The sequence below is a fragment of the Hibiscus syriacus genome, unplaced genomic scaffold (assembly GCF_006381635.1).
Source record: "Hibiscus syriacus cultivar Baekdansim isolate YM2019G1 unplaced genomic scaffold, ASM638163v2 tig00112216_pilon, whole genome shotgun sequence".
NCBI classification, from domain to species: domain Eukaryota; kingdom Viridiplantae; phylum Streptophyta; class Magnoliopsida; order Malvales; family Malvaceae; genus Hibiscus; species Hibiscus syriacus.
Genome location: NW_024063269.1, coordinates 141,566 through 285,744, shown reverse-complemented (window position 1 = coordinate 285,744; position 144,179 = coordinate 141,566). Strand labels below are relative to the sequence as shown.

General features: G+C 34.6%; 5 protein-coding genes and 2 pseudogenes across 6 annotated transcripts in view; 6 read left to right on the top strand and 1 right to left on the bottom strand.

Moving 5' to 3' along the window:
* Window positions 1–918, top strand: part of LOC120175842 (probable CCR4-associated factor 1 homolog 7) — a 1,397-nt gene extending 479 nt beyond the window's left edge. Inside the window, exon 2 of the mRNA XM_039182394.1 lies at window positions 24–918. Coding sequence (XP_039038325.1) covers window positions 86–901 — 816 coding nt within the window. The 5' untranslated portion in view covers window positions 24–85 and the 3' untranslated portion in view covers window positions 902–918. The remainder of the gene's footprint in view (window positions 1–23) is intronic.
* Window positions 919–11,418: 10,500 nt separating this feature from the next.
* Window positions 11,419–15,591, bottom strand: LOC120175841 (magnesium transporter MRS2-1). The gene is made up of 6 exons (XM_039182393.1): window positions 15,529–15,591; window positions 14,435–15,031; window positions 13,249–13,377; window positions 12,828–13,160; window positions 12,695–12,742; window positions 11,419–12,253 (listed from the first exon to the last, which is right to left on the bottom strand). The coding sequence occupies exons 2-6, from the start codon at window positions 15,020–15,022 to the stop codon at window positions 12,023–12,025; spliced, it is 1,329 nt and encodes a 442-aa protein (XP_039038324.1). The 5' UTR covers window positions 15,023–15,031; window positions 15,529–15,591; the 3' UTR covers window positions 11,419–12,022.
* A 15,765-nt stretch (window positions 15,592–31,356) lies between these two features.
* On the top strand, window positions 31,357–34,111 carry LOC120175835 (annotated as a pseudogene).
* Window positions 34,112–46,665: 12,554 nt separating this feature from the next.
* LOC120175827 (protein HEADING DATE REPRESSOR 1-like) lies at window positions 46,666–49,698 on the top strand. Its single transcript, XM_039182384.1, has 3 exons — window positions 46,666–46,887; window positions 48,372–48,700; window positions 49,342–49,698. Exons 1-3 carry the CDS (start codon window positions 46,794–46,796, stop codon window positions 49,540–49,542), a joined length of 624 nt encoding a protein of 207 aa, XP_039038315.1. The 5' UTR covers window positions 46,666–46,793; the 3' UTR covers window positions 49,543–49,698.
* A 17,964-nt stretch (window positions 49,699–67,662) lies between these two features.
* LOC120175825 (metal tolerance protein C4-like) lies at window positions 67,663–78,830 on the top strand. Of its 2 annotated transcripts, none has more exons than XM_039182381.1 (13): window positions 67,663–67,948; window positions 68,132–68,186; window positions 68,704–68,836; window positions 68,962–69,017; window positions 69,478–69,592; window positions 69,686–69,743; window positions 69,849–69,967; window positions 73,448–73,567; window positions 77,279–77,380; window positions 77,468–77,540; window positions 77,733–77,800; window positions 78,308–78,368; window positions 78,443–78,830. In XM_039182381.1, exons 1-13 carry the CDS (start codon window positions 67,774–67,776, stop codon window positions 78,568–78,570), a joined length of 1,263 nt encoding a protein of 420 aa, XP_039038312.1. In that variant the 5' UTR covers window positions 67,663–67,773; the 3' UTR covers window positions 78,571–78,830. The 2 variants fall into 2 exon arrangements, with proteins under 2 accessions (XP_039038312.1, XP_039038311.1); XM_039182380.1 differs by having other exon boundaries at window positions 67,668–68,041; window positions 78,443–78,827.
* Window positions 78,831–95,913: 17,083 nt separating this feature from the next.
* LOC120175831 (endoglucanase 25-like) lies at window positions 95,914–99,084 on the top strand. The gene is made up of 6 exons (XM_039182388.1): window positions 95,914–96,388; window positions 96,830–97,140; window positions 97,217–97,675; window positions 97,915–98,050; window positions 98,140–98,312; window positions 98,396–99,084. Exons 1-6 carry the CDS (start codon window positions 96,013–96,015, stop codon window positions 98,795–98,797), a joined length of 1,857 nt encoding a protein of 618 aa, XP_039038319.1. The 5' UTR covers window positions 95,914–96,012; the 3' UTR covers window positions 98,798–99,084.
* A 1,092-nt stretch (window positions 99,085–100,176) lies between these two features.
* LOC120175834 lies at window positions 100,177–107,137 on the top strand (annotated as a pseudogene).
* Window positions 107,138–144,179: the final 37,042 nt, after the last annotated feature.

The following is a 144,179-nucleotide window of genomic DNA, read 5'->3' as shown; positions in this document are numbered from 1 at the left end:
TTTGTGTTTTCATGGTAATTAAGGAATCTTTATCTTCTTGGGTTGTTATTGGTTAAAAAAAACTTCTCCTATTGATTTTCAACTGATGTCTCTGTTGCCGAAGAGCGATTCGATCCAAATTCGTGAGGTATGGAATGATAACCTTGAGGAAGAGTTCGCTTTGATTCGGGAAATAGTCGATGATTACCCGTACATTGCCATGGACACCGAGTTTCCGGGCATTGTTTTACGTCCCGTGGGCAATTTCAAGAGCAGCTATGATTATCACTATCAAACTTTGAAAGACAATGTTGATATGTTAAAGTTGATTCAGTTGGGCCTTACCTTTTCAGACGAGGAAGGGAACTTGCCTACTTGTGGAACTGATAAATATTGCGTTTGGCAGTTCAATTTTTGCGAGTTTAACGTTGAGGAGGATATCTTTGCTAATGATTCTATTGAGCTTTTGAGGCAAAGTGGGATTGATTTCAAGAAGAACAATGATAAGGGTATTGATTCGATGAGTTTCGGTGAGCTTTTAATATCTTCAGGGATTGTTTTGAATGATAGTGTGCATTGGGTTACTTTCCACAGTGGTTATGATTTCGGTTACTTGCTTAAGCTCTTGACTTGCCAGAACATACCTGATACGCAAGCCGGGTTCTTTAATTTGATCCATATTTACTTTCCCACGCTCTATGATATCAAGCATTTGATGAAGTTTTGTAACAGTCTGCACGGTGGATTGAACAAGCTTGCAGAGTTGTTGGAAGTGGAAAGAGTCGGGATTTGTCATCAAGCGGGTTCGGATAGTTTGCTCACATCTTGTACATTCAGGAAACTCAAGGAGAACTTCTTTAGTGGTACTCTGGAAAAGTACTCTGGTGTTTTATATGGTTTAGGTGTTGACAATGCTCATTGATAATGACAAGTAATAGGGGGGAAAATCGGAAAACTGTTTGTTGTCTTGTATGAGAGTGCCTCGTACTAACACTTCAATATACACCTCTGGCAACAATTTTCGTAATCTATGAATATTTTCTTATGCTTATTATGTTCATTCTTCTTCTACTGCACCATCGCTTTTACGGTATGTATCTCTTAATGATGCATTTATGTGAACATATCATGTGAGAGCAAATTATGTGAATGATGGAATATAATCTCTGCATAGGCCTTTAATGTGTCTGTTGTACCAAATCTTGCTCCAATTGTTTTTTGAAAAGGTAAAAATAATTTATGGTTGAAGTAGAATCTTCTTGAATAGGGACCATGAGGCATCATTATTCTACTTACCGATAGTCTTATCCATTTTTCGGCAAAACTTTCGAGATAATATTTTGGAAGAAATTAATTCACGAGATAATGAACTCTCAAGATTAATTGCTCAAGTAGGGTGAAATTCACAGTGTTGGTCGTAGGTCGTCATGCCTTCCGGGCGACCTACTACATGGCCAGCTTCCCGATGAACTCACAGAGAGAATGAACGTATTGCATAGCATATGCACGTCCCAACACATAGGTCGCCATGCACTCCGGGCGACCTTGTAGGTCGCCATACACTCCCAGCTGCTCACGATTGTAGGTCGTCATGCACTCCCTCCTGCTCCTCGTGTGATTCCTCTTGCAGATGCTCACGAGACCTCATGCATGCAGCTGTAATAGCTGCATTATTACAACATGATTTGAGCTGTAAAGTGCCGTAGCTGCTCCCTCATGCCATAGCTTCGAGGCTGTCCCCTCCCGTTATCATAGATGCATTGTTGCAGCGTAAAATCAGCTGCTGCATGCAGCAATTAGTGCTGCATTATTGCAGCGTTCAACAGTTGAAAATTTTGCAGCCTTCAACGTGAATTATACAACTCAAATTGATTGTAACTTATCAACCGTACAAAGATCATTATATATTGGATATGAGGGGATTAGAGTAGAATCATAAGAAAGAAAGAAAATTTGGCGAGGGAAAGGAAAGGAAAGGAAAGGAAAGGAAAGGAAAAGAATAAGAAGAAAGGGAGATAAAGGCTCAAACATCGTTTGTGAGGTAATTTTTTATTGTTTAATTTAGTTTATTATATAAAATAATTAGTTTGTTAGTTTAGGGTTTAGGGTAAAACAGAAATTTAGGTAATTAGTTTGTTAGTATAAATTAGTAGTTTGTTAGTTTAAGTTATATTATATTAGTTTGATAGTTTAAGTTATATATTAGATTATATAAAAAATTAGTTAATTAGTTTCTTAGTTTAAGTAATTAAATGTAAAAATATATTTAATTAATTTGTTAGTGTGTTTAAACGTATATTAGGTTGTTTGTTGAAGTTTAAGTTATATTATAAAAAAAGTTAATTAGTGTTTAATTAGTTTGCTAGTTTGTTATTTTAACTAAATTACATTATAATAAAGAAATATTTTATTAGTTTAAGTTATATTATAATATATTAGATTATATAAAATTAATTTGTTTAATTTATTGTTGTTTAAAGAAATAATTTTTTTACACGTACAGGGCATTATTCCACAACATTTGCCCACGTACAGATTGATTCGAAGAAAGAAACAAGAAAGGAAAGGAAAGGAAAGGAAGAAGGCATAAATACGGGGTAATTTATTATTTTTTGTTGTTCATTTGTTGTTGTTGTGTATGTGTAAATTAGTTAGTTAGTTAGTTTATATTAGATTATATAAAATTAATTTGTTTAATTTATTCCCGTTTAAAAAATATTGTGTTTAAAAATATTTAGTGTTTATTTTATATTAGATTATATAAAATTAATTTGTTTAATTTATTCTCGTTTAAAAAAATAAAGTGTTTAAAAATATTTAGTGTTGTTTTAAAAAAATATTTTGTTTAATTTATATTAGATTATATAATCTTAAATTTTATAACAATTAATTAACAAATTTGTTTGATATTTAAAAAAAATAAAAATATTATCAAACTAATCATTATTATTAGTAATCATTACTAAATGATTTATGAAATTATCTTATCTAATTTTTTAATCTAAATTTATATATATATTTTATTTGTAGAGAAAATGAGCAACAACTTTTTTCACGATTGTCCATTATAATGAACAGATTATGAAAAATGAGGTCGGAGTTATTTTTTAGTCTGAAAAATCAATAAATATGATGTTAAAAAAAGACATCACATTTATAGAAATGAAGCAGAAGATAGAAAGAAAAATTCGAGCTGCAGTGGATGGTTTGAGGTACAGATTTATGATATGTCCTAACCCAGTCAGATATGATGCAGTTCCACTTGAAGAAGATGATGATATTGGAACCATGATTGGATTACATGAGTCAACCAATATAGCAGTTATTGAGTTATTTGTTGATGTGCGTAACATATGTGATGTTCCTGGGTCATCAAGAGATGTGGCTCGAAATTCATCTGAAATGGCTTTCGATCGTGAGTTTGAGTACCCGACATATATGTTCTAGAACAGTTTTATGGAACTATTAGAAAGTGGAAATGAAGTCGGAGGGACATCTGCAGCAGCAGAGTATGAGACAAGAAACATACCGGAATTGGCTGTTGATATTGATGCTGAAAATCGACGGGGAGAAATTCATGATGATTCAAGCGAAGATGAAGAAACCGAAGAACTCGTTTTAGGCGACGAAGTTTTGACACCGTATGAAGCTACTCCTCACATGTACGAGATAGACTATGATACGATGAGGGCACCTGAATTCCCAGACATGCCACATTTACCTCCGTACCAAATGGCTGAATCATTCGATAATTCTGGTGAATTTTCAGTTGGGGTGCAATTCAGAGGAAAAAATGAAGCTACGCTGGCGATTAAAGAGTACTGCATCAAATGCCATGTTGATGTCATGTTGCATAGTCAAACCAGAAAACCCTATACCCGAAGTGTGTAAAATATGGCCCAGAGTGCAAGTGGAAGATCAGAGTGTCGAAAAATCAAAGGCACAATGTTTGGGTCATCACGAGGTACAATGGTCAGCACACATGTTTGCGAAACTCCATCGAACAAGACCACCGACTATTGGATTCTGATGTAATATGCGAATACGTGAAGGCGATGGTTGAAAATGATCCAATGATATCTTGTTCAGTATTAGCTGCATCAATTCAAAGTCAATTTGGATATCAAGTAAAATATGACAAGGTGTGGAATGCGAATATGAAGGAAATGAAGCTGACGTATGGAGATTGGGATACATCGTACAACAAGCTACCACATTTACTACAAGCTACCACATTTACTACAAGCAATGAAGCGATTTATCCTAGGAATCATAGTGAAGTCTCAAAACATGCTCGCATATGACGAAGAAGGTCAACTTCTGCCAAGGAAGAAAATATTTCATATACTATTTTGGGCATTCAAGGCATGTATTGAAAGATTTCCATTTTGCAAACGTATTATCCAAGTAGATGGTACGTGGATGTATGGTCAATATAGGCATGTACTTTTGATGGCAATTGCTCAAGATGGTGAGCGAAATATCTTCTCAATTGCATTTTCCATTTTTAAGGGAGAGACAACAGAGGCTTGGGATTTCTTTATGACCAATCTACGTCAATATGTCGTTTGTGAAGATGGAGTTTGTTTGATATCCGATAGAGGAACGGGTATTTTGGCGGCAATTGAACGATCAGGAAGTTGTTGGATACCTCCGTATGCATATCCGACATTTTGTATCTGTCATATTGACAAGAATAGTATCGACCAGTTTCATAACACACACATTCGTAGTGAGATAGTCAGCATGGGTAAGTTATTTTCAATATTTGTGCATTTTTTACGTGGTTTTTTTAATTGCGATTTAACACAATATATTATGAAACAGGATACGAACTACGTCGACCAAATTTTGACAAGAGATTGGAGAAATTGAAGGTATTTTACGATGATCAGCGTGTTTGGAAGTAGGCTTCAAAAATACCACGGGAAAAATGGTCTCAAGCATATGATAAAGGTCGGAGATACGAACATATGACCACAAACCTTGCTGAGACCATTAATTCGGTACTAAAAGGTACACGCCATCTTCCAATAGCAAGTGTGGTGAAAGAGACGTACTTTAGATTGGCTAAAGTTTGGTCGGATAAAGGTAAGGAAATTGAGAGTCTCATAAATAGAGGTAAAACTTGGGCTCCTACAGTGGTGGAATCAATGGAAGCAAATGAGCGATTGGCAACATCAATGGTTGTTCATAATTTCGACCGAGTTGGTCATACTTTTGTCGTGTCGTGCATTCGTCGTAACGTCAGAGGAGAAGACCAAACATTTAGAGTTGATTTACGACACAAATGGTGTGATTGTGATCGTTTTCAGGCATGGAAATATCCATGTGCTCATGCAGTCGCTGCATGTATGTATGCTGGTGTAAGCGCATACACTTATGTTGATGAATGCTTTCACCTACGTAGGATATTAAATGTCTACAGCTATGCATTCAGACAGATCCCGAATGAATCATATTGACCCAAAAAGGATCATGACGAATGGCTGCCAAATCCAATGCTTCGCAGAAGTCCAAAGGGTCGACATGAGTCCACTCGTATTCATACTAATATGGATTTCCATGCTAGAGAGAGAGGTCAAGCAAATATATGCGGATTATGTAGAGGCGAAGGCCATTCAAAAAACAATTGTCATAATTTACCAAGATATAGGCCTCATCATTAATAATCATATATGTATTTCTGTGTATTTATCCGGATTTAATTTTGTAATGATTTATAATTCGAAGACTTGAACAAATTTGAATGAATGTGTGGTTCAATTAACAATATTTTCTTATATAACTAATACCCATCCATGGAACACTTGTTTAATTTGTAATTATGATATGATTTGATTTAGTAATGATTTGATAATCATGATTTAATAATGATTTTATATTTAAAATTATAATAATTATTTAGTAATGATTAGCAATAATGAAATTATTATTAATATTTAATGATTTGATAGTAATGATTAGTAATAAAGAAATTATTATTAATATTTAATGATTTGGTAGTAATGATTAGTAATAATGAAATTATTATTAATATTTAATGATTTGAAAGTAATAATTTAGTAATTATTAGTAATAATAAAATTATAATAATGATTTGATAATAATAGGGTGATAAATTATTATATCTTCACATTGAAGTTGAATTTATGTACTTTTTGTCGATAAATTATTCGAGCATAGTTTTTAAATAGATGGACCTAGTTGATATGACATTTATAATTCGAGGACTTGAACAAATTTGAATGGACGTGTGATTCAATTAACCATAAAAATGATTTAATAATGATTTTAATATTTAATTATTTGATGATTTAGTAATGATTTTAATATTTAATGATTTGATGATTTAGTACTGATTTGATAATAATGATTTAATAATGATTTTAATATTTAATGATTTGATAATAATCATTATAATAATGATTTAATAATAATCATTATAATAATGATTTAATAATAATGATTTAGTAATGATTTGATAATAATGATTTATTATTAATGATTTAATACTAATGATTTAATACTTATTACTAATAATTATGGAATAATAACAAATGAGTTTATAAGTGTGGACTACTCGAATTTAAATTTATACATAGTCAAATTTATTAATGATTTCTAAATATTTAATAATTTGATACTAATGATTTAGTAATTATTATTAATAATGATTTATTATTAATATTTTAATTATTTGATACTAATGATTACTAGTAATGAAATTATAATAATGATTTGATACTAAAAAAACATTATAAACTAGTCTAATTTCAAAATATAATTTGTAACAAATAACAAACGAGTTTACAATTGTTGTCGATGTCGGGGTGTTGTTGAATGATAATGTCGGGGCGGACGTCTGATGCGTTGTGACCGTTGCGGTTGCTCAGGAGTATGGTACCCATCCTCCTCATTCATTGGGGGCATTTGAACTGTCATGTGTTCAAAGTCATACGTCGACGAAAACATGGGAGAGTAGATGGGTGCCTCAGGCTACACAAACTCTAGTATGTATGCCGAGACAGTAGAATCATCAAATGCGTGATGCAATGATCCCGCATCGCCGAACGGTTGTGGTGCGCTATTATCCACATCAGTCATTTCCGCTTCAGGTTGTTGAGATGAACTCCCACTCCCACTCGGTAGAGAGTATTCAGCTTTACCAAATCTTTTCTTAAACCTAAAAAATTGTCGCCTCTCTACCATTGTTGTCAAGAACAGCTTTCCATTATCCCAAAAATAAGCAAGGTAAGCCAAAGTCTCAAAATTAAAGTCGTCGTCTTGAATGTCGTCAAGAGTTGGCATGAATGAAGCCCTATTGTTCCAAGCATTAATGTAGGTTGCATGCTTCTTTACCCAATTAATATTTTCTTTACAGCGACTATCAAATCTGTGCAAGTGGTCATGCGTCTCAACCCAATTCACCTAACGATGACCATCTAAGTTTTGGAGGAGGTCTTGATCCCATGGACTCCACGGAATAGGTTGGTGGAAGTGGAATTGCCTCAGTACTCTATCCCCAAATTGGATCTCAACAAAAGCAAAATTGATCAATGGTGTAACAGCACACCAATATTGAAACCCATCTAAAACATCGTGCGGCTCCAACGCCAAAATTTCTTCATTCATGTATGGTCTCCAATTAAACTGTAAAATTAAAATAACAATAAAATTGATTTAAATCAAATAATATAGTTAATTTAAATAATAATTAAAAATAACAGATTATACATACCTCCTTTTTTGCCTTAATGTCGATCTTCAGCCTGAACTCTTTAATATTGTTGTGCACCAACCCCATGCCTTCAATTTTATGCCTCCGTCTATATATCAATCAAAACAAAAATATGGCCATTTTGTTCAATAATTTTAATCAAAATAAATATTTTATAATTAATATTTTATATTAAAATAGAGGATTCATATTACCTTCCAGCAAGTGGAATGTCAACCGCAGTCCGACTAATCGGTGTCAAAAATGGAAGTTTATGCCAAGCCCATGATTGTAGCAGCAACAGACATCCACCGATTTCTGCTGTATTATTATCATTCACAGCTAATGACGCCTTGCACATCTCACGATACAAGAACGCCAATATCACCGATCCCCAGCTATATTGCCTAATATTCTCAAAATTTCTTTAGAAAAAGAAGATACTGAGTGTGAACATAACTACCAGATTTATACGGCATCAAAATTTCTCCAATCAATTGCAATATATATGCTCGTGTTGCATATATAATTTCGTGCTCCGTACTATTTGGTTGAAGCTGAAATTCATTCTTCAACTAAAACAACCTCACATGCCACCCTTTACACTCTGGTGGTACGGGCGTTTTCTCAAGAAACAAACTGCAAAGGTTTCCCACATTAGTAAACTCATGTGTCATTACCACCAGCATCCCATTAGTTTGGACCTCGAGTTGCATTGCCACATCCTCCAGAGTAATCATACATTCGCCACACGGCAAATGAAACGTGTGCGTTTCTGGTCTCCAACGTTCAATCAACGCACTGATCAAACCTGTGACCAACTTGTAATATCACACAAATGTTACATACCAAAATCCAGCCTCTTGCAGGTTTTCTTCTATCAATCGGTGTGGCTTGGGCACTTTATGTAACCGAAGACGAATGACTTGCTGTTCGTCCTCCTGCAATCAAATAATGCAAAAAATTTATCACAATCATAAAATAATATTCAAATATTTATTAATAATAATTTATTAAACAAATATTTCATTCACCATTATTCCCAAATGACTTGAAATATGTTCATTGTCAAGTCTCAACAACGATATATCCATTCACTACCACAACGCCATCATTCCATTTCCGCATCAGTCATTCCATTTTGCCACAGCATTATCATTTGTATATAACATAACTAACTTTACTTAGGTGACAAAGTAAAATGCCTTGACAAACCTATTTGACTCCCCCAGTTCCCTGTGGAGACGATACTCAACTTATCACTGTATTACTTGTTCGATTATGTATACTTGCACATATATCCACACTCATTATATAGAACCCACAAGAGCGGACAGTTCTGCCACTATGGAACATCCTTAGCTCTTACGGACCTTAACCGGGTCGAATCTGATCATCTAATATGGGTAGTATCGATACTCTACTTGTAGTATCGATACCCTAGGCTCAAGTATCGATACCCCTATGAGTATCGGTACCAAAAATAGTATCAAAGTCTAGAAAAAATGGTCCAGTATCAACACTTGACACCTTTAATATCGATATTGTAGGGGCAATATCAATACTCTCCCCTTTGAAAACACTAATTTTTACCTCAAATCAACCAATATCGATACTATTTATCCCATTATCGATACTTGAACCTAGAAATGGTTTGTTTAGGCTCGAGAAACACATAAAAATACCCTAAAGGCCATAGTTTGGTTTCTAAACATGTTATGAAGCTTTAGGGAGTTACTCAGGGTCACTTTGTGACATAAAAACGTCTTCTTTACACCAAATTCGTCATCTAACTATGAATTTAAGTATAAACCCTAAAATGTTTAAAAATTCAAAAATGTTTAAAAATTCAAACCCTAACAAATCTTTATGTTTAAGAAAGCCTTAACACCATAAAGGATTAGTAATACACTACCTTGATGCTAGGATCCCGAAATAAAGCTCATTGATTAGTCAAACTCCTTTTCTTGGTGATTTGGATGAAACCCCACTTTTCTCGCGCTAGGAATTAAACCAAGACTTGATTCATTTAAAAGATGTTGTTGGAAGAATTATTAACGAATTTGAAGCATAAAAAGGGCTTAAGATCTTACCTTTGTGCTATGGAAATTTTGAGAGAAAATTGGAGTAGGAAAATGAGAAAGGATTAAGAAATGAATATGATATGATATGAAGATGAAGAGAAATAAAAGTAAGTCTCCATCTTTTTAAAAAGGGGAAATTACACCTTTTGTCATCCCCAACTTCCACTATTCAAAAATCTCTCTTTTTGCTAATTGTGTCCAATTCCAACCCAATTAAACCCAAGGACTTAAATGATTAAATCCACGAGGCCCATTTACCTCTCGTGTAGACCTGAAACTACTACCCCAGAATTTGGGGTGTTACAATGTTGATATCGCTTTGGTTATTTTTCTGCTCTCAAATTATTAACAAGTGGTATCATGAGCAATGGTTTGGGTTTTAGATTTTTTGAATGAATTTGTTGCTAAGGATTTTGTTAGCGATTTTGGAGACATGCAAGATGAATTTGTTGCAATGAGTTTAATTGCAAGGAAGTAATTATCGATTGATCCAATAATACTTTAGTGGATATTGCGTAAGAATTAAAGTCGTTGAAGACTTGATAGCAGTGTTTCAATGGATATGTGGCTTACGTAAAGATTGAATTTGTTGAAGACTTGAATACCATTTTTTTATGAAATTTAAGTCAAAGGGGAGGTTTGTTATATTTTGACCTAAATTATAATTAATAATTAAATTAAATTTTATTGTAATTCTAATGGTCGAAGATTACTTGGTAATTAGGTTTATTTGATAAAATAAATATTTATTTTAGGCAATAATTCTTATGGAAAAAGAATTCTTGGTGACCACGTATTTGGCTCTATAAATATAGATAATGTCTTAGCCTTTATAGTTATGTGAAAGAGACTTATTTTAGAGATATGTAATCCGTTTTGGGATCTCTGCAATTTTTTTGTTTATGTTGCAGATATGATTTTGTAGGGATGTTAGAAGAGTGTTTTGGAATATATCATATTTTGGTATGTATATTGGATTTTAGGATACATTTGATGTCATATATTTGTATTCTTCATGTTCTCTACGTTTATGGGGAATTATTATTCATCTCGCTCATGGAAGTAGGCAAGGCCGAACCACGTTAACTCTTGTTTTTTGTGAATGTCTTATTTTATGCTGATACCGCTTTGATTATTTTTTCGCTCTCAAATTCCTAACATGTAAATATATAGTTATATTCAATCTCAACTAATTTATATGTAATGTATGCATCCCATTTTCAATATTTATAGAATAAATGAAATCCAAATTCAAATCTTCAAATTTATGTTCTCAGACATGGTATCAAGGAACCAGTCAAATTGACATGGGTCGAGAAACTTATTTCAAGATAGCAACATGCTTGTCTTGATGGGTGTAGATGTTTGTTTATAAGTAGTCCTTTCCTAGAACGTTGACACAATTGAATGGAAGGACTTAACTGAAAGCCTATTTTATTCAAGGACCTTGCCTTCTATCCTATCGTAGCAAACCTTAATGACCATACTCTTTACGAGGAATAAATTATAAAAAATGAGGTTGACGTAGCTTTATATTATCAATTATATTTTACTCTTGTTTCTCCTTCACCTGGTGTTTGATTGAAAAAGAAAAAGCAAGAAGATAAGACTGGATGATAAGGAAGATCAAATATCTTGATTTCATGTCTGATTCTTTTATTTTAAAGATGTGGACAGGTGATAAACACCCAACAATTATACATGCAATATAATGATATATAGTTTTCCTTGGGCTTTGATTGATTCAGCCACACCTGTTAAGACAAACCGTTTTATCAGTTTTATCACGATCAATCAACCGGATACTCAACTTCCCCCCACTGCACCGGATCAGATCATTTCCGTAATCCAGTAGGTACCTTTCATTACCAACCACAGTCCCTCAAGTTTGTCACCCCAAGCCAGAAGTTGAAAATCAAGATCTCATATAAGAGTCCAAAACAGACATATCCGATCGAGGGCACGACAAAACCCATGGGAAACGAGAAGACCGAGTCAGCTGGGGTTGTCAAGTTCTATGTTCTAACACCAGATACAATCACTCACGCGTCTTGGCTTCAGTCTCTTTCTTCCTCCAATTTTCCCAATGTATGGTGCATTTGTAGGGAAAGATGAAACGGAATTGCAACAAAAGAAAACTGTTTTGGTTTTCTAAGTTCCCATATACATTTCAGGGTACATAAAACTGATAACAACAATGATGCCAAAAGTTCTTTCTCTTGTTTTTATTTTTCTTTTTTCATAGGGGCATCAGTCTTCTGTACTTGAAGAACCATACAAATGCACAAAATATGATGATCCCAGAAATCCCAGTAATTATGAGGACCCACTTAAATGCACCAGGGTAATCAAAAAAAGTTATGGGAAAGTTCATACCAAATATCCCTGCTACAACCCCAAAAATAGCAACAACAAAGGTCGCAGTTGTCAATAGCAGTTCAAATTGGATCAGCTGGTTTCGAACATTATCCTGCAACCCAAAGTTTGTCCTTAGATATAAAAAAATGTCCAATGATTTTTTTTGGCAATTTCACACATCCAAACATATAAAAAAAATCATAACATCAAGAAAGATGAATACAGAGAAGGCAGGCCAGATTTTTGGAATATATAGTTGCATTCTAAGTTCTGCAGTCATGTTTTTAAGGTCATTATAAGCTTGGCAAAGATCCAATGCTTTTATCCTATTTATGTTTCCATTCTAAGAAATTTTCAACAAATTAGCTAAGCCAATCAGAGAATCAAAATATCACTTAAAACCATTTGGATGCAGGGTGCCAGTTGGGTAGGTGAGACCATGAAGGCACCGTGCATCCAAACAGAGCTTTAGAGTTTTATCTTCTACACTTTAGATTCATGAAAAATAACACTTCAGTAACAATTTTTTCTATCAATGAGGAAAATATCATACCAGCTGAATGTTGATGAAATCTTCTGTGTCATCAATGTACTCTTTCAGCTGAAACAAGAAGAAAATAGTATTATGTCCATCCACGAAATGGGATGACAAAGAGGATATAGATTTCAATAAGTGATCTGCATACCGAAGTCAACTTATTTAGGGTGCTGTCAATGAGAACAAAGTATGCTTCCAGTAACATCTCAAGCTCTTCAATATTTTCTGTAGTGCTCTCTGAACTCCTCACGCTCTCATGGCGGCTCCTTGCAATGCTGAGGCTTTTGTCCAGCCTGCGTAATTCGGGAGGTGAAGAAACAGGAGAAACTGGAGCCGAAGCAGAAAGTCCATCATTTGATCTCAATCCCATCAAAGACTGATCACCATAGAATGATGATTCCATCCTGCTCTTCTTCTCAGTAAGATACATTTCCGCCATATCTCCATCATCATCCATTAGCTGTTCTATCTCATCTCTAACCTAAATAAATACCCAAAGAGTGGGGAAGTATCAGAAGATGCAAGGCTGCCATTTACCTGGCAAAGGGAGAGATGCAAATATTTTATACCTTCTGAACTCTTCGAGTCAATGCAACAAGTCTGCTCTTCAATCTGCGGACACGCTCCAAGTTTAATGTACTGATCTTTGATGTAAGCTCATCCAGTAGTGGATATGCTTCAATTTCCAACTCTGCTGCCTTCAGAACATCAAAGGAGTTATCGACTTGCTCATAAAAGTAATCATATGCAACCAACAAAATATATTGATAGTAAAAAAAGGTGATAATTCCTAAAAAAAAAACACTGTCCAACAAGTAGAATATGGCCATTGTTAGAAATACAAGAACAGAGTATTTCAATGGATTGAGAAATAAAAGTGTTCCATATAGCTTTCGACACCAGTCGCTGGGTTGGATCTCTAATATGGGTTGAAATCATAGAATTGACTCATATGACTTTTAGCAGCAAGGGTTCCCTACCTTGACACCTTGTTCAACATTAGTTTTCAAATTTGATAGTTCACTTGTCAGAGAAAATAAACACGTTTTCATCTGATAATTCCACTGTGTCCAACATGATTGCTAAAATCCTTTCTCCTCCTCAAAAATTATTAATACTTGCTTAAAAGAAAAGTGAAGGAAAAAACTAGATATCCTAGAGGACTTTTTTAAAAAACAGGTTACAGCACAACAAACTATGATAAGAGCATAAAAGGATAATGATGAAAAACCCAGACAAAAGTAACAGTAACATGCAACATTTTTCTTGACTTTCTGTTATACGCCTTATTTATTTTCCTTAATTTTTATGTAGCTTAACATCCCCAGCAATCAAAAAGCAAATCCGCAATTAATGCATCTTACAACCAATTGATTTTTATTAGTATTATTTTTTTAAAATGTCAGCAAGAGAAATTTGATACTTAACCACAAAAAGAAAAAATCTTAATATTATGATTATGAAGAAGGGTCGGAAGATGGGGGAGACAGAAATATGTCGAGTCCAAAATTTTTAAATGTATAAAATATTAATCAATTTGAAAAACCTGATACTTGTCCATACCACTTATGATATTTTATGGTTCAATCACCAATCCATGACTGAAACAAAAAAGTTCAGTTCTCCATTTTTGAGCACGATATATTCTCAGGTGAGATTTTAGGTCTACAAGTTCATAATTAGAAATACCATCCGTTTATCAAATGCCTCATTTAATTCAAATGCAATAAGTAATTTTAGGCCACTTTCACTCACCTGTGAATCAAGGAACGTACAGGCAGCTTCCAAAGCAACTTCAAGCGCCCTAAACTCAAAGGGCAAATAATCGGGGGATGTACTCCCATATACATTGTCAAAACCCCTACTGCTTCTTCTTCTGCTCAACTCAGGACCCTCAGATTGCCAAACCTCTCCTACTCCACTTGTTAGTCGCCTTTGTAGCTCCACAACATACTGCAAAACATAGCTATCAAGAGAATTCAAGAGTAGAACCTCGTCAGCAGTGATTATACACCGTATCTGCTCCAAATTTACAACAATAGCCTTCTCTCGACCAAGGATTGTCGAGGGGTAAACAAACAAAGGATCAAGAAGCCGTAGGTCCCGGGCAGGTAGATCACAACGACGCATCATAGTGAACTTGTCAACCTCAATTACTTGCGAATTCCCAAATGTATCAACACGGATCCAAGATCGAAGTCCTTGGCCACGCTTCTTTAACCCTGATAAATCCATGCCTTGGAAAGGCTGGCGTCCAGAGGCAGATGGCCAAAAAGAAGCATCTCTAATGTTTATAGCTGACTGAGGTTTTGGTGGAAGCAAACGCTCTTTCAGGTCCACCATCACAATAAACTGAAACAAACAACAAAACCAGTTAAACCAAAGCTCTGTATAATCAAGTTCTGTGGGAGACAAAAGGATGAAAAATGGCTTTAGGTCTCAAGAAGCTCACTTTTCCAACAAAAGTCTAAAAGATACTGAATTATTTTTTTCCTACTATCAAACCCAAAAGACTGTTCACTTCATATCAAATACAATTTCGTAACTAAATTAACCATGTTCATTAATTCATCAGAAACAGCTGATTTCTTTTGGCATCCTGAGATCGAAAATCTATTAAACCATAAATAATTCAGCATAAGATATGACTGAAACAGTTAAGCATCGGATATAACCTCAAAATTAACCCAGTTCCCTCCAAATCCTTGTAATTAAACTGAATAGGACCATAACAAAATAAATAAAACTGAAGAGAAAAATCCATTAAATTCCAACACAATGTCAAGCATAACAAAGAAACAAAATAAAACAGCAACAAAACAACATATATTTCAAGGAGACTAGCTTACCTCGAATAAACGAAACTGAGATTTAACTCCAAAATAAGGGTGAAGAAGAGTTAATCAAAGCCCTTAATTAAACAAAGTAATACCAACATAACGACTGCGAAAATTAATTGAATTCTAGAATTAAATTGTAACAATATACAGAAAATTGAGAGGAGGAAAAACGAAATCCCTAGATTTGGAGAAGTACCTTGGCAACAGAGGGTGAACTAATTTAAAAAAAAAATAGATGAAAGGCAGTGTAATTTTCACTCAATTAACTGCTAAGGCCAGAATCTCAACTAAGAATCTACGATTGCAAGTTTAGATTTTAAGAAACCAAAATGAATTTTCCCGATGCGTAGAGTCTTTTGGTTGGTTTCTGGCCATGCGTTTGTGTGGACTAGACAACTTTTTTTCCCTTCCATTTATTTGTATTTGTTTTTAGAGTAAAGTAAAGAAATGGTCCCGACTATAGAGAATTAATTTTTTAAGTCTCTCAACTATTAAATATTATAAAATAGTCTCTAATTATAGGGTGTTGTTTTGTTGGTTCTTCAACTATTAAAAGTTATAAAATGGTCATCCGATTATTCATATGTTCTAAAGTCATTCTTTTTTGTTAAAAAATTGACAATAGTCTGAGGTGGACGTTAAAATGTTGACATTATAGCCTTTTGAGATTTTATGATCATATTTTATCATGTCCAGTCTACAGATTAACATTCAATTCAGATTGACATCAATTTTTTTTAATAAAAAAGAATCAATTTGGAACATATGAATAGTCGGATGATCATTTTGTAACTTAAAACAGTCTTGATTCAACAAAGTAACGCCAGGACCATTTTATAACTTTTAATAATTGAGAGATTCAACAAAATAATGCCCTATAATCCATGAATTATTTGTGTACTTTACCATTATTTTATATATCATACTAAAACTTCTTAAATCTCAAACACCTACCTATTCTGGCTTATACGTATGAAAATATCTTGAAAGATATGATTTTATTAAGAGTTAATTGTAATATATATCCTTAAACTATTATTTGTCCTTTAAATTGGATCTTAAACTTTTAAATATTTCAATTTATTCCCCAAACTATGACATTTATTCTAAATCGATCCGTAAAATTTTGAATGTTTCAAATTCATCTCCAAACTATGTCTCATTCTATATTAATCCTTAAACTTTTAAATATTTTAATTCCATCCCTGGACTTTTGAATATTTTAGGTGATATTATTGGAATATTTAAAAATTTAGAAATCAGTTTAGAATAAGATTTATAGTTTAAAGAAAAATTTAGAACCTTTAAAAGTTCTAAGATCAATTTAGGATGAGACTTATAGTTTGAGGACAAAATTAAAATATCAAAAGTTTAGGGACTAAACTTATCTCTACAAGAAACAAGATAATCTTGATTACAATGAGAAAAAATCAAAGCGATATAATCATGAATAAATTATATACAAGAAATAAGATTTTTTGTAGTTAGACCATACCTATCTCTACAGATAAAAAAATCACTATAAAAATATATATTACAAATAATTTAAATTCAAGCAACTCCATGTATTTCATAAACTTGATATATTTTACAAATTCATTTTTTATCAAGAAAAATTCCCCTAAAAAATTATCTCTAAAAAAATCCAATAGAGATTGCATCTTTCTCATAATTTTCTCTCATTTAAAAGTTAAAACATGTCGTATATTTGTAGAGAAAACAAACTTATTCAGTAAAAAAACTTTATTTAAATTTAGTCTTGAGTAATCTTTAACCACTAGAACTACACTAAAATTTAATTTATTTTTTATTAAAATTTTAGTTAAAGTATAATAAATTTAGATTTATAAGTTTCAAATTGTTGTTGAATTATACAAATGCTAGCAGTAAATATAAAATACTCAAATTCTCATTAAAAATTCATTTCATCATAAGAATTTATTAATATTTTCTTTTTTTTAATCAATGTGAAAAAATATGAATTTGTATTTATTGATGAGAATAAATGTTTTAAAGTAGTTACAAACTATTTATGTCTTTTTGGTTCAGATGAAGATTTACGGTCGTTAAGAGAATGATTGTTGGTTAGTATAATTGTTGTAGGTCTCCGCCGGGACGAGGTAGAAGAGAAATGAATAAGGAGAGGTTGTCTTATCTTCTCTCTCAATTTTAGTTGAGAGATCTTATAGTAACTCTTGAAGTTGATGTCAAGCGTAGAATCGCGATGACTACTGGTTGATAAGTTATAATTATATTCATCTTGTTATGATTAAATCATTCGTATTCTAATTATATTTTGAGTTTAATTATGAAAATTATATTTTTTTATTTAGGATGTGAAATATGGATGCAACGGTGACAATCAACTCAAAAGCGTGTTTATAGCTTTCTACATGGGAATTAAGTCTTTTGGAAGAATGTGAAATTAAGCAGAAGCACATTGTAACCCCCTAGACTCGACCTGGGAGTTACGACCGAATCCAAGCGGTCACATGTCGTATACATAATTTCCTTTCCATATTTAAAGTGTACTTAAAATCAATTCCAGTAAATAAAATCCATATAACGGTAAAATACTGAAATAATCATCAGAAAAATCCATATAGTAAATATACAGAGATATCATTATCGGAAAACAAAATATCATTAATATAGATAAGTGAAGACAATGGTAAAAACATGTGTCACCAAAGTATAACAAAAAGGGTATACATAAATATACAGTGGTACAAAAGTGAGGAAAGATTGGTCCTGGTGATGCCGAGTCTGCTAGTCCATTGTCCCGTACTATCTGCAAGATTAAGAATTAAAGAATGAGCTAAAAAGCTCAGTATGCTCCTAGAGGTGTCTAAAACATATATATAGAATACTTCGGTAAAAGTTAAGTATAAAATAGGTTTTGAAAACATGAACACTACCTCCATCCGAACACCATAACGTATAGGTTTCCCTGAACCATACACCCACATGTACACCTAGTAAGGAAGACCTTATAATGATAGCATAAGGGCATGCGGAAAGGACTTATCATGTGCACAAAGCATAGGAGCCCGCGGTAAGGTCTTACAAGTCATAGACTAAGTCTGAGATACTTCAATCATACCCCAATGATAATAAATGTGCATGTATTTGAGTGAAAATAGTAATTTAATTTATTAAAACATTAAAACATGTCATATACCAGAATCAGATACAGAAATAAGGTAACTAGAGATCATGTCGAAAGTATACAGTAAATTAGATATCATGCAGTCAGAGTGTTTAATAAAATCAAAATTTTAAAATAGTTTAGAATGATACTTCAAAATAATAATATAACACCAATAGGAACACATCTGCACCGATTTGAGAAGTCTAGGATTGTATCCTACTCTCGGGTTTGTCTATCACGGTCAACGGTAGTGCTAGATTGAGTAACTCTCTAGGAACGTACAATGAGTTGATCTGCCAGACGGGAAGTATCAGATGTAGTCGACCGTCGGTCAAGAAAATCACGTGTACCTTCATAGAAATATAATCTCATATCAATTCCATAATCGAATCCAAAATAAAAATGTAGAAATGCTAAAAATACGAAGCATTTTTGGATCAATGGGCTTGATTTGGGGCTTTCGAGTTAGAATTTGACAAATAAGGCCACAAAATCGAACTCAATACGTCGAAAAAATCGAGATAGAGGTTTTCAGAAAAATCAATGTTGGTCAACGGTTAACGACGATGGTCAACGGCTTGGCTCGGCTCCAACTCTGTGCTACGTAGATTGGTGTGGCTTAATTTGACTCGACTCAACTCAAATCGGTCCAATTCGACTGGTTCGATTCCGTTCGGCTAGGTTTGGGCCAGACAGGTACATGGGTCAGGTCAGATACACGTATGGATCGGGTAGCGGGTTGGGTACACTGGTTTGATTAAAGTTGCTCACCCCTCCAAACTTATGCGGTGATGACAAAAAGGCGACCACCATTGGACTCGGAATGACGCAAGGAACACGATGATGTAGGTGGTGTAGTAAATGGAACAAAGGTCGACGACATATCAACTATTGAAAGATCTTTGAGAAAAATGGTTAAAAGAGGAAAGTTTGGAGAGAGAGTGTTTATGGTTTTCCAAAAAAAATGAAAATTGTAGGTTTTAGGGTTTAAAAATCTCACAAAAAAGGAAAATAAAAAAATTAAGCCATAAGTCATTAGGCTTTTGTTTATTTTAGAATTCAATCTCGAATTTAATTAAAAATTCTTTTTGGTCCCCAAACTTTAACCAACATTGAATTTAGTCCTTGAAATTAAAATTAAGAAAAAATTAGACCATAATTTGGGATGTGACAACTCTCCTTCCTTAAAAGAAACTTCATCCTCAAAATTTACCAGGTCTGATAACTCTCCCCCTTAAAGGAAATTTCATCCTTAAAAAGAATTGGACATGCTATGTTAGACTTAGGAGCTTTAATAAACGTCATGTCATTTTCCATTTAACAAGATTTAAAAGTAAATGGCATGCAAAAGACTGATGTGATAATTTAATTAGCTTATCGTTCCTACAATAATCCAGTTGGAGTTGTTGAGGATGTTTCGGTACAAGTTAATCAGCTGATTTTTTCTATATATTTTTACATCTTGAAAATAGAAGGTAATTTCTCCTCAAAATCACATTCGATTTTGTTAGGAAGATCATTCATGAAGACATCAAAGACAAAGATCGATGTAGATTAGGACATTATGTCTATGGAGTTTGGACGAGAGTTTGAGAAATTCAATATTCTTGATGCAATGAAATGTTCTAATGATATACAATCTCTTTGTCAAGTTAATATAGTTGATTCAATTGTGCATGGTATCTTTTAAACAAAGACATTGAATGTAAATTGTGGTTTTGTGCACAAGCTGATCTTAAAGACGATGAGACTAACTTCAAAGAAATATTTTCAACACCATTTATTGAACAAGTAAATTCAGAAACTAACAAAAAAATACTTTCTTCTATTGTGCAGGCTCCAAAAAATAAATTGAAAGACTTACCCGACCACTTAAAATACTTGCATTTGGGTGAAGAGGAGACATTGTCAATAATAGTCGTAAAATGACTCACAACTGAACAAAAGAAGGTTTTAGTTCAACTCTTGAGGGAGCATAAAGTAGATCGGGTGGTTCAACGATACAACATAAACCAAGACAAAGTTGGAATGTCAAGGTTACTACAATTGAAGAATTGAATGAGCTTCGTTTACATGTTTGTGAGAATTTAAGGATCTACGAGGAAAAATCCAAATTGTTTCATGATATCATGCTTATTAAGAAACATTTTGAGATAGATTAAATTGTGTTATTATATGACACTCGATTGAAACTTATGCCAGATAAGCTTCGTTCTCATTGGTTCGCCCATTTATAGTCACTAATGTATTTTCTCATGACGTAGTGGAAATTAAAGGCTTGGATTTAAACGAAACCTTCAAGGAGAATGACCATAACTCGAAAATATTTCACAAAAGGTGAAACTGTCTCACATCTTGTCGATCCTCATATGGAGCTGCCTATTTATATCAATGATTGAAAAATTCATCATTCCCACGTCGAGCAAAATGATGTTAAACAACTATGTTATTGTGAGGTAACCCAATTTTTATCGCTTTATTTTTTTTTGTTTTTTTTTATTCTATGTTTACTTTTTTCTTTGAATCTTTTAGGATATACCTATTTCGAACAAGGCATGGCCATGATTTATTGAATTTTGCCTACTGATTTTGATTCTCACAAATTTTATATTTGGACAGATCACTGATTGGAATAAGACGTGAATACGTTCCACCGAGGATAACACACTGAGTTTGTCCCAATTTTAATTATCTTGAATTACCGTGTTGCCCTATTTAACCTAATTTTCATTGTCTTTTATTCACTTAAATCTCATATCAGTTGCCACTCACACAAAAAGTCATTCATCTATTTACACAAAAGCCACTCTGTTAATCTCATACTCATTCAACCATTCTCTCTTTGCTCTCCACGAGCACACCCACCCTTATCATATATTTTATTTTTTAAGTCATGGAAACACGAGCAATTCTAAGGCAAAAAAGGTTTACTCGAGCAAAGATAAAGTGATATTACCACCATCGGAGGCCGATGCAACATTGTGGAGTCTCACTTTCTTATCCACTATCACCTTGAATAGTTTATCTCATAGTCTAATCTGCTCACACATCAGGGGAGTTCCCTTATTCTTTTCGCTTTTATCTTTAATTTATTTTGTGAGCAATTTATTTTAATATACATTGAGAACAATGTAATATTTAAGTGTGTAGGGGATATTTCATACATGATTTCATTTTGTGAAGATTGTTTTCATTTAAGGTTGTGATTTTTTTTCAAAAATTTTCGCAAACTTTTTTAAAATTATTTTTCTTGTACTTAAATTTTGGTGTGCTTCAATTCATATACGCTGACTCTTCTTTTGAATTCTTGAATTTTTTCTTAATATCTTAGAATACCTTATAAGTTCTGGATACATCTTGGTTTAGATTATAATGCATAAAAGAGACTAGTATGATTAGTATTTTCTTAAAAATGTTTGATGGGGTCTCATGAGTTTATTAGTTGAAAAGTGCATTAAACTTTATGAAAATTACATACTTTGGTGAGATTTTGAGCCTAAAAGCAATTCATTATATTTTGCTCATTTTTCTTTTTGATGAGTGTGACGGACTTAGCGTGTTTATTCTAGAATGAGATGTGGGAATAAATTTCAATTAGTATATTTGATGTTGTGATATGAAATTGATATCATCTCTTTTCTTGATTGTAAAACCTTCATTTTTAGCCTTTTTACCACACTCTTACCTAAGCCCGTTACAACCCTTATAAAGACCTTTTAATTTTTGCATCACTTTCATATGCAATAGTGGAGATTCGATTCATTTGCAAGATTATGGTAATATCGTGCTATGTTTTGACATTGAGAGTTACTTGCACCCTCAACACATTGAGCATATTGAGTGAAATCATGTGAGGGTGTTAAGTCTTGTTGCACTTGATATTTGTAGATTAATGAGATGTTCCGATTTCGTTACAAGTTTATCCTATTTACGATCATTCTCTTAATTGTCATTATGGTTCGAATATTTGATGTGTGCTTGACTTTATTGATATTTCGGGATATTAAATAGTTGAAAAGAAGGTAAATGGAAGAGTTGATATGTTGAATTGAAGTATGTTTGAGAAAAATCATGATTTAAGTGTAGGGGAATTGATAAGTTATAATTATATAATCTTTATTTGCTTAGCAAGATATTTTATTAAAATATAACGACCTAAGTAATAAGCCTCATTAAAAATCTTTTTTCAATCGAAGTTAGAACATTCCCCTAAAATACCAATAGAGAGCCATACTTGTTCTTTCGAGATCTCCTTAGTGAGTGTAACTCCTGGAAAAATTCCCTAGGTTCTTTTTTTCACTCTGGACCTTTTGAGAGTCGATCAACGCCTCCTCAATCTGGTTCCCAGATATGCTTACGTCGTCGCTCTCTCTTGAAGAGGAAGAGAATCCCATACTCCTTACATCCTCCCAGGCCCTGTTGGAGACCTCAGCCATACTTCCTATGATAACACTATTCTTTTTTGTTTTCATATGGCCCAACATCACATTGCTTAGATTGTTCCATTCCATTTTGGTTCCTCGGATTAGGCCGAGTGCATTGCCCATCTACAACCCAAGTCCCATTCACATCCCAACTGGCCCCAGAACTGTTATCTTTACATGGCTCCTTACCACTTTTGTTCTGATTATCCTCTATTCCTGCCATAGGATCTTGAGCCAACGCTTTCTCTGCTAGGATTGTCTTGCGCCCATCACCATTGAAATCATCTTCCATTAATCGCCGACACACATCTCTTGAATGATTATCATCGTTAATGAATTCATTTCCAAAGCAATCACTGTCTCCGCGTTCCTTCTCCGACCCTTCACCTTTCCCAGTTCTCACCAGCGACGAATTGACAGTTTCTTCCGTCTCCGAGCTCGAAAGGTTACCTTCCCCCTGATTTTGCATTGCACCCTTCATTTGCTGTGAGGACTTCGAATACTTTGTACTTCTAAGAACCCAATTTCACTTACCCGAATTAAATATTTCATATTTCCGATCTTGATTTTCACCTTTTCATCAATTTTCTTCTCATGGTTTTCATCAACAAGATTATAACCTTCTCACAATCACCTGAGTGATCTGCATTTTCTCCTAAAGCTTCAAAGGATCCACATAACTCCACCACCCTCTTGAGAGTATTGTGGTTCTAGCAATATAACAACATCCCTAACACCTCGATCCACATCGTTCTATCTGCCCTCCTCAACGATTCTTCCCATGGTTCAATCTCCGTGAATACCTTCTTAAGATATGCCCAATTGAGATCTTCAAGCATCATGAACAGTTCATCTTCAAAACTGAGTAAATATTTCTTCCCTCCAAGCCTCTGTACTTTGATGCCCTCCATCACCCACTTCTTCAACCTAATGTTGATTTCATTGACACTGCATATTGTGGCCATCTCGCCCGCATTTTTTTAGTTGCTAGAGTTCATCTTGCTCAACGTGACCTGAAATTCTCTTTGTAGCCACAACCACTCTGCCCACATTTAAACGAGAACAAGTCTAAACATTGACTGTATTAATGTTCGACTGATGCTTATTACCTGTACTTTCTTCTTGTTTGGGGGCTTCCATAACTGTTCTTATCCCTCTAGTTTTAAATTCGTGACTTTCCCAACATTCTATACCCAAACAACAGGAAACCATTAAGTCTCACAATTTGCTCGTAGAGCATCCTCTCTTTTCTTATACCTAACAAATCCAAACTTCTTCCCTCCTCTGCTTAACTTTCTCGCAATATACGTGTCAACTACCTTTCCATGTACATCGAACGCGAACCATAACCCTTTCCAATGTAAAGTCTTCGATATATTTTCCACAAATAGTTTTACGAGCCTTCTCCTTATTGTCGCTTCATATTCTCCTTGCTGTGTTCTGTTCATGGCACTTTATCTCCTCCTTGGATACAATTGATTAAATCCTCCGCATCATAATTATATTTTGAGCTTAATTATGAAAATTATGTTTGTATTGAATTAGGAGGTGAGATATGGGTGAAATAGTAAAAATAAGCTCAAATGTATGTTTTTAGTTTTTTTTTATGTGAGAATCAAGTCTTTTGAAAAAAATGTAAAATCGGGTAGCGGATCATCTTCAATAAGGTGTGACTATGCCTTATGACTAACACGAGATTGTTGTTTGATAAATATAATTCAAACTTTTGGAGTCAAATTCGAGAAGAAACTTACTTGACCAAGAATCAATCTCTTTTTTTATTAGAATTTTATTTATATTAACTTTTTTCTTATTTGATTTACACTTATTTAAAGGAGATTTACCTTTTGTTTAGGGATTAGGCTCTTTAGTAGTGATGGGCATGGGTTGGGTCGGATTTTTGGTCCACCCGACCCGATCCGAGAACAATGACTCCTTCACCCGAAATCTGATCCGCATAGTATATAACCTCCACCCGACCCAAACCCGGCCTAACTTTTTGAAATAAAATACGAACCCAACCCGACCCGAAATAATAAAAAATATTATTTTTATTCAATAAAAACAGTGATTTAATTGAAAAAAATAATATATAGAGGGGTATTATTGTAATTATTCTTAAATATATAAGGTAAAATTATATTTTTCTGGTCGGGTAGGATCGGGTATTTTTCACCCTAAACCAAAATATGATTCGATCCGAACACCACCTTTAAAAAACTCGACTCGATCCAAACCCAAATTTTAAAAAAAAATCGTCTCGATCGGCTCGGATCGGGTTAGAAACCGTCGGGTTCGGGTCCCATACCTATCCCTACTCTTTATACATCATCTCCAACAACACAACTTTTTCTCTTGTGTTTTCATTCCATCATGAGCATCTAAAGTTTTATTTTTGATTGAAGGGTGAAAGTAGTATTTCAAGCAGTAAGGGGTAAGTCTCATGATTTGTGTTTATTACAGTTTATTTTTCAAGTTTCGCATCGTGCATGATAGTTTCCGGGAAAATAAATGTACGAAATTAATTGATTTTATTTTAGTCGTTTTCACGGTCCTTAATGCTACCATTATATTTAATATGTAACTCTATCGTGCCCAATTGTTTAATAGTAAGATTTGATTTGAATGTTTACTACAAATAAATATGTTGATCAATTATAACAGGGGAACTATACTTGTTATGGTTCTGAGCAAGTGATTAATTACTTAGATATTGAAAATCGATCTTTTAGTTTATGGTCAAAATTATAGTGGGATGAAGAACACGCCTTTAAATTGGAAGTTAGTAAGAAGTGATTTTCGTTATTTTCATTTTTAGTTTTATTTCCTTAATTTATTTGATAAATCAAAACCTCACATTTTACTTTTATTGCTTAAGCATTAATATTATAATTTTAGTTCTTTTGAGATTCAATCTGATTTCACTATTACTACTAGTTTAGTAAAATCAATTTTTTTGTAGGGCTTTGACAACCCTATCACTCGTATATTAACATGTTAGGTGAACATGGTCAGATAATTATTGATTTGATTGTAATAAGTCATGCGAGTGTTTCATATGTTATGTCAATACGTCCCAACTTTTTGAAATATGTTAGATACTCGAGGTTTTTTCACCGAAAATATTTTATTTATGTCTTTCGAAATTCTCGTAACGTGAGGATATTAGAGATTTGGAGATTAGTCTGAATCTTTCAAAAGGTTTTAGGTAAAAAGGTGTTCGACGAAAATACAATAATATTATTCTAAAAACAAATTTAAACTTAAATCCATCACTTAAATACCATCTCAATGTATATTAAATGTCAACTTGTGGACCCTCAAAGAAGTTCCAACAATAGTGACATTATTAATTCAAAGGAAATGTCAACTCTCTCTCTTTTATGATGCATATCCATGGACCATCTTATTTTTTAGAAAGTAGTTATTTTGTTATTCGTGATCTGTAAACGTGGAGAAAGTTTAGGATCATATTGTTAGTGGTTAGTTATTTTGTTTTTGTTTTAAAAAATTGTAATGTTTATGATTTTTAGTATGAAGTTCTGTTTTTGTTCTTCTAACAGCAATGTTCCTTCTCTTCTTCACATTAAAAACAATTGGCATCAGAGCCCTTTTCTTAAGGGACCTGTGAGTGACTTTGACACGCCATGGAAGTTGAAGCAAGTTTTTCTTCAATTTCTCCACCGGTGTTTGATGGAGAAAACTATCAAATGTGGGCAGTTCGCATGGAGACGTATTTAGAGGCTTTGGATCTTTGAGAAGCAGTGGAAGAAGACTACATAGTTTTAGCAATTACAGCCAATCCTACTTTGGCTCAGATCAAAGCACATAAGGAGAAGAAGAAGAAAAAAGCTAAGGCAAAATCCTGCTTGTTTACTGCAGTTTCAGCCACCATTTTCACCCATATTATGTCTCTAAAGTCATCAAAAGAGATATGGGATTATCTCAAGACTGAGCACGAATGAGATGAGAGAATTTGTGAGATGCAGGTGCTGAATTTAGTTCGTGATTTTGAGCTACAAAAGATGAAGGAAACTGAGACAGTCAAAGAGTATGTTGAAAGACTTCTCAGCATAGCAAACCGAGTTCGGTTGTTGGGATCATCTCAGGCAGACTAGAGGATTGTAGAGAAAATCCTTGTAACATTGCCTGAAAAATTTGAGGCTGTTGTTACCACCTTGGAGAATACCAATGACTTATCTAAGATTCCTCTGGCAGAACTCTTGAGTGCCTTACGAGCACAAGAACAGAGGCGTGCAATAAGACAAGAAGGAACTATTGAAGAAGCCCTAGCAGCCAAGCATCACAATAATTGCAAGAATAGGAAGTAGAAATTCAAGCAGCCTCACGCAGAAAGAGAAAGCTCAACAACAGATAGCAAAACCACGGCTGGAAACAGAAAACCAGGTGTGAAGAAAGAGTATCCTCCGTGTCATCCCTGCAACAAAAAGGGTCATCCCCCTTTCAAATGTTAGAGGAGACCTGATGCGAGATGCAACAAATGCAATCAAACCGGGCACAAAGCTGTCATATGCAGAAACAAAAATCAGCAGTAAAAGGAAGAAGCTAAAGTTGCAGATCAAGAGGAAGAAGATCAACTGTTTGTGGCTACATGTTTCGTGGGCAATGAATCAAATGAAAACTGGCTGATTGACAGTGGTTGCACCAACCATATGACTCATGAAAATGAGTTGTTTAGAGATTTGAAGCCTACTAACATCACCAAAGTTAGAATTGGTAATGGGGATTATATCTCTATTAAAGGAAAATGTACTATTGCAATTGCAAGCTATACATGTACAAACTTATATAGGATGTTCTCCTTGTTCCTAAAATTGACCAAAATCGGTTGAGTGTGGGCCAACTAATTAAAAAAGGCTTTAAAGTTATTTTTGAAGATGAATATTGCTTGATTAAGGATGCAGCTAATCAAGATATCTTCAAAGTAAAAATGAAAGGAAAAAGTTTTTCACTCAATCCTTTAAAGAATGAGCAATCTATTTTTTCACTCAAAGAATATGTCACTCAAATTTGGCACAAGAGAGTCAGACAGTACCATCATCAAGGGATGCTGCAACTAAGAGAAAAGGATTTGGCACTTGATGTTCCCAAACTTAGTGATGCAATATCAAGCTGCAAAGCGTGTCAGTTTGGAAAGCAAAAAAGGAAGCTGTTCCCAAAGTCAACGTGGAAAGCCACTCACAAATTGCAGCTTATCCACACGGATGTTTCAAGCCCTCAAAGAACACCTTCTTTAAAAGGTAGTCTCTATTATATTGCCTTTATTGATGACTTCACCATAATGCACTGGATTTTTTTCTTGAAGTTTAAATCAGAAGTAGCTCAAGTTTTTTGGAAATTCAAAGCAAGAGTTGAAAATGAAAGTGGTTGCAAAATTCATATTGTAAGGTATGATAATGGGAATGAGTATACTTCCGCAAAATTTGACAAGTTTTGTAAAGATTTAGGCATTGAGCATCAACTTACAGCTCCTTACACACCTCAACAAAATAGAGTTAGTGAAAGGAGAAATAGATACATCATGGAAATGTTAAGATGCATGCTGCATGAAAAGAATTTGCCAAAGAAGTTTTGGGCAGAGGTAGTAAATACTGCTGTGTTTCTTCAAAACAGACTTCCCACAAAGGCAGTGAAGGAACAAACACCATTTGAGGCATGGTATGGTTACAAACCATCTCTGAAGTTGCTTAAAGTTTGCTTGTGTTTCACTCATGTTCCACAGAGCAAGTGTGACAAGCTTGATAGGAGAGCTTTACCAGGTATCTTTATAGGCTACAGTACTGTCAGCAAGGCCTATAAAATTTTCCAGCCACAAATTGGAAATATTATTATTAGCAGGGATGTTCACTTTGTGGAGGATGAAGAGTGGAGCTGGGATGATGCAGAGAAGAATGGTCAGATTGTAGCAGAGCTAAATCACAAGTTTTCTGGTTCAAGTATTGACGAAGAAGATGATTGGTAGAATGAAATAGTGGATGATACTCCCATGAGAGGAACAAGGTTGCTCTCAGATATTTATGAAAGGTGCATTATAGCTATGTGTGAGCCTGCCGACTATGCCGAAGCAAAAAAGGATCAAAGGTGGATAGTTGCAATGGAGGAGGAGCTGTCAATGATAGAGAAAAACAAGACTTAGATCCTTGTGGACAGACCTCAAGGCAGGAAGGTAATTAGAGTTAAGTGGGTGTTTAGAACCAAGCATAATGCCAATGGCTCGATCAACAAACACAAAGCTAGGCTTGTGTAAAAAGGGTATGCCCAAATCTTTGGTGTTGATTACTCTGATACTTTTGCTTCTGTTGCTAGATTAGACATAATCAGGTTATTACTTGCAATAGTTGCACAAAAGGACTGGAAAGTGTTCCAGTTGGATGTCAAATCGACTTTTTAAATGGTGTCTTACAGGAAGAAATTTATGTGGAGCAGCCCCAAGGATTTGTGAAGGAAGGTGAAGGAGATAAAGTCTATCTTCTTAAGAAGGCCCTTTATGGTCTAAAACAAGCTCCAAGAGCTTGGTATAGTAAAATTGATGAACATTTGTTGAACTTTAGTTTTGTGAAAAGTCCATCAGAAACAACCTTGTATGTCAAGCACAATGGTACTGACATTCTTATTGTTTCACTGTATGTTGATTACCAACTGGTTACAGGAAACAATACAAATCATATTCAAAAATTTCAAACAAAAGATGATGAAGGTGTTTAAAATGACAGATCTCGGGTTTATTTCCTACTTCCTTGGCATGGAGATTAAATAAGGGCAAGGTGAAGTTTTTATCTGCCAGAAAAAGTATGCAAAGGAAATACTAAAGAAGTTTCATATGGAAGAGTGCAAGGCAGCAAGCACCCCAATGAATCAAAGGGAGAAGATGGTGCTGACAAAGTTGATGAATGATATTTCAAGAGTTTGATTGGTTGCGTGATGTATCTCACGACAACATGGCCATATATTTTGAATGTTGTAAGTATTTTGTCTCGATTCATGCATTGTGCAAGTGAATTATATCTCAAGGCTGCCAAAAGAGTGATTCGATATGTCAAAGGCACATGTGATTTTGGTGTTAAGTTCAAAAGGTGCAAGGAGTTCAAGCTGGTTGGTTTTTCTGACAGTGACTAGGGAGGTTCCATTGATGATATGAGGAGCACTTCAGGCTATTGTTTTACTCTTGGCTCTGGTGTTTTCTCTTGGAGCTCGAAGAATCAAGAAATTGTAGCTCAATCCACTGCAGAGGCATATTTTATTGCTGCAACAACTACTATTAATCAAGCTTTATGGCTAAGGAAGATTTTACTTTATCTTGATCTGAAGCAGAAGGAAAACACATAGATCCTTGTTGACAACCAAGCTACTATTACTATCTCTCATAATCCTGTGTTTCATGGGAAGACTAAACATTTCAACATCAAGTTATTCTTCCTAAGGGAAGTACAGAATCATGGAGATGTGATTCTTGTCTACTGTAAAACAAAAGATCAAGTTGCAGACATTTTAACTAAACCATCGTCTGCTTGCAAGTTCGAGTTTTTGGGGTCAAGACTTGGTATTTGCAGCTCCTAAAACAAGGAGTGTTAGAAGACTGCTTTAGGACTGAAACATGTCCACACGTTTTTTAATGTTTGTTTGTTAAGTTGATTGTGTCAAAGTTTGTTCCTATTTTTTTTTGGAAGTAGTTATTTTGTTATTCATGATCTGTAAACGTGGAGAAAGTTTAGGATCATATTGTTAGTGGTTAGTTATTTTGTTTTTGTTTTAAAAAAATGTAACGTTTCTAAGTTTTAGTATGAAGTTTTGTTTTTGTTCTTCTAGCAGCAATGTTCCTTCTCTTCTTCACATTAAAAAAACAACAATTCCATTAGCTTTTTCATAAATTTTGCTTTATGTCCTGCTCAAATCAGAAACCAAATCATTCCCATTGTTGCAATCTATATAAAACTACAATGTGATATGCATTAAAATAAATAGTAAATGAATAAAGCATGTTAGTCTTTCTGCTAATCATTGTTGCCACTATTGAAATATTTCGTCCCTAAAAATCCATGTCCACCTTCATTTTAAACAACTTGATAAGTTGTCACTCTCAGACTACTTCAGGAAAATCACACTTCTTTTTGGTTTGTCTTAATTCCAAATTACTTTACACTTTTATTAAGTTCTTATTATTATAATGAAGGTCTGGAGAAGAAACATAGGGGAATCCCTCAAAGGGAAGTGTGTTATGCTCTTGTCCGATAGGTCCCGGGAATGGCATTCGTTAAGTTGTTTTTGGTTCTTCTAATTTTTCTCCGGCAGTCAGTTTCGGTATCTTGCAACCACGATTGTCCTCGCCGTTGTTTGGTTGAAGACAAGGCTGCACTTCTAGTATTCAAGAAGTCTGTATTAATCGACCCAAAATCGACGCTTGCGGACTGGGAGGATGGTGTTCATGTTTGCAACTTCACTGGTGTCACATGTGACGAACAACATCATCGTGTGACACAAATTGACCTCTCTAGTTCTGGACTTGTGGCCAAGATATCACCTTTCCTTTCCAATCTCACTGCTCGTCAGCTCCTAAACCTATACGAAAATCACTTCTTTGGCACCATTTCACCATAAATTTCGTCCCTCCGACACCTCCGGACTCTAGTTCTTAACCGGAATAACTTAAACGGTCCAATACCGGGCAGTTTTTCCCTCCTCACCGACTTCACCGTGTTTGTTGTTATGGAGAACAACTTGACAAGTCTCCTGCAACCTTCTTTTTTCTCAAACTGCACTCAGTTAAAGGTTATAGATCTGTCTTTCAATGATATCAGCGGTCGAATTCCGGTGGAAATCGGAAACTGTCCCGGTTTATGGGCACTCAGTTTGTACAACAATCAGTTTACAGGCCAATTTCTTGCATCTTTAACCAATACTAAACTGTATAATCTAGATGTGGAGTACAACCATCTATCTGGTGAAATGCCTTCGGATTTAGTAAGAAAGCTCCCTGATCTAGTGTTTCTTCATTTGTCATATAACAACATGAGAAGCCAAGGAAATAACACCAACCTTGATCCGTTCTTCGCTGCATTGGGAAATTGCACTGGTTTGATGGAGCTTGAGTTGGCTGGCATGGGACTTGGAGGAAGATTACCGGGCTCAATCTGTCATTGTAGTCTTAAGCGTCTCAAACTGCAGGAAAACCGCATATTCGGTTCCATTCCGCCAGAAATCGGTAACCTTTCGAACATCACAATGCTGAACTTGACATCCAATTTTCTGAATGGAACAATACCAGAAGAGTTTGGTCTATTATTGATGTTGGAGCGGCTGTTTTTGTCTGCCAACTTGTTCAACAGCAGAATCCCTTTAGCATTAGGGAAACTGCCTCATCTTGGTCTGCTCGATCTATCAAAAAATGGATTCAACGGTGAAATCCCGGCCAGCCTCGGAGATTTAGTCGCTCTTCGATCTTTGTTTCTCAATAACAACCTCCTTACCGGGACAATACCGCCCGAACTACTCAAATGCTCGAATCTGTAGATGCTTGACCTATCCTACAATAAGCTAGCAGGGAGGATCCCTCAAGAGCTAAATGAAATACGTGAAATCAGATGATTTATAAAATTGTTACACTATTTTCTTGAAGGGCCTTTGCCTATTGAGTTCAGCAAACTGGAAAATTTTGAAGAAATTGATCTTTCATCAAACAACCTCAATGGGAACATCTTCCCACAAATATCGAGCTGCATCGCGCTGAAGACGATAAATTTCTCACACAATTCGCTCGAAGGGCAGCTTCCAGAGCCTCTAGGCGATCTGAAGAACCTCGAGTCATTCGATGTCTCGAGCAACAATATAGCTGGAAATGTACCAATGAGCCTCAGCAAAATTAATCTCACATTTCTGAATATTTCTTTTAACAACTTTGAAGGAATGATTCCTTCTGGTGGCATCTTTGATTCGGCCACATATATGTCGTTCTTAGGCAACCCGCGCCTATGCGGAGCGGCGTCTAGTGAGCCATTGTGCCCTCGGAAGAAACATTGGTTCTGATCACGTACGTTCTTGGTTATTTTTATCGTAGTAATAGTTGTTACCGTACTGATATCAGCAGTATGCTTTATGATCGGAATCCGGCGCATTAAACTAATGGTTTCTTCCAGTAAATATGGAAGCTTAAGAAAGCCTCTAACGCAGTATGCTTTATGATCGGAATCCGGCGCATTAAACTAATGGTTTCTTCCAGTAAATACGGAAGCTTAAGAAAGCCTCTAACGCCAGAACTAATGCACAATTTCCCCAGAATCACTCAAAAAGAACTTTCGAATGCGACTGGAGGATTCAATGACCGGAATCTAATCTAGGCAGGCAGCTATGAACGTGTTTACAAAGGAGTTCTTCAAGATGGGACTATCATTGCCGTGTTGCTATTACATTTGCAGTCTGGGAATTCAACCAAAAGTTTCAACAGAGAATGCCAAGTTCTGAAGAGGATTCGACACAGAAACCTTATTCGAATCATAACAGCTTGCCGTTTACCCGATTTTAAGGCCTTGGTTCTTCCATATATGGAGAATGGAAGCCTAGACAGCCGTCTCTATCCGCATTCAAGTCAAGTTCGGGTTCAGGTTATTCAGATTTGAGTCTAATACAGAGAGATAAGATTTGCAGTGACATTGCAGAAGGGATGGCCTATCTGCATCACCATTCCCCGGTTCGAGTCATACACTGTGATTTAAAACTGAGCAATGTTCTACTAAACGACGATATGACGGCATTGGTTTCGGACTTCGGTATTGCAAGGCTTGTTAAGACAGTAGGTGCTGGCAATGGATGTGGGGCTATTGAGAACATGGGAACTTCTACTTTGAACATGTTAACAGGATCCACTGGTTACATTGCACGAGGTAATCCTCATGGTTCACTTATGTGTATCACAGTTATTGCACGATTTGATTTTAACTCTCTGATATTAAACTCTTATCCCTCTGACATTTCTAATACTCGAGCCCAAGACCTCAAAAAATAACAACAATTCTTTAATCATTGAGATCACTCAAGTCTGACAATCTACCAATAGGTCAAATACAATTTAATGAATAGGTTAAATCGGGCCAGTTAAAGGGTCAATCAATGAGTCAGATTAGATCTAATAACGGGTTAGATACGAATCGGGTCAACAGATCAGATCATGTTTGTCAAAAGATTATATATGAGTCAGTCATCGGGTCGGGTATGGGTCTAATCAACGGATTAGAAACATATCAGATTCAATCAAGTCGAAGTCAATCCAATCATCGAGTCATGGTAGCTCTTGGGGCTATTTTCAACAGCACGCGGCAGCCAAAGTAGAAAAAATTGAGAAAGTAAGATGTGTAATCCTTTTAGATTTTCGGCCTAAACGTTGCGATCGAATCTTAAAAGTCACATTCACTACCGAAATAATCTAAAATAGGTTTACAGAAAAATGATGATTCAAACTAAGTTTACGACCACTTTATTATGCAGCAACTATATATTTGTTATTATACAAAAATTATAAAATATGAACATAAATCTTATAATAGAAACAAAAATATTATATAAAAATCTATCAAAATATAGTCTTGCACAAAGGTTTGACAAATAAAGTCATTATAAGAATTCATAAAAAAACAAGAGAAAAAAAAGACCGGGATCCTTGGAGACAAATTCGATATCACAGATAAACCAAAATGTAGACAAGAGCTAGTAAGCTCCTGACTATCCGACAGTATATCAAGTTTCACAGGACGAGTTCTCTAAAACCTGTAATCAACCGAACGTTAAACAAGTTGTGACGAATCGTTTAAACAGAAGTGACGACTGTTAAAATTTAAAAAACAGTTTGTGAAAACTGTGTCACAGATACACTACTACGAGTGATAATATTATATAAACAGGAGTGATGGACACTTCCTCTTTCACATCCCAACTCATAAAACCAGACAAATGTGAAAACTGCAGAGGTGTTAATATAAACAAACGTTTATGAAAAATCTCTCCAACAACTCAACTCGTTCTTTATTTTAAAACAAAGCAGAATATGATAAAATGATTTAGGTTACCAAGCAATTGGAATTCAAATTTTAAGAAAATGTGGTCATTTGCACTACAAGTTCCTAAGGTTTTTAAGGCTCACAACTTTGGTCCCTGAGTTCTAAGAATTATAAAATCATTCCAAAAGTTTGTATTATTCACAATTTAATCTCACTTCTCAATTTCAGGGTGTGACAAAAAGGCCCGTAAATGAGTAGTTTTTTTTTTTTTTTTTAAATAGACAAGGACTAAAAAGTGTATATTTATACTTAGAGTTTTATTTAACAAGAAAATTATTTAAAAGGAACCCATAATGTGTCCTCGGTAATTAAAGGGTAAAGTACACGAATGATCTTTCGACTACAGGATACTACTTTGTTGAGTCCGTCGATAATTAAAAGTTATAAAATGGTCACCCGACTATTCATTATGTTCTAAACTAGTCATTATGTTCTAAACTAGTCATTCTTTTTGTTAAAAAAATAAATGATCATCTGAGCTAGATGTTAACATGTTCACTTAGATATGATAGTCGTTTGAGATTATGAGATCAGATTTTATCATATCTCAGCCAGCAGTAGCAAGTTAACTTCCGGCTCAAACTGTTATTAATATTTTAACAGAAAATGACGAGTTTGGAACATAATGAATAGTCAGATGACCACTTTGTAACTTTTAATGGTCGAGATACATAACAAAACAACTTCCTATATTCAAGGGACTATTTTATAACTTTTAATAGTCAAAAGAATCAACAAAATAATATCATGTAATCAGAAGATCATTTGTGTATTTTACCCTAATAAAAATGAAATATCATTCTTCCTAAAGATCTTTGATTCAAACAATAGGATGTGTGATTTTCAGTCATTATTTGCAAGTTCTATTCCTCCCGACGCCAAAATCACTAATTTTTTTTTATATTTTCTTTCTTTTTTTGTTGTTCTTTTAGTGTTCAAGGTTTTACTTTGACTAATCTGAATCGACTCGGGTCACACACTTGGTTGTGGTAAGTGAGTCTCCCAATAAAGATTTTCTATATATATAAAGACTCAAACTCAAAATCTACTTAAAAAATCAAACTATTTATCACTTAAACCAAACATATATTACAAAAGTCGTTTTCGAGAGTAATCCCACATATATATATATATATACACATGGGATCATGAATCGTGATGCAATAGGACCTCCGTATATCCACCTTTGTAATTTCGCCCAACACTTCATATTAGACTAATTTTTATTCGAAAAAATATATATAATAAAGTGGGATATTATCATACAATTCCCTCACGAATCTTAGGGTTCACATATTACGCTTCTAACTTTTATCATATTCATTATAGTTCTTAATTCAAGAAAATCTTTTAATTATACCATCGAATCTAAATTTTTGTTCAATTCAATCTCAGATTTAAAATTTCAAATTCTAAAGTTCAATTTAATTAATTTTTAGACCTGATTTTGCGGTATTACAAAATTTATCAATCGCGTACTATAAATTAAACAAGTTATCCATACGAACACCAAAAACCCTAAACATGATACATGCAATCATAACACATAAAACACTAAACATACATTTAAAATAAGCAATCTTTAACTGGAGTTCAAATCAAATGTATCATATTGGTACTTTGAACTAATAATAACCTGAAACTTTAAACAATATAAGCACGTAGAACCAATCCATTATATCTCCAATTTGAATACATAATTTTACAAATAACCAAATCTTTTGGACACCTCCTTACCCACCAGCCAAATGGCCATCATTATCTCAAGAAAGTAATGATCTCATCCTTTAATAATATTTAGTTTTTGTTTACAAGTGAACATTACCAGCGTCACTTATGCAAATGTTATAACAATGATTATTTAGACATAAAACTAAAATTAGACCCGATGTTTATTAAAATAGTCTTTTTGGTCCATATTATTTTTGAGCATTTTGTCCTTTAGCATTTCATTTTGAGGTAAAAAATCTCTTAATAGGTAGAATTCGTAGTTAAGACATGATTAACGCTTTAAAATAGGGTCATTTTTATCCTAAAATGAAATAGAGGGTCGAAATAAAAAAAATATGTCAAAATAACTATTATGTCAAATGTGATGAGTATTTTTACCCTAAAATGAAAGGTCGAGGCCAAAATACTAAAACCAATATAAATCAAAATTACTATTTCGATAGACGTTGGGGCTAATTTCGATATTATAATATTTTTTTACCGGAAAGTTATGGAGTCTTAAATATGTCAATTTGTAGTAATGCTATTAATAGTGGGAGATAACACTATATAATTAGTTTGTCGTGAAAACGCAGAAAGGAAAAAGAATTTATTGAGGAAGGTGATGGCAGAGAGTGAAGAAGACAACTAATTCTGTGGAAGGAAGAACAAACGAGTTAATCCAGGTGGCTCATTTACTGCAGCACTGAATGCATTGAATGTGGCGTAAAGATCAGTGCACACATGCCCTTCCAAATTGTGCATGCATCTACCTGTAACTCCAACATACAGGAAGGCGAACGACGGCTGTAGAGAGAAACAAAACGTAGCTAGGTTAAACTGATGCAGACAAATGAAAAGTAAAGTGAGTATTTAGCCCCTCAATCATTCGCGTAATTTTATTTTGGTTATTCAATTAATCTTTAGGTTTCATTTTCATAACTCATCGTTAAAAAGTTAACGATAACATTAATGTGTCATCATATAGTAATATCACGTCATCATTTTTATTAACTTTGATTTATCATGTAAAGAAGGTTCATTGACCCCCTTAGTGACCTCAACAAGAGATACCCCAATTATTACAAAGGCTACAATTCACAAAATCAACCTTAGCAATGTTCCTACCCTGTAATTTGATCCTAACTGCATGCCTCCTTGACGGAGGCAAAGATATCAACAGCTCCCCTAACCTTTCCTTTAAACAACTTGCAATTCCTTTCTTCCTAAATGGTATAGACATGGGCGTTCTAAGCAAACTTGAGAATGATGGTAAGCAGAGACTTACTCTTGAGGTTCGCAACAGCCCACTCAACTTCCTCCACCCAACGTCGAACCTGTCTACTCAAGTCACATAGCGTCAAGATTGACTTCCAATTGTCTTTTGCAAGAGGGCACTCAAAGAACAAATGGTCCTTGGACTCCATCGCTGCATTACAAACACAACATCTTCCATCAACCTGCGTAACCCATCGCAACAATCCATCAGATGATCGTCTCTTTAAGCCAAAAAATATATAAAAAAAAATTCACTTGCATCCCCGTGCCTCAACTTGCAAAAGAGAATAATGGAGTCCATGGTTGTTTCTTCTTCTTCTTCTTGAATTATTTTCCTTGCTCATGTTACGTGATTGACCAGGGAAAAGGGATGTTGAATCGCTAAAAGCATTTACTTTGGAAGAAGCAGAAAAAGCACTACTAGGCACTGATAAAGAGTTGTAATCATTTGAAAGGTAGGCACCGAAATCTCTTAATTCTGCTTATATGTTCCAAAAACGAAATGGCCCCGAATATCTTGTTAAGATTGACAAGGAACAAACAAGGAGAGAAAAAAAGAATTGAAAGTTTAAAGTTTCTTCTATGGAACCAAAAATCTGATGTAAAAAGCGCAGCTAATAATTTTGACAACATGGATGACCATCTAAGCTGCACACCACTTAGAATCTCTTATTCATGCTTCTTATTTTTGGTGCACAAGTACAAACATGAAATTTCTTGGATTGGATGAAGTTGCGTGTATATATGAAATATAGATGTATACACACAACATATTGCTTCTCAATTTCATTTCATTGCCCTATTTTGTAATACATTCTATAATTCAACATGTTCTTCGATTATTGATCGATTCGTAATCATTGGTGCAGGGATGAAACTTCCAGCAGAAAATAGGGTTCTTGTGATTGTTTAGGAGGGATTCTCAAATTTCGAAGACTCCCCAACTTTAGGGATGACAAACGGGCAGGTCTGGTACGGATACCCCCTCTCCCATCCTCATACCCACCTAATATTTTCAAATCCACCACCCGTCTACCACTCATGATGGGTAAAAATTTTCAAATCCACACCTGCCCACGCAGGTACATTCTCAAATTCATCCCCACACCCACTACCCAACTGGAGACGTATCTGGCTAGACCTGCCTGACAGCAACCTTAAGTTATACATAAGCAACAAACATAAAACAAACACGTCTATTAAGAAGCATAATAAAATAAATCAATGATTATCTGAGTTAAGTGTTAATATAGATCGTAAAGTACATAAAACACCATAATAAAATACATAATTACAGCCTATAAACATAAATGACAAACACATAATATTTTTGTTTTTTGGCACAACATTCTCAAATTTCAGGTAATACTGGTGACATCTGATACTAGATACTCTAGTATTACAATCATCATTCTCTATTTCCTCCAATTGAGAACGCTCCAATTAAAATTCACTACTACCTACCAGCATGTTGCTGATAAGATGTATATTAGTCATATATTCTATGATATTTTCCTTATACTTAAATAACTAAAATTGTTTAAATCATGGATTTTGATTATATTACGTATTTTGTGTATTAGGTTGAAGATTTAGATTAAACAATTTCAAAATCTAATGATTAGCATGATCTTCACAAAATCCCAAATTAAAGAGGAAAATTCGGAATTCAAGAAGTTAGCAAGACCAGAGAAGGTTTTCGCATAAGGCATGGGCACGACTTATTCATCCTGAGCTATCGCGGAAGAAGTATACAGTTAAGGCGTGGGCACGCCTTACCAGTCCATACAACCCTAAATTAGGGTTACAAATTTACAAGGGAAAAACAATTAAGACTCTATTGAATTATTATATGTCCTAATCATCTTCCTATATAAGCCCAAAACTTCAACAAACCATCAGCGATAAGAATTACAAATGCTGGATAGACACCTAAACAAATCCATTCTTTGAGTTGTAAAAATATTATGGACACAACTTTCTCTAAGTTATTTAATCAGTGACTCTTTGTTTGTTGTTGCACATGTTTCTAATTATAATAAAGTTTCACCTACCCAAAATTAAAGCAGAGACCAGAGTTGAAAACCGAAGTATTCACCTTACGACAAATTAAAGCGGCCACAAACAACTTCGATGCAGCAAACAAGATTGGAAAATGTGGTTTTGATCTGTGTATAAGGTGACATACAACTCTACTACCCGCAGAGGAGACCATAGTAAAGGAGAGGAAGAAGGCGTACCTGAATAAGTTGGAGACCATAGTTTGAAACTTAGAGAAGAAGACACCCAAACGTGGATTTTTTTTTTTTTAATTCTCAACTCAGATTTCTGTTAATGAGTTAACGGACGTTAACGATAGAGGATTTTGAATGGGATAGATTGAGGATTCTGAATCGAATAGATCGATAACATTTTGTACCAAACATACTTAATTAAAAAACTGATGATTAAAGTCATTTAGACCGAAAACAAAGAGAATATTTATATAGTGTTCCCTAATTTTAATTTCTAATTAATCCATCATCTATAAAAAAATAATTATTTAAATATTTATACATAAGTGACATGTATTTTATTTAATTATTGAAATATAATCAACTCAAATCACATTAAATCTCTTTAGCCTTCAACTCCATTCCCGTGGGGTTTCGAAGCAGGTTTCGTGGCGTTTTGTGCGGTGGTCTGGAATCTTCATCAATCATGGATCGGGAGTTCTTTGTTTGTCGTCGCGGTTGTGCATGGAAGGGGAATTATGAAGAGAACACTTTTCCAAGTCAAGGCGACACTTATTGGGTTAGGGCATTGACCGGTCTCTTCAATGACCTTCCATTATTGGCGGGGTTAAAAGTAGGTAAAACTTCTCAGACGATGAGAACATGGTATACGCTAGCTAGCTAACAAGACGAGGGCAACTTCCTTGATGAATTGAAGTATTCGTCCGAGTGAGTGGCAGATGGCAACGACTTTCATATACATTCGTTTGATCGAACGATTACGTCAGGTAAGTTTTAATGGTTATGTAGTCATCATGTTGGTAATGCTAAAACATTATCCCACATTAAGTGGGAAATACACAGAGTTAAGTATTTATAGTGTTCATTTTCCTTTCTTTGTTGAGTAATAGAGAACAAATGGAAATCTTGATCGTTGTTACTCCCGTTTCCGTCTCTTATCGGCTCATTTAATAATGATGGTATATGGATGACTAGAATACACGATATGAAGATGACCGTTGTTGAGTATTTCCAACAACTCTTCACCTCATCCAATCTTACCATTTATGTAAACCGTTTACCCCGAAAGAGGTTATAGTTGCATTTAAAGACATTAATCCTCGAAAGACACAGGGACCTGACGGTCTATCGGCTAGCTTTTTCGGTTGTATTTAAACCATATTGGAGAGGATGTTGTTGATCTTTGTCTACAACTTCTCCGAGGTCGAGGAACCCAAGCGTATGAAACAAATACGACCCATCAGTTTTTGTAATGTAATTTATAAGATTGTATCCAAGGTACTAGTTAATTGTTTAAAGGAATCTATGTAATTATGCATAAGTAATAATCAGATAGTTTTCCTACTGGGACGACAGATCTATGATAATATTCTAGTAGCCCACAAGCTGTTACATTACATGAATTTTGAAAAGAATGGAATAAACACAATATCTGTGTTGAAACTGGATATTGAAAAGGTATATGATAGAGTGGAAGATAACTTTCTACAAGGAGTGATGACTAAACTAGGGTTTGATCCTGGTTTCATTAATTTGATAACACAATGTGTCACAATGGTCACATTCTCGACTCGGGTCAATAACTCTCTCACCCATGATTCACCCCTTCAAAGGGTTTAAGACAATGGGACCATTGTCATATTTTCTCTTTTTGTTTGTCACTCAATATATGTTTACTTTGTTTCATATAATGCAAACTACTGGTTTGATGGAAGGGATTAGAACTTCTCTACGAGGCCCCCAAGTATCGCATCTTTTGTTTACTGATAATAGTATGATATTCCTAAAGAATACCATGAGTGAGGCTAATCAAATTAAAGAGATTCTAAATATATATGCGGCTGCCTCAGACAAACATGTGAAGCTGGATAAATTAATCCTATATTTTAGTCCACAAATGATTAGAGAGCATAGTAATCAAATGGTGAATATATTAGGTATTTAGATAGTCAACTATTTGGGTTATTATTTGGGATTCTCGCTTCACATAGAAAAAAAAAACTCGTACGTTTGGATATATGAGGGATAAGGTTCATGCACGAGTTACTGGATGGACAAAGCTATTGTTATCTTATAGGGGTAGGGAAGTATTCCTTAAATATGTTGCTCAAGCTTTACCGCAGTATGCGATGTCTTGCTATTTACTCCCAAAACACTTGCTTAGTGAGATTTCCAGCATCATACGACGTTTTTGGTGGACCGAAAAGATTTTCGAGCGCGGTTGGCCGTTAGTGGCGTGGTATACAATTTGTACACCGAAAAGTCAAGAGAGACATGGTTTTCGTGATATACAACCATTTAACTAGGCAATGCTTGGTAAGCAAGTATGGCAATTAATTCAATACCCAGATTGCTTGTTGACACAGACATAGAAAGCAAAGTATTATCCAAATAGTGATATACTTAGTGTTTCTGTTAGTAACAAAAGCTCCTATGTGTGGAAAGGTATTAACAAAACTGTTCAGGCTTTCTCAGGTGCACTATATTTGAGAGTTGGACGGGATATCTACTTCCATATGACCTAGGATAAATGGGGTGGGTTAAATTTAGTCTCCCTTACTTGAAATTACTCATCTATTCTCGTACAACAGTTACATGCATGACATTTCATGCATAGTGGAACGTCTAGCTGGAACGAGTCAAAGGTACGCCACATTATAACGCCATTTACTCTGACTTGATTTTATCGACCTTCATTAATCCAATCTAGAGGGATGTGATCATATGGGGAAATTATGATTATGGTTTATACTCTGTCTGTTTGGGTTACTGGTGGCTTTAACGTCCCAATCATTCTCCGACGTCTGCTTCTAAAGTTTGCAAAATAGTTGCTAAACTTCATATCCTGTCTAAGATTAAGATCTTTTCTTAGAGAGTGGCACATGATGGGTTACCGGTTGGTAAGCGGTTACGTGAAGCTGGCTTAAGTGATGGTCTGTGCCCAGTGTGCGGCTTGGAAGAAGAAACGAAAGTTCATATTTTACGGGATTGCTCTTATGCCCAAGAAGCTTCTATTTGCGAAGGTATGCATGGTACATTTTTGTCTAGTCAACTTGTTTCTCCATTGGATTGGTTAGACTTGGTGATTACTAACTTGGAACTAGTTGGCCTTGCTTGCTTTCTTGTATTGCTTTGGAACCTCTTGAGTGGGAGGAATTCCAAGGTGCATGATAACAAGATTCGACCCCCATGGATATTGGCCACCAATGCTGCCTCTCTTCAGTATAACTACCTATTGGCTAGGAAGCATATGTTGGGAAGAGCACGTCTTCTCCAGGAGCAACTTCGTGTATTAATCCTACGAAGTGGCAACCTTTCCCTCCAGGTTAAGTGAAGATCAATCTTGATGGTTCTTGTGAGCCTACTGGGCGAATAACGGCTGTGGGGGTTATTGCTCGAGGTTATGTTTGCCAGGTACTTGGCGGCGTGGCTGCATCGTCACCAGGTTGTCTCGAATATGGGCTTTCAAAGATTCATGCTTTGAATGCAACACTTTCTTTCGCAAGTGAGTATAGGTGGACGCATGTAATCTTTAAATCGGACTCAACGCTTGTAGTCAACAAGATGTCTCGATCGGAGGAGTACTTGTTCAAGTTGGGTTATCATCTTCTGGAAGCTTATAGGATTTTGGATGTTAATTTAAATTACAAAGTGTGTTTTGTTCCTCGAGTTTGTAATACTGTGGCACATACTTTGGCTAAGTGAACTCTCCGTTCTGGAAATGCCTTGTATTTTGACTCGATTTTATCCCGAGATTATTAGGTATGATGTATCCAATGATTCTTCTTCTTGTAATACAAGGTCTTAGGGTACTCTTTTTTTCTTATAGGTCTTAGAAGGAGTTTTTAATGACGCTTGTTTTATTTTTAAAAAATTATATAAATTTTAAGGGCATGAAAACAAGAATTATCATAGGAAGAATAGTATAACCTCTATGCAAAATCAATATTATTTGCAAAATTCATAATAAGCACACGCCGGTTATGCTTGCCACTAAATCGAATCTTCATATAGGGGAATAAAGCATGTTAAGATAACATAGATAATCACACATGTTTTGTTCATATTATTATATGACTTAATATAAATTTAATTATGATTCGGTATAAAATGTTAATTAATCCTACCCCTATTTTAAATATTAACTCCCTCCAGATTATTTGAAACATAGTCAAACAAAACAATGTAAGAAATATTTTTTTAAAGCAAAGCCCAATAGAAAATAGAGTAAATTATTTTTTAAAATTAAATTTAACATTTTATCTCTTTTTATATTTATATTTATTTATCGTTAAATTAATTTTTTAATCTAATTAATAATTTTAGAATTTTATATTTATATATAAACATACTTATACATATGCAATTGAAATATATTTTATTAAAACTTAAAAATTAGACTAGTTTTATTTTTAAAAAATAGAAATTAAAAAGTTTATATATATTAATTTATTAAAAAATTTAATTAAAATTAGGATGAAGTTGATAAAATATATGAATAACGAACAGTAAATATATTATTATACAAATTCACTTAATTTTTTATCAATAATTTTATTAACAATCAATGATCAATAATTTCATTAAAATCAAATTAAATATTTGATGATGTAATTAATAATATTTTATTTTATGGTTAGAAATTTAACTCTATATTTAATGACTATAAAGGTAATTTACTCTATAACGTATTTGTAGCATAGGACATGTGGTATTTTAATAATAATAATTAGGACTGTAAATAAGATGAGATAGATTATGAGTTATTCAAGTTTGATTTGATCAAAATTTAATCAAAATTTGAATTGAATAGACTTGACTCAAGTATTTAATGAGTCAAAATGAACTACTTGATATATGATTCAAAAAGTTTACGGGCAACTCAAAAAATAATATTTAATTTTTTAATTTTTAAAATTATATTATTAATAATGTTAACATTTATATGTTATTTTTTCAAAATACAATATAAGATTTTTATGTATTTAATGTTCATGTTCAAATTTAAGTTCGAGCTTTAATCGAGTTAAATTTGAGAATGTTTCGAGATTAAGTTTTTTTGAAGCTCGAGAATGTTTCGAGATTAAGTTTTTTTGAAGCTCGAGTAATTTTTTTTTTTGAGTCGAACTTGAAAATTTTCAATTCGTGAACTTTCCAGACTAGTCGAATTTTAATTTTTGATTTCAAATTCAATTCAAATTTAATAACTTTAAGATCTGACCTGGTTCTTTTTTTTTTCTTTCATTAGCAGCCTTGGTACTGGTTGTAGTCAATATTTTCTTTTTATATCGCATATTTACTTTTTTGTTTCAATAACTCTGTCTTTATGACATGAAATTCTCTATTTTTATAACACGTTTTTTCTCTGCTTTCATAACACTTTTTTATTTTATTTTTCGATCGTTTATCGTTTATCGTTTATTTTCTCTCAATGTTGGATTTGAGATCGTCACGACTCATCAAGATGACACTCATTTGTTAACTTGTTGATCTTCCTTACTTTGGACCCTCGAATTGGATTTGAATATGCAACCTACGATCGTATATAATTATCTCGTGATGCTTGACTCTGATTTGTGTTTTGTCGGTAGTATTTCAGTAGTTTAAATTCTCTATTGTGGTTTGTTTGTCGTAACAGTCATATATGTTCGTATCTACCTGTTATTCAAGTTTTTCTAGATTGAGATTTTCATCTTTTCCTTGTATGGTCCTGATAGGATCTTGAGTCTTAATAATTTTAAGAGAATATCTAAATTATGTATCTAATCTATAATTTTTATAGTAAATTTTAATGTAATTTTGAAAAAAATTATTTATTAATAAAATTAACTGCTTTTATTTAAAAATAAATAAATTAAATCGAATTCAAATCTACTCGTTTACATCCTTAAACTAAAATCATGAAGAGATTGGCTTGGGCAATTGGATTTTGTCTAAAATCCAAATTGGAGTATTTAATTATGACAAAAAAAATAGGCCCAAACTCTAACAACACTGCATACATATATATATATATACATACATATATATATATATGTATATGTATATATATATGTATATGTATATATATATATACATATATGTATGTATGTATGTATGATTACGCTGTTTTATTAAATTTAAAACATTGGAACAGTTTGAGTTTTTTTTCACACCAGAAATTTAATTAATAAAATTAGGTAGGAAATTGCATGAAAATATAAGCAAAGAAAGGTAGATAAAGAGAAGACAAAAGGATGATAATTCCCTCCCTCAATTTATTATCTTCTTTCTTCGTCTTCTACCCTATCTAAATTCTAAATTCAACAAAACCCAAAACTGCTGAGGAAAAAAATACCATTTCTTGCTCTCTTTCTTATTTTGGAGTTCTGGGTTTGAAAATAAAGGATTGATTTATCTCTGTTTTCAGTTAATGGAGAAGGAGGTAGGTTCAGCAGCAGCAGCTTTGGAAGGGTTTTCACCAGTCTCTACAACTAGGATTTCGTGGAATTCCAGGAAGAGATCTGGTAACCTTTAATTCACTCACCTTCTCTGTTTGTTTTGTGTGATTTCACGAAATTCCCTTTCTTCAACCTGTTTCCTCACAGATCTTTCATCTTTCTTTGAAAATTTTTAGTCTGAATTAGGGGAACCTGATTTATTTTCAGCTAAATTCATTTAAAACGATTAATTAATTGAATCTGGGACATTAGAAATCCCCAGTGTTTGCTTTTGTTTATGAGTGGTGATTACTTTGCTGCTACGTTAATTTACCTAGTCTTCTTAAATAGGTTATTTTGCTTGCACCATCATTTTGTCCTTCAATCAAAGCAACTCCAATTTCAGCTGTTAACTTCTTCAAAAAAAAATTGAGAAAAAAAATAACTTTTAAGATTTAATTTCATGTATTAGGCCAAAAACGGACTTTTTGTAAAGGTAATAATAAATATAATATAAAAGCTCCACACAAATTTGATCTTACTCCACATCAAAATCTTCATTCACTTTATTGAATTTTTTCAATATATATATGAGAAATTAAAAATAAACTTGCTAAAAATAATATTTGAAATTAAAATGATGTCACTGAATAACAAAACGTGGACTTTGAAGACATTTGTGTTTTTTTATTTTTGAGGTATTTTTTATTAGTATAAAAGGCCTCATTTTTTTTTTGGTTATGAGGGGCATAAAGAGAGTTCACATCATAGGGATGGAAGCCTCCGTTATTTCAAGCACATGCTCCATGTTATGAAAATAAAAATAAAATCTATATATCTGTTTAGAAATTTACGGAACGCGATTTTAAAAATTTTAAATTTTCATATAGTTAAATATTTTTTAGAATTTTTATTATTAATCTAAGTTTGCAGCTTTGAAATATGAAATCGCACTTTTTAAATTATTAATTTAATTTTTTAAATTTACACCTCTAACATAAAATCTTTTATATGTATATATATACTTTATTAGACACAAGCTATTACTGAATGTTCTACTTTATCTATATTTTCATATATTTAGAGAGTTTTTTAACCTGCTATTCTCATCATGGATGGATAAGGGATGGTGAGATGGTATGAAAGTTTCAAATTCTTATATAATTTAGATATTTTTTTGTATTTTTTATTGATAATATGTTTCCATCCCTTAAAATTTTATAAGTCGTCCCCTAGAATTTTATAAATTTATTCATCTAATATTAAATCTTGTGTATATCCCTGATTGTCGTGCTCATTTTATGAATATATGAAGACTTAGATGTGAGCACATATCCTTGAAGGAAAAACGAAGAAAGAAGATTAAGATCAACGTAGCGTGAGACAAACTGTTGTTAGCTTCTTCACTCTGTCTTCACAAATCACAATCAGTGAATGTCTGCTTTAGAACAAGTGAACTTAAAGAAGCTTGGAACTTAACTGCAAAATGATGTTTTAATGAGTTCATGTTTAGTTTAGAAATGCATCTAAAAATCAGTTGGAACTAGAATGTTTTAACTTCTCTCCGACAGCTAGCGGGAGGAATTTAGACAAGGTAACACAAGAGACTGCTAATGTGACACCCACCAAACAGGAAGAACACACTCTTGATCAAGACAATGTACCGGATCCCGCGACGGCTTCCGAACTTTCTGAGCGCCGGAAGTCTCTGTTTGAACCCCTGGAACCTATAAAAAACGTCAATGGCCGGCGACCATTGGTTGAATCTTTGCTTCCCCCACCCGACTTCGATGCTGCAAGCTATCCAAAGGGCTGGCTGATCGGAAAGAAGAGGAAGCTGGTAAATGTTGATGTTGTCGAGAGCATGCGAAGGATTGCAGTCCAGGAAATGAACAGAAAGGTAAGGATTATTCATAGGTTTATACGATAATTACTATGCAAACATAGTCACTTACAGTCACAATTTAAGGGACAGCAAAGTTGATGGGTTAAATTTTGAAAGATCTTTGGCTCATCTCTCGTATCAATATCTATTTTTAATAGTCTGAAGTGATAATAAGATAATGTTTGTTCAGAATTTTTCTTATCCTATGACAATGCATATACCCGACGTAGCTGCACGAACCAAGTCCTCTAAAAAAACAACATTCTCTTCTACTACTTGGAAAAAAAGTCTATATGGCATCTTGATTTATAGTCTGTAACTGATGTGATAGGAAAGATCTGTTGGATTATTACTAGAGACGATAGGAAATAACTGGAAATGGTTGAAACTTGTGGTAGTTGTTCATAATTTTTCTTAGTCTATTGCAATACACACTGTATATGCAACTGCACGAACTTGAGTCCTCTAACGAGAACAACATTCACTTCTACTAATTAGACCACTCAATGGGTTAGATTCAAGTATTTCAAAGGAAAAAAAAAAAGAGAGTCCGTATGGCACCTTGATTTATAGTCTGCAGCTGATATAGTAGGAAAGGTCTATGGGATCATTACCAGAGACGATACGAAATAACCAGAAATGGTTGAAATTTGCAGGATAGGGAAATAGATGGGTTGAACGAGCAGTTGGAAGAAGATGCTCGGTGCTTAGAACATCTACAACTGCAGCTTCTACAAGAGAAAAGTAAAAGGTCCGAGGTCGAGAGAGAAAATGCAATGCTACAAGAACAGGTATCCATGCTGATGAACATGTTGCAGGAAGGAGAGGAAGGTCCGGATGATCATGATGAACCTTGAAGAAAAATTTCATGGGAGAATTGTAGTTCGTTTGTTGGTATAATTCTTTTGTTTGTAGGGCTTGTTTGCAAAATAGTAAGAAGAGCATGCAGGATACGGCATGCGATGTATACGGTGGCGACCTACCTAGGTAGAAATGATTAAGTTTGTTTGGCGTGTATTTTGTACGTTGAGTAGCTTTCTTATGCTTTCAAAGTTGTAAGCTAAGTTATTCTCAACTTAACTTGATGCCAAATTACATTTAATAAATTGTTCATCTGTTAGTAGCGAAGAATACAACTTTTTGGAGTTTCTCGATCATCAAGTAGCAAAAAGGACAAGTTTCTTCACCATCATCATGTTTACTTGAGGAGAGCTTGTTGCTTTAACATGGTATTTGTGGGAGATTAAGCTTCGAAATTAAATACTTTGAAAAAGGGATGGGATTGTAACTTTTTTTCAAACTCTCAAGTATATACGCCCTCACGTCATAGTTACATGTTTATATGTCAATGGTCGATTACAAAAGATACATGAATCCTGTCTATTGGTTATCAAAGTCTTAAGGTATACACATATGAGTTTCCTCTGATCGATAATAAAAGAAAGAATAAAATGAGATTTAGACTTGGCATACAATTCTATTAGATTTTGTGTTGCATAAGAACCTTCAAGTCTTTTGAGATTTACCAGAAATCATAATAATACGGATATCAAAGATAAGACCAGATAACCTAAACGATGTAGACGCTGTAGAAACCCATGTCAGAATAATAAATGATAAATTATTCATTTAGTATTTAAATTATCAATTTTCGTCTATTTTAGTACCTAAGCTTTTAACTTTTTTCAAAATTATACCTAAAGTTTAGTTTTTGTTTCATTTTAGTTTTCCGTTCAAAATGTAACGCTAAGTTTTGAAAAAAATTGAAAGTTTAGGTACTAAATCAGACCCAAACTGATAGTTTAGATACTAAACGCATTAAATTTTTAACAGTTGGGCATTAAAATGAAACCGTAACCCCTTAACCTGACCTAGAAGAAATAGGTCAAATATAGAGGGCCCATTGACTCATATCCAAAAATTAGCTCATTATTATGTAAAACATATTTAAAAATATCTCTCACAATTGTTATTTACAAAATGCACAACGTCTGAAAATAAATCATTTAATAAAGTATCAAATTAAATCAACATCTTATGTCCAAATTAAATAAAACGTCCAAAGTCCCAAAATAAATATAAACAATAAATACTACCCAAATAGAAAAATGACAAATAAAATCCAAATAGAAAATCTGGGTAAAAATTTCATACTATGTATAGTAATAAAATCTAAATATGACATAAATCTCAAAGTACCAATTCACCCTAACTCGAGGATCTGAAAGAGAAACTAGAATGGTGTAAGATATTAAGTTTAGTTAGTCTCTAAAGTTCAAACAGTCACAAAACATATCATAGTACAAATCAACCAATAATATTCATAAATCGAATTCAACAATGATAACATTGTTTTGAATGTTATGCAAATGATATGCACATATACATCTGTCACACCATTTGAAGAGTGAGTTCCTCATAACCACTCTAACTACAATCACAGGTTTGCCACAAAGGCAGAGGCAACATAATATGAAAGTGGCATTCACCTCGTCGAGTAAATGCATTGAACTTTCCCTATCAAAATCCAACCCAATATGACATACAAAACGACATACATATTTGATTTCTGATCCGATCCGAATATAAAATTTTACATAATCAAATATTCTTGAGCATATATTTTGATTCTGATAATTCAACATATTCACACACACATATATATATGTGTTGAGTTAATCGATCGATGGAATTGGCCAAGAGGGGTGTGAATTGGCAATAAAAATTTTGGTGGAAGCTTTTGTAGAAAATTGAAGAGATTTGCACAGCGATTTAGAGTGGTTCGACTTTCTCAACCAAAGTCTACGTCCACTACCTTAGCTATACACACTAAGGATTTTCCAACAAATTCACTAATTTGTTTTTTCTTTTGAGGCCAAAGAGATAACCTTACAACTCCCTCAAGAATATACCCCAATTCTTGAGAACACTCTTTCTCAAAGAGAAGATTACAAATTTGCAAACTTACAAGGAAATCCTCACAAGGTAGATTGTTTGCACATTTCTAGAACAAAGAAAAGAACACTCAAAAATGAATACAATTGAGTACAAGTAGTGTTCTTGAAAGCAAAATGAATATTGAATGAAAAATAGGCTTGAAATGCTCAAACTTGAGGTTTGATGCTTTCTCTTTGATTCTCTCTTGATTCTTGTTTCTTGTGTTTTCTTGTTTTTGATCAATGGATTCTAAGCTTGTTTAAATACACCTTCAAATGATTCTGAATGTTAGGGATGATTAGTGGAGTCAATAGAGCCGTTTAAGTGTGAAAACAATTAATTAAATCAGTTGGGAGTGTTAGTGCATCAATGCATACCCAAGATGCATCGGTGCATCAAGTGTAAAATTCAAATATTTTGACTGTTGGACCCTTAGTGCATCGGTGCACTAAGAGTGCATCGATGCATGAAATGCATTCGATGTTTCAATTTATTCTATGGTGCATTGATGCATGGATTGGTGCATCGGTGCATCACTCTGAAAATTTGATTTTAGGCTTGATTTTGGTTCAAAATACTTTGTGAAAAATGTTTCAAAAATATATTAAGTATAAAACACAATTTTACAGATTTAGTAAGGTTTGAATTTGATCTTGAAAAAATTTGGAGCAATTGATTTGATATTCAAATAATTGAGTCGAATATACTTATACAATCATTTGTAAAATCTTAAAATTCATTTAACTTAGTTTGTTATATCGAAACATCAAAATGTTTTCAACAATCTCCCCCTTTTTGATATAACAAAACATGTGTGTAATTTTAAGATTTTCTTTGAAAATAAATTTTGAAAAATAAAATTAAGTTTGAAATTACTCCCCCTTACTTTAACACTTCTCCACTTTAAAACATTTTAACACTTTAACATTTCTCCCCCTTTTTGTTAAATCAAAAAGACTTAAAAAAATCGATTTAAACAAGGTTTTGAAAAAACATAGCCAATTGATTAAATATATATATATATAGCTTCAGCTGCTAAGATCAAAGATCAAAAGAGAGATTAGCCATTAGTTTCATAATCAATATTCATAATCAAATGTGAAATTGCATAATTGGTCATATATGTCTAATGATGCAAAAATAAGAAAATTCAACCAAACTAAATATATATATATATTAAGTTCAAAAATCCATAAAGCAATAAATAAGTTCAAACATCCAACAACCATCAAATTTAAACATCCAGAAACATCAAAATCAATCCAAGTTTGAAAATCCAAGAAAACATAACAAGGAAATAAATTCACTCCATCGGAGGATCGAGAGGAGGAGGATAATGAGCTTGAACTTCAAGAGTGAGAGCGTCCATACATTCACGCATCTCCCGCTGAAACTCAGTAATCTGAGACTTCATGGAGGCAAACCTCAGATCAAACGACTCTAAGAAAGATCGAAAATAGGGTGGCGTTTGATCTTCTTATCGTGCTGGTTCTGGTGCAGGCTCATCGTCTGGTACATGATCGTCGATATCTTGCATACGTTGTTGAAACTTGGGATCATCGTTAGCAGTCGGTGCCGGAGGAGGAGGAGCACGAGAAGAGCTAGGAGCAGCTTGTGAAGAACTAGCTCCCAGAGTTTGCTTATCGGGTTAAAATACCCAAAGACTGGTTTCCTCGTCTTGTTTCCAATCCACTTTCTTCAATGAGGTGAGATTGATTTGATTTTGGAAAGGGATATGATTGTCGAGAGAGACGTTTAGACCGATTTTGATAAAAAGGTTACTAAGAAGACATCCATAAATCAATGTTTCGACATGTTTTGAAGGAATAATGTTTATGATGTCCACTAGTTGACTAAATATAATGTGGGGAAGATTTATTATAATCTTATTCTTAATACAGTGCATGCACCATAAATCCCTAGTACGAAGAGTGGAGTACCTACCTCTGGATTGTCTAAACCACCAAGAGATCATCAAATGAAGAAAACAATCGTGCTGAGATCGTAGAGTACTAACACTAGAGTTTGGAACATAGGGATATTCCAAATTTTCATTCTCATTATATAACCCATCATCATCTAACCCAAAACGGAAAGCTATAGTCTCGGGGTCAATATTAATATATTGGCCTAAAAGATAGGATCTAATGACTATAGTCCTACATTAAGTTTGGTTTTGAATGCATATCGCATTGGAGTAGAAGATGCACACTAACTGTTGATAAACGATAGGTTTGAGGTGAAACAATTTATCAAACTTCCATGTTTTAAGAATCGGAAGGTATTCGAAGTCAATATCAATCATGGCTGGAAGAGAAGGAATACGCTATTCCCGGATTCTATAGGATTGGAAAGAATTTCTGTACCTAGAGTACAATTCGTCTCTACGATGTTCAGGCATATTAAAACAAGATCCTATAAGAGATGTAGGTGGAAGAGGAACGAGATTAAGAGGTTGGTTTGAACGAGAACGACTCGATGACGTTCTAGGGCGTTTGGGATTATACGTGGTTTAGGAATCAGAAAAAGGAATATAACCTGCAAATTGAAACACATGTATGCAATTTAATCAATCCCAAAACTCAATTGAGTCCTCAATAGTTCAAGGTTCTCTAAATCAAATCCTAATGGGCATAGTTTTGAAAAACTATTTAGAAAACAATGTTTGAAAATTTATAATATTTATAGTTTTTCATGAAAACAACATAATTAAATCAAAAACATCATATTTAAAAATTAAATTCATATTTCCGAATTTTTTTTTAATTTGAAAATTCAAAAATTTATTGAAATATTTTGAGTTTTTGATGAAATTAGTTGTGAAATCTAGTTTCTAATCATCAAACAATCAATGCTCGATATAATGTTCATCCTAGAACTAATCTAAAATAGTTCTAAAATCAAAATATGATAAAATAGAGGTTTTTAGAAAATTACCTTGAAAATTTCGGATTGATGAGAATGAGAAGTTGTTTTGCACGATTTAATGATAGAAGCAGTATATAGAGATGAAAAGCTTGAAGATTCTGACAGAATTTCGTTGATTTTGAGCAAGAGGAGAATTTTAGAGAGTGAGAGAGGTGTGTGGCTGAAGAGGGTATAGTTTTAGGGTTTGAGACAAATGAGAAAAATAAGCCTTTTAAACCTTAAAATCTGACAGATGCATCGATGCATGACCTTGTGCATCGATGCACATTCAAGGCGTGCATCGGTGCACCTTCATGGTGTATCGATGCACATTCAAGGATGCATCGATGCACTGTTAGGTGTATTGATGCATTAAGCACAAAAATGTCAAAAATCCGTTTTAAACACTCAAAATGCTAAATTAATTAGCTCTAGTGGTACTGGAAACTCATATATTGAAAATTAATCATGTTTAATCAATCAATTTTAATCCTTAAACTACATTTGAATATAAAATTAATTTTCACCAAAGAACATAAACTCCCCCTAACTAATAGCAAAGAATGCAATCAAACATTACTATTATAAGCATTTTTCATTTATTCTTAAAAGTGCTAAAATTATTTTAAACACTAAGTGAAGATAGGCCGGTTAAACCTAATTCTCTCCTAAGTGTCCAAAATCTTTCTTTGTCTAAAGGTTTTGTAAAGATATCCTCTAATTGATGCAAAGTATCAACAAATTCTAGAACTACATCTTCCTTAGCGACATGGTCTCTAATGAAGTGATGTCTTATTTCAATATGCTTAGTTCTTGAGTGTTGGATGGGATTTTTAGTGAGACAAATAGCACTAGTATTGTCACACTTGATAGGAATAGTACCTACTTCAATTCCATAATCAAAAAGTTGTTGTTTCATCCATAAAACTTGTGCACAACAACTACCGGCTGAAATATATTCCGCTTCAGTGGTAGATAATGCAACACAATTTTGTTTCTTTGAAAACCAAGAAATCAACATATTTTCAAGGAATTGGCAAGTACCGGAGGTGTTTTTCCTATCTAATTTGCATCCTCCATAATCCGCATCAGAGAAGGCATGCAAGCTAAAACTAGAGTCTCTAGGATACCAAAGTCCTAAATTAGGAGTGTCCTTAAGGTATCTAAAGATTCTCTTAACAGCTAGTAAATGTGATTCCTTAGGGCATGATTGAAATCTAGCACATAAGCAAACACTAAACATAATGTCCGATCTACTTGAAGTTAGATAAAGCAAAGAACCAATCATTGACCTATATAATTTAACATCCACACATTTACCTCCTTCATCTATGTCAAGCTTTGTTGATGAGCTCATTGGAGTGTCATGCGGTTTCCCATTTTCCAGTCCAAACTTCTTGAGCATATCTTTCACGTACTTAGCTTGATTGATGAAGATTCCATCTTTTCTTTGCTTGATTTGGAGTCCCAAGAAAAATGAGAGCTCCCCCATCATGCTCATCTCGAATTCACTTTGCATTAGCTTAGAAAATTCTTGGCAAAGAACATCATTAGTTGAACCAAATATTATATCATCAACATAAATTTGAACTACTAATAAATCTTTACCTTTATGCTTTAAAAACAATGTAGTGTCAACCTTCCCTTTTGAAAAACATTTTTCAATTAAAAAATTTGACAATCTTTCATATCAAGCTCTAGGAGCTTGTTTTAAGCCATAAAGCGCTTTTGTCAATTTAAGAACATGATTTGGAAATTTTAAATCTTCAAAACCAAGAGGTTGTTCCACATACACTTCTTCCTTTATAAAATCATTTAAAAATGCACTTTTAACATCCATTTGATATAAATTAAATTCATGAAAACATGCAAATGCTAATAACATTCTAATTGCTTTCATCCTAGCTACGGGAGCGTATGTTTCATCATAGTCTATGCCCTCTTCTTGAGTATACCCTTGAGCAACAAGTCTAGCCTTGTTTCTAACTATATTATCACTCTCATCAAACTTATTCCTAAATACCCATCTAGTACCTACAGTAGATTTATTACTAGGCATTTCAACTAATGTCCAAACTTTACTTCTCTCAAATTGATTTAACTCTTCTTGCATAGCCATAATCCAATGTTCATCTTTTAATGCTTCTTTAATATTCTTAGGATGTATGCATGAGATAAATGCAACATAATTACAAATATTTCTAATAGAAGATCGAGTTGTTATCTCTTTGGATGGATCACCTATAATTTTACCATCATTGACATAGTTGTATTCTCTTGGGTAAGATACTTCCCTTTCTTCAATGGTTGGATTCTCGAGAGGATCATGAGTTTCCTCATCTTTTGTTTCTTCCTTTGATGATGGTTCTCCAACGTCATGTCTAACGTCATTTATATTTATAACACCTACATCATCATTCAAACAAGAATCCTTTCTCAGAAGGAGATTATCATCGAAAATAACATGTATAGATTCTTCTACAACCAAAGTTCTTTTATTAAATACTCGATAAGCTTTAGAATTTAAGGAATAACCCAGAAAAATTCCTTCATCACTTTTAGCATCAAATTTGCCAAGATTATCTTTATCGTTGTTTAAAACAAAACATTTACATCCAAAAGGATGAAAATAACTAATGTTAGGCTTTTTAGTTTTAAAAAGTTCATATGGAGTTTTCTTTAAAATAGGCCTAATCATTACTTGATTAATAACATAACAAGCGGTATTTGTGGCTTTCGCCCAAAAATATTTTGGCAAATTGTTTTCACAAAGCATGGTTCTAGCCATTTCTTCTAAAGTTTGATTTTTCCTCTCAACAACTCCATTTTGTTGAGGGGTTCTAGGTGCTGAAAAATTATGGCTAATACCATTAGAATTACAAAACTCAGTAAATCCAAGATTTTCAAATTCAATTCCATGATCACTCCTAACACTAGTTATAGAGTAACCTTTTTCGTTTTGGATTACTTTTGAAAACATGATGAAATTTTCTAATGCTTCATCTTTAGCACTTAAGAATAGAACCCAATTATATCTAGAATAGTCATCTACCATGACAAATGCATATTGCTTTCTACCCAAGCTAGTAGTTTTAGATGGCCCAAAAAGATCTAAGTGGATCAATTGTAATACTCTACTAGTTGATACATCGTTAATGGATTTAAAAGAAACTCGCTTCTGTTTTCCTTTAGCACAAGCATCACAGATTTTATCATTATCAAATTTTAGTTTAGGCAACCCTCGAACTAAATCACCTTGAATTAGCCGTTGCAGAACGCTCATACTAGCATGTCCTAGTCTCCTATGCCATAACCAACTATCATGCTCATCCTTAGCAACTAGGCACAAGTTAATTATATCAATAAAATCTACATGCACTATGTATATGTCCCTATTTTATGACCAACAAGCATAACCAAAATAGATGCAATGTCAATCAATTTTGCAAACCTTTTTTAAAATAAGACATTGTATGTTTTATCAAATTTATTTTTCAAAAGATTATGCTTTAATCCATTCACATATAAAATGTTATGCAATGTTGATTATCGAAATTAAGTGCATATGCATAAAGTTCTTGAAAATGTTATGAATTAAAAATTGATATCATTAAAAATTGAATTCTATGCATAAACATTAAAAAAATTTAAGGTCAAATTTTATTTTTGCAAAGCCAAAGTTCTTGAAAAATCGATATCAATTGTTAAAGAGATATAAATTACATTTTAAAAACAATTTTGACAAAAAATTAATATGATTAACTAGAGTTTATAAAACATTACCAAAATTTACTATGTTCATCATACAATAATATACATGAGATAAAACACAATCATTTAGAATTATTCAACATTTAAAACCTCATGCATGCATAAACTAAATGAGCAACCAAATAAAATAAAAACATTAAGTTTAGAGGTTACCCATTCCATTTTCATGTGTGGCTAGAGCATCTTGAATATCATCATCTTCATTACCATTGCTCCCACACACCTACAAGAAACATTTAAGTAGATTTTGGTATCCAAATTACTTTGGATCATTGAACATTAGTTTCAATGCCTCTTGTTCCTTTTGGAACCCATACTTGTCTAATTTTAAATCGTTTTCCTTTTTTAAAGGACAAGTATGTTCCTTATGACCATGATAATGACAATGTGAACATATTGTCATTATTGAACTAGATGAATTATTTAAAATGATCTCTTTTTCTTTTGTTAAACATTCAAGCTTAACTTTCAAATCGAATTTTTCTTTTTCAATACTTTCAAATTTCATTTTTGAAAGCTCTAAATCATTCTTCAAGATTTCATTTTGATTTTCAAAATCCATTTTTGTATCTAGAAGAAGTTTGTTTAATTTGAAAATTTCTTTTTCAAAGTTTTCAGATTTTATTTTTGAAAGCTCCAACTCATTTCTCAACATTTCATTTTGATATTCCAAGTCTGTTTTAGCTTTCAAAAGAATATCATTTTTAGCAATAAATTTAGAAATCAAATTTTTATATTTGGAGTTCATGGTCTCAAACTCCGAAAATAATTCATCATAAGCATCTTGTAACTCATTAAAAGATTTTGAATTTAATCTATTTGAGTTAGAAGATACATTTGGCTCTGTGAGAGCTAATAGAGACATCACATTTATTGGTTCTTCTTCTTCCTTGTCTCTATAGATCTCCTCAAACTTTTCCCACATCTCATTGGCATTTGAACAAGAAGAAACTCCTTTATATACATTAGGATCAATTGCACAACACAACATGTGCATAGACTTTGTATTTTGTTGAGCATTCTTCCGTTCTTGATTACTCAACTTCTTTGCCTTCTTCGTAGGAGAGGAATATCCTTTCTCGATTATCATCCAAGCTTCCATATCATGTTCTTGGATAAATATCATCATGAACCTCTTCCAACGATGATAATTTGTTCCATTAAAGTAAGGAGTCACGCCATTTGGTCTGGATTCTTCCATGGAGAATGAACCGGAAGTGGACGTCATCTTTATCGATTTAGCTCTTCCCGAATCGACTCAAGAGGTGGTTAAACCTTCAAATGAGTGAGGCTCTGATACCAATTGTTGAGTTAATCGATCGATGGAATTGGCCAAGAGGGGGGTGAATTGGCAATAAAAATTTTGGTGGAAGCTTTTGTAGAAAATTGAAGAGATTTGCACAGCGATTTAGAGTGGTTCGACTTTCTCAACCAAAGTCTACGTCCACTATCTTAGCTATTCACACTAAGGATTTTCCAACAAATTCACTAATTTTTTCTTTATTTTGAGGCCAAAGAGATAACCTTACAACTTCCTTAAGAATATACCCCAATTATTGAGAACACTCTTTCTCAAAGAGAAGATTACAAATTTGTAAACTTACAAGGAAATCCTCAAAAGGTAGATTGTTTGCACAATTCTAGAACAAAGAAAAGAACACTAAAAATGAATACAATTGAGTACAAGTAGTGTTCTTGAAAGCAAAATGAATATTGAATGAAAAACAGGCTTGAAATGCTCAAACTTGAGGTTTGATGCTTTTTCTTTGATTCTCTCTTGATTCTTGTTTCTTGTGTTTTCTTGTTTTTGATCAATGGATTCTAAGTTTGTTTAAATACACCTTCAAATGATTCTGAACGTTGGGGATGATTAGTAGATTCAATAGAGCCATTTAAGTGTGAAAATAATTAATTAAATCAGTTGGGAGCGTCAGTGCATCGATGCATACCCAAGGTGCATCGGTTCATCAAGTGTAAAATTCAAATATTTTGACTGTTGGACCCTTAGTGCATCGGTGCACTAAGAGTGCAGCGATGCATGAAATGCATTCGATGTTTCAATTTATTCTATGGTGCATTGATGCATGGATTGGTGCATCGGTACATCACTCTGAAAAATTGATTTTAGGCTTGATTTTGGTTCAAAATACTTTGTGAAAATTGTTTCAAAAATATATTAAGTATAAAACACAATTTTACACATTTAGTAAGGTTTGAATTTGATCTTGAAAAGACTTGGAGTAATTGATTTGATATTCGAATAATTGAGTCGAATATACTTATAAAATCATTTGTAAAATCTTAAAATTCATTTAACTTAATTTGTTATATCGAAACATCAAAATGTTTTCAACAATATGCACAACATATATTTCGATTCCGACAGTTCAACATACATGACATGGCATTTTTCCAAATTACATTTAACACAATCATTTTTCATAATTAGACACACTTTCAATTAAATACCAATATACCAAACAAGAAAACAACCAATCAATACAAGTATAGCACTGAATTGAGACACGCCTCAATAAATAGCTAACGATGATAATAATGTTTTCCATGTTCTGTTCGAATAGTGAATTGACCCGAATCAATTCCAACAAATAAACTTAATAACTGAATTAAAATTCTAATAAAGTCATTGAAAAATAAACTTAATAACTGAACCAGTCTAGTATTCAAATGACCCCTTATGATGCCTTGTATTGAAGGAAGTGTATGACGCCTTTGTGTTGGTCAGAGCTTGATGAGAGAAAATTGATTGGTCCCGACCTAAACATAGAAGTTGAAGAGAATGTTTGGGTGATCCAAGTTCTTTTAAAGAAAGCTTTTGACCATCAAAGATCGTACACAAAATTAAAGCGTAAGGATATAGAGTTCGAGGTGGACGATAAGGTTTTCCTTAATGTGTTACCTTGGAAGAGAATGCTTAGGTTTGGGTGTAAGGAAAAACTAACTTTACGTTTCATTATTCCTCATGAGATCCTTGAGAAGGTTGAACTCGTAGCCTACCGACTAGTGTTATCGCCAGAGTTAAAACACATGCATAATGTCTTCAATGTTTCGATGCTTAGGAGGTTTCAATCAAACATGTCGCACATGATTCTGCTAGAGCACATCAAGGTAAGCCAAGAACTGAACTATGAGGAGGAACCAATAAGGATTTTTGGATTTAGAAGTAAAAGAGCTGAGGAACAAAAGAATACTATTAGTGAAGGTCTTGTGAAGGAACCATGGAACCGAGGAGGCAAATTGGGAGACTGAGGAAGATATGCAACTCCAGTATCCACGTCTTCTCTACTTAGGTAAATTTCAATGATGAAATTTCTCTTAGTAATGGAGAGTTGTAACGCCTCAAATTTTGGGTTAGTAGTTTCGGGCTAACCCGATATGGTTTAGGGTAAACCCAATAGTTTGTAGGAAGCCTTAGACCAAGTATGAGATAGATAGCTGTTGAATTGAGCCCAATTAGAATAAAAATGGTATTTTTAAATTTGGCACATGATGAGAATGACTAGGAAAGCAATTAAACCCTTAAGTATTTCAAAGGCTGGTTTTCTTTAATCGTGGAGTGAAGTCACATCAGAGGGGGAAAAAGGGTGACTTTCTCATATTTTCTCACATTTTGTCTCATTCCTTATTCAAACTTTCCTTTTTTCTTGTAACACCCTAATCCAATCTGACCCGAAGACCGAATGATTTTAGTGTCAGACGGGACCATCAAAGTGACTAACCCAAAAATTTTCTTTTAAATCAATTGTAAAACCTCATATAAAACCATCCATAATAATATAAAATGAAAACGTAATAATCAAAATTTAAAAATATAGGGGAGCTTCCAAAATACATTTATAATAATATAGTATTTTAAATAAAATAGAGTTATGACTGAATATAAAGGGTTCTATGAATAGTACATGTCCTCTAATATAAATCAAGACATACTCTGAAGCCTCGACTAATCTAGAATATCTGATGACGATAACGCTCCACAACGGTCTCTGAAGAGCATACACACTGAAACATATCCCGAATGTTGAGCTTACAAGCTCAGTGCAACACTAATAATTGTATGCATTCACTACATGACCATAATAGTGGCACATATAAGAACACATAAAGATGATGATATGAAATGTTGAGGTATGCATCATGGTGTGGCTGAGAGTTCTACATCTCGGGGCTCACACCCCTCTAACTTACCTAAGATACCCTAAGGTATCCGTGGTGAGATTTGGAGCTTCATAAAAAATATACATCCGACTAACTTACTCCGTCAACTTTTGGGGCATCTATGCTCAACTGGCAACTGAAGTGCCTTGGAACTAACTGAGATATATCCGAAAATTGTTACAATGAGACGATCGTTATCTGATAAAGTAACTTGTGTGTCTTGACTGTTTCCTGAGTATAAAACAAGGATAATTTTATGATATCATAGTTGTTATTATTTCTAACTGTTCTACATATATTATTGTTCTCAATAATAGTTTTATTTGGTGGCATTTTGGTATTATTGAGCTTATCTAGTCTAACCCCTTAACCATTTGGATTCTTTATCCAGAACAGAACGTTGGTATCGATACTGAGTTGTTCGGTATCGATACTAACACTTGAGTATAAATACCCACCCTTTGATATCGATAATGAAATAACTATTATAAGTTGATAATGAAGGGTATTATCGATACTCTTAGATCGGGTATCGATACTTTGCCCTTAGTATCGATACTCTCATAAGTATCAATACCAAAATTGGCTACTGAAATTTACAAAGTGTACTCGGTATCGATACTCCTCCTATGAGTATCAATACCCAACCATCGGTATTGATGCTCGATGAATGTGTATCGATATTCCTATCCCAAAACTTTCTTATTTTAAACCATCTAACGAACAATATCGATGCTTTTCTTTCAATACCGATACTCAAACCCATAAATGTCTTGTTTGGGCACGAAAATGACTCTTCATTTCACCCAAAAGCCCTACTAAGATTTCCAAACGTTATTAAAGTTTTATGTATATTAAGAGATGTCATTAAAGGTCTATAAACATGATGAAAAACACCAAATACTGAAATCTACCATGAATGTGTTTTTACGCCTCATATCTCATGCAAGATACCAAACATACCTAGTGATCTAGATGTGGTAGAGTAGAGTTACAAGTGTGTTACCTGGACTACTAAGTTACTAGAAATGCTCAAAGCTCAAACAAGAGTCAACTTTTCTTTTTGTTTGTTCTTGGAGCTTTCTCCCACTTCTCTTACTAGACAAAGATAAACCATAAGAATTACTAATTAGTTTGGGAGTTTAGAAAAGAGTTTAAAATATTCCTAGAGGCTTAAATCTTTTAGAAACAAGCTTATTACACTTAGGTTTCTAAACCCCCACTATAACCTATATTTGGTTACCATGACCAAAACTTTTCATTGAGAGCTTGAATGAAAGCTTAGAATGAGGAGATTAAAGCTCTTACTAGAGGATTTTTTGGACAAGGCTTGGAATGATATAAATTTTCCACATTTTACTTGACACACCAAGGAAGGTAAAGAGGGTTTGAAATAAGAGAATAATAAGAAGACAAAAGGGTGGAGAAAATGAGATATAAGGGGGAAAGTTTTCAAACATAAGATCATCAAACATTAATTAAAATTCAGCCTTTAAATAAAAATGGTACAATTGCTGTTTTTGTTCTCTTAATTTTATTCACGATATAAAAATACTTTTTTTTATCATTCCTTGGGCCTAACCCAAAGATCATTTGGACCAAGCTTCTCTACAAGGCTAATGGGTTTATTCCAAAGCACTCTCGGTTTAACTCAAAACTACTAACATGGGATTTAGGGTTTTATATTTCTTCTTGGTGATTTGAATTTGTTGGTGTCTATTCTTAGTTTGAAATTCTAGAGGTAAGTTTGGAAATCTTCATCCTCTAAGCTTCATTTTGAGCCTCCAACCTTATAGTTTGGTCATAGTTAGGTTTAAGAAGGGTTTTGTGTTTTAGAGCTTGTGGGTGGCTCTAAATCATTCTAAACCTTAAAAATCATTTTTTTAATTTCTTAATTCTCTAGATGAGTTGATAATTCATTCAATTGATTTGTTCTAGTGAGAGAAGTAGGAGAAAGCTCAAAAGTGAAGGGAAAAGAGAAAGAGGTCATTGGGTGAGCTTGAGGTTGTTTCTCCAACTCCTAGGTGTAAGGTAACACATTTCTAACCATCCTCTACTGCTTATGGATTAGTATGTGTAGTGTTGATGCTTGTATGTGTGTATGAGGCATTTGGGGTGCGTTTGGGTTCATAGCATGAAAATAGAAAATATGTGTTGTTCATGCATAATATAATAACTTTTTATGACCCTTTAACACTACATAAGCCTTAAACACCATTTGAGGGTCTTGGGAATACCTTAAGAGAGATTTGGAGAGTTGTATACGAAATAAACATAGTCTTCTAGGTAATGTGTATCAATACTATATGAACAGTATCGATACTGATTGTTAAAAATATGTAAAATTTGAGTGTTTTGTGTAGAAGTATCGATACTTGTTCTTGAGGTATCGATATTGTTCAAGGAGTATCGATACTCTAGGTTTAGTTCAGATTTCAGTGAGTTGTTTTGGTATCAGTACCTAAGTAATTACTAATACCCTAGGGAAGGGTATCGATACTTTAGGTGGGGAATCAATACTCATAATTTTTCAAACGTCAAATAGGATTTTGGTATCGATACTCGGGTAGTATCGGTACCACTAAAGAGGAGTATATATACCCTAGGTAGGGGTATCGATACTGAGGGTTATGCCAAATTATAGTAGGTTATTTTTTTATATTTATCGGGGAAGTATATATACCATAAGAAATGAAGTATCGATATCCAAGGCTGAGTATTAGTACCATAGTGGAATTTTGGCCTATGAACCTTGCTTGCGTTAGAAAGCTTAAAATGGATCTTGGTTAAGATGAGACTTTTCTATAAACTTACAAGTGATAACTATAATAATTGTGTGATAACATAAGATCATTATGAAGTAAGATTCCATAAGATTTATGCCTTGTTTAATGCTCGGGAAACATCAAGGACACCCGAGTTACTTGTGTGTGATGATGGTCCAGTTGAGTATGAGATTTATCCGAATTTATTCAATATAGTGCTATGGCAATCAAACGTTATTTAGACATCGTGCTGATGCTAGGTGACCCAGACACGTCCTGAGTACTCGAAGGGAGTAGACTAGCTATGCAATGTGCCAACGCTTTGTGACCCGGACCTATCCTATGGTATTGTAAAAGGCTGATGCTATGTGACTCAGATCTTACCCGATGTACCTTTAGTAAGAAAAAAGGGGGTGTGACTTCTGTGATGCTAAGGTGACCATGAACTACACCATGATGCTTACTTTATCGTGTTTGTTGAATGTATTCCAATGTTCATAACCATACTTGTAACATGTTTATATGTTGAATGCATGTAGTATAGTAGGGTTATTTGTGTGGCACTGAGCTTGTGAGTTCAGCACATGAAATGTGTTTCATTGCACAGGTTCTTAGGTGTCAATTCGAGGAGCTCTTCGTCGGATTGCAGGATTTCCAGACTCGATCCTTTATCAGAGTATGTCTCGAATATTATAGTAGGCATGTATTGTCATAAACACTTATGTAATATCGAGTCGTAAACTCTATTTTTTAAAACTTATGTATTTTGAAGACTATTGTTAGGAGCTCGCTCATATTTTGTAAACATATATACTTGGTATTTTATCATGTTTTAAAAGTACGGATGTGTTGAATGATTTAAAAAAAGAAAAAAAATTGTTTGCCACTTAGGTGGTTATGTATAATATTCTAATCCATCGAATTTGAGGTCGAATCAGATTAGTGTGTTACAAAAACTAAACGTTATATATAATTTTGAGAAAAAAATAAAAGTTTAGATACTAAAACAGACGGAAACTAATAGTTTAGACACTAAATACGTAGTTTACCCTAAAAAGTCCATTTCTTTTAACATTTAATCACCATTAACCATAATAATTTATTACCTTATTTTGTAATTTATCTTAATTTTTTAAAAATAATTTCATTTTTAGCTTGTCTTCACATAACATGATTTTTATTATATTTAAATCATAACATGAACATAAATAAATAATTATATATCTAATCACTTTTATCTCATAATCTATAAAATAATAATAAAAATTTAAACATTAATGGTGCTAAGATAACTACTAAAAATGACGTAACATAAAAATCTGTAGATGACATGTTTGAATACCTCTACAAATAGTTTAAACACAAGATCTTTAAAATTAATAATTATATATTTAATTATTAAAGTAACTTTAGTTGTAATCATCAAATGAGTTTTAACCTAGGTTAAACCATCCATTTGCCCTTCATAAATCAAATAAATGTGACTTCAAAAATTAAAAAAATTATTGAAGTAAAGAGTATCACTCTATCACCCTTCTTACATGAACCTAATTTGTTTATAAATAAAAAATAAAAAAAGGTGTTGAGGGGGAATATTAGTATATGCAGTAGTAATCAAACCTCCCCTCTTGTCATCTTTCATATTTCCCATTCTAAGCTTCGAAATTCAATCTAGTCCTCTTCAACGTAAAATCTTTTAGGGGCTGTTTGATTCAAGGTATATCTTATTACCGGAGAAATGGAATCCTCATTCACCGTTTGGTTAGCCAACATTTCAGCTCTCGATAATCTTTTATTACCAGCAGTGAATTTTTTGGGGTATATTAACGGGAATGTTATTACCCATTCCCTTAAGTATTGTTAGATTACTGGCATTTTGGACTAAAATGTCCTTAATTTTTTTATTTCAAAAATATCATTCTTCTGTCGTTGAATAATAAAAAATCTATAAATGTTAAATTATAAATTTATCCTTAAATTATTTTAGATTTACAAAAAAAGTCTATAATTAAAATTTTATATGAAATTTAGAGGTTAAAATAAAATTTTATCCTTTCATTAAACTATTTATCTTTTTAATTTTGTAAAAAATATATATATATATATAAATTTTATGAATTTAAATTTTTTAAAGAAATTATATAAATTAATTATAGTAGAATTCAACTTATTAAAAAAATAAATATATAATAAGGACAATTTAATAAAATATACATTCTAATAATCTTTTATTCTTTTAATCAAACACTATAATCTTACATTCATGTTAAATCAACTAAACACAAAATACAACATTTACAGTAATTTTATTTTCCGATAATCTTTTATTCTCCTTATAATCTAACCTTCTGTAAATCAAACGTCCTTTTACGTTTAAAAAAAAAAACCCTAATCCCCAAAATTGGGTTCATCTATCTCTCTATCTTTAACGACAAGAAAACGAAAAGAAAATTCCAAGTTTTTACCCCCACCTTCAGTTTTCCTGGAAACGAAAAACAAGGATTCTTGAGGAATTTGCAATCCAGTTAAATGCAAACGTCGTGTCGTTTCATTTCTCGCTTCCTTCGCTCCTCCAAGCATATTTCTTCCTCCATCATTGTCAACTCATCGTTCAACAGTCTCTCCCATCTCGATTTAGTAAATCCCCGAAATCAGGGTTTTTCTCAGTTTAGTCCCTATACGACAAATTCTGGGCAATTCAGAGGTTCGAAACATTGCATTTTGCTGGGTTTTGTACTGCCCGCTGATGATCCCACCGGTTATCAGCATCATCCACATTTTTACTCTTCCTATCGGAGTTGATAGTACCATCTCTTGTGTAAAGAAAATGCTTTTTTTTTATTTATTTGGAAATTGTTTACAAATGAATATCGATATGTATATGCAGGCTTTTTTACGAGGGCGAAACCAATAAAGAAGATTGAAATCACTGATCAGCACAGGTACTTTCATTTTGCTTTTACTTTTCTACTTGACCCTTTCGAAAATGGGCGTTGAAAATTCACGTAATTTATCCTTCAAAAGAACCGCATTTTCCCCCCCCAAAATTTTGTTTTGCGTTCAAATTCACTTTTTAAATGCTGGCTAATAAAAACAAAGAACTAAATGAGGAGGCTAAACGAGAATTTCCGTAGTGCAAGGCAGAATCGTTTTTCTCAAACAAAAAAAGAAAGTTGTAAGGGTCCTAAGGGATTCATCTTTTGCAATAACTAGTAACTGCTATAAAGTCAAATTACTTAGTGTATTTTCATTTTCTTGGATACTTTAGGTTGCCATTTGATTGAATCCTGGTGATTAAAACTAAGAGTGTGGTGGCTGCTTATTATATTTCATTATAAGTGACTTGAGCTCTTTTTGTTTTCGTCTGTTTGTTTGGTGAATGCTTAGACTATATGTCAGCTTGTTCATATCCTTTTGCCTTGACGTTTTGTTGTTTGCCTTAAATATTTGACACTCTAGTCAACGAGCTGTTACAACTGCATTATGGTGCAACTTCCTTGTCTTTTCTCTCAAGTTTGGGGTCTGGTTAGCAACCTCTAGCCATGTTATGTTAGCTGAAACGGTTCATTCCCTTGCAGATTTTGCTAATCAGGTAGTTAAATCTCTCTTTTTTGTTTCCCCCCATTAGTCTCTCACTCCCTTGATACTAGCTTGTTGCCTTGTAACTAAATTGATTGATTATGAAATGCACATAATCTAATACATATTGCATTGTAGGCGCTTCTTGCTTATGGTTTGAGTAGTTCAAGACGTGTCCCAGATGCATTGCATCCGTAAGTCTCTTTTCCATGGTGCAAACAACCTTTACTAAGCATAGTAACCATGTACCAATTATGATTTTCCTGTATCATATTATGCATCTTAGTGTTCATGGATACTTGATGTGCTATTGCATAGTTTATTCGTTCCATTCATTAACATGTCCACTAAATAAACAAATTTATCTATTAATTTATTTGCCACCTTACTCCTTGACATTATTCTCGTCTGTTTTCCAAGAATTCAAGTAATTAAAGTTAACAGGTTGCTGTTCTGAGCAAGAGTAGAAAGTTGAGAAATTTGTATTTTTTTAATATCACATTTTTTCTTTCTACTAAGATAGGTGACTTCTTTTGAAGCTAGTTCCTATGTTTTAATTTGATGCATGCATGCTAAACAGGGATTTATTTGTAAACACAAGATGCAAGTTCAGATTTTAAAGGATAGGCTGAAACCTCTGTTTTTTTTCCTCAGATATGGCTATTCCAAGGAAAGATTTGTCTGGTCCTTGATATCCGCTGTTGGCATATTCTGTCTTGGTTCCGGTGCTACAATTATTCATGGAGTTCAAAACCTATGGATAGCACATGTACTTGACTATTTTCCCCATATATTTATATATATTATATATTTTTTAAGCTCTCAATAAATTACATTTTATTTCACTTTCTGTTTTCTTCAGCCCCCAGATAATATCGAGTATGCAGCTTTGGTGATAGGTGGTTCATTTATAATTGAAGGTATAATTGGAGCATTATGATTGTATCTTTTGGCCACAAAAGTGCATTTGCTTAATCCATTTCTCTTCAGATTTCCCTCTTTAAACTATAACATCATCTCTTCAGGCGCTTCTCTTGTTGTTGCCATACAAGCCGTCAAGAAAGGTGCAGTAGCAGAGGGAATGAAAGTGAAGGACTATGTCTGGCGTGGTCATGATCCTACGTCTGTTGCAGTCATGACAGAGGTAATTCACTATGCGTTTTTGCGCTTTTGGTTGATAAAGAATTGAACTTGTTAAATGCAAAGTTGGGATTTGGGAAATTTAGAATAGCATTAAAGAGTTTGGATGAATTCAAAATATTTGGTTGCTATAGTAGTAAGATTGTAGATGATATGATTTCTTGACATGATATTTTAATTTATCTTATTTGCCTTGTAGAGTACTTGAAATTGAAACTGTTAAAGTTATGGATAGATCTATCAATTTAGTGAAGAGAAGAGCCTAATTTTGATCAATATACCATTAGCTAATTTTTTTTTTTTGATAGGAATTGCAGGCCTCGTTAAAATCCTCCTTCTTGATTAAAGGATCTTGTAAAAAGCTCCTTAATTAGTGGAAGGAGGAAAAGAGTGCCTTACGATTTCATTAACCAGAAAAAAACATAAGAATACAACCAGGTCGCCACCCCCAACATAAGCAAACAACCAAAAACAACCGAGAAAACCCTACACGACAACACTAACACAGCTAAAACCTTATAAGCTACAACAACAGTCACAAAAATGACTGACCAGCCTTAACACCTTAACACCTGAACAAAACAAACCAGAAGCCGAACATCACAGCTAACTCAATCCATAACAGACAAAATCAAAAACAAAATCCCGAACTTCCGCACGAACAGATAACCAGAAAAAACATCCACCTAAAAGACAAAATCCTGAACTTCCACACGAACAGAGTACAAGAATCATCTTCCACCTTAACGCCTCTTCTTGCTCGACTTGAAAGTTCCAAAACACCCACTGCCTTAACCTTCCTCTGAGGATTCATACTACGACTTTAACGAGGCTTCCTAGTTTGAGCCGCAAATTTGACTTGAAAATTTCTGAGAGAAAAATTACCTTCCTCTCCTCCACAGCTTTTTGTTTCTGACGCCCATCCAACATGGGGGAATGAAAAGAATATTCCTCAGAAGCACGTGCAGGTTCACACCTTTTCCTGCTATCTTCTTCTGCTCCTCTCTTATTTTGAATCAGCACTTCCTCGTGTACCCCACTAACACTCTCCAAAGCCTGAAAAATACCACCACTTTGATAGACATGCTCCTGCACAGCTGCCCCACTAACCAAATCCACATTCTTGATCTCCGAGAACCTTTTAGAATTGATATCAGTCCCATGCGCAACTACCCCATTACTGACTGTCGGGGACACAGCTTTAACAGCCCATACCTCACCTGAACCACACATACCGCCCCAATATGCGTGCCATCAATAGACGCTCGATTTTCTAGTTGAACTTCCTTAATATTAGTGGAATCATAATTAACTCGTGAAAACGTTCCAGTACATACCGCCAACTCGAAAGACTTTACTGGCAAGACACCATCAAGGTCCCCCTCCGTGGGTAACGGTGAAGCAACTGCCGTTTCCGATACAGCCGAATCCTCCCAGACGGAATCAGGGCTAAAGCAAGGTTCGATCTCGGAAACAAATACTGTAAAAGATTGATCCCCGACTTTCAAAACACAGGATTCTTCCACTCGAACTTTACAGTTCGTAATGATCTGAAACAAGGCCCTATCAAACGAGCCAGGATATAAGGTCCCTGCGTCAATTGAGATAAGAGTTCCCCATTTTCCTGCAATGTTTCTGAAAGTAGAATGGCTCCACACAAAAGGTGGAATCCCTCTGCACGATAACCATGCCCGTCGGCTGCTACACTTAAAGTTTTCCGACCACAATTCCACCTTGTCAAAGCATTTATTCAACGCTCCAATCTGATTTTTTAGAGCAAAGTCTCTACTCTCTTCATCTTCAAAAATGATCAGAATTGCTAAACCACTTAACCTCATAATTTTCGGGCCTAAAATGCCTACCTTATGCATAACAGCAGCTAACTCTTTCATTTTTATAAATTTTCTGCACCAACCAACCAAACTATCTCTAAGAGTAATTAGTTTATCCTCGTCAACTACACCGATAATGGGAGATTCTCTGACATCCTCCTCTCTACTCTTGACCATAGTTGAATTTGAACCAGTAACCTTTCTCTTCCAGAAAACATCACGAGGTTGAAATCTCGCCATGAAAACTCTAACCTTATTACCTTGAATCCAAGATCTATCAGCACAGAAGATAGCCCTCCTCGCGTCCTCCAATCTAGAGAAGCGGACAAAACCGAACCTGCTTCCTCCCTTGCTTCTTTTGATGGGAATGAAAGAGTCGACCACCTCGCCATATTTATCAAACAATAACCAAAGGCCTTGATGATGAAGACACTCTGGAATATTGAAAATAATCACTGTAACGCAACTTTTCCCAACAGATCTTCTCACCTGACTTGCCATCTAAAGGAAATAAAAGGGAAGGAGAACGAAATTTTTGAAAAACGCCTAAATTTTTAGAGAGAAGGGGGAGCTTCTCTCACTTGGATTTAAGCATTCAATTTCACATGTTGTCCCTTAAACCTTGCAAAGGTAAAAATAAAATTGAAACGAAAGGAAGCACTAATCTTCAGTTACATTGCACATCTGCTGCCCAGGGGTAAGCATTCCCTAGTGCAGCCATATTTTGCACTATTGAGACATACTGCAGTATATGTGGGATTTATGGAGCATTTTGATATTTTACATGCAGGTGATCTGGTTGAATAATTTTTTTTGAGTTTTGGCTGTTATTATTGTGGTTTCACCGTATGCATTTCCCCTCTAGAAGATGAAATACTTTACCAGTCATCTGATAGAATCTGGAGAAAGTTTATTGTTAAACTGATGGGTCTGAGCTTAGGTTCATGACATAGTTAATTTAACAAGCTGCCATAAATGAGAAGAACTACCTGTAATTTCCTTTTCCTCTTGGTCCATATTCTGTAACAGACTGCTAAACTAGTGAACTGTAGAAGCACGGATGTAAAAGACTAATTAAAATTGCATCTTCATAACAAGAACTTCATAGTTGCAGTTATCTTTATCTATATCAGTATATCTATCACTCCATTGATCTTCATTATTGCCCTCATTTGGTATAATTTCTCATGCATTAAGCAGGTGTAAGGGTTTCTTAGCTTAATTGATCAGATCCTGGTGTAGTGATCGAGGAATTGTTTTCTCTTTAAAATATTTAATAGGGTTGATTTGATTGCTGTTTTGAAATATCTAAAACTTTCAACTGGATGTCTAAATTGGAAATCTGTTTCTTAATTTGTTCTTATGTTTTACTTCTGCCTCCTGCCATCTTCTTCTCCATTCTCTTTCTTCTGCACACATTAAGGATGATGTTGAGTGTTGACTGAATTATCTCTATGTTTTATCTTTCCCTAATTTCCTTTTTCTGAGTACTGCACCTATCTAATCCGTTAGTGTACCTTAATGCACAGTTTTTTTACTTCAATTTTTTCCTTCAAAAAGTTATACGAATCATGATGATAGCTGTGGTTTTTCTTATCTACTGCAGTTTGTTTCTCCAGTTTCTTCATAGTAGATTATGTCAACTTTTTCAGGATGGTGCTGCCGTAACTGGTCTTGTTATAGCCGCAGCATCACTGGTTGCAGTGAAGACAACTGGGAATGCCATATATGATCCCGTAGGCTCCATTATAGTTGGCAACCTTCTTGGAATGGTCTGTTATACTTCTTACACTTGAAATTTTTACATCTTTAACTGAATATCTGTAAATACTGCCTGATATAATGCAACCAAACTCTTTGAACATTCAGGATGGTATTTATTGGTTTCTCGTAGTCAATAAGTAGTGTTTGTCTTAACTAGAAGCTTGGTGTTTCTTGAATTAAGGGCATAGTCATAGTTTCATTTACCATTTTCTCATCTTTTTTAGGTGATATGTTTCCAATTAGACTTTAGGCATTTGTGTGCTTTTATGGGTTACTGAGAAAACATACCATGTTGGCTTTAGGAATTGATTGGTGAAGAACTAGGGTGCGCTTGAGCTTTTTGCTATGACGTGTGAAAAAGACCAAGAACTTAGGCAAGTCACTAAATCTTCTGGCGAGGTGATATGCAGGATCTGATTTATGATTTTTGTCATATTTAGTACTATGAAAAAAATGCATGGCCATATAGCAGTGTTAATTTTGGCTGGAATGTCCTTTATGAGATGGATGATTGGATACTGTTTCTATACTTGATGGCTTTGGCATCTTTGATGATTTTTTTTTTTTTGATAGAAGTTGGAGGTCTCATTAAAAACTCCCTTTGTATTCTTCCACATACTTAGAAGTATGTTGAAGAACATTGGAAGGAAGAAAAGAGTGCCTCATATTTTATTAAATAGAATACCAATTACATGTGGTAGCATCGAACCCTCATAGGGGAATATACAGCATTACAAAAACCATATCACCTAATAATCTTCCATCTTTAAACAAAAAGCCCCTAAGAAAATAACCATATTTCTAAGATAAACCTCAAGATGAAAGATAACATAGCAAATAAAAACCAACAATTACAACCACAAACTAAAAAACGCCTCTGAAAACATCTGTCGGACAATCACGACCCAACTGGAGGAACAAGTTCTAAAGAAATATCGCAATCTTCAGGGACCCAAGAGTCAGGTTTGAAGGAAGGATTAACTTCATGCACCAAAATATTGAATAAATTAGCACCGACCTTCAACTCCAACAACTCATCAATTCTCCCTTGAGCCTTAGTGAGTATTTGGATTTTTAGCTCTATCAAAAGACGTAGGAAACTCACAACTGCGATAGATTGCAATTAACTTGCCCCACTTAGTTGCAATGTTTTTGAAGGTATCTCAATTCCAAGCGTGAAAAGGAATACCTTCGCAAACTACCCACACACGACACTCCACCACTAGGCTCTCCGACCAAGTTTCCACTTTGGAAAACCACTCTGCTAGAGTCTCTAACTTATCATCTTTCATGCTTCTCAATGAATCATAGTCTTCAAAAACCATAAGAACTACATTTCTAGCGGTTCTCATTAGCGTGAAACCAGCTAATCCTTTGGCTTGTATCTGGTTAGCAAGATTACCAATTTTGATAAAGTTCTTGCACCACCCCACAAGACAGTTACTCAACACTTGAAGTTTATCTTCGTCCACAACACCCTCAACTTCACAGTGTTTATTCCTTGAAATATCTTCCAACCCAGACTTACTTTGAACAATTGTCGAGGACTTTCGCCAGTAAGACTGTCGGGGTTTATATTTAGCCAAAGAGACTCTAATTTTGCTGCCATAAATAAGTTTACCATTCATCAAAGAAATCGCTTTCCTTGCTTCTTCATTTGAAGCATAGCGAATAAACCCAAAGCTAACCCCATATGCGTTTCTTTTATTGGGAATGAATGCATCAATAACTTGTCCGTGTGTGCCAAAAATATATCCAAGTCTCTTCCAATGGATCTTCTCCGGTAGGTTCTCAATGAATAACGTGACGCATCCACTTCTATACCCATTAGTACCATTTGTATGAACTTCCTTCCACCGGTTTTGAAAACCTTTGCTTCTCCTTCTCACTACTTCAGAAGATTTTTCATTGGCAAACTCCTTCTTTGTTAACTCCCTGGTTCCATGGTGAACTACATCAACAGCCGAAAAAACGGGAATTGCCTCCACTGACGAAATCCTCTCAATCCTATAATTCCCACCTTGCGAAGGAGACGTACCACTGTCATCAATCCTAATAGCAGGTGGTTGATAGTCTAATGTTCCTTTAACAGAACATTTTTTCAGAGATTTGGTTGGGAGAGGACGATCACCCGACCTCGCTGAAACTGCTCTTAAACTTTGCTGATTTTGGCGTAGAAGAGTGCCTGTAGGGAGTACCGTCGGCCTCAACTGTCCAACCTGCCTCACGGGCCAAGGCGACCAGTACATCGTTTATATTACAACGCTCTGAAAGATGGAAATTACCCTCAAACCGGCCAGCAAACGTCTGGTGAAGGCTCGCCTGTTCCATTTCCGCAGCTTAGTCCTCTCCTTTTCATTCTCCCTCTCACGTTTTTCCTTGCCGGAGTAAGAAGAAGTTGTTGCTTCATCGGGTCCAGAGGGAGTACGAGTGTGGTTAACAGCGACTGCAGCAGACCTTGAAGGAGGAACAGAACGGTGACCCGCAGAGGATGCATCCACACTGTCTGTTGCAGCAGACCTTCGAGCATCCACCGCGTCTATTGCAGCAGACCTTCGAGGTCGCCTGGGCTGAGACGGGAGTTGGGGTTCCATGGAGTGGTCTGGAAATAAACAGAAAGGAGGAAATGGAATATATTTTCTGCCGAACCCGTTCACTGGAAATAAATGGAGAATAGAAGCGATTCTCGACCCTTGGAAGGTGGTTCTGGTCGCGTTAAGACGCTGAGACCGGAGGTGCAGCGATGTTGAGCACGGATGGCGGGAAGCGGCTAAAATCGGCAGAGGGCTTCGTCAAGATCTGCGACAATAAAATGATTCTATCACGAAACTAAAGCCAGATTTGAAATCACCGTGGGCCGGCGATCCTCCCAGTAAGAAACGGCGTCAAAAAGGTGGTCGGAGTGTGGCGGCGAACGGCTGACGGCGGCGGCGTGTGGCGGACGACGGCGGCAGACAACGGGTGAATGTCGGAGGAGAGAATAGTTTTCAACCACGCCTGGGCTCGTGGAAATTCAAAATTTGAATTTCCTTAAACGGCGCTCCATCTTTGATGATAAACCTGGATTTCTAGACATTGCCTTTGTGAATTCTTACATAGCCAAATGTTGCTAAAATATTACTTATTTGTAGTAACCTGGTTACGATTTAGGTTGCTGAACAAGATTCATGGGAGATTAAAACATGAGGAATTCTTCATGTTTTGCCTTTCATTGGCTCATAGGTTCTCAACTTTGTTTCACATGTAGTTTTGTCATACCATGCACTGCTATAGCATGGTAAATTTGGAAACTAAATCCTTACGGTTTAGTTTCATAATTCGAGTGGGTTCTTTTGGATGAAATGTAATATATAATGTCTGTTTGCTGAAGGACCATCTTTCTGCCTTGTTTCCTCTTTCTTTCTTTCTTTTTCTTTTTGAAGATGCCTTTTTTTCCCGTCAGAATTAATTGATAGCATATAATATTTGTGGGGGATGCATGTAATTTGACATTATGATAGTGGAAAAAACTGAGTTGGTCTTTGTTGCTATGACTACTATGCTAAGACATTGTACGTGTGCTCATGTGAGCGCGAGATAAAGAGTGGGAGAAAGATGGAGGGAAGGGGAATTATGTAGTTAGAACGAGTCAAAAGTCTCAAGGCTGTGTTACTATAGTTTATAATTTCAAGCATCTTTGGGTTTGTGGTATATCTTATTGGAGCATATCAATTTTGTAGGTCGCAATATTTCTCATCCAGCGCAACCGGCATGCCTTGATAGGGAGAGCAATAGACGACAATGATATGCAGAAGGTTCTCCATTTCTTGAAGAATGATCCGGTATATCTCTACTGGAATTGTTTGACTTAAAATCCTCTTCATTTATAATCATTCTTGAAAAATTTTAGGGGTATGACATTTCTGCAGGTTGTTGATGCTTTATATGATTGCAAGAGTGAGGTGATTGGCCCTGGGTTCTTCAGATTCAAGGCAGAGATTGGTGATTTTCTCACATTGACTTTTACTTTCGGCATCATTTTGCAAATTTTCTTCATCTCATCCAATACAAATATTTTGATTGGAAAGCAAGGGATACATTTTACTAGCTCTGGCCTGCTAAAGTAAATAATTAATATTTCTCTAGTTTAAACCTTTTGACATTTATTGTTATTGCTGTGACAATGTGCTACAGATTTCAATGGAGAGGTGGTTGTGCAAAACTATCTTGAAAGAACAGGACGGGAAGAGTGGGCGAGACAGGTTAATATTTCAGTCTTCGATTTCCTTTTCGTCTTCAAAACATTTGCATGTTCAATATATTTTGCTGCTATCTGTCTAACTTATAATAGCCCATGATTTGGCCTTTTTTTTCCTGTGTGCATTAACATTTTCCTTGATACAAACAGTTTTATATGATATTCTCTAATAATCAAGCATTCCTTGCGATACCGGACTTAATAACATATTTTCACAATTATCTTTTATTTCAATATGCTGATAACTATTCTGTTCTATGGTTTGAAGTTTTAATATCTTATCAACATCAAACCACTTTTTGCGTGTGCTTGCATTGTTTGTTGTCAAGAATTGGCATTTTCGTCTATGTATATATCTTGAGAACCAGTGTCCAGCTGGTTTGATATTTAGTTTAGTTTTAAAAGCAAATGTCAGGGAAGAGCACTAATCTAGGAAGCCTGAAGCTTTTAATTTTGGTATTTTATTATGCTAAATGTCCGTGTAGACTAACCAGAATTCGGTCAAACACAGTTCCGAGAATCTGCAAAGGAGAAAGATGATTCTGCATTGCTAAAGATCATGTCAAGTTACGGTATGCAAGTAGATGAATTAGTGATTATAATAAATATAGTTGTAATGTGTATAACTAAAGAGTTCCTTTTGCAGGTGAGGAAGTAGTCACAGCATTAGGAAGTGAAGTGGATCGACTCGAAAAGGAGATCCAAGAACTTGTTCCCGGCATTCGGCACGTTGATATTGAAGCTCACAACCCCATTGACCTATCATCTTCATGATCCCAGATTTTCTTTCGGGCATTATTTCTTCCGTATTTTTTTTCTTGTTCTACTTGTCTAATGGACAAGAACAAGAAAAAAATGCAATTAATTAAAATGTCTGCGTTTTCAATCGAACTCTATCGATAATGCCGGATTATTATATATTAGTGGTGATAAATTGTATAACCTGTGAATAGGGGATATTTGAGTTTGAAAAGGAATGCAATTCTTAGAAAGCTGAATTTATCACAGGATCATGGCCTGCTATGAGATAATAAGCATGTAGTTTGCCGAGCAAAGTGAGTAGGAATTGGTGTCCTCTAAAGAAAGAGGGTAAATTACAAGTTTAGTATCTCAACTATTATTTTTTATTCTGTTTTAGTTATTCAATTATTTTTCTGTTTCAAAATTATGCCCAACATTAAGTTCTGATTTCATTTTAATTGTCTATGGTTAAAAAATTAACAATGATGTTGATGTGTCATTATAAGATAAATTTATTGAATATTTAAAAAAATGTTAGAGAATAGTTTTGTTAATTATTTAATGATTTGTGATTAAAATGAAATCAAAATATAATATTAATTATATGATTGTTTTAAAAAAATAATGGTTGAGTGTTCAAAATATAAGAGTGAGAGTCCACGAGGTAGTGTGAGCTAGAAGTCGAAGTTATCTTTTTTAGTTAATTGTAGAGTTTGATAGAGCTCTTTTAGAACATTTTCAAGGTTGTTAAATCATCGATTGAGACCCGTTCTGATACCAATTATTATCTTTATCGATTAAATGGAAATCGCCAAGACATTTAAAAAATTTGTGTGGAAGTAACTGAAAAATAGAAAAAAAATCCACAACGATTTATAGTGGTTCGATTTTTTAAACAAAATTCTACATCCACTACCTTAGCATCCACACTAAAGATTTCTCAAATCTACTAGATTTGCTAACATTTGAGGACAATGTGTAACCTTACAAAGACACACAAGGTTTATACCTTAAAACCTTACTTATACGCTCTCCGCAAGAGGGATTACAAATTTAGCAAACAAAAGAAAATCTCACAAAGACAAATGTGTTTGAAACTAATTAAGCACACACCCAAATTACACTTAAGCAAGAATAAGCAAGAAGCTCACAAGTGTATTACCAAGAGATTTGACAATTTTAGCTCTAAAACTCTTTTGATGTTGGATTGGTCTTACAATTTTCTTTCTTGTTGTTCTTCATTTAAATCTTGGTCCCTTTTATGCCTTTTAACATCAATCTAATCGTATGGAGTTGTTGGGGATTGATTAGAGCTGTTGGATTTATTAATTTTAAGCATTTAAAGATCACTTGCACATTTGGTATCAATACCAAGTAATGTGAATCGAAACCGGCCATCCTAAAGGTAAAAGTATAGCCGTTGAACCCTTGAAATCGATACTGTTTAAATGAGTATCGATACTCACCTATCACTATCAATACCAACACCATGGTATTAATACCAAATTGCTCACTAGAATATCAATATTGAGACTAACATGTTAGTCTCGAGATTGACAATGATTTTTAGCTAATTTTAAGTGTTTTGAGTTTTAAAACAATATTTGTAAAATATGAAATCACAAAATAACACTTGTGATCATTTTTTCACACTTTAAAATAGTTTATGACAAATTATTTATAGAATCCCAAAATACAAATTTTAACAACTTAAAACATTAAAAAATCATGTTATATCAAAATCAAAAGTTGATTCAACAAAAAATGTCAATCTATCTCGATATGTTTAATTCTTTAAGGAAAACTGGATTTGCAACAATCTGAAGAGCTGCCCGGTTGTCACAGTAAAGTTTAACCGATTGCTTTTCACTTACTCCTAACTCCATCAACAACCCTTTTAACCATGTTATCTCTGTTGTGGTAATCGCCATACTTCTATACTCCGCTTCAGTAGACGATCGAACTACAGTGGGTTGTTTCTTCATCTTCCAAGGGATCAACGAGTCACCCAATTCAACGCAAAAACCAGTCACTGACCTTCTGTTCATTAGGCAAGCAGCCCAATCCGAATCACAATGGGAATGACAGTCATTTTTTCACTTAATAGAATTCCTTGCCCTGGATGCTCTTTCTTAAGTTAATGCATAAATTGACAAAGATGTTGCACAACGAAACTGATATCCAATCTTGTATGCATTAGATAAAAAAGTCTTCCAATTAATCTCTGATACGTAGCTTTATCAATCAACTCTTCTTCACTGTTATTTTGCAGCACAGTTTCATCCTACTGTACAGAGGTAAGCTTTATATTTTATTCCAAGGGAGTTGACGATGGTCTTACTCCTCATAAACCAGTGCTTTCTATCAGCTCTAATGCATATTTTCGATGGTTTAAAAAATACCCTTAGCAGACCTTAAAATCTCGAGGCCAAGGATGAACTTTAACTCTTATAGATCCTTCATTTTAAAGTTCTTATGAAGAATGCTTTTAAGATCTTCTATCATTTCTTCATCACTTTCCGTGATCAAAAGATCATCAACATACACAAGTAAAACAACAATCTTGGCACCTTGTTTTATTGTGAAGAGTGAATAATCATATCGACTCTGTTGAAAACCAACAGCTAATAACATAACTGTTAGCTTAGCATTCCACTGTCTTGAGGCATGCTTCAACTCATTTAGTGATTTTTGCAGATGATAAACACGAGTCTCCCCCAAGCTGCAAAAGCCTTGGGGTAACTCCATGTAAACCATCTAAAAAAGATCCCCTTGTAAGAACGCGTTGTAAACTTCCATTTGGCATAAATACCACCCAAAATTTGATGCCAAAGCAAGGACAAAACAGACAATGGTCATCTTAGCAACATGTGAGAATGTCTCAACATAATCTACATCTTCTCGTTGGTTGTCGCATTGGCAACAAGACGGGCTTTGAACCTTTCCACCTCCTAGAGGCCTTATATTTGATTTGAAATACCCGCTTACAGTCCATAGGAACGTTCCCTGGAGTTAAAGATACAATAGACCAAGTTTTGTTTAATTCAAGAGCTTTAATTTCCTCATTCATGGCCTGCACCCAAGATGGGTGTTTGATGGCTTCTTGATAAGTACATGGTTCAATATGAATAGAATTAGATGCAAGAAAAGTTTGAGTATGTTTAGGTAAATATGAATATGTAATATGATTTGAAATGGAATACTGACCATGTGACGAAGTCGAGACTGAAAGGGAAGCAGATTGGAAGAAGTAAACGAAATTTTTCAACCAGTTGGGTGGTTTAGTCACACGGGTAGAACTTCTAGAATGTTGCACATGAATGACACTAGTACCAGAGCACATAGCCAAATCATTTGACAAAGGTGAACCATTTAAAGGACTGGATAAAGAAGGCAAAGAACAAACTAAATGACTAGAAGCAGATGATTGTGAAATAGACAAACCTGGTTGTGATGATCCAGAAGATTCAAAAGGAATTTGAAGGTTAGGAATAGTGGGCAGAGTGTTAAGAACCAAACAATCTGAATCAACTACACAAGGATTCGAAGGGAAAAAACAGAAGACTCTTATTGAGGGAAAGAAAATAGAAAAACATACTCAAAAAATATCCATGCTAACAAAAAAAAATATTTTCAAGATTAAACAAGATATACCCCTTTTATGTATTCGAATATAAAAAAAATGGAGGTAATGGCTCGAACAGAAAACTTGTCATGTTGGTTTATATTTGTGGCATAGGCTAAACATTAAAACACATTCATATGAGAAAAATCAAGAATTTTGTTGTAAAGGACTTCAAATGGGGATTTCCAATACAAAACTAAAGTAGGTAACCGATTAATAATGTAACCGGCAGTAGTGACACATTCTTTCCAAAATTTCGAAGGTACATTTGACTGAAACCTAAGTTCTCTAGCTATTTGTAGGATGTGTCTATGCTTTTGTTCTGCAACTCTATTTTGTTGAGGAGTGTGAAGATACGAACTCTGGTGTATGACCCCTAAAGATGAGAAAAAATCAGAACACTCGTTAAAAAATCTCGTACCATTGTCACTTTTTACAACCTTAATTTTAGCCAAGAACTGGGTTTTGACAAGCAAGAAGAAACGTTTAAGGCACAAAACAATATCGCTTTTAAGTTTTAGCAAAAAAACCCTACTCATCCGATTGTGATCATCCACAACAGTAAAAAAGAATCTCTCCCCACTATGTGTAGAAGACCTATAGGGTCCTCACAGATCAATGTGAATCATGTCAAAAGGTATAGGTGACCTAGAAGTGCTAATAGGAAAATGAAGCCTTGTTTGTTTAGCTAAGGGACTAACATGACATTCATTAGTATGTTGCTTATCAGCAGACACAATAGAAGTTAAAGAAGAAATTTTATTCATGGTAGAAATAGAAGCACGCCTCAAACGGGCATGCCAAATATGTAAGTTTTTATTCGCAAAAGATGTCATACAAACAGATGAACCATACCATCACTACGTGACACAACATTGGGCAAAGAAGAAAAACAAGGTGATGCAGAATGTAAACCAGTAGGCAAAGCTGAGGACAAAAAGTGATACAACCTTTTAGACTCCTTACCAGTTCCCTTCTTCGGTTGTAAGATCCTGAAAAATACAAAAATTAGGATAAACTAAAATAGAGCAATTTAGATCTCGAATGAGCTTTGAAACTGACAAAATTATGAAACATAAAGGACATAGTGTAAAGTTTGACTAGGTTTCAAGAAGCAAGATCATGTATGGGTGATGGGTGTTGTTTGAGCATTTGGTAAGTGGAAAATACGTTAGGGACATGGATTTGGAGATTGTAAGCTCTTGAAATCAGACACAATATGGTCTGTTGCACCTGTATCAACAATCCAAGAAACAGAATCATTAGATTCAAAAACAAATATTGATTCAAAATTCAATACCTGTAAAATTCACCGATGTATCTGTTGCAAGATTCTGATGTAGCAAACTCAAGATCTGATTGTATTGTTCGTGAGTGAAGACTGTAGCATTTGTAGAAGGCAGAGTACTTGCAGAAATCAAATGCTCATTAGTCATTACCACTCTCAGCATCTTGTTCCAAATCAACAGAAACCATAGTTGGATGGAAATCCAATCAAACGATAACATGTCTCTCCTTTGTGTCCCTTATACTTGTAATAATCACAAATACCTTGAAAACAACAGCGATCTGAAGCTCCTGTTGCCTAGGAATATAGTGCAGTTGATTCCTAGTACGGGGAATAACCAGAAAGATGAATTCGTTGTACCTACTCTAGTGTAATCATGGAATATGGCTTGTTAACAGTTGGAAGAGGTTGCATTAAAAGAATTTGACTCTGGATTGTTGCATATGTTTTGTTTAATCCCATCAAGAATTGGAGCAGCTTTTGCTGAACAAGAAGCTGGAAATTTTGTCGCGAGGCTTCACAATCACAAGATGAAAAAAAGAACAAGTACACGATATTCATCCCACATAAGCTCAAGATGAGAGTAATACACCAAAACAGATGAATCTCCCTAAGTCAGAGTAGCTATTTCCTGGTGAAGAAAAAAATTCGTGATCCATCAATTTTTTCGAACCGTTTCCGCAGATCCTTCCAAACCAGAGCTGCATTCGAAGTGAAAACAATCCCAGCAGATAGCTCTTTACTCACTGAATTTAAAATCCAAGACAAGACGATGGCATTGCAACGCTCTCATTGTGAATGCAAGGAAACGTCGAAGCTATCTTTCATGCAATCTCCATCGATGAAACCCACTTTACTCTTCGCAGGAGGGATTCCATTTTAACCGTCAACATAAATCAATTTATGTTGTTTATTGTAAGATAACTCAACTATAAACAGAAGCCTTCCCTACCTCATTTGTATAGTCCATCATTTGAGAATACAAAACATTTATTAGAAAGATTTCTTGTTCTCTCTTTACCTTGTTCTATATCTCTTTACTTCTTTTCTTCCACAGATGAAAGCCTCAGTGCTTTCGTGCCTTGAAGAATTTTAGGTTCTCATGAGTTGTTTTGCGGGCTGATTTAGTAGAGTGATTCGAGCTTCACAATACAAGTTAAAACACATAAGGCGTAAAGGTATAGTTCAATGAGTTGATACCCTGAGTTCTAGACATAAGTGAGGGCGATACACTCTTCACCTTCTTAAATGGACCAAGACCATGTGACAAGCTGAAGTTACAGTAAAGAGGAATCCAGAGTTGTTCAAAAGCCCAATTAGCTTAATATATTATACACGTGGCAGGCGGTGAGGTGCAAAATTCCAAGAAGCCGAAGATGGAATAGCAACATCCACGTGATACAAAATTAAATAAATATGTCTTATAGTGTCGGTCGAATAAAAAAACAGAAACAAATGCACATAATTGTCTTCATTATGGAGTTTTAATCTTCTAGAATTATGCTTTTTCCATCAATAAAAGAGAATAATTAAACTTTAAAACAAAAATTAAGAGTTGAGGTCATTTATGAAAAACATTTTTTATCAAATATTTCATTTGTTAATTACAAAAAATATTTATTTAAATCAGATGAACCTAACTTAAATTATTATTTTTATAAAACCCAAGGTAATAAATATATTTTGTGTAAACTACACAAATGACCCCCCGATTATAGGGTATTGATTTATTAAGTCTCTCAACTATTAAAAGTTATAAAATGGTACTGTGATTACATAGTGTTGCTTTGTTGAGTCTCTCGACTATTAAAAGTTACAAAATGATCATCCGACTATCCATTATATTCCAAACTCATCATTTTATATTAAAAAGTGAATGATATTCTGAGCGAAACGTTAACTGTTGACTGTAATATGATAAATTATGATCCTAGAATCTCAAACGACTATCATACACTGGTCATCATGTTAACGTCCAACTTAAACAACTGCCAATTTTTAACGGAAAATGATGAGTTTGGAACATAATGAATAGTCGAGTGACTATTTTGTAACTTTTAATGTCGAGGACCTCAACAAAACAACATTCTATAGTCGGAGGATCGTTTTGTAACTTTTGATAGTCGAGTGAATTAATAAAGTAGTACTATATAGGCAGGAGACCATTTGTGTACTTTACCCATATATTTGAGACCTTAATTAAATTAATAGGGTAAATTACATATTTAGGTCACTCAACTATTCACAATTTCATTTTGGTCAACCAATTAATTTTTTAATAAAATCATACGTTTTGGTTTTATTTTGGTAATTCAATGCTAAAAAATATAATAACAGTGTTGGTGTGACGTTTTTTATTTTTTAGTGATGATGTGGTATTACCTTATAGTGACACGTCAATATCACTGTTAAATATTTAATGACGGATGATCAAAATAAAAATAAAATATAATATTACGTATGATTTAAAAAAATAATTAACCAAAACAAAATCGTATGAACAATTGGGGAGTAAAAACATAATTTATCCTGTACATATATAGATACATATTAGTTAAAATTTTATAATTTACTGGTTGGAAGCCATTCTTATCTTAAGAGAAAATAACTTCAGTGACCGAAAATGCCTTATAATATACGATTTTAACCAACTTTTTTTGGATTTGCGAAAATGACCAACAAATTCGTAACGTGAACTCGAATTCGCAACGCGAACTCCAATTTTGCAACTCAGTTTTGAAATTCGCAACACATAAGTCAAATTCGCAAAGCACATTTATTTTCGCAACGCGAATTTTATTTTCGAATTCGAAACACAATATTAGTTTTGCAACACAAATGTAAACAATATAATTGCAACTCATAACCTAAAACCCTAAATCACAACTTAGTCCCATCTCCATCTCTCACTCTCTACGGCGACATCCGTCCCCATCTCCGGCGAAATCTGTCCCCATATCCGGCGACCCCCCTCTATCTCCATCTCTCAGAGCCACCCTCAAAACCATTCACGCCCACAAATGGAAAATCAACCACCGAGGGTTAGTTTTTTTAATTATTTTTATTTTGAAATTTTTGTATTATTATTACATTTTTCATATTTAAATTGATGATAAATTTACTGGTAATTTCAATATATAGATTAACCATTTCACTTAGATTGCTTAGTAAATTCATTCGGTTGCTGTCAATACTGCTAAATTGTTTAGTCTTTAACCCTGTGAAGTTAGTATTTGTCTTTTTTTTTCTTTTGGTTGAAGTAATGCAATTCATTCAAGTTTCAATTTGCAGAAGAATAGTTTTTGAAACTTAAATTCGCAACACGAAAATGAAATTCGCAACGCGATTTTAGTTTCACGTTGCGATTTTCATTTTCGTGTTGCGATTTTCATTTTCGCGTTGCGAATTTAAGTTTCAAAAACTACTCTTCTTCTGCAAATTGAAACTTGAATGAATTGCATTACTTCAACAAAAAAACTATGATAGAATAATGACTTGGGTGAATACCGTACTAGTTTGAAACATATTTGGCTTTGTTTTCACTGTTTAATATTATGTCTGTTTATAGTGTATAATTTGTAGTTTTTGGTATATCTAACATGGTATGTTTATTGTTTTTGTTAGAAATTTTTTTCGGCTTCATTGACTCTAAGGAATAAATTAAGCCTAGCCACTACAATAGCGTCGACACATACACATGTACAAAGAAAATTGTTTAAGGATACTTGCTTCGGGCCATGGCTGAAAGTATAACATCCAGGTGGAGATGCTATGTTGACCCATTTGTTTCTTCAGACCATGACTAACAATCTACCCAAGAGGATACAACGTGGTGATGAAGAGATATGGTTTCATTTTCCACCGGCGTATACTTGTTTTGGGCGGGAGGAGTTTTGCTTAATCACTGGTCTACGTTTCGAACACGATGAAGTAGGTCGGTACACTAGTCATATCGCCCGCCCATTATGGTTATCTCGAGTTTTTCCTGAGCTGGCAAAGGCAAAGCCCAGTTTACACGTCGACGACTTGAAAATATTACTTCTTAAAGATGGTTTTACTCTGATGGATGACCTTGATGTTATCCGAGTATGCCTTTTATTACTTTTGAATATCGAATTTTTAGGCAAAGAGGCCAGGCAACCTATTTCTGAGGACCTAATATTATTGGTAGATGACCTAAATGCATAGAACATGTTTCCATGGGGTTCATATCTATGGAAAGCTACCTGGAAAAAGTTGTCGTCTGCCTTTAAGGACTGTCGTAGTTTGCGTGGTTATGGTTCCAAATACACTTTGCTAGGCTTTATGTGGGCCTTTAAGGTAATAATTTCTATATAATGTTTTCAAAATTATAATTAAATTTAACAATTACTAAAAAATTAATGTTTGTGTATTATATTGTTTGTAGATTTGGATATTTGAGGCTTTTCCCAGCATGCAGACATATGCAATCAAAAAATCAAATGATATTCCTATGGCTATTACCTGGAGGAGGATCCAGCTGCTAGATTGGGAAGATTTAGTACCATATACGACGATGAATGATGTAAGTTAACACAAATACTATCATATATAAACAAGTTATTACTAGTAGACGTTTGACTTTGTTTGAGCTTTTATATTGTTAGGAGGCAAACTATCCATTACAGAGGCTGACACCCACAGAGGCTGAGCTTGCCACTGATTAGTGGCAAGCTAGTAAGCGTTTTTTTATGGAACGGATGATGAACACCCCCAACTTCGAGAGCCATCACCTGATCGAGCCGATTATACACCTCCACACTGAGAGCCATCACCTATTCCATCACATCATCAAGCCTCTTCTCCATCATCACCTCATGATAGGCAACCGACAAAGATGCCACGACATTTATCTCCCCGTTCTCCACCTCCACGGGATGAGTTAGGGGAGTTACGTTATGAGGTCATTGCTTTGCGTGATGAGGTCGGTACTTTATATGACGATAATGGTGCATGGCATGATGAGGTAAAGTCTTTACGTGGTGAGATAGATATTTTAGGCGATGACAATGGTGCTTTACGTGGTGAGATATCTACTTTACGTGATGAGTTAGCCGCTCTACGTGAGATTGTTTCATCGTTGCAGAATGAAAGTTCATACTCTACACAATGAGGTAAGTTTGTTTAATACTATACTAAAAATGCAAATAACCTTTTTTCGACATTATTTATTTATTTATTTACTGATTTATGTATTAATTTATTTTAGCGGCCCGATAAGGTAGATCCTTTACGTCAGGTTTTTCTTACACGACGAGGTTCACGCATCAGACGTCGTGCACGTGCCATTACGTCTCCTTTCACCCCGATAGTTCCAAGACTCTATAAGAAAAAGCTCGATTCACCTGTCATCGTTCAAGAGGCCTCTCCTATTGTTCAAGAGGTCCCTCTCATCGTTCAAGAGGCCCCTCCCACCGTTCAAGAGGCCTCTCTCATTGTTCAAGAGGTCCCTCCTACCGTTCAAGAGCCCGATTCACATGGCATATTATGTTGACATATTGATAAACCCCCTCACGTGCCTGGTATGATGGATGATTTTTGGCTTTCGTATGAGTTACCGGCCAGTACCATTCCTCAGCAGGAGAGGAGAACACTACCAGACACAATTATGGATAATACCCTTTGGGCTAAGACCGCAGTTGATTTTTATCTACATGAGCGGAGCCAGGGGTGTTACGCTGACATATGCAAAATTGACGATAGTATGCATTTGTTTCTTGATCGGTCTTGGTGTGGTGTTTTATTAGGGGTTGAAGAGAATGACTATTTCGAATGGGGGGTAAGTCTTATATTCTTCTTATATTGCATTTTGATTATTTTTTTAAATTTATTAAATTCACTAATATATGTATTTTTTTATAAAACATCATATTGATGCATGAGTGTCACGTCTTCTGATTATAAGGAAATTAAAGAAAATAAAAAAGACGCGATGGACTATTATGCCTTCGTCTTTTCACGTAGCTCACTTGAAGGATCAAAGAGACGCTTCATATGCGTTGGGTAATGGAAAAACTATCATTTATCCTGCGTGGTGAGAGGTCGATAAGGTAATATTTATTTTTGAATATTTTAAAGGTGTTAATAAATTTTATTTGATGTGCGCAATTGAATTATTATTTATGATTGCAGTTGTTTATCACTGTTATGGAACGTCTTCATTGGCTTCTCGTCAAGCTTCAGCTCCCATCCCTAAAGACGATAGTATATGACAACATGTTGAATTACATACCATTGTCTGATTTGAAAGATATTATTTGTAAGGGATGGAACACACATTTGGCTAAATACTTGGATGCAATTGATTATTAGACTAATTCTGGAAATAAGAAGCCAAAAAAGTTTAAAGTTACAATGATGAGAGACCAGACAACGCCACAACAAATGGCGGGAGCCAGAGGGGATTGTGGTCCTCTTGTATGCATGTGCTTGGAACGTTTGACAAAAGGAGGTAAATAGTTTCTACCTCCCATAGATAGAGATAGAGGTGCAGTAGGGTTATGGTTTCGGCATTTTATGGCTAGAGTGATATATTCGAGACGTTTCCTACATGTATCCGCGTGCTGAAAGTGTGCATAAACAACCATTTGTTATTGGTAAGTTTGAGCAAGTGTTGTTAACATATATACTCTTTGTTGGTTTGAAAATGTTTGGTTAAATACCTAGAATTCAATAATTTGTTGTTTGTTGGTTTTAGATGTGTACAAAATCTCATGGCCATAACATTTCTACAGGTTACTGAAGTGAGCTGCATGAACAAATTGATGTATTTGGATGTAAGCTCCCTATTATTAGGAGCATTTGGATATACTATGAACAAATGTTATATATATATATAGCAACTCATTTATAATGTTGTTTAATTTTCAATCTGCATTATGTTGAAGGCAAAAAAGACCTGTTGAATGTACACTTTCGTAACGTGAAAGTCAAATTCGCATTGCAATTGCGTTACGATAGTAAAATACGCAACGTGAAAGTCAAATTCACGTTGCGATTGTTGCGAAAGTCAAATTCGCAATGCGGAAGTCAAATTCTCGTTGCGGTTTTGATTTTCGCGTTGCGAATTTGTCTTTCGCAACAATCGCAATGCGAAAATCGCAACGCGAATTTGATTTTCGCGTTGCAAATTTGACTTTCGCAACAATCGCAACGCGAATTAGACTTTCGCGTAGCGAATTTGACTATCGCAACGCGAATTTAACTCAAGTTACAAATGCATGTTCAACTGAAAATGTTCAAACTCAAGTTACTAATGCATGTCTAACTGAAAATGTATGCATTCACACATAAAATACACATAATGCAACGTTTGTATTTAAAATCACACATAAAATACATGTTCAAACTCAACATAACAGATCATAGCAATGTTCAAACTCAAGTTACTAATGCATGTCTAACTGAAAATATATGCATTCACACATAAAAATACACATAATACAACGTTTGCATTTAAAAATCACCTAAGTTAATAAGTCCCAAAAGGTGAAGTCGGTTGTGATTGGGATTTTGATTTTGATTGCGATTTTGATTTCCTTTTGCTTGGAACCATATGAGCTTTGGATTTTGATGAGGATCCATATTTTGGTAGAGGAAAAGATGATTGTGATGGCACTGGTGATCCACAGGTTAACATTGTATGACCACTTTCCTTGCACCGACTACATATTGATATCCTCTTCTCTTCACCCTTAGACGGTATACGATCGTGATTTTTTGGTCGGCCAGGTAGCATGTTGTCCATGACTGGTGGCAAAACTATTTGTAAGTCATCTGGTATATCCCACTCAGAAGGATGTGGAATAGGGTAGACAATCTCGGCATAAGTCTGTCGATATACTTCTGTAGTGTAGCAATCCATAGCGTATGCGCTTGAATCATCTTAGTTTAGATGAAGAGCAACTTTTATAACATGGCCACACGGATAACCAGATGTTTGTCATTTTATACAACTACACGTCTTTGCATTTAGATCGACAAGCCCATTTAAGTTATTATCCAATACTTCAAACAAAGTGTTTGAACATGGTTCAACTCTCCATGACATTGACTTCACAACACGTTTCGTTATCTTTTTTTCAGTCCATGGTGTAACACGACGTTCCAATGTTCCTGTAAATTTAAATAAATAATACTTAGTAAAATATATTAAATATGATAAGTTACGAATTTAAAGAAATAATACCTGCATGATTTCTTTTCTTGTAGTACCACTGTTGAATAGAGGCTCGAAAAAACTCCATTAGCATAGTAATGGATAATTTTCGGGAATGACGACTTAGAGCGTTGATTGATTCTGCACTATTAAACGTCATGAAACCATATCTTGCTCCAAGTTGATGTACTCTTGACCATCTTTCAAACCCGACATCTTCTAGTGTTTGAGCACATTGAGGCAAAACACGTCTTAAACAATTTATATGCTTATTAAAATCCACTTCCCGATAAGCTTTTATAGCCTTCCAGTATGTCCATTTGTGATTTTTTATACCTGCAGACCTTGATTTTAGATTTTTGTACAAATGAACACCACAAAATCCATGAAAAGCATATGGGAAATACCTTCTAATAGCATTGTCAATTGAGTTTGCCCTATCGGATATGATTTTCAGATTACTAATATGACATATGCAATCCCTAAGATGTCCCATAAACCATGTCCATGAATCAGAGGTTTCAGATTTGCCAACCCCGTAAGCTATTGGCAGTATCCCATTGTTAGCATCCATGGCTACTGCTAATAAGTTTACTCCAAGGTATCAACCTTTCAAATGTGCTCCGTCAACTATAATAACTGGGCGCATGTAAGTAATAAACGAATGAATCTACAAAATAATATACACAAGAAATATAATCATTTAAATGTGAAATGCATGTAACTAATAAAAATGAGTCAACAAAATTATATTGATTTACTAACCGCAACACCAATGGCGATAAACAGCAACTCAAAGCGTCCATCTCTATCTGTTTTGATATAAGTTACCGACCTAGGATTTTTCAGCTTTAAATTGTGACAATAAGCCTGCAGTTGGGCAAACGATGCTTTTGGAAACCCCCTCAACAATTCCAAGGTGTAACATTTGGCTCTCCAAGCTTGAGAATATGAGATACTAATCTTGAACCAAGAATTCATGTCAGTCATAATTTCATGTCCCTGATATACTCTGCCATTCAAAAACATTAACTCAACCAAAAAACCACCCAACACCTTTTTGTCTGCATGTCTATGGTGAGGAAAAACTTGGGTTCTTGAACATGTATGTTTATCAATAAAAGTCCTAACTTGAAACATTTCGCAATCTTTTATCCTCTTTGCAATCATACGCCACGTACAGTTTTTGTCAATCATACACCTTGTTTCGAAATGATCTTTGCTTGATTTGTTAACTTTTAGTTGATAGTCATCTTCCACACATTTCGTATACAAAGTTATCTTCAAGTCTTCCTTTGTATCAAAACAATCATCTTTCTTGATATAAATAACTTTTGTGTAACAATCAACTGCTATCTTTACCAACTCTTCTTCCGGTATCTGAAGTAATTCTGGCATATTCCAGTTATACTCTCGTGGTATTTTCTTCTTTTTCTTTTCTTCGGGGTCTTCTTCTTCTTCTTCTTCTTCAGGGTTATATGAATTACAGAATAGATGTTTAACATGTTCATTCAGAGTCGTAACTTCCTCCTCATTATCATCAACAACATCTTCCTCGGCGGCGGCTGTTTAATCATCAAAATTTGGGTATTGACCAATATCAAAATCATTACACGCAAGGTCTGTTTCTTCTTCTGAAACATCATCAAAATCCGAGTATTGACCAAGATCAAAGTCCGGGTATTGACCAAGATCAAATTTCGAATACTGACTAGCACTCATAATTTTTTCTGTTGGCTCATCATCGTCTAACTGGTCAATACGAAAACCGAAATTTGGTGCTAAAAGTTGATTGAGATTTGGATTAGGGAAAGGTTGTGAGTTTTGAGATTGTGTTTGGGATTAGGGAAAGGTTGATAACAATGTTGTACATTGTGAGCACCATAAACTGGGGTTAAAGAACTTAGTTGATTACTACCCGCTACTGACCCAACTTCACTACTTCTAGGTTCAACAACATACAATGTAACATCATCTTCTTGTGAAACACTAATGTAACCAATGAATCGTTCAACATCTTCATTGTCGGTTAATAAATAAACTTTACATTTTCTCTAATAAGATAACCTAAATCTACTTAGGGGCTCTAAATTCAATTTATTTGCAACACATAACATTAGAGTTTCATAAGTTAATTTTTTTAATGACAATTTTAATTGACGATTCATGGGTAAAGACATATATTATAAAACACCATGAACATTCTCCCATGACCCTCCAAAACACAAATTTATCCAAACATGATCAACATTAGATGATTTCATTCTACAAATTAGTGAAAAATATACCTTTATTAAGTTGATAGTTGATAATTTGGGAGAGAAATCATTGAAAAATTATATAGAAATAAAATTATGTAAAAAAAATTAGAGATGGGGAAAGATGTCGTTGGATATAGGAACGGATGTCGTCGGAGAGAGTGATAGATGGAGATGGAATGAGTTGCGATTTAGGGATTTATATTATGAGTTGCTGCTGCTGCGTAGTTTATATACCATAAACATTTGTGTTGCAAAAATAAAAGCTGTTGCGAAATTAAAATTCGTGTTGCGAATTCAAAAATCGAGTTGCGAAAACAAAATTCGTGTTGCGATTTAGAAAATCTTGTTGCGAAAAGGAAACTTGTGTTGCGAAAAAGAAATTCGCGTTGCGAATTCAGAAATCGAGTTGCGAATTGAAATTCCGTGTTGAGAATTTGAAATCGCGTTGCGATTGCAAAAACTGAGTTGCGAATTTGGGAAATTCGCGTTGCGAATTTGGAAACTGTGTTGCGAAATTGGAGTTCGCGTTACGAATTTGTTGTTCATTTTCGCAAATCAAAATTTTTTTTGATTAAAATCGTATATTATAAGACATTTTCGATCACTGAAATTATTTTCTATTCTTAATAACTCCATGCGTTAAACATTACGTTACATCTTACCTACCGATAGTTGAAACGTTAAAAATAAAATAAAATAATTATTTTAAGAATTAGAAATCAAGCAAACGTAACAGCAACAGGTTGGCTGTCGTTGTCCCTTAGACTTGGTACTGTTTTCAGTTCCATCAATTCTTAATTCATTTTTTAAATACTTGAATTTTTTTTATGAAAAATAAAAAATAAGACTTTAATAAAATATATATCTAAATCGTGAAATCTTTTAAACTACAAAAATTAAATTCTCTGTAGCAATATTCATACGATTTTAATAAATATAATAAAAATTGATAAAAAGATCACATTGGTATTTTAATTATCATTTATAAATTAAATTAAATATTGATTTTGTAATTAATGTGTCATATCATCGTTTTGTTACATCGTTTAATACTTTTTTTATAGTTGGGGAAGAAGCATGCCTCGAACCGTAGACGAAAAGTCTTACATGCTATTTAATCATTAAAACCATAGAGTAATGTGGTAAATCAACTATAATAGTGACCATAATATACCTTTATTAAACATTAATGTTAAAAACACAAACTTACTCAAATATGAATTATAATTTATATATTTATTTAGTATATTTATATTAATAAATTTTAAACAAAAATAACTATAAAATATGTTTTATATAATATCTACATTATTTAAATTCTTTTAAACTTAAATAAAAAAGTATTAAAAATATATAAATATATTTAATTTTATATTCCTTTGTACATTACACAATTATAATTAAATTAAATATATATAATAATAGGGTAAAAAACATAAATAAAATATTATTTTGTTGAGTGGGATATCTTTAGTTATGTGGTCGGTCATAATCTTAATAATTAAATATTATATTATTTGTATAAGATTTCAATGAATATCTCAGAGGGAGGACACGATACAAAAATCGTTTAAGTCATAGAACACTTACCATGACTTATCTTTCAATGTCGAAATCTCGAACAATAATCCAATTAGGAACTTGGGAATAACGATGATTAAATTACACAGTTGATGAAACTTGAAAGATTGAATGAAACAACTAGAGAGCAAAGGGTTTCTAGGAGATTTATTATTTTTAATGTCAAATTTAAATGACTGTTAATTTTTTTAATAAAAAAATATTAATTTATAACAAATAAATAATCAAATAATTATATTTTAACTTTTAAAAATTATAACTCAACAAAGTAGGAAGGAGATTATATTCACGCAAAATAATGATGTGGGAATGATTGAGTACAGCTAAATATTACCCATCCAACGAATATATGAAGAGTGGGGTCCAGTTTGGAGAGACAATTAAACAAAACATCCACTAGGCCACTACCTACTTGAACACATTGTTTTGTATTATTATCAAACTCCTTCCTCTACCTCATCCTCATCCGCAGTTTAGATCTGTCGGTGCAGCTGCTGAATTCTCCCGCCATTTCCGCCGTGTGTTCTTCCGGAGCTTGATCATGTACGGAAGAGATCCGTGGGGAGGTCCCCTGGAGATAAACACCACCGATTCCGCCACCGACGACGACCGGAGCAGGAATCTCCAGGACCTGGACAGGGCTGCACTATCTCGCCCCTTGGACGAGACTCAGCAAAGCTGGCTGCTCGGCCCCACCGAGCAGAAGAAGAAGAAGAAGTACGTTGATCTGGGATGCATAATTGTCAGCCGCAAGATCTTCGTCTGGACCGTGGGGACCCTCCTCGTCTCCGGCTTCCTAGCCGGATTCATCACCCTCATCGTCAAGACGGTTCCACGTCATCATCACCGCCACGCTCCTCCCGATAACTACACTCTTGCTCTTCACAAGGCGCTCATGTTCTTCAATGCTCAACGTTGTACGTTTCCTCTCTCTCCCTTTCACTTTAGTTGATGTGATGTGGATTTAACATGAAATGTTGTCATTCGTTTTGATTTTGATTACGTTGTGTTTATCACAGTTATTATGTTATCTGTTGTGATTGATGTGATTACGCTTTACACTATTATTTTAGATAATAATAGTTTTGACAGTGTTACTTTTATAAAGCGGCCGTTGTATCGGCAACAAACAGTTATTTAAATCCCTAAATTCAACTTCAGGTCTATAAGGAAATTGGAAAATGGAGCATGATTACATTGCTAAATTGGGTATTGATTAGATTAACTTGAGATCAAGTCAACAGTTGTTTCTACAACCTAATAATAGCTGTAATTAAATACACACACTTTTACTTGTGTTATTGTTGAATTATTTGTGATCTAATATATATATATATATATATATGGATCCATTGTAGCCGGGAAGCTGCCCAAGCATAATAATGTGTCGTGGAGAGGGAACTCAGGGCTCCAAGATGGCAAATCCGATCCCTCCGTTCTGATGAAAGATCTGGTCGGCGGATATTACGATGCCGGAGATGCTATCAAGTTTAACTTTCCTAAATCTTTTGCACTAACAATGTTGAGCTGGAGTGTCATCGAATACAGTGCTAAATACGAGGCAGCCGGTGAGCTCAATCATGTTAAAGAGATCATTAAATGGGGTACTGATTATCTTCTCAAGACCTTCAACAATACTGCTGATACGATTGACAGGATTGCAGCGCAGGTATAATTTTAGTGTTATACTTTGTGTTCATTTCCAATCGACCATATATTACTCATGCTAACTTATGGATTCGCAGGTCGGGGTAGGAGATACATCCGGAGGCAGTACTCCCAATGATCATTATTGCTGGATGCGTCCCGAGGACATTGATTACCCACGTCCTGTATATGAATGTCATAGTTGCTCCGATCTTGCTGCCGAAATGGCTGCTGCTTTGGCTTCTGCTTCCATCGTTTTCAAAGACAGCAAGGCGTACTCTCAAAAGCTTGTCCATGGTGCCCAGACACTCTTTAAGTTCGCCAGGGATCAAAGAGGCAGATATAGTGCTGGTGGTTCTGACGCTGCTATCTTTTATAATTCCTCGAGTTACTGGGACGAATTTGTTTGGGGTGGATCCTGGCTATACTTTGCCACCGGGAACTCGTCCTTCCTTCAGTTAGCTACTCATCCTAAACTTGCCAAGCATGCTGGTGCTTTCTGGGGAGGCCCAGATTATGGTGTTCTTAGCTGGGATAATAAGCTTCCTGCTGCACAGGTAAACCCTTCTGCTTGTGTTTCTAGTTTTGTTCCTTGTATTTCGAAATCCCCTTGATTTTTGTGGCCTAGACTATTTGTATTGTTCACAGTATAGACAATCACACATTTTCAGGATCAGATTTTACTGTTTCAAAGTATAAACAATCTTCCTCTACGGTTTTGTTGATGTCCATCTATAGACTTCTTGTAAATAGCTTCCATGTTCATTGCTGATGTAACCAATGTTTTGTGTTCTAGGTGCTTCTGAGCCGGCTGAGATTGTTTTTGAGTCCCGGGTATCCATACGAGGAAATATTGAGTACTTTTCATAATCAAACCAGCATCATTATGTGCTCATTCCTTCCGGTTTTTACTAGCTTTAATAGAACAAAGGGTAAACATATCTGCTCCTTTTGACCATCTAATACTTAAATGAGTTTGTTACGTTGTTTTCCATAACCGTTTTCTTTGGACATTGCGCAGGAGGTTTGATTCAGTTAAACCATGGAAGGCCTCAGCCTCTGCAATACGTTGTCAATGCAGCCTTCCTAGCGGCCGTATACAGTGATTATCTTGATGCTGCTGATACACCTGGATGGTATTGTGGTCCCAATTTCTATTCGACTGATGTCCTGCGTGAATTTTCAAAAACACAGGTATGTTTTAGTCTTGTCTTATGGCTAAGACATGCTGAGGTAAGGTGGCCATTAATTTGTTCTTGTGGCTGTCATTTTGGCAGATTGATTATATTCTCGGCAAAAATCCTCGGAAAATGAGCTATGTTGTTGGCTTTGGTAACCATTACCCCAAGCATGTTCACCATAGAGGCGCATCTATCCCCAAGAACAATGTCAAATATAGCTGTAAAGGGGGATGGAAATGGAGGGATACGACGAAGCCGAACCTGAACACACTTATGGGAGCCATGGTTGCCGGACCTGATAAGCACGATGGATTCCGTGACGTTCGCACCAACTACAACTACACAGAGCCAACTCTTGCAGGCAATGCGGGTTTGGTTGCTGCACTCGTGGCATTGTCTGGTGACGGGTCAGCCGGGATAGACAAGAACACCATTTTTTCTGCGGTTCCACCAATGTTTCCCACACCGCCACCGCCTCCGGCACCTTGGAAACCATGAAGACGTTTTCGATATTTTTCCGTTCGTGTTGTGTGACTTACAATGATGATTTTAGAATTAGTTTTTGGTACCCTAATGACCTTGAAAGTGAAAGAAAAACACGGAAAGGAAAGACAGGAGACGAGCAATGGAACAACCTGCACAAAACTAGTGGTGGTGGGCCGGGCAGTCAGCTTGGGGAATCATACAAGCATTCAACCTTTGATAATTTTGTATATGAAAGTCTATTTGGAATTTGTGGTATACGGACAAGTGTGCATGTATGATATGATGTATTATTTGAAACACTCCAAAACCAGATTCATAATAAATTTATGTTTGATGTCTGATTGTTGCATAAATCCCGCCTTTCAAGGTTCTTTAAGGTTTTTCTTTCAACTGCTAACTTACCTACATTAACATATTTAATGTTTCATATTGAGAATGATAATAATATTGATACGATGATGATAGTATTGATATGATGATTGACGCTCGTAATACTAATAGTCTAATACAAAGCTCATGCAGTAATATGCGTATAGTTTATAAAAGTTATTACGCATTATTCTAGGTGGTATGCCTCTCACCATGGGTTAGTAGAAATTTTATAATGAAGCTTTATATTATTACCAAAAAAAATTTATATGTTAAAACAAGTTTATTTATTAAACCAAAATCCACTCCATTTAACATAGGCTATTATGATGATTACATTGACAATTAAGTCCCTACAAATAAAACATAAAATGAGATAAGAGATGGTGGTTTTTTTTTTTTTGACATTTTCACAATGTTTTAATATTTTCATTAAATCAGTTGTTGAAATTGACGACGGTACTGTCTTATATGAAAAATATAAATAACTCTTGTTATTAATAGATGTTCTAGACGACAATTAAAATATACTTTGTATTGTACTTATTTTTATGAAAAGGGTAGATATCGAGTCTTGAGGATTTTTCTTCACAAATCTACATAGATATTGTCAAAAGAATACGATATGTGTCTCATTCTAAATCAAGGAGCTACGATCAAATCAACATTTGACTCTTTGAATGGTATATGACAACCTCTTCATGTTGAAAACCATTATTACTTTAATACATTATAATAAACTATTATGAAAAATATAAGAAGGACGATAGATGACAACTTATTGTATGCATGATACACACACTACTACAAAATAGGGTTTTAGTTTCATTCAGTATAACATTTTCATATTGTTGTTCTTCAACTAATTGATACTTATGACACAAACTCACATTGAAACAATGAGGATATGATAGGATAATTGAAAGCTCCTGCCAGTGGAATCTTCAAACTCAACACTGATGGAGTTGTACACCCAATAACAATGAAGGTTGTTTGTGGCGAAACCTTCCGGGACTCTAACGATGAATGAAGAGCTGGTTACTGTAGGAACATTGGTCAATGTCCCATTCTCCACGCATAACGATTATGGTTTTTTTCAAGTTTCCAAGTATCTATAACTCAGGTCATAATCGCATGTTCACACATTAGTATCGATTACAAAAGATACGCAGATCCTATATACCAGTTTTCACAAATTTTTAAGGTATACAAATATGAGTTTCATTAATCAACAATGAAAAAGAATGGAAAGAGATTCAAGTTGTCTAAGATCCATTCGTAATGATATGAATATCAAACCAAAACTGAAGGTCTACACATTAAAAACTCATGCCACAACGGGAACAAATGTTCATCTCTTTTAGTACTTTTTAACCACGGATCATAATCGCATGCTACTGTATTTTCTACTTTATATTCTATAATATAATTTTGGCTTAAATACACTATTGCTCTCTAAACTATACCATTTTTACTGAGTTACCCTTAAAGTATTTTTCGAGATATTTTATATCTTAAAAATTAAACGGTTATCTCGTTTGTCTCAAATTGTTAATTCCGTTAAAAATAACAACAATAAATTACATATTTAGTCACTCAACTATTTTCATTATTTTATTTTGGGTACCAAACTATTTTTCTCAAAATCATCACTAAACTTGAGGTTTTTTTAATGTTTTAGTCGCCTAATTCAATTCAATTTATTTTTCTAAATTTGTAGTAGATAAAATTTATTTGTATCATATATTTTTTATTCGATGCATTGATTTAATTTATACTAATAAATGATATCATAACATAAATAACAAATAACATGTAAATTTAATTTATATGAAAACTAAGAATTCAAAATTTTAAGTATTAATGAAAATTTTTGGTTTACGTTTATCCCTCCAAGCCTCGGCCACCTTAGTAAACCCCACCGTTCCGGCCAAGCAAGCGGCCAAAATGAAGTTGACCAGAAAGAAAGAAGCTGAGATTTTTTCCAACCTTGCTGTGTAAAGAGAACACGAGAGACATGGAGATATGGGAAGGGAGCTTGTTTGCAGTTTTGGCTGTGATATTTAAATAAACATGGAAAAACTAATTTGAATTAAAGGTTTTTTTATTAAATTTTCTCACTCTATTTTTGGTTTTTTAATGAATTTTATTTATTTATGTGATATGAACAAGCTTTCATATATTATAAAATTTTAAAAATAAATTGAATTGAATTGGGTGAATAAAACAAAATAAGAGCTTAAGTTTAGTGATGATTTCGGAAACATACCAAAATATAATCGTGAAAATAGTTGATTGACTAAATATGTAATTTACCCTTATTAATTTTGAAGGAATTAATGGTTTCATATAAGCGAAATAACGATTTAAACTTCAGGAGATAAAATGTCCCGAAAAAATGAGTTTTAGCATCTCTTCATTTGTCAATATTATATTGTACTTAAATAACTAGCATATCTTGAGGAGATAAAATATGTTATCAAACATATTATTGCTTCTCTCTTCTCTTTCAAGTTTTCATTACTTCCATTTCCTTTTTTTATATTATTCTTTTCAAATACGTCCTTCCTTATAATTTGTGTTAATATATCAAAAGAACGAAGCAATACATGGAATTTAAATTAACAAATAACATGAAAATTAACTGTTGATTTGGACAACTAAATAAGTATATATATCAATTTTTTAATATTAGTAAGTTACCATTATGTGGTCAATTTAAATTTTATGACATCAAAAAAAGCCAACTAATCAAAATTAAGGGCGTTCTTGGATGGAGATTAAAGATAAGGGACTAATATAGGGAGATTAAAGATAGGGCAAAGAATTAAAACATTATTTTCAGAAAATTGATGATTAAAATAAGACAACCGAAAATAAAATTACCTCTGTAATCTAGTGACTATGTAGGTAATGTACCTCAATATAAATCAACACAGGAGGATTAAAACGTCTTTAACATTTGTGTCTGAATTTCTGGTTAGTTCACCTTCAAAAAAAAAAAAAACCCACCGATCCGCCGGATCCGTGGCTGAGTCCCCCTCTCCGGCGACATCCAAAGGGATTACCGTAAGTGAATATGAGCTAAAAAAACATTGACAAAAGTCAACCAGACCAGTGGTGGCATTTAGTATATTTTTGATAAATTTTATGTTTTAATTTTCATCATTGAGAAATTGTTGATATTTACAACTGTGCTATCGGTGCCTGAGGCTATTTGATTTTTTCTTTCACAAGATTTGGTGAAACCCTGAGGTAAATGATTCAAAGCTAATTCATATGTTTGATTAATACACATTCCAAGTAATCTTTGGAAAGTGAAGCTTTTAATTTCAGTAATAATAGTTTAATTTTAAAGTTTAATTACTCAAAACATTATTTATATGTGAAATGCTCCTCATTTTTTCCCTTTTGGAATTAAAAAAAAATAGTAAAAGCAACAAACAATGCTTTTTAACTGATCTTTTCCTTTCTGTTATTTACTTAGATAAACTGGAATGATGCTTAGTTGGTACTAATCTGTTATACTCATTACAAGGGAATCTAGTTTTTGAACGAGTCTCTTTTCAAGAATTTGTGGCACCTGTCTAAGTTCCTTAAAACTATAGTGTGCTCAATTAATGATTCTCTGGGTGTAATTGTGGATGACAGCACCATATAATTCACATAGAACACATCGATGCGGTTAATCTTTTAAGCATACACATTCAGACACATACATGCTTTAATGCACATGTTCTCATCCTTGTGAGTGGATTGGCAGTGGAACTAACAGTTTTTGTTTTGCAACTTTAGATGAACGGATAAAGACATGCAGCTGATTATGTGAAAGTCGCTGTTGTTGCTAATCCTCAGGTGTGCTTTTCTTGTTCCTGTTATTCATCCATTGTCACGTTCTAATATATGCTTGACGTCTTTGTCAGATCATGGATAAAACCTCCCTTCCGTTGCCACCTAAATCACTTGCTTTGGAGATTGTACAATTCTATACAGATTTATATATGCGCAGAGCCTTTTTATCATCCATCCTTCCCTTCAAACCAGATGTGGTCTTATTTTTGGGTGATTATTTTGATGCAGGTCCTTTTTTATCAGATGAAGAGTAAGGCCTGTAACCATCTGTTTTTACTTGAAACTTCATTCTAACTGCTTCAGAGTTAATTTATCAATATATATATGCATTTTTCTGGGTTGGGCAAGCTTTGCTAGATGAAATTACTCAACCCATCATCTTTATTTGAAATGAAATTTAAGGCATTAAACACATTCTGGGAAATCACTAAAATTACCTCCTTATTCCAAGCTTATGCTGCTAAATGCATATTAAATGAAATTTTATTAGTACTATTACTACCACCATCAAGATCACTTGTTTGTACTTTGTATCCTCGCTTCACTATTTTCTTTGTCTAATGAGGAACTGGGTTTGCTTTAAAACTCTTCTTTTACCTTTCTAATATAGAGTGCGGTTGACATTCTTTAGTTGATCAGATGGCAGGAATCGTTAAGCCGTCTGAAGCATATGTTTGGTCTATATTCAGAAGAAATATATTTCAATATTAAAGTTTATCACCTTCCTGGAAACCATGATATTGGGTATGCATCTCTTCAGTCTCATATGCCGGAGGTATTTACTCATCTTAATATTAAAAAATGTTGTCTACTTTTTAGAACTAAGCATGATTTTGTTCCAGTAGTTTTATTTGCATCATGGGCATGGAATGGCTATGATATGGAAAAGACAGAAAAGAAATAAAGTAAGAAAAAAGATTAAAACTAAAGGAGATCCAAAAGGCTAAACTATTAGAATAATTTTGGAAGGGAATTGGAGTGTGGAAGAGATTAAAAATGAATGGTTGATCAATGCTCTTAACAGTTACATCAGGGCTAAGCTAAGTTTTACCTTAAATAGGAAGTAAGAAAAAGATAAAAAAAAAAAAAACTAAAGGAGGGCCAAAATGCTACACTATTAGAGTAATTCTGGAAGTGTACTGGAGTGGAAGGGATTGAATGAATAGATGATCGATACTCTTAACAGTTAGGTCAGGGCTAAGTTACGTTTTGCATTTATTTGGAAGAGTACATATATTGGAGAGTTAAATTGCAATAGCAATAGACGTGAGCTTTGCGCTTTTCACTTTAAAATTTTCAGATTATGTGTCACTACATAAATCTAATTTTCTTCAGGTTTTTTGTGTTTAACTTCAAATTCGATATGATTTTTTTTTTTTTGGATTTCTTGGGTTGAGTAGAGTAAAATTCATTGTGACTGTTATGTTATCCTAAAAAATTATATGTTTCTTTTTTGACAAATATAAAATTATATCTTGCTCTTGGTCCTTCCAATAGAAATATATTAGCTCATAGTTTTACATACATGTAGGTGGTTAGAAGGTATGAAAAGAATTTGGGAGAAGAAATTATCTATTCATGGTTGGGGAAATGGAGTTCGTAGCTGTTGATGCTCAAACTCTAGAAGGTAAACAAGAAAAGCATCTGATTCTTGTCTATCTATTGTAATTGTTTGTGTTCATGAAACCTGGAATCTGATAGCATGAAACTCGGATTTCTTTCATCTTCTTCTCATAATTATTTTCTCTTTTATTTTTTTAACATATAAACATACCATTGACTGTAATTCTACCAGGATGTTGTTTTATCATCCTAGTTGAATGAGACGGTTTCTCATAACAAGAAGTGCTGCTGCTGCAGTATTGCATGTTTTATGCGTTACTATGTTATAGATTGTCCTGTGTGCTCTCTATAGTTGATATAAAATGTATGAAATAATTGAATCATTAATATGTCATTGGATGTCTCAAGGGAAATTTATATAATATATATCTGCGAACACATTGCGTCTGAAAATGTGGTGACATTTAATTTTCCAAGTTGGTAAATATCACCTCATAGTTGAAATAGGCAATCTAACCTTCGTAGACATTGCAGCAAATCGAGAAGGAAGTTTGGCTTCCACAACTTGGGATTTTGTTAGCAACGTCTCCTCAGGTTTATGATATTGACTTGCATTTCCTTGTTTTCGTGATGTTTGGACTCGACTGTTTAAATGATTTATCTATATTTCACATTTCTTTAGATCATCAATTTCATCCAAGAGTTTTGTTGACCCATATTCCATTATATCGGCCGGATTGGACCAATTGTGGACCACATCGTAGCTCTCCAATTATCAACCAGGTATTCAGGATTATTATCCTCTCTCTCTACCCCACTGCCTTTTGTAGAATGGACATTCTTTTTATTGTTTGTGTTTCATACGATTCCAGAGGTATTGTTAGTCCATATACAGTGTTTCTCAATTTTGAATTTGATTGGTGTTTATACTTATGAATTCCTACACTTTTCATGTTCAGCGTGTACGACATCATGTTTATGATAAAGAAGTAACGTAAGCCTCTCCCTCTTTTCTTCTTACCATAACAGGAATCTACTTTAAGTCGTAATAGTTGGTTTTTTAGGGTTATCTTTTCTTGACAGTTGAAATCTGTTGCAGGTATCAAAACTACATCACCAAGGCATCATCAAATCAATTGCTAAACTTAATCAAACCGGTATTTTTAATCCTTTCCTGAAGTGATCTTGTACATGGGCACACTCGCTGTCAAAGATATGCATTCATATATATATAAATGCTTGCATATTGGCAAATTTATGCATATATTCATGTATATATGTTTGCATGCATGCTGAAATTTATGCATATATGCATTCATGTGCACATTGAGAGAATTTTGTCCGACACATTACAAAAGGAATGTTTTAAGATATTTGCAACAACTTGCCTGAGACAAGTTTTTGGTTTTGGCAGGTTTTTGTTTTATCTGGTCATGATCATGATCAGTGTAAGTGACACATGAATCAAAGGGTGGACCTGTAACAGAGGTGAGGATATGGTGTTAAGCACATTTTCCTTCTATTCACGGCTTCACGTTTTTACTTGATAACATGCAGCACACTCTAGGAATTATAAGTTGGCAGCAAGGGAACCTCTATCCGTCTTTCATGCTGTTATCCGTTAGAAACTTTTCACTCCCAGATACATCGAAGCCAGAAGAAGCTGTACTTACTCATCTGTGCTTTCTTCCAATGCAAACACACATTTACATATGGTAACTATCATATAGAGAATAATGGTTGTAGTTTCCACTTATGGGCTTTTATATAGGTCTGAGTAACATTTCTTTAAAAATCTCATTTTTCAGGTATATAATACTATTTGTTTTGACCGTCCTTTCTCTCGTATTGTGGCCAACTAGTGGTCGGAGGTTTGTGGTCGCATTCGCGATATGGGGGAATGTGTCAAAAACTCAATAAGTTTCACCTTTCATCACGGGAAAAAAGAGAAAAATGAAGATGAGAATTGCGAGTATGAGATGATTTGGAGTGCAGATGGACCGATGCATCTTGTTAAGAAGGTTTTAACCCAACCTGTTGTTCACACAAATGATAGAGTCCCGTTGGAGAGGTGCTTTAGCTCAACGTTTTCATATTTACGAGTCTCATTAATAACTGCAGCCTGTACATGAAAACTGTAGTATTAGTATTCGATTAATTTGCAACATATAATTGATATTTGCAGATTTGTTTTCTTTCTGATTCTTGTTCTTCATTTGTTTCCTTTGTTACAGGGGCAATGCTGTGATTAGAGCAACTACTAAAACGAGTGTTAAACAACAGACAGAGCTGCGCTTGAATATGGGCACAAATGCAGATTCCGATGTTGATCCGAAGAAGTTACCAGCTAGAGCAACAAAATCGAAGGCGGAGATCGTAAAACAGAGATTGGTTCGCACATTCCAAATGCTTGTTCTTATCGCTGCAGTGAACATTCTTCTATACATGATGTTGTTCAAAGATTGGATCGACAAATGATGTTCGAATCAAACATGTTATATTATACCAAACTGAGTTCCTCCTCTGTACAGTTAGGCAAATGATGCTAGAAGTAAGCTTCACTCTGAAGTGCAGATGAGTAAATCATATCATATAACCTCTGATAATCTTTTGTTTTTCTGTAACATTATTAACTAATGGCTAGAAGCATGTAGTCGCCAATTTAAAGCTTAAGAATGTGAAGGAGATGACTTCTTAATGTTCCCATTTTGTCAGGGATAAAACCTGAAACTACAAATAAAATTTATATATAATGACCATTTTTTTGGTCAATTTGGTCCTTAAATTCCCCCCATGGGGTGATTGATTTCAGTGGGTTTAATATGATAAGATAGCAATTTAGCTATCTAAGAAAACAAGAAATGAACTGAAAACTTTGTAATTCTTTATTAATGAAAAGCTAATCTCTCTTGAGTTAGAGAGTAGCTATTTATACAAACAAGAAATGCAACTGCTGTGCAACAAATCATTAACAACTTAACTGCTCATAACAAAACTATTCTAGAACTATTCTAGAATTTACACAGCACATGCTCGTATACATAATGCTAACATTCACCCTGCTTTATTAACTTCTTCAGCACTTGCTTCAGTTTCTGCAGCAAACTTCTTGACTTCAATATTCCCCCTGCCATTCCCACTTTGTAAACCTGCAGGAAGCCCTCTTAGCTGTGTTACCAAGAGTTTTTGTCTGTGCTTGAGAAACGAGGCAGAAGGCAGTGGCTTTGTCAAAACATCCGCCACCTGCTCATAAGCTGGAACCTCATTAACCTGTAAACGACCATCAGCAACCATTTCTCGTACAAAAAACAAGTCAAGCTCAACATGCTTGAACTTAGAATGCTGAACAAGATTAGCACAGACCACAACAGTGCTCGAATTATCACACCACAAGGTAGCTTTGCCATGTGGAACAACGCACAACTCCTGAAGCAAAAACTCAATCCAAACAATGTCAGCAGCTGCAGAAGCAACACTCCTATATTCGGCTTCTCGCTGCTTGCGTGAGCTCCAAGAAATGAGATTTCCACCAAAGAAAATACAGTAACCAGTCATGGAATTCCTATCATCAGAATCAGCATCCGTAAAACCAGTCAGAGACATGCGAGAAGATACTGTAAAACGAAGACCATAATCAACCGTTCCTTGAAGATAACGTAAAATCCTCTTAACAGCCTGAAAATTGCTATTGCGTGGTGACTGCATGAATTGGCAAACTTTGTTTACTGCAAAGGCAATATCTGGTCGAGTGACTACTATGTACTGGAGAGCCCCTACAATGCTTCTATATTGGGCTGCATCTTCAATGTGATCACCAGCATCAATCGATAACTTGCAGTTGGATACCATGGAAGTAGGAAGACTCTTGACATATCTAAAGCCATGCTTATGCAAAAGCTCACGAATATATTTTTGTTGAGTCAAAACAAGGCCATTGTCATCAGAACACACCTCTATACCAAGAAAGAAATTAAGCGCACCAAGATCCTTTAATGAAAATCGAGAATTCAGTTTTTCAATCACACACTGAACCTCACTAGCATCACTCCCTGTCAAGATGATATCATCTACATACGCAAGCATGTAGACAACACTACTAGCTGATTTTCGAACAAACAAGGATGAATCAGATTTAGACAAAACAAACCTTTCAGAGACCAGGTATTCTCGAAGGCTTTCAAACCAGGCCCGAGGAGCTTGCTTCAAGCCATAAATTGCTTTATGCAGCTTGCAAACTAAACCATCACCAGCTTGCACAAAACCAGGAGGCTGAGTCATGTAAACCTCTTCCATCAATGCCCCATTTAAAAAGGCATTATTAATATATACTTGACGCAGCAACCAACCTCTTGTCAATGCAAGAGTAAGAATTACTCGTACCCGTTACAGGTTTCACAACTGGGCTAAAAACCTCATGAAATTCAATCCCTGGTCGTTGAAGAAACCCCTTTGCAACAAGACAAGCCTTGTACCGAGACACTGAGCCATCAACATTACGTTTTACCTTAAAAATCCATTTGCAGTTGACGGGTACACGATCTTTAGGAAGGGGAGCCAGAGACCATGTGTTGTTTGCAATCAAAGAATCAAACTCTTGCTATGCATCTTTCTTCCAATGAGGAATCTTCATAGCTTCTTTAATGGACCGAGGCTCTTCATCAAAATATTCAACATGCAGAACACGAGGTTTTCGAATGCCATCTTTGGCCCTGGTAACCATAGGATGTGTATTTTGAACCAAAATAGCCCCCATGCGCATTGGTACCCGTTGAAATGTCCCTATGCACATTGTCACGGTCGGCCATTACTCAAAAAGGCGTGTCTCCAAGCGCATTGTCGTGGTCGGCCACAGCTCCAAAAGACTTGGTCCCAAGCACATCATCATTGTCGGGCATAGTTCCATGGACCGGTGTGCTACTCGAATTACTAGGAGCATCCTGCGCCTTATTACAAACAATTGCCGCATCTCCAAGGCCACTTGCCGCATTGTTATAAGAAATGTCCTTTTGCGCACCTGCTGGCATATTTTCAATTGAAAGGGCCCCATGCACATTATTAAAATCACTTGGCATATTTCCAAATGCAATGGCTCCAGGCGCATTCTCAAGGCCACTTGCCGCATCTCCAAGGCCACTTACCGCATTTCCAAGACCACTTGCCGCATTTCCAAAAGAGATGGTCCCATGCATATTATTAAAATCACATGGTGTATTTCCAAACGAAATGGCTCCAGGCGCATTATCAAAATTATTTGCCATATTTCCAAATGAGATGGCCCCATGCGCATTATTAAAGTCACGCACATCCAACACTTGCTCCTCGATCACGGCAAGAGGTGTGGTCCCAACGTTTTGACATCCACACGTACTATGCCTTTGACCATTCACATGTGTTGATGAAGCATGCAATGGTGGAGAATGCACTAGAGGAGCACATGTTAACGGATCATGCATTGTCTGTACAGGAGAGACAAGAGGAATATTAGTTGTTGAGAATGGAGCATTAGTGGATGGAGCAGGTGATGGCAGAGAACACGTTGGTGTAGCATGCGCTGGTGGTGGAGCATGTGTTGAATTTGGTGAACCATGCATTGTCTGTACAGGGGAGACAAGAAGAATAACACCCATGGAGACACCATTATCTGGAGCAATATTTGAAATATTACACACTGAAAAACACTTTCATCAAATACAATGTGCCTCGAAATTATTACTCTGCCAGAGTCATCAAGACATTTATACCCCTTATGAGAAGTGCTATATCCTAGAAACACGTGCTTCTTTGACCTGAAATCCAGCTTATGACGATTAAACAGGCGCAAACAAGGATAGCAAGTACAACCAAACACCCTGAGAAAAGAATAATCTGGCAATACACGATGCAAAACTTCAAAAGGAGACTTGCCATGCAAAACAGGTGTGGGTAATCGATTGTAAGATAAACAGCAGAAAAAGACAGAACTCCAAAATTTCTGAGGTAAAGAAGCCTGAGCTAACATTGTCAATCTTGTTTCCACAATGTGCCTATGTTTCCTCTCAGCCTTACCATTCTGTTCCGAGGTGCCAGGGCACGAGAGAAGATGTTGTACTCCATTGGCAGAGAACCACTTTCGAAGTGGTTGATATTCCCCACCACCATCAGTTTGGAGGACTTTAATTTTGTATCCAAACTGTACTTCAATCAATTTCGCAAAGTCAAGAAAGCACTGAGCCACCTCAGATTTGTGTTTCAAGAGGTACATCCAGGTATAACGGCTATAAACATCAACAAATGAAACATAATAAAGAAAACCATCAGTGGAGCATACAGGAGCTGATCCCCAGACGTCAGAGACAACAAGTTGAAAAGGCTCATTATATTCAGTCAAAGAATTACAAAAGGGCAACTTATGAGACTTCCCTTGCATACAAGCAGAACACACATTCGCTGCTTTAGTTTTATTGAAAACAAGACTACACGTCTTCAAAACACGCTGAACAATATCAAGAGATGGATGACCAAGACGCTGATGCCACAACTTCAAAGACACAGATGACTTCGAGACATTATTTACCAAACAAGAAGACCTCTGATCCTCACAAGGCAGTAGCTGATACAACCCATCATCCGTGAGCCTCCCGCGAAGCAGAACCATTTGAGCCCGAGCATCTTTCACAAGACATTCAGAAGGGTGAAATTCCATGAAGACACCATTGTCACGAGTGAACTGAGAAACAGACTACAACTTTTTCTTTATGTTAGGTACGTGCAACATATTTTGTAAAATTAAAGGCTTCCTATTTGAGCTCAAAAATCCTTGACCAACATGTGTAATTGGAATACCATCACCATTACCCATGAGCAAGGAATTACCACCCGTATAAAGAGTACCTGATTGGAACCCAGACAAATCATTTGTTACATGATGTGTAACACTAGTGTCAGGATACCACAAGGAGTCGGTCGATGCTGAAGAACTGGACCCGAAGTTTGTTGGAACAATGGTCATATAGGCTGCCAAACTAGGTGTCAAAAAGGAGGGGGATGTACCATGAGGACCACAATAAGTATTCGAAGCAAAACCAGGGGAGAAACCAGGAAATGAGTAATATCCAGGAACATACGGGGAAGGAAAGTAAAAAGGAGTGGGAACAAAGCTTGAACGAGAAGGCATGGAGGTTACAGTGTGATCATATGGTTTTCCACCAGATTGCTCGTGTTTAGCATAATTCCCAGCACCAGTGGGCTTCGAACCATTCTCTGTCAATGATTCAGACCCAGACACACCAGTGTAGTCTCTATCGAAACGATGATAACACTTTTGGACCACATGTCCAAACTGACCACACAACTGACATTGAGAACGATTATTATTACGCCCTCGACCTCGACCACGATATCCATTCGACTGTCCACGAGATGGATGACCCTGTGATGACCCAGTATTAGCATCCTGAGTTCCACAAGAATCAGTTTCAACAGCACCACTTTCTCGAGAGTGAAGAACAAGATTTGCAGAAAAGTCTTCACTCAAGAATATCTTCTGTCGAGCCTCACAGTCTAACAACATCTCAGTAAGAACATCAAGAGAAAAATTTTCTCGTGACAAAATTGTAATAATGGACTCAAACTCCATTGTAAGTCCAGCTAACACAACATTAACATGTTCTTGCTCAGTAACCACACTACCTGAAGCATTCAACAAATCACGTATGGATTTGACTTTAGCAAGATACTCCCTAATCGTCAAACCAGTCTTTTGTTGGGAATGAAGATTATGTCGAACAGAAGAAATCTTGGCACTGGAACGAGCACCAAACAGACGAGATATAGTATTCTAGATTGACATCGCAGTTGTAAGTCTAGTCAAGTGAGGCAGAACTTCTGTACTCACAGTAGTTAAAAGCCAAAAAGCAAGCAGTTTATCTTGTTGGCGATGAGTTGCAAACACTGGATTCTCTTCAAGTTGTCCAGACGCATTAGTGATGAACTCATCTGGTGCAACAAAACCGGCAGAGATGAACCTCAGCAACTCATAGCCATCAATTATCAAAGCCACTTGATGCTTCCAAAGAAGGTATGTGGATTCAGTGAGTTTAACAGTGTCATGCTTTGGTATGTGTTGAATGCCAAACATACCTCGAGAAGTTCCCGGACTCAGGGAAAAAGCATCCGGAGACACATCCTCGGGATCAACCGTCAAATCAACCATGATGCCAAGAGACGTGGGAACTTAAGCTCGTGCAACTACTGGAAAGGAGAAGAAACAGCGGAAGAAACACACCCAGGTATTGGCGAAAGATACCATGATAAGATAGCAATTTAGCTATCTAAGAAAACAGGAAATGAATTGAAAACTTTGTAATTCTTTATTAATGAAAAGCTAATCTCTCTTGAGTTATAGAGTAGCCATTTATACAAGCAAGAAATGTAACTGCTGTGCAACAAACCATTAACAACTTAACTGCTCATAACAAACTATTCTAGAACTATTCTAGAATTTACACAGCACATGCTCGTATACATAATACTAACATAATCAACTACGTTATTGACTATTGACGAGAGATATAAAAAAGCATTGGTGACACCATTTTGATCAACTACGTTATTGGAGGATTGACATTGTCATAGTAGCCCATTAGGGAGTGAAGATATAGCTTTTGCTCGTAAAACAATGCCAACTTTTGTAACATTGAAGTTACAAGGGAATTTAAGGGTGGTTGCCATGGTGGTTCACATTATTTTAGGGCGTCGAGAGCCATTGAGGTTAATGGTACGAAGCATGAATGGATCGATGGAGAATGGATGAGGGCACTCTCTCTTTTGACAATTTTAAATTCTCATATTTTTTAATATTGATAATTTATTTTCATCTCTTAAAATTTTATAAGTTCACTCCTTGACGGAAAATTGATAAGAAAGGTGATAACACCTAGAGGTGGTTCATAGAGCACTTGACCTTTCCTCGGCGTAGTGATGCATGTGGCCTACGCGAGATGAAGTTTCGGCATCCTTGAGTTCCTTATTGTTGTGCTGGGCTCATTTATGGGCTAGCATCCAATCCATTACATTTTCATCCATTAACGTCTAATAATGCATTCATCATCATCATTGACATCATGAAATGGGCACTACTTATTCATTAAACGAAAAAGTCAAGTTGTAGATAATTTCTTTTATAATCTTATGTATATCGACTAAGATAAATTGAATATTCAGATATTTATTACATACAACATATTAAAATAAATTAATCGGTTACTGTAAAGTAAATATTTAGAGATTTATTATAGTACGCTTTTTTTAATTATTTTATTTATAATATTTAAATTAAAATTTTAGATTTTAAAAAATAAATTTAATATCTTATTCCACTAAATTATCTCATGTCAAATTATGAATGTCGACAAGAAAATTGTTAGAAAAAAAAGTAGTGGTGGGTAAGCAAACCCATATTTATGAGCACATGTTTTACGGTCCCAAATAAATACAACCATAAGATGTATGTAGAATTTAAGATGGACACGTAGTTATTTTAAAATCTAAATATTTTTATATTAATTGTTTATTTTATTGAAGGTGTTTACTTTAAAATTTTATTTATGTTCACTCATATAAAATTATTTTTGTTACTAATACATAAAAAAGTACACTAAAAAATATTTCTAAATCTGACTCGTATAGAGACTCCTATTCTCCTCCTATCATATTAAAACGTCTACACACCTAACCCATATAAATTCCTACAAGCACGTTACAATTTTCTTTTATACCTGGGGTAGTTTACATTATAGATGGTAGAAAAACCAAAGAACTGCAGTGATGATTGTAAAAATATGTCAAGTATGAGCGTTGACCTAATTAAATTAAAATTCTCTATAAAAATTAAGGAAAAATATAATAATCTATAATATAAAGTATCCTTATATTCTAAAAAGGAATACCAAAGTTTAAAAATGAGATATTGGAATCTATTAAGTAGTCTTAGTAGTAAAAGTAAATAGTATTCTTCTTAAAGGTCTTGGATAAAACAATTATATTTATAAAGTATGTATACATTATCAATTAATTAAGAAAATTCTAAACATATATTATTTATAATTGTTGTAGATTATTTTAGAAAATGAGACATTGAAACCGGTTTTTTTTATTGAAAAACCACCCTTATTTTATAATAATACCGATTAGGCACCCATTCTCCAAAATTTACCGATATAACACCCTTTTTGACACATAGAGAATAAGGCGCGTCGCAGGAAACTCGCTTTGCACACGTGGAGAGAAGGCGCGTTGTAGGGGGTGCGTCTTCCCCGGGTTTTGTCTGAGCTAAAGCCAACGTGAATGCAGGAAACACACCTATGAATGTGCTTTCCTGGGCACAAGCCTTTTAAATCCATTTACAGCTTAAGGTTTCTTGTTTATGGTTATGATATTTTATGTTAGAGAGGTTTAGGGTTTAAGTGATTTTAGGTTTTTTTTGAATGATTTGAGGTATTTAACGTGGTTTAAGGGTTAGATTAAATTATATATATATATAAGAAAGCGACATGTTTTAAAAGAAACAATCTCAAATCAAATTAATTGAAAGTGAAAGAAAATGAAATAAGATTTAAGAAACTGCAATTTACATGAGTGATGTTCAACGATTAAGTGATGATAAAGGAGATGTATATTTTTTCCTATTGTGGCCTAAGTTTCTACAATGTCCATATTTTTTGTTTTCTTTTGACCTCTCTCAAATATCCATATCACAATGAATTCAAGTGGATTTTGGATGATCTGCCTCCCTTAATAAGAACATAAATGGTATAATTGTAAGCCAAGTCTGAATATCATTTGGATCTTTCTCATTACCTGTGGGGGAACTCAAATTCATATACCTTGAATACTTATGAAAGTTGGTATATGATATCCACATAACGTTTATAGTCTTGACAGGAATGTGAGCAAGCTGTTATGACATGAGGGCATGAATACTTCAGAGCTTGAAAAACCCCATAGTCACACCACCTTTCTTGTAGATTAACTCTGAAAGAGTTATATTCAATCCCTTGAAGAGGTCGTGACATTTATGTGACACGACATAATTCATGAGTTCGAGAAAAGTTTGTTACCAACATTCCATTTGATGTTGCAACTTTTTTGTGTAGATTTGCTACTAATCTTGGGTGGTAAACATGTCCGTTTTGCATCCAAGTTAGAGCTTGTTCCCCGAGCTTTGTAAAAAGATCACCCAAACAAAAATACGTCGTTTTAACCAAAGTAGTTACCGGTAAATGGTGCGCCCCCTGTAAGGTTGAATTGATAGCCATAGTCAAGTTGGTTTTCATATGTCCATATCGGTATCCACCATCGTATGCATTTTTCCACATTTCTTTGTTGATGAAGTTGATTGTTGAAAACATTTTGATGTTTCGATATAACAAATTAAGTATAAATGAATTTTAAGATTTTACAAATGATTTTCTAAGTATATTCGATTTAATTACTTGAATATCAAATTATTACTCCAAGTCTTCAAGATCAATTTCAAACCTTACTAAATGTGTAAAATTGTGTTTTATACTTAATATATTTTTGAAACAATTTTCACAAAGTATTTTAAACCAAAATCAAGCCTAAAATCAATTTTTCAAAGTGATGCATCGATGCACCAATCCATGCATCGATGCACCATGGAATAAGTTGATCATCGAATGCATTTCATGCATCAATGCACATACTATGCATCGATGCACTCAGAGTTTTATGAAAACATCGAATGCATTTGATGCATCGATGCACCAGCCATGCATTGATGCACTATGGATATTTTGAAACGTTGAATGCATTTCATGCATCGATGCACTCTTAGTGCACCGATGCACTAAGGGTCCAACGGTCAAAATATTTGAATTTTACACTTGATGCACCGATGCACCTTGGGTATGCATCGATGCACTGACGCTCCCAACTGATTTAATTAATTGTTTTCACACTTAAACGAATATATTGACTCCACTAATCATCCCCAACGTTCATAATCATTTGAAGGTGTATTTAAACAAGCTTAGAAGCCATTGATCAACAACAATAAAACACAAGAAACAAGAATCAAGAGAGAATCAAAGAGAAAGCATCAAACCTCAAGTTTGAGCATTTCAAGCCTATTTTTCATTCAATATTAATTTTTCTTTCAAGAACACTACTTGTACTCAATTGTATTCATTTTTTAGTGTTATTTTCTTTGTTCTAGAATTTTGCAAACAATCTACCTTGTGAGGATCTCCTTGTAAGTTTACAAATTTGTAATCTTCTCTTTGAGAAAGAGTGTTCTCGAGAATTGGGGCCAATTAGTGAATTTGAGAAAGAGTTTTATTCTCTTTGAGCAAATTAGTGAATTTTTTGGAAAATCCTTAGTGTGGATAGCTAAGGTAGTAGACGTAGACTTTGGTTGAGAAAGTCGAACCACTCTAAATCGCTGTGCAAATCTTTTCAATTTTCTGAAAAAGCTTCCACCAAAATTTTTATTGCCAATTCACCCCCCTCTTGGCCAATTCCATCGATCAATTAACTCAACATTGATGTAATTGTATCCTTTCTCATTTTTTACTTGCAACTCTTGAAGCATGAACTCAAACCCATATGTATAAATAATTGGCGTTCATTATTCTTTTTAAAATTTTTATGGTAGTGTGGACATTAATTTTTTCCCTTACATATATATATATATATATTATTTTAAAAAATAATACATGCTATCTTTTTCTTATAGGCCCAGACACAACCCAAGTGGCCCAGCAGAAGCCAAAACACACGACCTGTTGGAGCGAACCGAACCAACAACCCAAACCGGCTTCAAAGCTTGAACCGACTCGATGCAAGCTAGGGTTGTTCCAACCCTAATCCTCAATGCCACATCCATAACTGCAAGGGAGATTCACAGTCGCACGCCTCTACCCCAATTCATCCGGCCGGTTTCCTCGGTAACAACAATAACCCATATCACCAACAAACCAAACAAGTTTAGTGTTATTAGGGAACTATAAAAATAACATATTATTTTTCCTATAAATAACACGTAACATCACACACAAAGAACTAAAAAAAACATGGAAGAGATTACCGAGAGAAATCGAAAGTAATTCGAAAGCAAATAGTGAGCATTTGAGACTTGTATTTTCGAAAGGAAAACGAAATAAAAGGTATAATTTTTTACCTCTTTTGGTTTTGGTTTTGGTGTGTAGTCGACTTCGACCTTTGCTTCTTCTTGTTGTGTTCTTCTTTTCAATTTGTAAAAATCTAAAAAAAATCGAGAGGTCGATGATCGAAGGGGAGGGCAACCGGGGGGTTTTGCTCAGATCTAGCCCTCTCTGAGGCCGTTTTGCAAAAACCATTTGGATATTTAAAATGGAGAGGGAAATGACTTTTAAAAAAATGAAATTTTTTAGTTGGTCGTCGCCGCCGATGAACGGCGATCGACGCCAATTGATGGCGGCTGGTGAGGCGGCGACCCACCGGAATCTGGAAACAACGGTGGTGTTCTTCGATTGATGAAGAACACCCCATGAACAATTGAGAGAAAACAAAGGGGAGGCCTTTTAATCGGTTTAGGAGAATGTTTTGAAATGAAAATATGTTTGTTTTTTAAGTTATATATGCGACCCGTGTACCCGGTTTACAACCCGCGTGTTGACTCGACCCGGAGCCAAGATCCGCGTGTTTTCGTTTAAAAGTGGGCAAATCCCCACTTTGGTCCCCCGTTGTTTTTGAGCATTCATTATGACCTTTTAAAATTCATTTTCAATCCATATTTGTTTTAAATTTGGCCCCAATTTTGATTTTTATTTCACATTAGCCCTTTTATTATTATTATATATATACATTTTTTATATATTTTTTCACTATTTTAATTTTTGGGTTTTATTATTATTATTATTATTCATTTTTAATTTTTTGTTTATTTTTTTCTTTTCCCTATTATTTTATTTATACGTATATATATATTATACTAATATTTTATATGTATATATTTTATTATTTATTTTTACTTATTTAATAATATATCTTATTATAAACTTATATAATGTTTTTATTTTCTTTCGTATTTTTTTATGATTTTTACCTAATATATATATATATTTGTATCATAACGTTTTTCTTTTCTTTTCTTTTCTTTTTGTTTATTTACTTTATGTTAAATACTATTATATATATATATATATATATATATATATATATATATATATATATATATATATACCTCACATTTATTTGCTAGCCCCCTCATTTTTTTCTTGTTGTCACCTTTTTCCTCTGACAAAACTTTTACTTTTTTTTCGGTGAAGTGATGTAATAGCTTAGTATTGTTTTATTTTTTAGATTATTTTTCTCTCTCTCCCCTATTTATTATTATTTTTTTCTTTTTTTACCTAATAGTTATATATTTTCATTTTCATTTTTCATTATTATTATTATATTATTTATTTATTTATTTATTTATTTTATTTATTTTCTTTATTTTATTTGTTTTCGTAATTTAGTTAACTTATTTGATTTTTATTGGTTTTTTTTGTATTTAGTTTCTTTTTATTTCGTGACATTTTTATAGTTATTATCTTTTTGATTCTGCATTTTACTTTAGCTAACATTTTTTCTGACTTTTTAAGGGTACGTTTTTTAAATTCATTAAAGGTGAGTAATTCGGATCGAACTTTTATCTTTCAATTTAAATTACAATTTTCTTAATTAAAGACAACTGAAAAATAATTAGTATCGAAAGGGCAGTTCAAGGGTGCTAATCATTCCTTGACTGTAACCGACTCCCGAATCCGACATATCTTTGGTAAGATGCATATTAGGTAAAATGGTGTCCGATCAACCTAAATATTTTTTAAATGATCGGTGGCGACTCTAACACTTTTATTTCAAGTCGAAGCCCAATTCTGGGTCCACCTGAAAGACGGTTCCGACAGCTTGGCGACTCCGCTGGGGACATGTAAATGAGTCAGACTAAGGTAATTTCCAGTTGTCTTTTTAATGAAAATGGTAAATTTAAATTTTAAGGTAACTTTTCGATACTTATTACTTACTTTTAATTATGTTTTTCGAATAAATAGTTGTACTGACGGTTTATCTCAATGATTTCAGCTTGACAAAATTGTTTTTCACCTAAGGCTCTAAACCGGAGCTCCAAACCCATTTTTAAGTAGGGTGTAAGCGACGCCTTTGTGAGAATTTATTCTCTTCACAGGCCTAGCAAGTAACCTTCGGGATTCATATACCTCATGTATTCGTGTGAATTTATTCACCGCACAGACATAAAAGAATGTATCCTCTCGAGTTTACCTTAGTCTACACAAGCTTTTAATGGGCTTAGGACTAAGGGTCTGGCAAACCCAAGGGGGCACCAGCAAGGAGAACTCGAGTACCTTTTTAGAATATAAACCGGGAGACTACAGAGAATTAGAGCCCACCCCAAAACCTCATTTCAAACCCTAGGCTATTTTGAGTTCATTTCCTGCCTTATTTTATGTTCAAAGCATGTGAACTAGAAATTTATACGGTTAGGACTTGTTCAAAATCAACTTGCGGGATAGAGATCATGTCCGAGTAGGAATAATAAGCATGTAGAGTAGATATCATGTGGGGTAGGACTTTTATTTTCATAATTGTTTTGATTATTATCTTTATCTCACTAACTCTTTTCATTTTTGTTCTCTTTCATTTATTTTCATCATTTGCATCATTCAAAAGAGTTGTTGATCCACTAAAAACGTATTCGTTAAATGTAAATAATTTTCATTAATGGACAAAGGGGTTATGATACAAGAGATGAAAAGCTCAGAAGTCCAGCTATGGTAAGAGAATACTTAGAATGGACCAGGATTTACGCTGTTCACAAAAAGTCAGCCTTTTGAGCTGTCAAAGGTTGCAAGGGCAAGGTGAGAAAAAGGTTATTCACCTGGAGAGTCCCTTCAAAGACAACAAGCCATTGTTGACAAATTCAAGAAGCAAGCAGATAAACTTCGGATAGTTCCTATCGATGGAGGGCTCCAATGGTGTTTTCGTTAGGGGGCAGACTCAACAGAGAGTGAAAACCAGAGATGCAACCATTTGATACTTCTCGGGACAAGTACAAAAAGCAGCTCAGAGAGGCCGTAACGGTTCGACAGGGTATTCAACCGGTGACAGAATATCAACCTGCCAGAAATTATTCGTGGTCTAAATGAATATACCTTTAAAATGTTTTTTGTCTCTTAAGAAATAACACTTTTGTCCCTAATAAGGATTATTTATAATAAGAGACACATTTTTGGATCAATGCCTCGAACATTTCATGCATCATGCATTTAGACATATTTTGCATTCTGTTATTTTCATTTCTTTACATTCACAATAACTAACAGAATAATGTATCCTCAAAAAAGGAACAAAAACTGGACACATCGTGCTCGTTCAAAGCAAAGGCAGTTATGTAACATCCCAAAAGTCGGGTCAATGCCCAAAATAGAATTTTTGGTAATTTAGTGACCAATCTCAGAAGAGATTAATAGTTTAGGGATTTAAATGAAAAGTATTGATGTTTGATTTAAATAACAAATTTTGAAGTAACAAGGGTATTATGGTCATTTTTCAGGAAAGATTTTTATTTCCCTTTATAAAGGGTAATAAGCACGTGGGAATGAGATAATTTCTCCAGAGCATTCTCCAGTCTTCTTCTTCTTCCTCCCGTATCTCCAAGCTCAAAGGTGAGTTTCTTTTCTTGTGGATTAATTATTGATTTTAAGGTTGGGTTATGAACATTAGAGGATAATTAAGTTTAAGGAAAGCTTAATTTGTTTTAAAACAACAAGATGAAAGATATAGAAGAGATTAAAGAAAATGAGTTTTAAGTGAATTTTTGAAATAGAATGAGTTAATAGATTTTGAAGTTGAATTTAACTTGTCAAGGGTTAAATTAAAAGATGTGAAGTGATAGAATGAGTTTTAAAACATGTTGAAAATCTGGTATGATTCTTGAAGTTAATGAAGAGGAGAGGATATTAAGGTTAAAGATGAGATAAATGAATATAAATGAGTTTAAACATGTATATGTAAGTTAAGAATAAGAAAGGGGATGATATATAAAGTAACTAAGCTGAAAAGAGTGGATTTTTAGGTATAAATTGGAATTCTGGGTTATGTGCATTGATGCACACTCAATGTGCACCGATGCATCAAGGGTAAATCCCAGAAATTGTTCAAGGTGTATCAATGCACCTGAAGTGCATCGATGCACTCTTCTAAAATACGAACATCGAATGCCATCAGTGCATCGATGTACCCCCTTAAATGTAAACATCGAATAGGATTTATGCATCGATGCAGGGTGTGGTGCATTGATGCATACCTTCATTAAAAGATGAAAATGACTCTTCTTTTAGCCCAAGAAATGATAGTTTAGAATATATTAATTAATATACTGATTAGTATCAATGAATTACTATGTAGATTCAGAGCCTAAACAAGTTCCAGAACTTGGCAAATAAGATCGATCAAGGAAAAGATAACAGATCAGTATTGACTAGTGAGACCAGGTGAGTACATGATATTAAATGTACATGATGTTTATGGAATTAAGACTTGCGATGAGTCTAATTCCGATAATAGATGACATGAGTACAATAATATAAGTATAGTATGATATGATGTTTAAGAGTACCTGAGCATGATCCTGTAATAATATGGTGCTAGAAGTATATGAGTAAATGCATAGGTTTAATTGTCGAATGTATCTTTATATGTGAACCTTGTGAATGCATGTATGTGTGATAATAGGTTATATGATCATAATAGATAAGATATATGATAAAATATATGTGAAAGTGATATGACTCATATGTGTTTCTATGAGAACGTTACACGATATGCTATGTATGTTATATGAGTGATGTGAATATATGTTATGAGATAAGAATCATAATTATGAGCTATGTGAAAAAAAGAATACAAGTACAAGTGGAAAGTTATGTGATACGTGAATATGAATTTCATGGAAAAATGCTACGTGAAAGTAAACTACGTGACTATGTGAATGTGTAATGAGGTAAAAGATAATGCCCATGTCACGTGTTATAAAAGCTATAGGTATAGTTGGAATGCCAAGAGTCGAGGGTCTACGCGGTCCTTTGGGACATAGTGGTCCTTCGGGATATATGTGTTATAAGTGGCCCTTCGGGATATCTACGCGGTTCTTCGGGACAAATTCTACGCGCCCCTAGTGGGAATTATATGAGCTGTGGTGACAGTATAGTGCATAACCTCTATGTACTCATATACCTTAAGTTCTCTGTAGTGTGCATGGGCTAACCAAAAAGATAACGATAAAATGTGAGTTACAATGAGAAATGTGTTACATGTTTTATATGATGATATATGTGAATGTGTCTATATGTTACAGGAAAGAATGTGTGTGTTATGGGTTATGGCATTTGTTATGGGATGTACATGAATATATGTTAAGGTATATATATGAATGAATATCAAGGACTCATATGATGATGTAAGAACATGTTATAAGATATAGAATATGAAAATAAGAGATCATATGAACAAGAGATAAGAGATAGAAAGGATAATCATATAAGAGTATGAGAAAATATAAATGGTGACATGCATGTGTGTATGTAATTGTTACATGAAAAAGTATATATACCAGTATGACGTTGTATTACATGATATGTACATGCATTTGATAATTTACATATGTATTTATATGTCTCACTAAGTCTATGACTTAGCGTGTAAGTGTTTCACACGTAGGTTCAGGAAAGCAGGAAGAGAAGCTAAGAGGTGCAAGACAAGTTAGTTTCTCCTTACCGAATGTCAGATCAGAACCTAAATGAATAACATGTATTTTGTTATATATAGAATTTAGTTGGCATGTAATTAAAAGATTTGTATTAGATACGCTCTGATCAGTTTTGTAAAAGTATATGTTTTATATCATAGAAAATATATATGGTTTTATTAGAAATATCAAACTGAATCTTAGGTATTTTGTAAAAGTAAATGTTTTGAGTAGTCAATGTGACACCTCAGACTCGTATCCGGCTCGGATACGGGTTGGGGGTGTTACATTTAATGGTATCAGAGCTAAGTTTTAGGAAATTCTAGGCTTAAACCGAAGTCAAATGAGTTTTAAAAATGTGTATATGCCAACATAAAGTGAAAATTTCTAATATGATAGTGTAAGGAGTGTGTTGTCTTGCTAATAGAATTAGATTACTTAGTTATAATAGAAGTATGATTATGATAATTCCGAAATAAAGTGAAAGGTGATATTCCTGATTGTTGTAGCTATTCACCTGCCCTGGCCAGGCAGGATGAAGAATGGACACCTCAGGAAGTACCTTGTAAGGTCAAAGGTTGATTTCAAAAAGTTAAAATCATATCTGAATAGTGATAAAAGGTCTTTACTGTTTTGAACCGAAAAAGTGATATGGAATAGTTTTGTTATTACACGAATAAGATAGAATATGGTAAACAAGTGTCACCATAAGAAAGTTAAAAGATCTAACGATGTGATTAGAATTTGTAGAAAAGTTCAAGAATAAGTGAGTGATCAGTTTATAAGATAAATGGAATCAGAGATATGAATTTGAAACAAAGATATAGTACCGTGTATAAGAAAGAGTGTATATATAATAAGGGCTTGTATTCTAGATGGAAAGAGTTAGCGTTGGCTAACCAAATTATGTGATGGAAAATGTATTGGAATTATAAGATTTTGAGATACTGTCAGGATAAGATAATTAAAGATAAGGTGGATCTGGATACAGTTGTATATTTTGATCATAATAATGTGTCATGGTGAAGAAGGTGAGGATTCATATGTTTGAGTAAAGATAAGGATTGATAAGAAGAGTTTAAGAATGGGTGCATCAGTGATCAGTTTATAAGATAAAGGAAGTTAGAATATTGGGTTGAAACAACGAAAATTTCATGGTGTATGAGAATAAATGTGGATTGATAAGTTAAGTAAACTATTATTGAGATAATTTCGACTGGAAAGAATGCATATGAATGGTTCGATGAAGGTTTATGATTTAGATTGGAAGAATTGATGCTGACTAACAGAATCATGTGATGGTAAGTGTATTGAAGTTAAAGGATTAGAAGATAATATCAGGGTAAATTAATTAAGTGTGATGTGAATTTGGATGTGATTCTGATCATATAGATATGATGTAGGCAAGAAAATAAATATTTGTATGTTTTAAAAAGGGGCTTTAAGGAAGGAAATACAAGTACAAAAGATGATAAAGAATAAAGTTCTCTATAAGTAAAGCGGATTATCAAAGTTACGAAGATACGATGAAGATCAGTAATCAGAGATGAGTATAAATGATAAGAAAAGAGTATGTGAACTTTAAAGAAAAAGATATGATATGTATAAGAAGATTTTGATTTTGAAGGAAAGAAAGAATAAAAGGATAGGAAAAGATTGTGTGTATAGTAATACAGACAAGGATTAATAAATGAGCAAAATCATGAATTATGTGCAAAACACATAGAGAATGATTGAAAAGATCAATTGATCCATAATATTGAGGAATAAGGATTTTGGGTTGTTGTCCATATAATGAATGATATTATATGGACTTATACAGATGTGAACGTATATTAAGAATTGAGTATGGAAAATGGTAAGTTTGCTAGTGGTAACAGGAAAGATTAAGGGAAGCAACATGAAAATATTAGAAGACATGATATTATAAAGGTATGCAGTGAAAATTCGAGGACGAATTTTCTTAAGAAGGGGAGATTTGTAACATCCCAAAAGTCGGGTCAATGACCAAAATAGAATTTTTGGTAATTTAGTGACCAATCTCAAAAGAGATTGAAAGTTTAGGGATTTAAATGAAAAGTATTGATGTTGGATTTAAATAACAAAGTTTGAAGTAACAAGGGTATTATGGTCATTTTTCAGGAAAAAAATTTATTTCCCTTTATAAAGGGTAATAAGCATGTGGAAATGAGATAATTTCTCCAGAGCATTCTTCAGTCTTCTTCTTCTTCCTCCCGTATCTCCAAGCTCAAAGGTGAGTTTCTTTGCTTGTGGATTAATTATTGATTTTAAGGTTGGGTTATGATCATTAGAGGATAATTAAGCTTAAGGAAAGCTTAATTTGTTCAAAAACAACAAGATGAAAGATATAGAAGAGATTAAAGAAAATGAGTTTTTAAGTGAATTTTTGAAATAGAAGGAGTTAATAGATTTTAAAGTTGAATTTGACTTGTCAAGGGTTAAATTAAGAGATGTGAAGTGATAGAATGAGTTTTAAAACATGTTGAAAATCTGGTATGATTCTTGAAGTTAATGAAGAAGAGAGGATATTAAGGTTAAAGACGAGATAAATGAATATAAATGAGTTTAAACATGTATATGTAAGTTAAGAATAAAAAAGGGGATGATATATAAAGTAACTAAGCTGAAAAGAGTGGATTTTCAGGTAAAAGATAATGCCCATGTCATGTGTTATGAGAGCTATAGGTATAGTTGGCATGCCAACAGTCGAGAGTCTACGCGGTCCTTTGGGACATAGTGGTCCTTCGGGACATATGTGTTATAAGTGGTCCTTCGGGACATCTACGTGGTCCTTCGGGACAAATTCTACGCGCCCCTAGTGGGAATTATACAAGCTATGGTGACAGCATAGTGCACAACCTCTATGTACTCACATACCTTAAGTTCTCAATAGTGTGCATGGGCTAACCAAAAAGATAACGATAAAATGTGAGTTGCAATGAGAACTGTGTTACATGTTTTATGTGATGATATATGTGAATGTGTCTATATGTTACAGGAAAGAATGCGTGTTATGGGTTATGGCATTTGTTATGGGATGTACATGAATATATGTTAAGGTATATATATGAATGAATATCAAGGACTCATATGATGATGTAAGGACATGTTATAAGATATAGAATATGAAAATAAGAGATCATATGAACAAGAGATAAGAGATAGAAATGATAATCATATAAGAGTATGAGAAAATATAAATGGTGACATGCATGTGTGTATGTAATTGTTATATGAAAAAGTATGTATACCAATATGACGTTGTATTACATGATATGTACATGCATTTGATAATTTACATATGTATTTATATGTCTCACTAAGTCTATGACTTAGCGTGTGAGTGTTTCACACGTAGGTTCAGGAAAGCAGGAAGAGAAGCTAAGAGGAGCAAGACAGGTTAGTTTCTCCTTACCGAATGTTAGATCAGAACCTAAATGAATAACATGTATTTTGTTATATATAGAATTTAGTTGGCATGTAATTAAAAGATTTGTATTAGATACACTCTGATCAGTTTTGTAAAAGCATATGTTTTATATCATAGAAAATATATGGTTTTATTAGAAATATCAAACTGAATCTTGGGTATTTTGTAAAGTAAATGTTTTGAGTAGTCAATGTGACACCTCAGACTCGTATCCGGCTCGGGTACGGGTTGGGGGTGTTACAAGTTAAAAGAGAAACATTGAAGGCAAATTTAAGTTACCTGAAGCATATCTGTAAGAAGATCCAAAGTAATGAATGAGATACTAGCGCGTGTTGGTAAGATTGAGAAAATCCAAGAGCAACTCATAAAAAACCAACAGGAGATGATCGATCAAGCAAGAAGATTTCAGGATGAATCAAGAGAACATATGACCAAGTCAATGAACATGGTAAATATTGTGATCCATGGAGAGAAGCCACTAGTGGGTCCCATCTTAGATGAGACTATGAATGCTAGTGTTGAAACTGAAATGACAGTGGCCAGAGGACCTATTAAGGAGCCGGATATTTCAGGCCAGCTCTAAAAACCAAATATGGTTGTAAGAGGTTTCACTGGGCCAACAATGAAAGAAGAGCTAATGAGGGATGAAATTTCTCTTATGAGAGATAATCTTCACTCAAAGAAGAGGGTAATAGAAAAGGACCAAATATTGACCAAGAAAGATAAGAAGGATCAACCTATCATGATTAGAGGTTCTAACCCTTTACAATAATCAAGTCATGACACTCAAGTTCTATCTATAAAGTCATTACCAAGTAGTCTCTCGTCATGGGGACTAGATGAGAAGAAAAATAAAGTGCAGGGTTTTCAGTTCTATCCCTTCCATTTTCATTTGAAAAACTACATTAAAAAATGCTCATAGCTGGATTGGTTACATCGGGATATGTTTAGCCACAATGGCCCCTGAATGAGAAGTGGACCTATAAGGAGATTCCTTGGATAAACCAGGATAAAACCCTAATTTATTCCATTAAGGTTCCTAGAAGCCCTGAGGATCCTTTAGAATAAACAATTCAGGGGTGCAAGATAGAAGATAAAGAGATGAAGGTCCAAAAATCAGAAGTCGTCGATTCAACAGAGAATGCCTGTGAAGAACATAAGAGGTAAAAGGATGAAAAAGGAAATTTAAGCAAAAGGGCCTCCATGAATGTAATTCGAGACTGACTCGTGGGTTTGAGAATGGATGGGGTAGATGTAGCCAAGAAGACACCTCAAACTTCTCCAACAGAGGATTCCTATGAAAAACATAAGGCACAAGAGGATCGGAAAGGAAATCCAAGCAAAAGGGCTTCTATAAATGTAGTCCGAGACTGGCCTGTGGGTTTAAGAATTAGTGGGATAGACGCAACTTTAAAGACACCTCAAACACCTATATCAGAATTCTTGAAGGCAAGAGGGGTTTTGGGCAGCTTAGAAGGCCTGACAAATATTACGCCAATCACAGCTGCAATATGCATTCAGGATCCAACCAAAACTATCATTACCAAGGAAAATCGTTTTGGATATGAATTTGGGCCCAATTTCCAACAAGGAAAGGAAAAGCTGATAAATCACCAAGAAGTGGGGTTTTCCCAAGAAGCTGCTCAGAAGGAAGTAGAAATTGGTGCGTCTGAGGGAACATCAAAAGGAGCCCCGACAAGTGAAACAATTGAGAAATGGGGAGCAAGTGTAAATGAAGGCCCAAATCCAACTGATAGGCCATCATAATGAGGCCTTATTCCATTTTGCAGTATCTTGTTTGATTTTGTTTTTTTAACTTTCTCATATTCTTTCGTAACTTATTTTTGAACTCTTTTTTTATAAGGATATTTAAATGAATTTATGTTGAGCATTGAATCAAATTTACAACTTGAAATTCTTCGAATATCAACTGAGTTAAGAAACGTTGAAAATGATCATAGTTATAAATCTTTGACAAAGCAACATGACCCTTGATTTTACCCTAAAAGATACACTCGAACACCATATCCTTCTTTTACAAGAACCGACATAGCCTTCTCATTTCATAAGGGAATGAACAAGAGGCTTGGTATTCAGGTAAGTATATGAGCGGACAACATGGGGCATCTTTTGCATATGACATTACTATACTTTTTTTGAGGACGTTCAATGATGAGTATGATCTTTACAGATGGGATAGTCGAGGTGAATCTAGTTTAGGCCAGTTGCTTGGAAATTGAACTCTAAAGATGAGATTCCTTGATTTTAAAAAACACCTAGACTATAACATGTTCTTCTTGATAAACTTTAGAAATTGGATCTGTATACCCATATTATAAAATTATATATATACAATAAAGCTTGAGTTGTCCCTCTAAAGCAATTGGTTAAATGCCCCAGCTTTATGGATAAGATTCAGCTTGCCTGATAAAGGTGATTATAATATACAATAAAGCTTGAGTTGTCCCTCTAGAGCAATTGGTTAAACGCCTCAGCTTTATGGATAATATTCAGCTAGCCTGATAAAAGTGATTATAATATCTATACAATGATATTGAGCTGTCCCTCTAGAGCAATTGGTTAAACACCCCAGCTTTATTGATCCAACTAGCCAGATAATGGCAAATTAAATAAGGAGTTTCGGTAATGATGGACTAAGGGAGTTAAGGAACACCTGTTATTGTCGATATTACACGAGCACTCAAGAATTTTATTTTTAGATTGATATTTCTGTACTGCCTTTGTTAGAGGAGCCTACAAAGCTTAAACAAATGGAAGATTTCAGAGAACTGAAATAGAAGGTCTAGTAATTTATTATGCTAGTTGCGTCATTTTTTCCGCATCCGATTAAAATACCAAGCCAAGAAAAATGGGCATGTTCAAAAAGAAATGACATTTTGAGTGGCCGAAACCTTAGAAAATAGGAATCCAACCTAAAGACAACTCATCAATTTAGATATTTGTCAAAGAGATATAACTCTGAAAGCATTAAAGATCTATTAATTTATTTGATATGCTTTGAACTCATGTTTATGATTTGATTCAATTGCGAGCCTGAATTAAGGGGTAATCTTTTACCGAATTCTTCTATTTTCATATCCTTTTTCCCTCTTAAAATAAGAGAAATAAGAAAAACATTTTCAAATAGGGCAGTCTCAAATGTGAAAAGTCCTGAAAGCTGTTGAGACTCATTTTGCCTCTATTAAAGAAAGAATAAACAATGCCAAATTTTGAGCATCTCACATTCTTGAAGGCAAGCAGTCCTAGTAATCATATAAAACTTGTAACACTCCCTTGTGACATTGGCAGATACTCGAGAAGAAAATGGGCATGATCAATTCCAAGGACCAGATCGAAAGACAAAGCATGAGACTCCATCCAAGAGATAAAATAATACTAATTCATATGGCATGAATCTTAGACATACTTAAGATCATCACATTTATCACATGCATAATTTTTGTAGTTTTTAGAGTCAAGTTTCGACTTCATGACGAAAGATACTCGATTCTAAAGCACCTTCAAAGGTTAATGACGGTGGTTCAACTCAACAGTGATAAGCTACACCTCAACCAACTTGACATATTCAATTTCAGATGGGTTCGAGAGCCAAGTCAGAACGTATCCAGTTCAACTTAACTCAATGGCGAACGGCTATTTTCCATTTAAAAGCAAAATTTCAACTCCATGACGGACGATATCCAACTGGTAGACTATCCCACTTATCTTTCTCACAAAGCTGAATCATTCAAAGAACATACCACATGGCTTAGACCCGTGAAGGGGAGCTATTTTTTCACTTAAAGGAACTATTGGCAACATAAGTCAAGGCGAGAAGGGTTATATGTCCACCAAGACCTACGAGTTCGATTACACTCAGTTCAAAGGCATTTTTCACTTAAAGGAACTATTGACAGCATAACTCAAGGCGAGAATGGTTATTTGTTAACCAAGACCTTTGAGTTCGATTACACTCAGCTCAAAGGCATATCAAAATTACAGCATAGCTCAAGGAGAGAAGGGCTATCTGCTAACAAAGACCTTCGAGTTCGATTACATTCAGCTCAAAGGCATATCAAATTTGCAGCATAGCTCAAGGCGAGATGGGCTATCTGTCAACCAAGACATTTGAGTTCGATTACACTCAACTCAAAGGCACATCAAATTTACAACATAGCTCAAGGCGAGAAAGGCAATCTGTTAACGAAAAACCTTTGAGTTCGATTACAATCAGCTCAAAGACATGTCCAATTTACAGCATAGCTCAAGGCGAGAAGGGCTATTTGTCAACCAGGACCTTCGAGTTCGATTACAATCAGCTTAAAGGCATATCCAATTTACAGCATAACTCAAGGCGAGAAGAGTTATCTATCAACCAAGATCTTCGAGTTCGATTACACTCAGCTCAAAGGCATATCCAATTTACAACATAGCTCAAGACGAGAAGGGCTATCTGTCAACAAGACCTTCAAGTTCGATTACACTCAACTCAAAGGCATATTCAATTCACACCATAGCTCAAGGCGGGAAGGGCTATCTGTCAACAAAACCTTCGAGTTCGATTACACTCAGCTCAAAGGCATATCAAATTTACAACATAGCTCAAGGCGAGAAGGGTTATCTGTCAACCAAGACATTCGAGTTCGATTACACATAGCTCAAGGGTATGTCAAATTTGCAGCACAACTTAAGTCGAGAAAAGCTATATGTCAACTAAAGCTTTCGAGTTCAATTCCATTCAGCTCGATGACACATCAACTATATGGTAGCATCAAGAAACTACTTTCTAGTTGAAACCGAGGTCTTTAAGTCAAGAAGAAGATCTGGGGAAGTCCCTCAAGTTCAGTACAATATAACTCAAGGCGATAAGGGTTATCTGTCAATAAAAACTTTCGAGTTTGTTTCCATTCAGCTCGATGACGTATCGACTACTTGCCGGCTAAAGTTTAAATCGATGTCTTTCAGTCGAGAAGAAGACACGGGTTAGCTATGTCTTAGTGACAAGAAACCATTTTCCAGCAGTATAGCTTATGTCAAGAAAATCTATCTGTCAACGAAGATTTTTGAGTTCGATTTCATTTAGCTTGAGGGTCTGCCAACCACATGGTGGAGTCAAGGAACTATTTTCCAGTTGAATTTGTAAACAATGTCTTTAAACCGAGAAGAATACCGAAGTTGACTACAATTTGACAAAGAGAAGCTACATTCCGATTCCAATTCCGAACTACAGCTTCAATTCCATATCATTTCATGATGGACTCGACTTCGCGACGGAAAAGTCATCCGCAACTCAATTCGACAGGGAGTTATTCTTAATTGAAATATCAGAGTCAATTTTCAACTCCACCGAACGAAAATTTGTGTTCTTTTATCTTTGTCCTATTTTTCGTTCCACAAAAAAGAATAAAGAGGGGCATTTGTGGACACTAATTTCTGTCCTTACATATATTATATATATATATATATATTATATTTAAAAAAAATAATACATGCTATCTTTTTCTTATAGGCCCAGACACAACCCAAGTGGCCCAGCAAAAGCCAAAACATGCGACCCGCTAGAGCAAACCGAACCAGTAACCAGAACCGTCTTTAAAGATTGAACCGACCCAATGCAAGCTAGGGTTGTTCCAACGCTAATCCTCAGCACCACATCCACAGCCGCAAACGAGATCGACATCCGCACATCTCTACCCCGAGTTTTTTGGCCGATTTCCTCGGCAACAACAACAACCCACATCACCAACAAACCAAACAAGTTTAGTGTCATTAGAGAACTCTAAAAATAGAATATTATTTTTCCTATAAATCACATGTAACATCACACACAAAATAACACGGAAGAGATTACCGAGAGAAATTGAAAGTAATTTGAAAGCAAATAGTGAGCATTTGATACTTGTATTTTTTTTAAAGAAAACGAAATAAAAGGTATAATTTTTTACCTCTTTTGGTTTCAGTTTTGGTGTGTAGTCGGCTTCAGCCTTTTCTTCTTGTTGTTGTGCTCTTCTTTTCGATTTGTAAAAACCCAAAAAAAATCGAGAGGTCGATGATTGGAGGGGAAGGCAACCGGGGGTTTTCCTCAGATCTAGCCCTCCCCGAGGCCGTTTTGCAAAAACCATTTGGATATTTAAAACAGCGAGGAAAAGGGCTTTTAAAAAATGAAATTTTTTTAGTTGGTCGCCGCCATTAAACGAAGGTCGGAGCCAATTGATGGCGGCAGGCGAGGCGACAACCCGTCAAAATCTGGAAACCACGGTGGTGTTCTTCGATTGATGAAGAACACTCCATGGACAATTGAGAGAAAACAAAGGGGAGGCCTTTTAATCGGTTTAGGAGAATGTTTTGAAATGAAAATGTGGTTGTTTTTTAAGTTATATATGCGACCCGTGTACCCGGTTTACAACCTGCATGTTGACCCGACCCGGAGCCAAGATTCTTGTGTTTTCGTTTAAAAGTGGGCAAATCCCCACTTTGGTCCCCCGTTGTTTTTTAGTATTCATTCTAACCTTTTAAAATTCATTTTCAATCCCTATTTGTTTTAAATTTGGCCCCCAATTTTGATTTTTATTTCACATTAGCCCTTTTATTATTATTATACATATATATTTTTTAATATTTTTTTACTATTTTTATTTTTATTTTTGGGTTTTATTATTATTATTATTCATTTTTTATTTATTTTCTTTTTCTTTTTTTTCTTTTCCCTAATATTTTATTTATATGTATATATATATATATATATATATATATTATACTAATATTTTATATGTATATATTTTATTATTTATTTTTACTTATTTAATACTATATCTTATTAAACACTTATATACCGTTTTTGTTTTCTTTTGTATTTTTGTATTTTTATTATTCATGATTTTTACCTAATATTTGTATTTATATATATATTTGTATCGTAACGTTTTTCTTTTTATTGTTTTGTTTGTTTACTTTATGTATTAAATACTATATTATATATATATATATATATATATATCACCTCACATTTATTTGCTAGGCCCCTTTTTTTTCTTCATGTCACATTTTTTCTCTGACCAAACTTTTACTTTTTTTTCGGTGAAGTGATGTAATAGTTTAGTATTTTTTTTTATTTTTTTTCTCTCCTATTTATTATTATTGTTTTCTTTTTTTTCTTTTTTTACCTAATAGTTATATATTTTCATTATTATTATTATTATTTATTATTTTTTTCTTTTTTTTCTTTATTTAATTTATTTGTTTCAATAATTTAGTTAACTTATTTGGTTTTTATAGTTTTTTTTGTATTTAGTTTTTTTTTATTTCGTGACATTTTATAGTTATTATCTTTCTAATTCTGTTTTTTACTTTAACTAATATTTTTTTCTGACTTTTTAAGGGTACATTTTTTAAATCCATTAAAGGTGAGTAATTCAAATCAAACTTTTATCTTTCAATTCAAATTATAATTTTCTTAATTAAAGACAACTGAAAATTAATTAGTACCAAAAGAGCAGTTAAAGGGTGCTAATCATTCCTTGACTGTAACCAACTCCCGAATCTGACATATCTTTAGTAAGAAGTAGATCAGGTAAGATGGTGTCCGATCAACCTAAATAGTTTTTTAAATGATCGGTGGCGACTCTAACACTTTTATTTCAAGTCGAAGCCCAATTCCGGGCCCACCCGAAAGACGATTCCGACTGGAAGTTTACAATAATATGTCAGATACAGTACCAATGTTGGACATGGGATGGTTTCCACATGGGACCCAAAGAGTACATTACAGCTTTGATCCCAACTCCGCGGTCTAAAATGATGCACATGTTATCCCTGGTGACAACATGTAAGCGTAGGTTTTCTAGGAAAAAACCCAAGAATCTGTATCTTCTCCTTTTACAAGGGAAAAACAACAGGAAGAATGTTGCGATTACCATCTTGGACAACTTTCAGTAATAAAACCTGCTTGTATTTTTTATACAAAAATGTCCCATCAATTTGACCATGGTTTTGCAGAATTTCACAACATTAATGCATAATGGGTAAGTCTAAAAAAACGGTAGAATTGGCATCGATCTCAAAGTACTCAATTATTCTGGTATGAATGGAAAGTTTCAAACTCAACTATTGTCCCAGGATTCAATCTTCGCACTACATTAAACCAACTGGGTAGTTCGTTGTAAGATGAATCCCACTCGCCGTGTAAATTTTTAATGACATTATGTTTTGCCTTCCATGCTTTTTTATAGGAGACGGTGTACCTATATTAAGATTTTATAGCAGAAATAAACATCGAAAAATGTATGTGAGAGCTTGATTTGACCATGGGCATGATGTATTAGAAAATAATGTTGGAGTCCAAGTTGTGATGGTCCTAGTTGATCCCTCTGGCACAACATGTTGGTTTCCACATGGTCCTCTTTGATACACGAACCATCCAGTTGAATCTGTTATGATGTTGGACACAGTGATAGACATACTTTTCAGTGGTGGATCAATCGACTCTAGAGTGAATTGAATTACGAATATTGTAATTTTTAATTGCAAACATTGCTTCATATTTGGATGGGAACTCCATGCCGATATATAACTCACCATCATTGATAATGAGTTAAATATGTAGTCACAAACATTATGCATATCCAGAAATTATGGAACGTACATTGCGTCATAGTCGGCTTCATACATGTGAGCTAGAGGTTCGATTTGTATCGTATTTATGGGAACCTTAACCATATAATCATCAGAATCCATGTTGAATTACAGTGATTCGGGTTCAACGAATAATCCAATCTCAGCACCATCGACACTTGGCTCATGAAGATTTTTTTTGGTGGAGATGAGGGTTCCTCTGTGATTTTGATGTTTAGGTCGAACAAGTTCACAGATGAATACCTTTTTGCTCTCAGATTTTATCTACTTGCCTCACTAAATTATGTTTAAGTTACGATCTTGGGAGTCGGGGAAATATTCCTATCAACCCAATTTATGTTTGATGGGACGAGACACTATGACATGACAGAGATTCTCTAAGCAAATGAAAAATGATTCCCCTAGAACGAGCCTTTCCTTTTTTTTCATATTTTATCTGCATGCCTCACAAAATTATGTTAAAGTTATAGTGTTGGCAGTTGAGGAACTATATATATGAATGATAGAAAGTGGTCTTCACTACTTCATTTGTTATATAAGATTTTATCTATCATTTTAAATGGCAGTAATAAATTCATTATCGAATCTCCCAAATGATATATTAGCTGAAATTTTACGTTGCGATGCTTCTAATTCTATTTAATCATTCCTCAACCTTCATTTAACTCGTTGAGACTTTTTCTTGGCTTCAAATTACAAATTTATATTTGCAAATGTTCGACTTCATTGGCATGCCTTGAAACCTCTAGATCGTTATGAATGGCTGCTCTTACGAAAGGCTTATATTTCCAAAAATCTAGATGCGTTGTTTAGGGAATGCATAATTGAGTGTTTTTCCAAGTACTGTGACAATGTTGAAGTTGGTTATCATATCTTGAAGCAAGCCTGTACCATGGGTGTCATCAAAGCAACTTATGCATTAGGTATACGATTGCTTCACATAAAAGAAAGATTACAAGAAGGATATCAAGTGTTATATAGTATTCCCCTAATGCATCTAAAAATGAAGCAAAAAGAGCATACCCATTGAAGAAACATCATTATCTCTATTATTGCCAAAATTTTATTAGTTTCGTACATCGAAATATTCCACAAACATATTGCTCATGTGATGACATGTTTAAAGGTTGCTTTGACTGTTTTTAGAATTGTGAAAGCAATATTGTAATAGATTATGTTTTTAGTAGAACTAATTAAATTCAATAGGATATATAATATATTTTGATTATAAAAACATTAAATAAAACATAATAATTATATAGAAACATCAAATAATTCTTTTCATTTGATGAAAAACTAAACAACATAAAATAAAAACATTACAATTTAATACAGTCTATCGATGCTTCCTTCTTGGATGTGTCCCACAGGGCGGTGGTTGTCTATTCCGATAAGGGTTTGTTCTTACATGTTTCTCTTCCTCTTCACTCTTATCATCATCATCATAGAAACCAGCTACATTTTGTTGATAAGGGATAGATGACGATGCAGGACCTGTATAGAATAAGGACATTGGAGGTGTATGACTAACGATCCCACCACTCATAGAGATGTGAAAAAACTGTGAGAACATCAACATTTATGTCTGCGATTCATGCTGAGGTGAAGGTGTCTGTGGTAGAGCCCTACCTACCAGATAAACAGCATATGAAGCCCACGTTGGATCTACAGGCATGGTAGTATAATATCTGTTAGGAGGTGTTATAAAACCTTGTGGGTCTGCATGTAACCATACGGTGGTGGCATCTGAATCGACGATAGTGGCATCTGAATCGACGATTGTGGTATCTGAATCGGCTACGCTGACATCTAAGGGTGATGTGGTGGCATCTGAACTAAAGGGTTGAGAATGTAACCCGATGGTGATGGTGGATGTTATGATGGCTTCGGTGCTGCAACGGAGGACGAGTCGAAAGTGCCTACTCTTCATCCACAAGTCAGGGGACGATGATATTGTGACGATGGACGCTTATCTCGGCGTTGAAGAATTCTCCTACCTCATGCTTCCTCAGAAAGTAGGAAGGTCTTACCTTTCATGTTGAACCAGGAATATAGTCGTCCATAACCGAATAACCAGTTTCATGTATGTACTACCGAGGTGGAATGCGTTGATGTTGATCCTCCTACATCATTATCCAATCTATGTGTTTCATCACCTAGTTGACCATTTTTTTGCTCCGTTTATCAATGTTATGTATATTATTAATATTCATAGGTGTTCCGAGAATGTATTGTACGTAACCAAATTGACGAAACACACGATCAGTCAGATGCCAGTCGACAATAGCATGACATATAAGAGGCATAGCCGCCATCCATACATCTAATAGCCCAGTCAGGTATGAAACAAATCCTTATTTCATCCGTCGAATAAGGAGCCCATTGGAACTAAAACAAATATATATTTCTTATTAAATAATATTCTAATTATATAACGATAATTAAATTTAAATATTAAAATTTAAAGACTTACCTCTGTACCGATTTTTTGATGAATGAGTAAGCGAGTTTCTCCCAATTCATCAGGTATGGCATGATGATTTTTCCTTATTGATGACCACCTATTCAATATAAAAATATTTTATTATATATTAAATAAAATTATTTATATACAAATTCAGTATTGAAATCACATCGACAATAACGGAAAGACAAATGGCTCATTCACGATCGAACATAAAAATGGCATACAATACCACACCCATAACTGGAGTAGAAGGAGACAACCTCCAATACCAATTTTTTGATGATCTGTTACCCGACACATTTCTCTAAATATATATGCCAAAACTATGGAGCCCCAACTAAATGTGCCGGCTACTCAAAAATTAGTGAGGTGTCGCAACCACATACAATGCGAGATTTGTCAGACATCAAGATTCCTCTTATGACTTGTAATATGTATGCCCGAGAAAATTCTTTAGCCTAATCATCGGAACAATTTTCATTTAACCGTTTAAATTTTGACCACAACCATGCTAATGGTATTCGACCACTATTGAACACAAGCGAGATATACCAAGATACTCATGGCACAACGAATGCCAATTATCATCTGCCATACCACAAAGACCATTTTCATCTATCGGAAGCCTCAAATGCATGAAAACATCTTCCAGTATAATTGTGCACTCCCTACATGGAAGATGAAATGTGTGTGTCTCTGGTCTCCACCTCTCAATTAGTGCAAAAATAAAAGTGGGTTCAAGTTTACAACCTCCTTCATATTTGGCTATGTAACCAAACACAACCTCATACCTCAAGACAGGACGTAATATGTCTATCTTAACGTTACAAATAAACAATTTTAATATATGATCATTCCCCTAATTAATAAATAGTTTACGAATTAAAATTAAAACTAATACTAAAATAATTTAAATTAATATAATATTCACAACAATTAAAATAACACAACTTAATATTTTTAGCGTATCGGCAAAATGACTCGAGATATGATTTGCATCCAATCTCAGGATCCCACCTCCCATTTTACAACTAGAAAAAATTACTTTTTAGAATAAAATCTTAGAAAATAATAAAATATTAAATAAATATAAAAAAAAAGATTTATGCCGTCTAAATTCTATGAGAAAACCTAATACTAATTAGAGAAAGAAGAGAAATTGAAGTGTGATTTTAGTGTGTGGGGATACGGGGAAAGGGAGGGGGTTTAGGTGGGAGTGAGTAGTTGGAATTAAATGGAAGGCACGCCCCCCGTAATGCATTTTTTTAACGTGTCACCAAAATCAAGCGAAGGCACATTCTCGAAAAGTACCTTTCCACCATGGCGCAGTAAAAGGCGCCATCACGTGGTTACTGCTTCCACTAATAGATCGTGTTTAAATAAAATATGAAAGCAGGTTGGAGGAAGAATAAAATATCAAAGTTTGTACTTGATGCTTTATTTGTTCATTGGAAACCGTGTTTTAAAAACAAATTTCATGTTTGACAAATTTCACATAGCCTCCTACATTCTCTTTCCTTTGATTTTGCTTCTCTACCGTCAGATTACCCTTGCCTTTTACACATACGGCTTCGATTTTTCAGTTAGTGTCCTAAAACCCTAAATGTCAACGAATTCAAAAGAATGCATCTTTTCTCTTCTTGGACTCTTTCACTCTCTATTATTCTCGTTTACTATCGGTATTTGATCGATGATTAAGGCTTTGGGTGTTTGAGGTATAAGATTGGCTCTAATGGGTGTAGAAGTTTAGTCGACTATTTGTAACTGATTTACAAGTGATAGACTCGGTGATTTAGAGGTTAAAAAGAGTGTTTGAGTAGATATATTAAGATGTGTACGTTATCAATTATTAATAAAGATTATAAATAAATACTACTTTATAATCCCTTTAAATTATTAAAAAATATAATCTAACTTACATAGTTGCCTGAAAACCCCTATAAACATATACAATAAATATAAATCGAAAACAATAGATTAAATTATAAAGAGACCGATGCATATTAGTATTAAAAAAAGAAAAACGACATGTCTACTTAAATGATACCGATCACAACTTTTTCTCAGTCAAACTTGCATGTTGCTAACACGTACTTTCTTTCCTTACGTAATGTAATGATTTGCATTTCAGTTCCAAAATCTTTGTTTCAAACTTCCAAGTAAATTTTGGTTTTGTAAAATTTCAAAATAATAAAAATAATAATAATAATAAAAATAATAAGAGAAAATAACCTCAGTGACCAAAAATCACATATAATATACGATTTTAACCAACTTTTTCCGATTTGCCAAAATGACCAACAAAATCGTAATCGCTAATTTTCGCAACGCGATCTCCATTATCGCAATCAGTTTCCAGATTCGCAACGCGATTATGACTATCGCAATGCGATTTCCAATTTCGTGTTGCGATTTTTCCCAATTCGCAATGCGAATAAGTAATCGCAATGCGAAGTTTGGAAAATCGCAATGCGATACGACTATTGCGCGATACAAAATCGCAATGCGATAATACAAATCGCAACGCGATACTGACTTCGCAACTCGATACTTAATCGCAACTCAATACTGACTTTCGCAACGAGATAATACATATCGCAAATGCGATTTCAAAGCGCCATTAGTATCGCAAGCGTATTTTATTTCAATTCCAACACGAATATTAATATATTGGAACTGAACCGTCCACAGTATATCCCGTAATCGCAACTCATAACCTAAAACCTAAAATCACAACTCAGTCCCTCTCCATCTCTAACTCTCTCACCCATCTCCGACGAAATCCCCCCATCTCCGCAAATCCGTCTATCTCCATCTCTCAGAGCCACCCTCACAATCAAAATGGAAAATCAACCAAATCAACCACCGAGGGTTAGTTTTTTTAATTATTTTCTTTTGAAATTTTTGCATTATTATAGGTTTTTCATATTGAAATTGATGATAAGTTTACTGGTAATTTCAATAATAGATTAATCATTTCACTTAGATTGCTTATTAAATCAACCGAGAATCGCAACGCGAAATGAAAATCGCAAACGACAAAATCGCAACGCGATTTTATTCTCTCGTTACGATAGTCATTTTCGTGTTGCGATTTTCATTTTCAGAAACTATTCTTCTTCTGCAATTGAAACTTGAATGAATTGCATTACTTCAACCAAAAACAAAGACAATAAGAAATTCACAGTGTTGCAAATTTCAGTTTGAAGAATAAACGACTACTCCTTTATGTTATTATTGTTTTTGGTATATCTTCACAGAGTAGTTTTGGTATATCTAACTTAGTATGTTATTGTTTTTGTAGAACTTTTATTCGGCAATTGACCTTAAGAAATAAAGTCAGCCTGGCAAAACAATTGCGTCGAAGCTTTCACCTGCACAAAGAAAAATGTTTGAGGATACTTGCTTCAGGCCATGGCTGAAAGTACAACATCCCGTGGAGATGCGATGTTGACACACCTGTTTTCTTCAAACCATGACTAGGGATCTACCAGATACTATAACGTGATGAAGATATGTTGATTTTCCACCGGCGTATACGTGTTTTGGGCGGGAGGAGTTTTGCTTAATCACCCGGTCTACGCTTCGGACACGATGATGTAGGTCGTACACTAGACACCCCGCCCATTATGGTTATCCCGGGTTTTTCCTGAGCTGGAGAGGCCGAATCTACACGTGGAAGACCTGACGATATTATTGAATAAGAAATATGGTTTTACTCGGATGGATGACGTCGATGTTGTCCGAGTATGCCTTCTCATACTTTTGCATGCCGGCTTTTTAGGCAGAGAGGCCAGACAACCTATTCCGAATGATCTAATCAAATTGGTAGAGACCTAAATGCGTGGAACCTGTTTCCATGGGGCTCGTATTTATGGAAAGCTACATAGAATAAGTTATCGTCTGCCTTGGATGATCGAAAAGTTTGCATGGCGATGGTTCCAAATACACTTTGACAGGCTTTATTTGGGCCTTTAAGTAAGAATTTTTATATAATGTTTCCAAAATTATAAGTAATTATTTAACAATTACTAATGTTTGTTATTATATTGTTTGTAGATTTGGATATTTGAGGCCTTTCCCGCCATGAAGACATATGCAATGAAAACTTCAAATGATATTCCCAGGGCTATTTCCTGGAAGAGGAAACGGACCTTGCAATGAGAAGATTTACTATGGTATACGACAATAAATAATGTAAGTTAACATAATACTACCATATGTTTATAAACAAGTTATTACTAGTACACGTTTAACTTTGTTTGAGCTTTTATATTGTTAGAGGCCAACACTCCATTACAGAGGCTGACACCCACAGAAGCTGAGCTTGCCACTGATTGGTGGCAAGCTAGTAAGCGTTTTTTTGATGGCACGGATGATGAGCAGCCTCCACTTCGGGAGTCATCACCTCACCCAGAGCTATCACCTCACCCAGAGCCATCACTTGATCGACCCGACTATACACCTCCACAACGACAGCCATCACCTATTCTATCACATCATCGAGCCTCTTCTCCACCATCACCGCAAGATAGGCGACCGACAAGATGCCACGACGTTTATCTCCCTGTTCTCCACCTCCACCTCCACGGATGAGTTAGGAGAGTTACGTGATGAGTCAATGCCTTGCGTGAGGAGGTCGGTACTTTACGCAAAGACGATGGTGCATGGCGTGTTGATGTGTCTACTTTACGCGGTGAGGTAGTCGCTCTACGTGAGATGGTAGCATCGTTACAGAATGAGGTTCATACTCTACGCAACGAGGTAAGTTTAAGATTTTTCATATTTAACTTGATGATAAATTTACTCGTAATTTCACTTAGATTAACCATTTCACTTAGATTGCTTATAAATTCATTCGGTTGCTGCCAATACTGCTAAACTGTTTTTGTTAGTATGTTTTTGGTTTTGTTTTTGTCTTTTGGTTGAAGTAATGCAATCCATTCAAGTTTCAATTTGCAGAAGAAGAATAGTTTACTTTCGCAGCACGAAAATGACTATCGCAACGCGGAAATGGCTATCGCAATGCGAAATGAAAATCGCAACGACAAAATCGTAACGCAAAATGAAAATCGCAACGACAAAATCGCAACGCGAAATGAAAATCGCAATGCGATTTGTGTTTCGCGTTGCGATTTTGTCGTTGCGATTTTCATTTCGCATTGCGATTTTGTCGTTGCGATTTTCATTTCGCATTGCGATAGCCATTTCCGCGTTGCAATAGTCATTTCCGCATTACGATAGTCATTTTCGCGTTGCGAAAGTAAGTTTCGTGTTGCGAAAGTAAACTATTCTTCTTCTTGAATGTTTATATATGTTGTCCTTTTAAATGTTTATATAAGTGCTTACTTCTGGAATGTTATCTGATGCATTTTGTGAACTATGATAGAATAATGACTTGGGTGAATACAATGCAAGTTTGAAACATATTTGTCTTTGTTTAATATCATGTCTGTTTATTTACTAATTTATGTATTAATTTTTTTTAGCGGCCCGATAAGGTGGATGCTTTACGTCGGGTTTTCCTTGCACGACGGAGTTCACGCATCAGATGGCGTGCACGTGCTATTACGTCTCCGTTCACCCCAATGGTGCGAAGACTCCATAAGAAGAAGAAGCCCGACTCACCTGTCATTCCTCAAGAGTCCCCTTCAATCGTTCAAGAGGCCCCTATCATCCCTCAAGAGTCCCCCCACCGTTCAAGAGGCCACTGTCATCGTTGAAGAGGTCTCTCCCACCATTCCAGAGCCCGATTCACATGGGGTAATATATCGAATTATTGAGAAACCCCCACCGTTGTCGGACATGATGGATGAGAGTTGGCTCTCGTATGAGTTACCGGCTAGTACCCTTCCGGTATCTGAAGTGGAGATGAGACAACTACCGGAAACAATTCTGGATAATACCCTTTGGGCTAAGACCGCAGTTGATTTTTATCTACATGAGCGGAGCCAAGGATGTTACACTGACATAAGCAAACTCAACGATGAGATGTATTTGTTGCTTAATCGGTCTTGGTGGGGTGTGTTATTAGGGGTTGAAGACAGTGGCTATTTCGATGGGGAGGTAAGTCTTATATTTGACTTATATATGATTTTGATTAATTTTTTTAAAAATTAATGTAATTCACTAATATATGTCTTTTTTTTTGTAAAACAGCATATCGATGCGTGGGTGTCACGTCTTCTAATAATAAGGAAGCTTAGGAAAAATAAAAAAAATTCGCGATATACAATAATGCCGGTGGCTTTTCACGCAGTTCACTTGA

Bases quoted from the DNA above. Each gene is read 5' to 3' on its own strand.
- LOC120175841 (XM_039182393.1), bottom strand. From the start codon at position 15,022: ATGGTGGACCTGAAAGAGCGTTTGCTTCCACCAAAACCTCAGTCAGCT. The intron at 13,378-14,434 runs GTGAGTGAAAGT...GATGTTCTGAAG, and splicing joins GTACGTTCCTTGATTCACAG to GCAGCAGAGTTGGAAATTGA. The intron at 12,743-12,827 runs GTATGCAGATCA...TTCTTGTTTCAG, and splicing joins CCCTAAATAAGTTGACTTCG to CTGAAAGAGTACATTGATGA.
- LOC120175827 (XM_039182384.1), top strand. From the start codon at position 46,794: ATGGAGAAGGAGGTAGGTTCAGCAGCAGCAGCTTTGGAAGGGTTTTCA. The intron at 46,888-48,371 runs GTAACCTTTAAT...TCTCTCCGACAG, and splicing joins GAATTCCAGGAAGAGATCTG to CTAGCGGGAGGAATTTAGAC. The intron at 48,701-49,341 runs GTAAGGATTATT...TGAAATTTGCAG, and splicing joins TCCAGGAAATGAACAGAAAG to GATAGGGAAATAGATGGGTT.
- LOC120175825 (XM_039182380.1), top strand. From the start codon at position 67,774: ATGCAAACGTCGTGTCGTTTCATTTCTCGCTTCCTTCGCTCCTCCAAG. The intron at 68,042-68,131 runs GTTGATAGTACC...ATGTATATGCAG, and splicing joins TTTTTACTCTTCCTATCGGA to GCTTTTTTACGAGGGCGAAA. The intron at 77,381-77,467 runs GTATATCTCTAC...ACATTTCTGCAG, and splicing joins ATTTCTTGAAGAATGATCCG to GTTGTTGATGCTTTATATGA.
- LOC120175831 (XM_039182388.1), top strand. From the start codon at position 96,013: ATGTACGGAAGAGATCCGTGGGGAGGTCCCCTGGAGATAAACACCACC. The intron at 97,141-97,216 runs GTATAATTTTAG...ATGGATTCGCAG, and splicing joins TTGACAGGATTGCAGCGCAG to GTCGGGGTAGGAGATACATC. The intron at 98,313-98,395 runs GTATGTTTTAGT...TCATTTTGGCAG, and splicing joins GTGAATTTTCAAAAACACAG to ATTGATTATATTCTCGGCAA.